This window comes from Accipiter gentilis, chromosome Z, assembly GCF_929443795.1.
Source record: "Accipiter gentilis chromosome Z, bAccGen1.1, whole genome shotgun sequence".
Taxonomy (NCBI): Eukaryota; Metazoa; Chordata; class Aves; order Accipitriformes; family Accipitridae; genus Astur; species Astur gentilis.
Window position 1 is genome coordinate 88,816,998 of NC_064919.1, and position 103,799 is coordinate 88,920,796.

The window sequence follows — 103,799 nt, forward strand, 5'->3', positions numbered from 1 at the left end:
GTACACGCATATTTAAGAGCAGACTCTGGTAACAAGGAGCTGGTCGCTGCCGGAGCACGTTGGTTTGGTGCACAAATTCTTTTGGTTTATTTACCGTAAAAGGCAGATCGGGCAGGGCGAGGCCACGCAGAGGTAAGTAGGGACCCCCATCGGAGCTGCCGCCGTGCCAAGGGGCTGTGGGGCAGCGGGCACAGCGGTGTTGGCTGCACGCCAATCACCGGCACCGGCTCACCGTTCAGCCGGGGCCGCTTCCACCAGCCGGCGGCTAGCGGAGCCCCGACAGAGGACTTGAGAGAAGAGGAGGGGTATAAAACAGAGGGACGTTTGATCTCAAATGCTGGACTTTGGGGTAAAGAGGGGTCCCGGCTGTGGGTCGGTGCACAGCACAGACCTGGGAATTACCTGGGAAACAGGGGAGAGAGGAAGGGTTCATCCTGCTCCCAGCAAACCACGGCCTCACGGCAGGGCCGGCTGGGGGGCACAGCCCCACACCCGTCAGCAAAGCCCCATGCCAGACAGCTCGGCCCTGTGCCAGCCAAATGACATGGTTCGAAACATGTTTATGGCTTCACACCGCAAGTCAGCACAGAGGAGGCCAGCACGAATTTATGGCAACAAAAAGGAGAGGCCCTAAAACACAGGGGGAAAACGCAGGTGTAACAGTGTCAGCAAAAAGAAAAAGCCCAGATCAGGAATTCACAGCGTTACACGTTCCCTGTGCCAACAGAGGGGAAAGTCTCCAAAGGTTCACACAAAGTTTCGTAATTTGTATAGTTTACTGTGGATGCTGTGGAAAGTATAAAACCACCAAAGACGGCCTCAGGATAAGTGTGTAAAGCGCTTATGAACTGCCAAGCACAAACTCCAGCGTGATCTGTACACCATGAACCAGGCTCTGCGTTTTCTGCAAAGTTAGTGATCAATTCCAGCAATTAGCTCCTTATTTTTTAGGACCGCATGACAGCAAGATCTAAGCTCAGGCTCCCACCACCCCTGCAGGGCTGCTGCAGGGCAGGCAGCGCCGTCCCCAGGCGGGGACATCCCGGCGGGGCGGCTCATGGGGTCCGGCAAACGCGGCACAACGAGAGCCGTCGCTTACGGTGCGGCCAGCGGCCGTTCCCCTACATGTGCTGTGCTGGGGAGGAGATTGCCCTGCGGCTGCACTGGGCTGCTTCAGAGGGATGATATATCAGCGAGGATGTATTTGGGACTGTTATATACGAGCGGTTGTCTAACGGGTCTCTGTAGTTACAGGCAGTAGCCGGTGCCTTGAGAAAGGCATAAAAGCAACAAATCAACCTTGAAACAAAATTAAAACCAGCGTGCTTCGCTGCCCAGTGAGTGCGGGTGCTCGGCTGTGCTCACCCGTGGCGGTGGCGATGGGACATCGGGGTTCTGCCACCACTGCCGCAGCCCCGGGGACAGCAGCACCCTCCCCTAGGTCTGTATGCCGAGCTCTGCCCCGTAAAACCTTCATCAAATAGTAAGTGAAATAAAGTTTTTCAGCCACAGAGGTGCGAGGCAGGGCTGTTGGGAAGGGGCAGGCTGGGCACGCTGCCACTGCCATGGGACAGCCAGGAACAGCAGTTCCTAATTGCAAACCTTCCTGGGATCCATATATCAGCATGGTGAAAATAGATGTATTTATTTATACCTCCTCAAGCTGCCGACGCTTCCTGCCAAAGGATTTTGTAGGCAGAATACATCTGTTTGTATCAGAAAGGCTGTCAGAAGCATCGCTAATCCCCGGGCTGGAGCACAAGCCCCACCACCCAGCCCCAGCAGCCCCCGGGCATCCCGGCCGGCTGGGCAGCCCCCCAGCACTGCAAGGCAGGCTTCACACCGACTACCTTCCGCCTCATGGGTAACAAAGAGATTTCACTGCGAGTTCAGAGGTTGTGAATTTGATAAACTGTCTCATATTTTTAAATGAAAAAATGATACTTCATCTTTCTAATGACAGAAAACTTGGAGATGGTTTACAGTAATATATGCCTTTTTTAATACATGGCTTGCAATCTCGGGCCAGCGGCTGTATGAAGAATGGAGTAGCAGGCAAAAGGTTAATAGAGCATTGGTCCTTTTTTAATTGAAAAAATGACTGAGGGACCATGTAGCAGACCGAGCAGTAATATTATTACAGGCTGTAAGTACTGTTCCAGAGACTTACTGTTCATCTGGGAGCAGAGTAATGAGCACCGGGCTGTGTCTCCTGCCTCGGCAGGAATGCGGGCTGGCTCTCAAACAGGTTCATAACCAGCTCGCCTTTGAAAATGGAGATGATTTCATAAATGTTTGTCTTCTTCTGCAAACTTTGCGTGTGGCACAGTCCTGCAGAAAGAAGTATGCTGCATCACTGGCAAAATTGATTCCCCCGAATCAATTCGCCTTGGTAGCATCACACCCAATCTGCATCGGCATGAGAAGTGGCTCGGGGCCGGGCTGGGCTTTGTGTGTTTATGGGGTAAGAGGATGCTACGTGGTGCCTTCCGATCTAGCATATTTGGCAACACTCTCCCAGGTGTAAATCAATATTGCTGTATTCCTCTCGGGTAAACTACAGCGATTTACACCGCCTGTGGATCGGGCCCCCGTGCCCTTCCCCGGCACTGCCCATCGTCGCTGTCACGGGTCCACCGCAGAGCCCCAGCACCGGCAGCATCCCCACGCCACGGGTCTGCTCCTGCCGCCCGCCCTCCCCAGCCACGCTCCGGGGCTTACGGCGCACACAGACCCTCCTGCAGCTCTGCCAGGGCTCCCCGAGCAGCTCTTGACCACTCTGAAGGGCGGCCCCACGATTATACGTGCAACTTCAGCCGGCGGGGTAAACAAATGCGTGCTGTATTGAGCGCTGCATGGGGAGAGACCCCCGCGGTCCCCCCCAGCCCTGCACCTCGTGGGGTTCGGCTCCGCTCCTCCGCAGCCCTGGCCAAGGGAAAGGGCTTGATTTGCACAGACAAAGTGGAATCGCTTTGCTTTTCTGCTATAAAACAATTACGAAGCTTTTATACACAGGTCTTATCAGGCTTGATGTGTCTTGTAGAGCAGGAAAAAAAATCACGGCAATTTGGCTGGCAAAGCAGCCAGCGCGCTGCAGGCCCCCACCTCGAGCCCGGTCCCGCAGGAGTGCCGGCACGGGGCAGGAGAGGTTGTCCGTGCGTGGATGAAGCGTGGTCCTTCCCCGCAGCTCCCGGGGCAGGCGCCCAGCTCGGAGCACGGACCCACTGCCGTGCCCCGCATGCGAAGCTGCGTATACAACTATAGGTGATGTGCGTGCGTATAGGTCACGCAGCGCAGAACGTACCGGCGCTGAAGGAGGCGACCTCGGTGCTTAAACTGGAGGTTTCTCCTCCAGCGGTTGGGTTTGAAACGCCGGGGAACAGCTGCGTGCACCAATAGAAGAACTGAAGATAATAAATGAAGCCAATAACATGGGGAAAGCTCTCCGAAAGCCTGCAAAAATGGGCCTCGAGACTAAAACTACCCTGAAATCCTCTGGGGGAAAGACGCTCAAACAATAAATAAAAGATGAAACTTGTATAAAATATGGCAGTAAATTATAATGTAAAGAAATACTGAGCTTAATGTCCTGCTTAGGCTGCGAAGGGGAGGAGCAGGGCTGATGGTCATTAGTCGCTGAGCCCCCTGAAGCCAGGAGTGTTGCTGAAGGCATTAAAAATAGAGGAGCCAGGGATGGACTGAGGAGCGGAGGAGGCGGTAGGGGACAGGGATTACTTTCAAAATAGATGGATGCGGCAGGAAGCCGGAGGGTTGGGGTCTGCGGGGGCAGCTGGGCTGGGCAGGGACTGGGGCTGGGGTGTCCCCATCCCCACAGCCCCATGGCAGGGGAGCGCAGTGGAGGAAGGGCTGGAGAAAGTAAATAGCAGTGACGGAGGGTTTTGGTGCTGCGCAGGAGGTCTCTAATTGGGGTAGATGGCCCTCAGGACCAAGCGCAGCGGGGAGGTTTCGGAGGCCGTTGCGCGGTGCTGGTGGCAAGGCATGCGGCCGGCCGCTCAACCCCGGCATCCCGGGGGGCATCCTGACCCCGCAGGACCATTTTCTCTGGAGGTCAGCAACAGGGATAAACGGCACGTCTGAGAGCCTGCGAGGGGAGAGAGGGAGAGGTGGAGGAAGGTCTCCCAGAGAACCCGACAGACAAGGGAAAACCACATTTCAGCCCACAGGGACGAAGGGAAGCCCACCCCTCCCGGTCGGTTAGCTCCGGACTGGGCAGAGGAGGAGAGGGGTAACCCTTGGCGGGGGGTTTCTTCGGGAGCTGGGGTTAGTTCCCGGCTCAAACGAGGGCAGCTCCCGAAGCAGAGGCTGCGGCGGGGAGGCCCAGCGGTGCGGACAGGGCTAATTGATGAGGAATTGCCATCAGAGCGCTGTGTCATCTGGAGGAGTTGAACTCTGGGCTGGCTGGGAAGCAAGGCTGTTAAACAGGTTGTGGCGGTACTTTGGGCTGGTGAGGATTTATGCTTCGGAGGAGCAGCTCTATCCGTCATCTGTGAAAAGCCTCATTTACAGAGAGACACCGTGAGGAAAGGCAATCAGCTTGAAACCTGCTAAGCTGGGAATTTATAACTGCTCTGCAAGGGAGAGCTCGTCCCTCCGTTCAGCAGGAGCCGAGGAAGCAGCAACGGGAGGCAGCCCTGCGAGCCGCGGGGACCCTCTGGGGGCACGATCCCACCGGGGGCTTCCCTGTTCCCCAGCAGCCCCCCCCCCAAAGAAGCTCTAAGTCTGGAGAGAAAAATGGTGATGGACTTCCTAAGCAGCCTCTGCTGGGAGACAGCTACCTGTGGAGATAGCTGGGAGCACCTCCGTTAGGAACACACCTTCCTGTCTCCAGTGGGCAAAAGGGAACTCTCACAGAAAAAAAGAGGGCAAAAGTGCGTTTGGGTGGGAGGTGCTGCGTAACCCCCGGGCCCGGTGATGCCACCCAGGCTGTTGCCTCTTGTGCTGGAGAAGGATTTACAGGCGTGGGTGTTTGTGGTCGCAGAAGTCTCGCTGCAGCCCAGCCTGGACGCCTCCTCCTTCCCGCGGGCACGTGGACCCCTGCCCCCCCCCAGCAGGGCACGGTGGCTGCAAGGACCTCCCACGCTCCTGCGAGCACCGAAGCCAGGCTTAATGCTCTCCTGGGGCGGCCACCCATGGTCTGTGCCCGCTGCCCACATCAGGGGGGACATCTGCACCCGCCGGTGGAGACCCTCTGGTTCCTGCAGTGCCGGCGCAGAGCGAGGTGTCCCACCGTGTCCCCAGCGCTCCCCAGGGAAAGCCTGTGTCCAGCAGCCACGTCTCCCACCCGGCTCTGCTGGCCCCTGGGAGAGCAAAACTGGTGGTCGGGCTTGACTGGTTATATTTACTGGAACTGCTCCTGGCAAAGCAGTCAGGCTGGCCGGACACGCTGCAGGGATGGCGAGTGCCCTTTTCTTTCCCGTCCCCAGCCCCAGGGGCTAAATGGAGGAGAGTGATTTGGCACGGGGTTGCAATGGTCCCCCGGTCTGCTCGGTGGCACTGCCCCCCTGAACAAGTCCTTACAAAACCCCGTCCCTGTCGCCTTGCTGCTGGGGTGGCAGCCTGGCCGCAGACACCGACGCTTCGGGGGAGAGCCAGGGGATTTGGAACAGTCGGCCCACCTCGCCGGACAGCCCTGTGGGGATTTCAAATTTTTTACCATTTGTGAATATTTGCTGGCAATGGATTATTAAGGTTGCACAGGCACCTGCATTAGCAGAGCCCACACTCATCCCGCGCTTGGGTCCTTCCGTGATGGACCTCCATATAAAACCCCTGACTGAAGGATGGATAGCTAACATCATCATTTGTGCTGCATTTTTCTCCCCCGTGGAGGATGAGCTCCAGTTACTCCCATCCATCTCATTCTTTCAAGTCATCTTCATTCTGCAATTTCCCCTCACCCCGAAAAGAGTAAAAAATCGATCCATTTCTTTCCAATTTCAGACCGGGAGAGGGAAGGAGCCCGGCGAGAGGCAGAGGATGCCTCTCCCCTCTCTTAGCACATGCCTCTCCGCGTTCCTCCCCACGCCCCCCGCGCGCTCCCCGTTCAGAGCGCGCCTGGTCGGGAGTATTGATCCTTCCCCGGAAAGTGCAGCAGGCTGCGCTCGCACCCTGACCTCCAGCTCACCCTGCCAGCACCAAAAATACACAGCTTCAGATCTCTGCAAGAAGAAAAAAAAAAAAAAAAAAAAAAAAGATAAATGCAGTTTCTCCACTCACGAAGGTGAAGGCTGTCCCAGCCAGGACGGCAGCTTGTGAGCTTGCGGCTCCGCGTGCCCTGGAGCTGCACGGCATCGCCCCAATGCCAGCATCCCAGGCCACGGCCAGAGCTGCTCCGCCTTTTCCATCTTTCTATTAGTTCTGCATTTCAGTGACATTCCTGCACCATGTTTACAGGCACCTACGGGAAAAAGGATTGATCCCGTGAAAACCATCTTTTCCTTTAAAAAAAAGGGAAATAAATAAATAATTTTTTTTTTTTCTTTTTTAAGCACATTTCTCAAGCAGCCACTCCTGTCTGCGCCAGGGGGACGAAACCTGGCAGGCACGAGCACTAGAAGAGCTTCATCCCATCCCAGCCCTGCCACATGGCACTGGCATGGCCTGGCAAGAGGGAAGGGGGCCAGAGCAGCAAGGCTTCCCGCTGCAGGGCCGGGGAGCAGACCCATCCCACTGGAGAATAGGGAAAGGGGATGGTGGAAGGCAGAGCCAAGCCCCTGGGCTGTCCCCAGCCCCTCCTGGCACAGCGGCGGTAGCCACCGCGGTGGCCGTCCCGGTCCTGCCCATTCTGCAACACCACAGAAAGGATTTAGCAGATGTATTAAAGCCCTTACAGGAGAAGGACAGGCCCCGGCCCCGTCTTCGATGAGTTTGTGTTTGATTTCAGGTGCTCTGCACAGTTTCACTGCAAGGTGGGACCTCTGGTAATGCTGGCAGTGTGTGCTCTGGCATACCACGTGACATACGGTTTTTAGAGGGTTAACAAAAAAAAAAAGTCAAATACGCACCAGCATAACATTCTAGAGGCAAATATCTTTGCCGTGGTGTGGTTACTCTTACACTAAATTTATGCTATAATATATCACTATTGTACCCTGTGCCATATCTGACAACGAATATGATTTTAGGTGTCATGCAGCAGGCATTTAATTATTGGAGACATGGGCTTAATGGTATTTGTGTCACAGGAGTGAACGGTACAGATGTATCTTGACTCAAGGAGACTGAAATGCTTGCTTCAAAACTACCTCTCCTGATAATAGGTAATTTTAGAAAAATGGTTAAATGAATCAGATTCAAACAAGGTCTGTTTTTTTCATCTGATCGATAGATCCAAAAGAAACAATGCCAAATATCATGAGTTATTGTGCAGCACTGATGACTGTCAGGACAATGGGAATAGCAAAGACAAATACACACCTTTTCCTAGGTTATTACTTTAAGCCTTTTATTGTCATTATTATGGGTGATTAAAAATCCCATTAATCAGATGCTAAACAGATTAAACTCTATGAATTAATTTTCTGGAAATAACTAAGACAAACATTCTGTGCAGAGCTCATTTAATGAAATAGAAGCTGTTTATCTGCAAAATTAGGGCTTGCGCATATCTGAGCTTCAGCTGGAAAAATCCACTACCGTGTGGGCATGGCAAGCGCAGACTGGAGACGCCACCTATTTTTTACCCATTCTAAGTAAAAGAAAGATCTTGCTCTAAGTAATTTATGATTCATTACACAAAGAGCTCATTAGCTAGGGCTAGAAAATAAAATTACAGTCATTTAAGAAATAATTCCTTGATTTAGTGTTTAAGAAAAGGAGGCTGCAGGACAGAGGAAGCGTGTGCCGCCCAAGGGGGACCGCAGAGCTCTGCCCGGGCAGGGGGCTGCCGGGAGGGGGCTCGGCGCAAGGCCGGGGTGCTCGGCACAGCCCAGCCTCTTCCAGTCGTGCAGCCCTGCCGAAGCTGAGCCACCTCCATCCAGCTCTGCCCTGCGGTCACCGCATCCTCGTCCGGCGCCGCGTTGCACGGCCCGTGATCGGCGGGATGGCACCGGGTCCCCTCCGCGGAGGAGCCGCGGGTCCCGCCAGCATCCCGGGGAGCATCCGCTCCGCTCGCCAGCAGCTGAGCTGGTGCCAGTCGCCGTGTGCTGGGTGAGGGATGGCACCCTCCGGGTACCCCCCACCCCGCATTTTGGACGTGACGGCTCACGTATAAAAGCCAGCACCGGGCATTGCCTCGGGAGGAGCGGCAGCTGAGAGAGCGCCAGCCTCAGCTCCAAAGTCCTCCTTACTGTGAGCCTTGCAATGACTCACCAACGCTAAAACCCTAAGTGTCTACTTTATTTTACCTTTGCACTTACCCGTGCTATAAAACTACCATAAATAATTTGTTAAGAGTTGTGGATAATAGGTAATGTTTTAATTGTACAGACACATCTGTGCCGGTTGAAGTTTGGCCTGTTGTTCATGAATGTAAACAAAAATGTGGGGAACAATCACAGCAGCCGCCCAGGGGCCCAGAGAAACGCCCGTTGCCTCATCAAAGACTAGCGCAGCGCCTTCGGTGCTGGCAAGTTCAAAATCCCCTCGCTCTACACCGCCCTGATGGACCCAGCGCATTCACCGGTTGGGGCGTCACGGCTTCCTCAAAGCCGCTGCCCAACCGGACTGTCAGCGGCAGGAGGACTTGGCAGGGGAAATCTCCAAGACAAGTTATGTTTTCTTGCGAGCAATTTCATGACCATGTTAGTTCATTACCAGGAACCATTGCTGACACTTTTTTAACATGACTGTATATTGCATAGGTCCTCCTCATGCACGTGCTGCTGGATCCAAGCAACCTTGTTCCAGGTACTGCAGCGAGGACCAAGAAGGATGGCCTTGAAGAAGCACCCTAAAATAAGATGTCTTCTGGTACGTCAGCAAACATAAAACTGGGGAACTCCAGGCTGGGGATGGCCTCAGAGGTTGAGATTTACATAAAAGGCAACATGTTTTTCTCTAGGCTGAAGTCCATAAGGCAGCGGAGGAGTACGGAGTTTCATCAGATTAAATTGCTCAATGATCTCGATCCAGTCCCTGAAGCCCACCGACTGAACAGTGGTGAGAATTTAAGTCAATCTGAGGATTTTCTTGTTGGTTTATCTACATCTGCGCTCCTGTGCTAGTTACATCCTCAACCTTTTCTCTGTAAGCAGAAAGTAAATGGGAGCCAAGATTCCTGTGCAACCATTTTTACCTACTAACAATTAAATGAGAAGATGGTTCTTATCAGTTTTGCCATTAATGACAACGATACAGGAAATGAGCATTAATTGATTTTTCACCAGTATCTTTCCCTCCCACAATTATGGAGCTGCCTTTGAGTGTAAAATATTGGAGCCAATGTGATAAAAAAGTTTCATCTATGGTTAAATAACGCCCAGGCCAAGTGATTAAGCAGCATGACAGTGACACGGTTTGCCTTTATAGCTTAGGTACGCACATGACCCATGAAGCCCCCGCACGATCCCGCATGAAAAGATCGGCAGAGCAAGCAGCGGGCTCTGCGGTTCCCGTGCCGCCCCGTGGTGCCCTACGCCCCCCGTGCTGCCCCACGGCCCCCCCGCTGCCGCAATGTCCTTCTCTGTGGGTACCAGCGTTGGTCGCTGGAGCAGGCTGGACGCAGGCACTGCACCCGTGGCCATGGGAGAGGGGACAGGAGCCCTCCCTGCCCCACTGCTGCAGCCCTGCACTTGCCTCAGCCCCCCCCCAGGGCACCCAGCCACCCCCCCGGTGCTCGTTTGCCGCTGGTCTATGGGATGCACAAGCGTGTTTACCCTCCTGGTCCTGCCTGCCATGCAGCCGTGGTAATGTCCTCCTCCTGAAATTATCCAGCTACTCACTGCTGTTATCTCCATCCCTGGTGTGACGAACAATCCCAATCTCTAAGGCATTTCTCTGGTTCCTAAGTAATGCTTTTGTGTTAAAAAGAAAGCGCTGGAGGAGCTTTTAAATGCAGTATCCAACCCTTAAAGCATCATCAGGACAAGTGGACCTTCTGTTGCATTCATTTATAGCCTTCTCTAGAAATTGCCTATTGAATCACTATTTCTTGTGCCTGTTTAAATAAATAGGCGTATTTGTTATTGCTGTTGAAAGTTCCATGTTTGGCCTTTTTAAGTCATTTGATTAGGAAGTAGAGAGAATATTTTAGCAGCAAAGGCGGCACTGGAATCAGCACCAGTAGGAATAATCTAATTTTCCTTGCAAAGAAGGGCAAGGGTCCTCCTAGGAGGTCAAAGCTCCCTTAGCACAATTAGAACTTTAATTAATGAAATTGGTTGAGCCTCCACCAGTGGAAGCAGCATATTTGTCCCTGCCCAGCAGAGATCTAGGAGGGGACACACAAGCTCCCCGTGCCGCGGGGCAGTGGGTTCTCCTGGCTGGCTCCCCTGGCACGCCCCAAAAGCAGCTGGACCCCCCCACCCCACCGTGGTGGCCATTTACTCTAGAGATGTGTCTTTTGGGCTCTTCGTTTAATGCCAAGAGCAAAATTGGCCTCCTTCAGCGGCTTTGTGACGAGCGGCACGACTCTCGGTATGTCGTGCTGTTCAGACATGCTGTCTGCAATTAATATTGCATAACGGCCTCCTGATTCCTAAATTATGTATTCCTCCTTCTCAGCATCATGTGTTTTTTACAGGGTTAATTATTTTCCATCATTCCGCCTTTAGCAATAGTCGTCTTAATTAAGGGGGCCAAGTTCCGCTCTCATTTCTGCCTGGTGGATCCTAATGAAATCAATGGAGCCGCACGGTGTAAATGGGAGCGGGACGGTGGCCATCTACGTAAAAATAAAACGTTCCCTCTCTTGTGGATTAATGTGTAAAATTAAACCAAGGCATAATCTCCAGCTTCTGCCCAAATGTCACTGAGTAAATCGCTGCAAAAACCCCACTTGGAGTGCCTTTTCCGCGTGCAGTTCAAATCTTGCTCGTTCCCCTCCAGCTGCCCGGAGCACCAAGGCGGGACCGAACCGAAGCGAGATGCTCAGAGGAAACCCTGCCTCTCTGGAAACCAGCAGCGGATCTGCCGCCGCGCCAGCAGGTGCTGGATTTCGTGGCTTTGCTTTTGGGGATTAAAAACAATTGCAGAAGTTTGCAGTGAGACTCGGAGGTCACTGTCACCTCTCCTTCCCCCTTCCTTCCTCCTCCCTGCCCCTCCAAGCTGTTGGACCCTCAACCCCTGGAGCTGGACACCCACCGGCTCCCCGCTGCCGGGGCTGGGTACTGCGGCGGGGGCCACGCTGGCACCCTCCATCCCTCCTCGCCCCAACCCAGGCTGTGCCGTGGCTCCACAGGACCCAGAACCACGCTGGTGGCCCCCAGCCCAGGGCTCTGGCAGCCCTCCCAAACCCGTCTGCGGCTTGCTTTAAGGGCAGGAATCCAACAGCTGGGGGGAAACAGGTTTTAAAACAGCCGAGAACACCCACGCCCCCGGGCTCAGCACAACGGGTAACCTGCCGGCCTCCCCTTCCTCTGCCCTGCTGCTCACTGCCTCTTAACAGCCCTCCGCTGCTGGCAGCAAAAGGGCTTATCTCGAACTATTCCTCCCTTGCTTGCATTTCCTGACAGCCGCCTATTAAACCAGACCCAGGCATCCATGCAGCGGAGGCTCCAATAAGTGGATCCACATGCAATATTCATGGATCACTTCAGAATAGTTACAGATCCATCACACTTGGCAGCAGGACGGCGCGCGCTCCTAATGCTGGGCTTAAGCACCTTTTTGAACCGGAGCCCTGAGGATGACCACACCGCTCAGCCTGGAGCGCGGCCGAGCGGGCACTGATGCCCGCCGTGGCCGGGTGGTGCCTGGGGGAGACGGGCAGCCCGGAGTCTCCTCTGATGGTGCTGACGGGGCCAGAGTCCCTTCTGGGTTTTTTCCTATAAGAAAAGGCAAAGGTCCCTGGGAGGGCACAAGGGCCACCGGGCAGTGTCATCGGCCTGGCTCACCTGTGTCCCCGTCAACACCGCATTCGGCACAAGAGCACTGGGGTGCCCCGCGCTGTCCCCGCTGGCAGCATGGCTCTTTCCCATCAAAGCCCCCTGCCCGCTCTGCAGCCCCCCACCCGCCTCCATCCCAGCCTCCGGGGAAACCCTGGAAAGCCCTTCGGAGACCTGGGGCTGTCGGGCATCTCCAACCCGCTCCGTGAAACTGCGGCTCGTGCACCTGGCTGAAGCGACCAGACAAGTCCCCACAGCACAGCGAAACCAAGGGAGCCCGACCGGAGCTTAATTCCCTCGCTCTGGGAAAGCTTTGTTTACCGCCTTCGGGTACGTCTGGCCAGCACCACGCTGCAGCTCCAAAACCGATCTCATGCCCCAGGATTAATTTTTACACAATCGTTCCGCAGCCTATGATAATCACCCCATAAAAAAAATGAAGAGATTTGGGATTTTTTTCAATGCAAAGGATTAGGTCTAAATACAAGTAATCTGCAGGAAGCTCAGCGGCATGCACACCACTAATCGCTCCCTTACTCTTCCAGGCTTTAGCCCTTTCATTAGTATTTTCCAGAGTAGGGCTGTTTGTCCTTGGTGAGATCAGGCCAACGCAGACAGTCAGACATGTCCTGAGGGCCACGGCCATGTGCCAGCCCACAGGGGTTTGCACGGGGGCAGAGGACGACACCGCAGCAGCAGCTCGGGCGAGCGGCGGTGCCGTGCATTGTTCTGTGCCGTGCACCGCTGTAGTGCAAAGCATTACTGCAGTGCTACACATTGCTGCGGTGCTACGCATTGCCGCGGTGCCGCGCATGGCCACGGTGCCATGCATCGCTGCAGTGCAAAGCATTACTGCAGTGCTACACATTGCTGCGGTGCTACGCATTGCCGCGGTGCCGCGCATGGCCGCGGTGCCGTGCATCGCTGCAGTGCAAAGCATTACTGCAGTGCTACACATTGCTGCGGTGCTACGCATTGCTGCGGTGCCGCGCATCGCCGCGGTGCCATGCGTCGCTGCAGTAAGCAGCAGAGCGGGCCTGGGGGCACAGCTGGGCTCGCTGCCTCTTGCTCCGCTCCAGAGAGGAGCCTGCGGCGTGGGACCACTCATGCTCTTCACTCTGGGATCTTTCTGGTTTGCTTTGGGAGGGAGGTGCAGTAATGAGCATGGGAAACTTCTAATGCAGTGCCACAAACCAGCTGGTGGGATCTTTTTAAGACATAGTAAACTATTAAAAGAGATGACTAGCTTAAATCCCGAAGCCTTTAGTGAATTCCTGGTGGTTTAACTAGATGAAGCGTGAATAATAATCTGGGAGCTGGCCATCTCGCCAGGCCCAGGGCAGTGGTCTCCGCATTCCCCTGAGTCGCCAGGAACCTCCTTCGGCCGCCACAGGCAGCCGCCGGCTGGGCAAAGGCAGCCTGCCTGCCTGCCCGCACCGCCGAGCAGCTCGCCGGTGGTGTGTCTTGTTTTAAAGCCAGAGGTGGGGATGAAGAGGTGGAACCCGCCACGCTGGTGCAGACACCTGCACCTTTCTGTTCCCATCCCCTGCGTGTGCATGAGCTTCCCCCCGTTGCAGAGCTGTCACTTCTGCCTAGCTTTCACCTGCCAGGCTTGCAAAGCCCCGCTTAACTCACCCTTGTCTTGCCTTTATAGCAGCAGTGAGCGGAGGAGGTAACTACGTGCACACCACTCCTTCCCCGTTGGAACTCCAGGATTATTCCCGGGTTTTGACATTGTTTCCCGCTGAGGCTTGGGGCTGAATCCCCACATGTTCCTGGTGGGACAGAAGCAATGCGGGGGCCAGACCGTGCCTGGGGCTTGTGGGGATGGGCGGCGGGCTCCTGGGGCTGCCAGAAAAGTGAGGGCTCAAAGGCTGAAAGAAAATACTGTATGTAGTAACGCCAGAACAAGAGGCATGCCCTTTATGTCCAGCAAGCGTTTTCGCAAATATAATTAAAATAAATACATATCTGGGACTGATCTGACCGCAGGTATAAGGATGCAGTGCCAGACTTTTAAAACAAAATAACTTAAGCACTTAGAAAAGGACTCGAGTAGACTTTGGGTACTTATGTTCAAAATAATTGTCCCAGGAAACCCAATTCAGCAGCCACCCAGGCTGAAAGCACTTAGGCACACTCGGGCAGGCGTTCAACAAAGCATTTAGCTACCCCGGCGCTGCATCAGCAGAAACCTCGGGGCCTTCGTTCAGGGGAGTGACTCAGGGAAACTGCAGGGGCTTGGTGCTGAGGCGGCCGGGGTCCCACCGGGGTACGGCCGGGGTCCCACCTGGGTCCCGCCTGGGCACCCACGCACCCGCGGCAGTGCTGTTCCCTGTGCCGCTCTGTTTGCAGCTGGCTCCTGCCCCTCTTGGCTGCTGCAACTGCTTTGAGAGTTGGGGAGAGGGTGGTTTGTTAGCATGGCAGCGTGACGGGAGCCGCAGGTGGCTCGCTCCTCACCGCCTTCCCCGGGGAACGCATTTTCAGTACAAGTGGAGATGCTGCAAACCAGCAGCCTTGGCTGCTAAACGCGGCTGAGGAGGGAGAACGCTCCTGGTAATAAATTCATAGATCTTCACACCCTAGCAGGCTGAGAAGCACCTGGTTTTAAAGAGACTTTAAAACTATTTTGGGTGCAGTCAGTCAGACCGAGACCCCCTTATGCTTGGAGGCCCTAAACGCCAGCTTCAAAGAAGGGAGGGAAACCACAAAGATAGCCCAGAAAAGGTTGATTTCAGTGGGGGCAAATCTTCAAAGCACAACTTTCCTGTAGAGTTAAAAAGACCATGTCCCTTTTCCATGAATAAGTCACAAAGTGGGAACCTTTCCTAAGTGCACAGCCAACCCAACGGGTGTTTCCTCTGTCGGGCTTGAAAACGAATCGATGCTCCTGGTTTCTTTTATGTGGTGCAGCTGTGCTTCTCTTCCGCTGAAACGCCGTCTCTCCTCTGCTCCGGCTGGTCGAATCCTTGTCTCTGTTTCAAACACATTTCTTCTCTTCTTCAGTCTTTTCTAGCACCAGTAAAAATCCCATCAGATGCGTCTGATTGATGTTGGGTTCTTTTATTGGCAACAGGCTGATGGCCGGCGAGGGCCTCGGGGCTGGTCCTCCTGCCCTGCCCAGCACTCCTGGACACGACGCTAACGCCGCTCGCGGTCGCAGCCAGACCCTCTCCCTCTCCCATCCCCTGCCCTCTGCACCCACCGAAGGCTCCGGGTCTCATCACAACAAGCAGCCCCGGCAGCCTTCGGGCTGTGCCAGCGGTGCCAGCCCTGCCTGCCCTGCCCCTGCCAGCCCCTGGACCGCTCTTCTCGTTTGGGCGCAGGGAGGGAAGTCGTGGCCGGGCTGTGTTTTGCTGCAGCAGATCTGATATTTTCATGACTTGAAAGAGGTCTGGAGGAATTACTCCACCCAGCGCTTTCCAGGCACGCATCGGCTGTGGGGAAATCCAGCACCTCCTCATCAGGCCCAAGCACGTGGAGGGTGTCAGAGATGCTGGAAAGAGCGCTCACCCCTTACCGCGAGTGGCTCTGGGCCGGCGGTGACATCTCCTTTCAGAAATGCCCTGCCGGGTGCCGGCCGGTGGGGCAGGGTGTCCATCAAGCGCCCGGGTTTCGGGGTCTGTCCCACCGCCTACGCTGGGGCACTGCAGCAGCTGCAGGCGGAGAGGTCTCATACCGACGGCACATTCCTCCTTTGAGAGCCTCAAATCTAATCTAAACAGTAATTCCTACAGATTTCCTACTGCGTGCTGCTGTTGCATTTTCTAGCAAACACGCTCATTTAGGGACGGGTACTCGTCACCAGCCAAGGACGCGGTGTGACCTGCACGCCAGGGCTTTCAGCACTATTGCAGGGGCGGTGGGAAGCCCCTGGCAGCGTGTAGGCATGGGACACGTCCTTCTCTGCTCCTTGTCTTCACTGCAGCTTGCGAAACACCCTGTGAATAGTGAAAATACTGGCTCACCAACCCACCGCCTCCCTCAAAGCTTCAGACAAAAAATAAGCCACCTAATTGAGGAGAACTGTTCCCAGGATCCGGGGCAGGGAGCTCTGTACCTGGGCCTCCCCACTCCTCTCGCCCGCAGCCTCCGGCGAGCCGAGCTTCTGTGTCAATTACAGGAAAATCAATGAAGATACTGTTCAGGACTCCTTTTCACCATTCAGCACGGATGATATCCTTCACTTTCTAGCACTGATTCATTTACTTTCAGCCTCTCCAGGGGCTCCTGACATATTGCTATCTCTGAAGAATCTGAAGCAAGAACTGCCTTTGTTTCCACTGCAACTTGTTGGCGTGCGCAGGCTCCGGGGACGGTGCTGCCGGGGCTGGGGCTCACAACAGGGTCAAAAGGAGAGCGGCTGTGGTGCACGGCAGGGATTTTTAAACATTTCTTGCCAAAGCACCTTTCCAATGTCCTCTCAGATCTCATTTGCACAGAGATTGGGCTGGATCAGGGGGCAAAATGGATCCAAAACCCAGGGCTGGTGTGCCATCGACCTCCTTCCTCCAGCTCCACGCTGTTCTGGCTGAGCTGTCCCCAACAGCAGTGACACAGGAGCCCTGCTGCTCCTCCCACTGTCCTGCCATTGCCAACACATCCCTCTCCGAGCATCAAAGCCCAGCCTAGGCAGTGTTTCCCGACAGGATTCATCTGCCTCTGCTGCCAGGGGCTTTGCCTGGGCCACCAGGACGGTGCGTAGCCTTCCCATGCTGCTCACCCACTCGTGATAAAAACCCTCTGATCCACTCACAGCTTGTGCCCGACCGCCGGGTGACACATTTAGCGTGCTCCAGGACATCGCAGGGCCAGCTGCAGAAGGGGGAAAGCCCCAATTGTCCAGCAGCCTGTTGGCAATAAATACTCTGCTCTCGCTCACTAACTTTCATGGAGGCAGTTGGGAGTTTTGTACAAAACCCAAGGGCTGGGAGTTCTTCCTCCGCCTGAGCAGTGCTAGAAAAGTGGAAAGGTATATGACACCAGGGCTGTACTGCCTTACTCTGGGGCTTATACCCAGCCCCAGGACGTGTGGTCAGAAACTACACAAGACGATGTTAAGTATTATAGCATTTATTTCCAAAATATCTAAAGATGAAAAGTTGTGGATAGTGCATCCTGGGATGCCTGGGTGGACATGTTGAAACTGAGAACACCATGCGCTGGGTAGACAACAACAGAAGCCACGTGAAGAGTCACGTAAAAAAACCTATCTATCTCCTGTATTAAACCACTGTTATTTCCTACATTTCCTACATTCCCATCCTTTTCTCTCTCCACCAAAGCCACAGGCATCCCACAGGACTGGGTTATAGACCTCCGGGCCATACTCAGGCTGAACTCCCACTGAAGGCTGAAGAACCACGCTGTGACGTAAAACCCAAGCCTGCAAGCTCCTCATGTTCCTTCTCTTCAAAGAGAGCTTCGTGCATGGAGAGCTTGTAGGATATAGCCCAGAGCAAGGATGGTGCTACAAAGACAGTATTTATTATTTATAAGGCACTTCTGTGAACTCAGGGCTCAGAGGCAGAGCTGTCTATGGGGGCGAGTTTTATATGGAAAAAAAACATAGCTTGAAGAAACACTGAAAGTACTGCAGTAGGCAGAAGTCATGGCTGTAAGAGACATTCCTCAGGTTACAGAAGTCAGGCTCTCTTGGAGTTCCCATGAAATTTGCTGTGTGATTTACGGGGCAGTTTAATTACCGGTAGGGCTCTTTGAGGTGGTAGCATGCCCTAAACACCAGGCTTTTAAAGAACGAGGGGTCTTCTGAGCCAGCAATGGGTTTGCATTGCCCAGGTTCGGGCTGCGGCGTAGGCTCCCGCAGCGCTGCAGGTGCCATACGGTGATCTATAGCGTCACAGGGAAACGCCGTGGCCCCGCGGCCCGGTGCTGGGGAGCAGGGGGACGTTGTGCACCCACCCGGACACCGGTCCCCCAGCCAAGGCAGAGGGTCCCAGGCTTGCAGCCGTGCTCAGCCCCCACACGAACCCAAGGGGCTCGGGGGGTCACTGCGGCCCTGGGGCTGTCGGGGGGAGGCTGTGGCTACCAGGCTGGGCGACCCCCGGTCTTTTGGGAGGTGACCGCAGGGCACGCCAAGGCGGTGGGCAGGGTGCTCTGGGCACCCCAGGGTTGTCGGGGGCACCCCGCGGATGTCGGGTGGGCACGCTTGGGGGGATGATGCACTGCTGGGGAGGACACGCCGGGGCGGTGGCGGAGGGCACCTGGGGCTGCCGGGGGGGGGGGGGGGTACACCGGGGCTGTCGGGGGGGGAATGGGGCTGCTGGGGTGGCACAGGGGCTGTCCGGGGTGCACGGGGGCTGACGGGGGGCACCGGGGCTGCCGGTGCGTGCGCCGGGGCTGCCGGGGAGTGGGACACACACACACACACACACACGCCGGGGCGGGGGGGGGGGGGCACGGCGGCGCTGCCGGGGTTGCCGGGGCCGGGACGGCGGGGCGGCCGCTCCCGGCTGCCATTTCATCGCGCCGCCGCTCCGTCCCTCCATTTTCTCTCCGGCTGCCGGCGCTGCCGGCCCCGGCCCCGCCGCCGTCCCGCGCCCGCCGCCCCCGCTCCCGCCGTCCCCCGTTCCCCCCCCCCCCCTCCATGTAGCCCCGCGGCAGCCCCCCCACCCCCCCCCCACCCCGCCGCCCCGCACACGCCCAGCCGCGGGGCCGCCTCCCGGCATGAGGAGCTGCAAGATGGTGCGGGTGGCCAGCGTGCTGGGGCTGGTGATGCTGAGCATCGCGCTGCTCATCCTCTCCCTCATCAGCTACGTCTCCCTCAAGAAGGACAACATCTTCGGCGCGCCCCGCGCCGCCGGCCCGGGGGGGCCACGCATGTACATGTTCCACGCGGGATTCAGGTGAGGGCGCGGCGCGGACCGGAATGGCCGGCTCGGGGAGAGGGGGGATTGGGGGGGAGGGGGGGGGGGGCACGGCGCGGGTCGGGGTTGGGGGGGTGGCCGCCTTTCCCATCCCTTCCCATCCCTCCCGACCCCCCCCGCTGCCTCCCGCGCTGTTCCCGGGGAGACCCCCGGCTCGGCCCCACCGCCACGGCCCGAGCGCTCGGCGCGGCCCCTCGCCGGCAGCGGGGATGCGGCTCCCCCCCCTCCGCAACGCGCAGCCTGCCGCCCCCAACCCCCCCCCAGCGCCCACCTCCCGGAGGTGCCGCGGAGCCCTGCGGGGAGCGGGAGGGGGGCCCCGGGGACGGCGGTAGCGGGGCGGGCGTGGGAACCGCAATGCCCCGGGGGTGCCGAAAGGTGGGGAGCGGCCCGACTCCGCCGGGCCCGGCACGGCCCGGTGCGGGAGGCCGGCGCGGCGGGGAGCGGCGCGGAGCGGCCGGCGCTGTCCGCGGTGCTGATGCCGGCCGAGGCGGGCGGCGGGTCGGGCAGGGCCGGTACCGGGCTGAGGGTCTGCGTGTGCCTGCGTGGGGTCCCCTGCGGGTCTGTGTGTGCCTGCGTGGGGTCCCTGCGCTCGTTTCCAGGTCCCAGTTCGCGCTGAAGTTCCTGGACCCTTCCTTCGTCCCCATCACGAACTCCCTGACCCAGGAGCTGCAGGAGAAGCCCTCCAAGTGGGCCTTCAACCGGACCGCGTTCGCTCATCAGAGGTGAGCCTGCGGCCCCGCGGCCCCTTCCCACCGGCCCTGAGGCTGTCCCCTTCCCCCCAGGATTTAAGGAAACACAATCAGGGACGGCTAAATCCTCAGAGCACCGAGTAATTTGCCGGCGGTGAGGGACAAAGGCTGTATCAGAGCGTTTCCCCGGATGGTCACAGCTATCTTGGAAGAATTGATTATTTCAGAGCAGGACACGAGGCTGCAACGCGCATTATTTCACCAAACAGAACGTGACCCAGTTTCCCGGGGTGCGAGTGAAATTGTCATTGCTTCAAGATAAATGGCTGGGGTTTTAAAACTTGAAACAAATCGGGCTGTAACAGCCATAAAATGCCGTGTTCATGGAGGCCAAAACATGCCCAGCGAAACTTCCCAGCTAACGGCAGCTCTGAGCAAGTGCAGTGCTGCTCTGCCTTCCAGCACTGCTCCGGCCAAGGGGGCGGGCAGAGCGAGGGGTTCCGATGGTGGCCTTCCAGCCCGGATCCACTGGAGACACCCTCAGAGACACCCACCCGCACACCGCCTCCTGCCCACAGGTCGCACTGACTTTCCTGCTGTATGGCAATGGAAAGGGTTTCTCGGTTCCTTCGGCTTCCCCAGAGCTGCTCTGTACTTAATGGGAAGTTAAATGCGCTTTCAGTTTCCTCACTGTGATATGAAATTGGTGGTGTCTCGCCAACCTCTTTTATTTATTGGCTTTACTGATATATATATATCAGTAAATATATACTTTATACACTTTATATATATATTTACTTATATACTTATATATAAAAAAAAAATAAAAAATTTCCATAAAAGAAAATAAAAACATTTAGCCATTTAAGATAGCTACTACCATCTTGGACTGTAATTTTGTCCTGACAAATGCCTGCTGTTTTAGAGACCACCTTGTGACTCAGCTCACGTATCGCACCTGAGAAGCAGGAACCCAGGCCCCTTGGCCCTGCGGCCGGCAGAGTCAGGATGGGGCTGCTGCACCCCTTGGGGCTAGCGGGCAGGGCTTGGGCTTCTCTCCTCCCTCGTGGTCACTCCTCAGCACAGCAGGACAAGTAATGCCCTTCTAGTGCCAACAAGTGCTGCCCACTGCCCCTAAGGAGCCGCGGACCACAGAGAGGAGACGGCACATTGCCTGCCCCATCCTTTCCCCAGGACCTCCCAGGCTGGTGTGACAGTGGCCGCCCCTTGGTTTTGCCTCATTCCTGGCACCACCAGCTCATCCTTCATAAGTCTATCTCTGTGCCACCCCTCTGATGATTTTAGCTGATGCCACAGGATCTGCCTTTGCACTTGTCCGTTAGCCATAACCCATAATTAGGGCACCCAGTGGGACTCCATTAATGCTTAGACATTCAAGGATGCAAGCTGGAAGAAAGATTGTTTTCCATAAACATGAGCAAATAAAGTGGTATTGGTTTTCTAATTTTATGCCTTGCTAGGGAAATTCCTGAGCAGGGTTGGGTTTGTTTGTTTTTTAAGTATCCCTAATAACCCTTGAAAAAATGCCAGTGTGCTTGCCCAAATAAGACATTAAGGAATTATATTTACATAAATGGAGACCACGATTGTCACTTGTTTTTGTGATTCAACGCTTCTTAATGAGAACACAAAAAAGTACATGTATTTAAAAATTAGCTCCTGTTAATTCAGTTGGATATCCTGGACCGCTTGGTTTTGCTTCACGTACCTCGTGGCAAACATGGTACCCATCGTTACCAAAGATCTGCGGCCCAGTTCCAAGAGCGAGATGCATGCGGAGAGCTCCAGCAGAAAACCCACCCACCAGGCCTGTATCGCAGCACAAGCAGAACCGTGTTGTGCAGCACCCCGCAGCGAGGTGGCGGGGGGGTGGGGGTACTGTTAGCAGCACGCCTCAGACTTAACACAGTGAATCCAGTGTTTTAGTCCTGACACCATTCCAAGAGACACGGATATGTCCTTAGCTGGTGTCAGTCAGGACCGCCCAGTAAAGCCAAGCGGAGCTCTAGGTGGGTGAGGAGCCAGCTCCATAATTCCTATCTATGTTAATTGAAAAGTCATTGCACCACATTGCTCAGAAAACTACTATAATAAAAAAAGAAAAATTTAAGTCTAGCTGGAAAGAAAATCTCTTCACTGCAGAAAGAGGGGAAATACAATTCCATCTTTTCTTTTCTTTTTCTGTTTTATTTTAGGCAAGAAATCCTTCAGCATGTCGACGTAATAAAAAATTTTTCTTTGACCAAGAATAGCGTTCGGATTGGACAGCTGATGCATTATGATTATTCCAGCCATAAGTATGTTTTCTCTATCAGCAATAACTTCAGATCGCTGCTTCCCGACGTGTCGCCAATCCTGAACAAGCATTACAACATTTGCGCCGTGGTTGGAAATAGTGGGATCCTGACCGGGAGTCAGTGCGGGCAAGAAATAGATAAATCTGATTTTGTTTTTCGTTGCAATTTTGCTCCAACTGAGGCTTTCCAAAAAGATGTCGGAAGGAAAACCAATCTTACGACCTTCAACCCCAGCATCCTGGAAAAGTATTACAACAATCTTTTGACCATTCAGGATCGCAACAACTTCTTTTTAAGTTTGAAAAAGCTTGATGGGGCCATTCTTTGGATCCCCGCTTTTTTCTTCCACACGTCAGCAACGGTCACGAGAACACTGGTTGACTTCTTTGTTGAGCATAGAGGGCAACTAAAGGTCCAGTTGGCTTGGCCAGGAAATATAATGCAGCATGTTAACAGGTGTGTATTTTTGCCTTGCATTTAACATACCAAAATACATGTCTCTCTCTGTACAAATACAACTCTATTTTCCTATTCGTGCCTGATCTGGTGGGCACTGTCTAGCAAGCCAGGAGCAAATGCAGTTTTGTTATTGCAGTAGGGAGTACTGCAGTTATTTCTGTACAGATGTATACCCGGCACAGCAGAGGTGGGTTGATTGTTTGCACCGGGGCACGGTCCATCAGTGGGCTCTGCTCCCACCACTGCTCCCGCAGAGCCAGGAGGAGCACAGGGAGCCGAGTGAGATCCTGTGTAAGCAAAGCACCGCTTATGGAAGAGCTTGCTCTTCTCAGCTGGCGAAGAGGGATGCTGACAGACAGCCGCAGGGTGGTCCAAGGAACGCTGTAGTAAATCAAAGGAGGATAACGTTGCTACCTCTTTAACAAATGCACCTGTGAGCAGGAGCCAGGGAATTGTACTTTTCTGGATAAGGCACTACCTCTCCTGGTTAAAAACCAAAAACATTCAGAAGGAGACCACAAGAGACTATCAGTCAGGGTGCTGCTGAGGTGGTTCTGCACTCCCGGTCATTACAGACTGACCTGAAGAGCGGTCTTTGCCTTCTCCAGGCTATCAGCTGGCAGCACCGACGGTCTCCAGGCGGTAACTTTTTTTTTCTGACAGCAAGCCTGTGGCATTATTTGCACCCCAGACTAACATGCCTTTATTTTTTTCACAGATACTGGAAGAACAAACACTTGTCACCCAAGCGGCTGAGCACAGGTATTCTCATGTATACCCTTGCTTCTGCCATATGTGAAGAGATCCACTTGTACGGATTCTGGCCCTTTGGGTTCGACCCCAACACGAGGGAGGACCTCCCATACCACTACTATGATAAGAAGGGAACAAAGTTCACGACCAAGTGGCAGGAGTCCCACCAGCTGCCTGCAGAGTTCCAGCTGCTCTACAGGATGCACGGTGAAGGACTGGCCAAACTCACCTTGTCGCATTGTGCCTAAGAACCTAAATCTTGAAGTGCCAAATGATTGTCTAAAAAGTGCCCAAAACCGAATTAAACATTCTTCGGATATAATTCTTAAAAAAAAAACAAACCACCCTAAAATATTTTCCATAATATAAAGATGCTTTTTAGTCACCCTCATCAAAGGGTTTAAGCATATTTAGCAGTGCAGAAGCATTTATCAAATTCTGTGGATGCTGTTCATGCAGCAGCAAATTTGAAATATTTTGCATTTATAGATATGCCGCTAAGTATGTTTTAAGATATTTTCGTATTTTAGCATTCCACTAAATGCCCTAAATCTCTTAATTTTATTGTTCCTTCCCGATTAGAACTAGAAATGCTAATTTTAAAAGGTTTTGCTTCTTTTGTATATGTTGCTATCAATAGCTCAGCATACATATATTGCCGTGGCCGATCGAGAAAGCCACTCTGAATTCCAGTTCATCGTCACTTGCAAGTTCTTCAGCGTGGATCCTGATTTCCACCGCTTGCATATTTTCATATTTACCGAATTTTACATTTTTTAAAGAATAATGTGAAGAAGAAGGTCACAATATGGCTCATACCTTAGCTAGGCGTTTATATCGCTCTCAGAATACTTCAGCATTTTAATTCAATTCGGGCCAAATCCTGGTCCAAATTAGACAGGCTGAAACATGGTCATTCCCATCCGTGTGATACTAGTTGATTTTAAAGTGAAACCACCACAATAAAGAGCATTAGGCTTCTCTGGAGACGTGTTGGGTGAGAAGAGCCCCAAACCCCGGCGCAGGCACCCTTCCCCCTGCGCCCGCTCTCCGCACCCTCCGACGACGGCGGGGTCCTTTGGGAGGACGATCCCCCCAAGTGGGGAGCACGGGGGCTCCCGCCTGTCCCTTCGCACCCGCCGGGACCGCCGGCACTCCCCGTTTTCCCCTCTCCCTGTGTGCACGGTCCCGTCGCGGGCTGCACCCCACGGCGCTGTGGGGCACGGAGCCGGCCGGGCACCGCGGCCGCCCCGGTGAGCTCTGCCGCATGGGACCCCATGTTTCCCCTCGCAGAGCTGCAAGAGCAGGCTCTCTTTGTATTTCAGTACATCCTACCCAAAATGCCATCCATCCCGTGGCGGCGATGGGGCGTATTGCCCAGCGATGCCGGGTCTGCGGGGAGCGGTCATAGCCCTCGTCATTAGCCCAATTGATGGCGACGGGGCAGACGGGCAAGCGGGGCTGGCTGCGCAGGGACCGGCTGGCCAGGCGATAAAGGCAGCCTGGGCGCCGGGATTTTTAGAAATGGTTTTTTAAAGAGAAGTGAGCACGGCAGGAGCACAGGGAAGAGGAAATACAGTTACCAGATTTCCCCATTTACATCTCTCAATCCATGGTCAGACAGGTGAATTAGTGGCCCCATTTTCCACTCACCAACAGCCACCCAAGGCAGCCAAAGGAAGACACGGCTTCCTCAGTACCGCTGAAAATCAGGCTGTTTGTGGAGAGGACAAACCTTAGGGTCACTTAGGGTTTGAAAATGTTGGCCATTATGTCTCAGGATAAAGGAGCCTGTAAAATAACTGGGTTTCTTAGTACAACAAGTATACTTACAAGTATTTTAACATTTTTCTACTGTTCTCTATGACACTGAAAACCGACTATACACTGAAAGAAGATGCAAAATCCAATTTAAAACCATACTTTAAAATGGCACATTTTAATTTTTCTCAGCCTCTTTACCTACAAGCAGACGTAGGAGGTGAGGAAGGAGATCTCGAGTACAGCACCAAACCTGAGCGGCCCGGAGCATCTCCCGGTGCCCGCCGCTGCCCCGCCGCGGCACCACAGCTCCCCTGGCCCCCGAAGCTGGGTCCCGCCTCTCCCCCACGCCCCGGGTGGAGAAGGAGCTGGCGGCTTTCTTCACCATTTTCATTATCCCACATTTTCTGGCTTTTGCTTTTTCAAAGGCTGTTCAGGGCTGGGGCGCGCTGCGGGGGGCCTTGGGTCTCCCCCGTGCCGCAGCATGCACAGACCCGCTCCCGCAGGGAACCGCGGCGCTTCCCTCCCCAGCTGCCAAACCTGGCTCAGCGTTCCCGGCGGCTCTGGCTCCCCGTGCTGTCGTGTCGGTCCTGCGCTCATCACCGTTCCTACAGCAGAGTACGACCTCTAGCAACTGTTATTATGAAGACATAGTTGTGCAGTGGTGGTGGTGTCTTATGCCGTATGGTGCCATACGAGTCGTTCTTGATATTATCGCGTATTATTTGTGTCGTAGTCGCGCGCGAGAGTCCCGGCCAGGGAGCGGGGTTTGGCTGTGCTGGGCGCAGACCCCTGCAGAAGGGGGAAGGACCGAGCGCCCCCGACCCCCGCGGGCCCTGTCGGTGAGGGTTGCCGGATCGCATCCTCTGGATGCCTGGACCGCGCGTCCGAGTGGGTAGCGGGGACCTGTGGGGCCTGGAGCGGCCGAGCAGCACCAGTCCCGACAGAGTCCTGCGGGAACCCTTCTTGAAGTACTGGAGCACACGGATTGGTTTTGCCCAAAAACAGAAAAAGAGAAGTTGCGCAGGAAAGGAAGAGTTCTGAACTAGTTGTTAATGAAGTACAGTAACGAATCATTTCCGATATCAGTTCCTACTGAGCTGTACAGCAGACTCACGTTCGCTAAGGCAGGCGGATCGCTTTGCAGGTCACCGAGGCGCATGGTGAAGGTGTGCTCAGCGGCCAGGAGCCAGCTGGGCAAAGAGCCCACTGGGGGACAAGGGCCACCCCAAACCCTGAGTGACGCCTTGTGGTTAGTGCCAGATACTTTAATTCAGAGGCATTTTATCAATTTCATGTAGGGAACGATCATTTTTAATTAGCAAATTAAAGAAACGTGAACTATTATTATTCTGTTGGCATGAAAGCGCAGGCCAATGTGCTCTATACAGTTTTCGGCTGCTGGCTCCCAACGGGAAATTGCACTGGCAGATCCTGCTTGGCTGCTGCACGGCGTTTACATGACGTAACTACTTTAAATTAGATGTAGTCGCAAGTAAACATTCATTAGCCTGAACATAACGTATTTCCGTCCGTGCGTCTCCAGGAGGCCCTTTTTGCAATGGGGATGCTCAGCCTGGGGCGAGCTGGTTCATGCACATCTCCCCCGGTGGCTCCGCGCACCTCCTCCCCTGACAGCAGCGGGACCGCTGGCAGGGCAGGGATGCAGGTGAGAGCATGGGACGTTAGCACGTCCCGTGCAGACACAGATGCACGTGCCAAGTAACTGCATAGTGAAACCGGGATGGGAAGGTCTCCAGAGTCAAACTGGCTGCGGGTGCGCTGTGAGATACTGGGAGGCCGTATGGGATGGGCTACTTGCTCGGACCCAACCCTGTCCCCAGCGTCCCCAGAGAGGGCTGGTGGCAGAAGTGGGTTTCCCTGTGCTGAAGGCGCTGCAAGGGCTTGCGTGGCTGCCGCACCTGAGCGGCAAAGCATATGTGGAGCTGGTTCGGAGAGAGCTGCAGTGTCCTCCCTCTCCCCGAGAGCCTGTGCGGGAGGAGAAGGTGTCGGTTCTGGCATGCCCGAGGGCCTCGGTTGGTTGTTCCTGAGCAGTACGCTTCATCTCTCCTGCTTTAGAGCACCCGGGAGAGAAGACAAAATGTAAAAATTAGACGTTGAAACCAAAAACCTAAATTGTGCCGAGGCAGTTTTTTTCATTTTTCATAATTTATATTTTTAAATTTAATTTCCCTTCTTAATCACGGTAAACTTGGGAAAACCGCCCACAGCTGGAATTTCTGTTCTCCCCACAACTCGCACCCCCAGCCTGTTTCCCATGGCTGTGCTCGGGAGGTCTGCGATGCCCCGCTCCCCCCCAGCCCGCAGAGCACCAGGGATGCAGCGCCGCACGTGCCCCCAGATTGTGGAGAGGATGGTGGTGGAAAGGTGTTTTAATGCACAGTACCTTAGTTTGATTTTGCTTTATTTAAGCAAACAGTCTCAGGTTCATCCCGCTTGCAGTGAGGTCCCGTTATGACTGAAGGCAGCAGATCCCACCGGGGGGGTCTCTGGAGGGACCCCCGGCACTCTGCAGCCCCCTCTCGCCCCCACAGAGGGACGGGACCCCCCCGTCGGTCCTGGGGGATGGCCCTGGCACCACAGCTGGAACTTTCCAGAGGCACAAAGAGGCACCAACTGCAGAGAAGGAAGCATGAAAACAACTGCAAATATTCGGAAATGGGAATACAGAAAAATTATTGACAGAGCGCCATATTATATCATTGATTTTTAAGCAAAACTCCCCATCGATTTTTCAGAACCACATTGAACATTTCAGAATCATTGATTTTAATGGGGAGTTCTGCCCCAAAATCAATGGCGCAATACAGCCCAAAGTAAATTGCTTCTTAGTATCAATATTTTTTGTCCAAGCTCTTGCAATATGGAAAACCGTCTCAAAATGTGCATCTTTTGGTTTTGCCTGTTTTCTTAGATGCTCTTTGAATTCTGCTTTTATAGAGAGACCAGAGGGGAAGGGCAGCTTGTGCCGACTGGTGAGACCAGCAGCGGCCCAGGGTGGGGTCTGCTCCCCCAGGCAGGCAAAGACCCTGGTGATACCTTGCAGTCGGACTGGGCTCTTTCCCAAACCCTGATTTTCAGGGGCACTGCGCATCCCAGAGCGGCAAAGTGGGGTGACCCCCCCCCAGCTTTTGCACTGACAGGTCTGGGCTTGGCGTCCTTTTCTCACTGCACCGGGCTTATGGCACACGTAATTCTGGTTTTGTAGAAAATGAGGTCTCTCTTTGAGCTGGTGGAAGTCAGTGCTGGGTGGCGGGGAGGAGCCCTCGGCGCTGGCTGGCGTCCCTCAGCTCCGAGGTGCCCTCGGAGAAGGTCCAGGCTTGGCCGCTCGTGGTGGGCTGCTGGACTGCGGGAGGAAGGCGATAGATTGTGGGGGGGGTCTGATGGAGAGGTGAGGACTGGAGGGTGCTGAGAAGACAGCAGCTGAGGAGGAGAGGCTCTCTGGATCTGCCTCTTGCCGGCAGAAAACACTTTTCCATTAAACAACCAAGCGGCTCCCGACGGCAAACGTGGCTCCCCGGAGCAGGGAGATGCCGGCTGCCACCCTCCTGCTCAGGACAGTAAATGGCACCTGCATTCCGTGTCACCTTGGCTAGACTCTTCCTTCCCTTCTGTTGGGCCCAAAATCTTCCTGCCTCTGCCTACCTAAACGAATTCCTGATGGTTCAGGGAAAATACTCACTATCGTTACTGAATGTCTAGACAAGCAAATATAGCTAACTGCAAGTATGCGTAATGCAATGTGATCAATATGTGTAAGTACAAAACATTTTCATTTACAAAATCAAGAGAAGTCCTTCTGACTAGCTCCAAGGGAAGGGTCTGGTGGGACGCAGACCCCACTCGGCCCTGGGCTGCCAGGACAGTGACCCAGGCGCTGCGGGCAGCCGGAGGCGAGCGGTGGCCGCATCCTGCTCCAGCCCCTCTGACGATGGGATGGGTGCTGAGGACCCGCACCCGCAGCAGGGACCGTCAGTGGGAGCTCGGGGCAGGCGCTGTGTGGGGCTGGGTGCTGCGGTCGGGGGGGGATCGGGCCGCCGGGCAGGGGATGTGAAGAGGGGGTGTACATAGGAGTGGAAATACGTGTGTTACCTTCTCTTCTTTTATACATCTTGGGTTTGTATTTTCATTGCTTGCATCTTTTCAGTGAATGGTAGCGAGATACATTAAAACAAAGTCATTTTGGCTACCGGTTTTAATTGTGGAGTATACCAAAAAGCAAGCGTTTGTGAAATAAAACTAACTGTGAATGGAGGTTGCAAAAAACAGATCGTTTAGAAAAAAGCAGGTTTTCTGTAAATGAATGTGTCTTTATTCTAATGGCTATACAGTTCAATGCCTGATGGAGTTGTTTTCAATAAAAAGAGATAAATACTTTAAAAAAAAAAGAAAAAAAAATGCCATAATTGTAATAAAGGATTCATTATTTAATGCCCATACTAAAAGCATTATTTATTTTTAAATGGCTAATGTTCATAAAGGGCCAGGGCACAGTCTCAGGTGAATGGCAAAGCCGCACATGGTGTGAAATACGTTGCAAGCAAAGCTGGCGTTCAGCCTGGCTGCCTCTGTGGTGTCGGCGGGGCCGGGATTGGGCCCGCAGGCTGATGTGTTTCGTGCCAGATGTGGTGCCAGCCCCCCGGCCCGAGCGTGGCTTGCGCAGCGCATCGTGCCTGTGAACACGTGGGCACGCTGGTGAGCAAGGCCCTGGCGCTTCTCGTGACGGAGTGCCGCATCCTCGTCGTGAGCATCGTTTGTGGAGAACAACGCGATGATTCATTTGGGATCTCTCAGCAATGTGATTCTTTGGTGTGAATGTGCCTGCAACATTGACTCATGTGCCAAAACACGATATTGAATGCATTGTTTTTAAATAAAATGTTTTATTGTGCATTGAAAGCCTGTAAAACTCAGCTGTGTCTGCTTCTTGTTCTTACTATTTCCTGAACTGCTTACTGCCAGTAATAACAACGGGCCTGCACCGGGAGGGTTTCCGCGCTGTAGGCACACTCAGCCGAGCGCCAGATCTTCATTTTCATCAAAAAGCTTCCCATATTTTAAAGGATACGCTGTGGGGTTGGAAACATGCTCAAACTGTATGAGAGCATGCCACACACACTCCACCCTAGCAAAACGCGAGCACGGCTTCACGCAGCCCGAGTTTTATTTCAGGTGCCGGACTAAGAGGAGCGGGTGGTGAGGGGCAGGGTTTGGGCCAGGCCCCCGCCGTTGGTTCCTCCCAGGACACCGGTGACAGATGCCCCGCGGTCGACACGGCACCTGCTTTGCTCAGCCCCGTGCCTGGCATACGGATCTCCACGGAGGGCCCCGGTGCCGCCCGAGGCGCAGCCCACCGCCCGCCCGGCCGGGCTCGCTGGCTCGCTCCCCGTGCCCGCGGCCTCAGCACCGCGTCTCCGCAGCCACGACGGGGCAGGCGGACCGGCTGCCGTTATCCCCCGCCGCGCCCGGCCAACAGGCAGGGTTCCCCCCGACTCCTTCGGCACCGTGCTGATGAGCGAAAATTACCCTTCCTGCGAACGAGCCCAAACAGCTAATGGTCTCTCCCACCGTAACTGATTTTTTTTTCCTCCTGAGTGTGTAAACACAGAGACTATTCGCAGATTCAAGCACACTTACCGACTCGACGATAATCCAGCTGAAATAACTATCCTCAATCCTGCACATGTCAAAAGGGAGCAACATCCCGTTTGCAGAAAAGTTCCCACATTCGGGGGCTCTGTGGGCGGGATTTCCCATAGGGAATGGAGATCCCCATCGCAGAGAGACTTCCCTCACCCCAGATCAGAGGGAAACCTGGCTCACACCATGCAATTAAATCTCGCTGGCTCTGAGGGGTCCCCGGGCAGCTGCCTGCAGCCGAACCCCTCCCCTGGGGTCTGCCGGTGAAGTGGGGAGGCACAGGTACCCGGGTCCCCTTCATGCGCCCCACTCCCGACACCCACTTTGGGATGAGCTGCCCCGCAGAATCCAGGCCCGTGCGCCTCCGGCCAGGTACTAGTATTAATGGAGAGTAAAGTTTGATTTACGTATTTTTCACTTCAAGCTGGTATACGGAGCCCTAGCTACCCTGTTTCCATGGCTCTTGTGCAAGCCCGAGGCGTATTTTATGCCAGTGAAAACAGATGTTAAATAACACCAAAAACGCCCCATCAAAAATCCCCATGCAGGAATAATTGGCCCACAGAAGCATTTGCATGGGTTAGCACCGGGTGAGCGACGGAGATCAGCACGCAACAAACAGCAGTGGTGTGATTGTCTGCAGAGGACCGTGGCCCCTGGTAACGTTCAGTGAGTTCCCACGCTGCAAACACATAGGCTTCATTCGCAAAGAGCAAAAAACACCATCCCAGCCAAGCAAGCAGGCAAAAACCTGCCGGGAAGGAGCCAGTCCAGGGAACAGCAGCGTTGCCTCTGGGCATCTCCGGCTCCCTGCCTGCTCCTGAGCACCTCGCCCGGCTGACCTGCGCCAGGCTTGTGGCCGGCCGCCCTCTCTTCTGCAGACCCAGGCGGTGATCCCGGTTCCTGGCTGTGATGTTAATTATCCCCAACGGCGCACCTTCATGCTCACCCATATCACATCACAGGATCGTTCCTAACTCTCATCCTGAGCTCCAGCGTGCTCGCAGCTCCTCCCAGCTGAGTGCTGCCCACTAGTTTAATAAGCACGCTCTCTACCCCGCCGTGCCAGCTGCTAATGAAAATATCAGATAGTAGCTGGCAGGGACAGGCCCCCGCAGAACCCTTCCCAACACCTCCTCCCATCGTGACGGTGCAGCACGGATAACAGCCTCCGCTCCCCACTGACAGCTTTCCCTCCCCGCAGAGCAGCAGAACAACTCTCCTTGGTCACCATTACAACTCACAGCAAGTTTTACTGGTGCTTTTTAACTCCCTTGCTAGCTGGCTTTCACTTGTGCCTCAGGCTTTGTCATAGGGTTTCCACTTTTATACTCGTCCTTAGCCATCGACTACACACCGCTTGCTTGTGCTGAGGTTTTTTGGAGAGTTTTGTGCCTAAGTGGCTCTCCCAGCACTCGTCCTGTCCTCTCCCTGCACCTGGTCAGGGTGGGCTTGTGCCCTTGACCCCCTGCCTAGAGGTGGCTGCCAGACACCTGAGCAAGCTGAGCAACTTCTCCTCTTCTGCTTTTCGTGGGCCCCCACCCTGCTGGTGTCTGCGTGTGGGCACGTGTGGGTGCTGCGAGCACCGATGAGCGTGGGCGGGGGGCACCCTGGGCAGCACCCAGGAGACAGGCAGGGATTTTGAGGGCTAAACTGTGGACTCCAGGGCCTGTGTTCTGCACATCAGCGTGTCAGCTTTTCTGCAGATCTGGCCTTAAACAAAAGGTTTTACTGGAAAACTTCATCACAAGAGTTGCCAAAGGTCTTGTTTATTGCTCCCTATATTTCATTATGCAGTGCAATAAGCTTAGTGTGATGGATCAAATTCTGCACTCCTGTGAAATATGCGGTTTTACAAAGCATGTAAATCAGTACACAGCTTGGCTTGGGGTATTTGTTCATTAAAGTGAATTACATTCCCAAGAACATCTTATAACCCACTTCCATCGCCTACAGTACACTAGTAAGAAGGACAGATTGCCCCACTTTAGCCTCTGAGTTTTACCTCCAATTCCATTGGACGCTATAGCACATCAGCCCTTGACCTTGAGGACGTCACATCTCTCCTGATGCCTTCTCACCAAACCCTGCAGCCGGCGGCAGCCCCCAGTGAGCTCTGGGGCTGGGGGATGTTGGTGGAAGGGGCCAGCCAGCCGCCTGGCTGGCGTGCACCGTGGCAAAGAGCAGCCAACTGCGCCGGCAGTGGGCCATGCCGAGGATCCCTGCCAGGGACTGCTCCTGCACCCCACCGAGGGTGCAGCCGGCTCTCTGGGTGGGCTGGAGACTGCCCCAAGCCCCGGGGGTCAGCAGGCACTCTTCTCCTGGTTTTGTCCGTGTCAGTGGGTATTATTTCCGCGGACTCTCGCCCGTTTGAGTGCAGCCTTAGCCGTGATCCTCTTGGCCTCCGTGCAGGTGGGTCTGGATCCCGGGAGCTGCCATCCTGCTGGGTCAGAGCCGATCGATCCTTCCTGCTCTATTTCTGCCTCGTGGCCAGTTCCCAGGCCAAGAGGCAACTTGCTGCTTGCTTCAACACTGCTCAGTGTCCTTACCAGCTCCTGTGAGGAACTCTGCCATGGGTTTTTGGAAGTTCAGGTGAACTCAGAGCAAGAGACTCTCTCAGGCTGGCAGGGGCCGTAGCAGACCCTTGGCCAGAGCTGTGCTGCACAGCCCCGAGCACCTTGCACGGGAGCTCGGCTGCCATGTCCGTGTGCTGCAGCTGAAAGGCAGTGCTGATTGATTTAAGGACTTTCAGGTTTTAAACTGACTGATGGAAGGACTTGCACTGATGCAGAAACTGCTGCCTTGGTTTTAAGTTCTCATAGTGGTTGTTTCCCCACCATTAAAATGTGCTTTGCATCTCTAGTCTTTTATTACAGGCAGCTTGTGGGTATTTATGCCTTTACAAAATTAAAAGGATGTCCAGTAACAGGAACATTCTCCCTGTACCTACAAATTCCTCTTTACTGCCTTTTTCAGTGCCTGTGAGAGCAGTGCAGGAGTGTCCTGGCTCCCTCCCGTCCCTCTTTAAGACTCACCAAAGCCCCAGCAGCAGAGCTTTTTGGGAAACACCAGTCAGGAGGGAGCTGTGTGGGTTCTCCTTCTAACCGCTACTGAAACCTAAACAATTGCCAGTCACTATGGGATATTTTGGGGATACCAAACCCCAAAATTATGTAAAAAGTGATAATTTAGGTTCTAACCATATTTTGGTGGTTTCTGGCAACTCTTTGTAAAATCATATATACAAAAACAAGAAATCAGCTGTCACATAATCTGGTTCCCTCCCAATAAATGCAGTGTCAGTATTCCACAATAGATGCTATACTACTTCATTCAATCCGATTTTAAATATAACAGCTGACTGCCAAGGTAGGAGTAACGTTGGCGTAAAACTCGAGTGGACGGGGCTGACTGAGACCTCCCACCCACGCTGGCCAAAGCCCTGTTTCTCAGAGCATCTCAGCTCTCTGAGTGTGGCTGGTATTCAAACCCACCTCAGGACATCTCCGTCTGGGACAACTTGTTCTTGATTTGTTCTGATGCACAAATTGCTCTGGAGAAGTTTGCCTGGCCTGCACAGCACAAATGCAAGGCAGCTCCCGAATAAGCCTTGTCACTCTTGTGCACATCAGGCACTCTTGCCACCAAAATGTCTTTAAACCCCAGACTTTCACATGAGCTGGATAGCTCACTGTCCCGGTGCCTCGGGGTGGATGCTTCTAGAGGAGGGCTAATAGCTTGGGCAACCAGTTATTAATCTTTGAAAAACGTTGTAGTAGGTAATGCTTAGTGCAATATAAATGAAACAGCATTATCTGTCTACACTACTTGCATGCTTCCCATCACTAATGTCTAATATATCCTTGAAACAACCATGGGAGGGAGGCAGGTGCCACCGTCTCCATTTGAGAGGCAGGACACTGTGCAAAGCGTGGGAGGGCAGCAGCCACGTCCTAACTGCGTGGTGCACCCGTTGATGTGAGCCCCTCCCTTGGGTTTTGTCCCCATCCCACCCACGTTGCCAGTGCCACCTCATCCCCCGCTCGCTGTGCGGGGACCCCCGGGACCCCACGCCCCTGCGAGGGCCAGCCCTGCCGGGTCTCTCCACACCAGCGTCACCGTTTCCCAACGCTTCCCACAAACTAAACAAGCTGGGGCCCTCCTGCTCCCAAGATAAATATTGCAAACTGGAACCAGTTTTAATCTTTAACCACGGCCCTCTCCAGCCAAGTGTGCCATCAGCCACCCTGGGATGGCCCCGCTGCCCCTCTCACAGTGGGGGCCAGGGTGTGCCGAGCTGGGGCTGTCCATGAGAGGTGTGGAGCAGAAACCCCAGAGCAAGCAACCAGCCACCCGCTGCTCCGGCCCCGGTTCCACCCAGCACCTCCTGATTTCCCATACTGTGCCACAGGGGCTGCACTCCCCATCCCTGAAAGCTGCTGTTTCTGCCTGGCAAGGAGTCCTGGGGACCGGGGGCACCAGGGCTGGTGGATGCTAGGGGAACCCCTAGCAAGGGCAGCCCCCCAGGTACCACTCAGGCTGGGATTTATTACCCCATAACCCAATTTCTGGTGTAGTGATGGAAGAGGAAAAATCCTTTCCTTCATCTTCTCACTTGTAAATCCAAGGAAGGCTCCCCAGAGCCTCTGCCCCTCAGTGCCAGAGCCGGAGGCTGCTGGCGGTGTCTTGCTTCCCCCACGTAGCCCCAGAGCCATTTTTCCTGTTACCAGTTTGCACTGATAAAGCTGAATTCAGCTTTCTCAGGCCTGTTTTACCCTCTAAACTGCCCCCTGAAAAACTCTGGGAAAAAAATACCATATTGTCCAACTTGTCTTTTACTTCTAAATAACTGAGATCCTGCCTGGGAGGAGAAAAATCTCATGAGCAAAACTTAGTCCCTGAGCAGCAGATACACCAGGGGCCAATAGAGGTTTAAGCCCCCCTGGACCCGTGTCCAGGCACGCTGCCATCACTGGGAAGATGTCACAGGGGGCTGGAGCTGGACCCTCTGCCCTCTGCAGAGAAAAATGGACTTGCGACAGCAATTTCAAAACACCAAAAGAAAACACTTGCAATATTTGTTTAAAGCAGGTGAAAATTATCTGTGCCAGCCCTGGCCAGGTTGTGCTAGCTATTTTAAGAGAAAGTTCACCCATGCCTGTGCCACAACCAGCACCAACATGAGTGGGGCGTGCAGGGCTGTGGGCGCAGGTGAATCCCTGCACTCAGCCTTTTATGGACGGTTTGGGTCAGACGGCCAGTTTTGCAGCGCTGAAGGGCCAGGCCCTTTTCTTCACCCATCTCTGCGAGTGTGGTGCTGGAGGTGTGGGTGCTGGAGGAAACTACAGTCGAACCCCTGGTGAACAAAAGAGGAGAGGAATTAAAATTCAAATACCCAGGGGGGGCAAGAGCCAAAAAAAGAAGGATATCAAGCAAGGAAACCTGGGGTGAATGTGGCCAGGCCAGGTCAACCTCTGGGTCCATCCCATCCCACCGGCCCCCGAGCACCGCACCGCTGCCTGTTTTGGGGGAAGCCAGGGAGCTCGGCAGTGGCACGGGGAGTCCTGGCTGCAGGCAGGGAGTAGGAGGAAAGCTAACAAAGAAACCTCCCTCCTCCCTCCCCCAAGAGCGGAGGGGAAGCCTCTGGCAAAGGCAACCATGCAGGCAGGGAACGCCGCTTCCCGCTGGGCAGCCAAAGCTCGTTAGGCTGGAAGCAGCGACTGGCCGCCCCGGCTCTCCGGCACTGCTCCTGCCAGCCGTGCCCGCGCCTGCTGCCCGCAACACGGCTGACGGCAGGGGTTTGTTTCGCGTGGGTGCCAAAGGACACCCGAGCACCCTCCATCGCGCAGGGAGAAAGGTTTAGTGGCCGCAGGGGCCGCGGGCAGCCCCATGGAGGATGCCAAAGCAGGCAGCACCCACGGGGCAGAAGGGCAGATCTCTCCCTTGCGCTGTCCCCAGCGGGGCCTTCACAGTTCCCACCGTGTCACGGCCCCCTGGCCCACCGGCTGGGCAGAGCACGGGCAACCCGTCGGACGAGCAGTGCCACGCCACGACGCACCCGCCGCGTTGGTTACAGCTGCACCGTGCGCTGATGTTTATACGTTTGTGGGTTGATTACCAGGAAGATTTTGACATCAATTTGGCAAGGTGCCAGAATGAGACCCTACCGTGTGTCATACAACAAAATCATGGAACACAATAATCAGGCACAGGTTTAAAAAAGAAGGGTCAAAGTCAGGCCTTATCTCCTAAATTTTGAAAATATCGTTTTGTCAGGAAAAAAAAAAAAACAATTTCTCATCTTTCCTCTGTCAACTTAAAGAGAGCATAATGGATCGAAATGATGGGTGCAGCCCAGCCCTCCAAAGGCGCTGGCAAATGCCCCATCCACCCGCACACCCCCTGAACCAGCCCGCAGCCCCGCTGCGGCCGGCACACGGCAGCTCTGCTCCCTGCTGCTGGGACACCGCGCTTCTGTCACTCTGCCGCAGCCAGGAACTTTGTCTCGTGCCCACCAGCACAGACCCCACTAAAGCCAAGTACCACCTCAGCTAACAAAAAGTGGGGCTAGGTGCCTGCTGAGAGAGCTGAATGCAGCTGGCTTTTCTGAAAGAAGAGGGGATCAATACACAATCAAGTAAAACAGTGCAGTTCATTTTTTGTTCAACAAAAAGTTGTATTTCATTTAAGGTATGGAACGTGTTAGAAGATCTCTGCAAACCTATGGAGCTAAGATTCAAAGTATGATTAATCTTAATTTTTAGGTAACGTTTCCCATACTATAAGAGGGTACTGGCAGCTCCTAGGAACGGCAGGAGGGGATGGAGTTGAGTATCTAAAAAAGCATGTCCTGCCACCAGCTCACACTTGTGTGACAGTTTGAGCAGGGGCTGGAGTGCCTGGTCTCCAGAGATACTTTCCAACCTCAGCTCTTCTGGGAAAGGGGAAGGGAAAAGAAAAGAAAAAGGAGGAAAGGGACGCCAGCACATCTGCAGCACCTGGCTTCCATCCAGGTCTGCCCACCTACTCCCCTCTCCGCTTGCCCACCGTGGCAAGCCTCCGGAGGGCTGCACTTGCCTCTTTTTTCCCCAAATCAACTGCAACTTTTGCCTTCCTTTAGGAAGGACAAAAAGATTTCACGCATAACTTGCCCTGAACAAAGGCACCTCACGCCAGGGCTTGCTTTTTCTTCTTCCTTCCTTTCTTCTTTTCCACCCCAGGCTGACAATGGCAGGGGTAGCTGGGGTGGGCGGACCTTCATTTTATACCCACTTAGTGCTGAAAAGCAGCTTGGAAAATACCGTGAGCTCCAGAGACGCGCGGCGACAGCAGCGTGGAGAGAAATGGACCGTTAGCCTTTGGGATCCATAGTGGAAATCTGTAGGGAAACTGGGTGCTATCATATGTGATCTGTTTGTAAGGAGACTCTGAGTGCCCTGGAGAGGGGCCTGGTAATGCATCATGTCTTACCTCAGAAAAATATAAAATACAGCCATTTTTGGACTGGACTCAGTCATTTTCACTCACCAGCTGCATTTCTTTACAAGCCCTGCAGTATTTCTCCATGTCCCAAAGCAGAGGGATGCCCAGCACCCACCCCTGCCTGTACCCGGGCTCAGGCGGGTTGGCTCGGCACGCTGCCCACACCACGCTGCCCACACCACACTGCCCACACCACCCTGCCCACCCTGCCAACGGCTGCCCACAGCCCCCTGTCACACCATTCCTGTGCACCTCTGCCCCTTGGCAGAGAATTTTTCTCCCCAGTGTCCAACGCAGGCTGAACCCTTGCTATCAATAAGGTGACATTTCTCCCCATTTTCCCCCATTTGGTTACCGGAAAGACACAGTGGGGGTGGGACCTTTACAAATGCTGAGATGGTTATCGGGGCCCGAGATAAGGATGACATAAAATGCAAGGACGCCGCTGCTTGGAGCTGCCGTCGCTGCGTTACTGATTAAATGGGGGGGGGGGGGGGGGGCAGCAGAGGGAACCGCACGGCTGGGAGCAGCCGCGTGGCCTGGCACGGCATGGCAGAGTACAGCCCAACAGTCAGGCACAGCATGGCTCAGCATGGCACGGCATGGCAGGGGCCGGCACAGCCTGGCATGGTGCGGCACAGTCCGGCACGGCCCAGCCTGGGATGGCATGGCACGGCCCAACACCTCTTGAAGAGGGTCCTCTGCAGTGGGGCGCGCGGAGGGCGCAGGGCCTGGTCGGAGCAGGGGGGTCCCCGCTTGCCAGCTCCGTGCCAGGGGCTCCTGTCCCCACGGGCCCTGCTCCCACTGGGTGACCCCCATCCACCTCCTCGCCTGCCTGCACGGTTGCCTGCGCACCTCCTTGGCTGCTCACCTGCTCTTTGTGCCTCGCCTGCCTGCCTGCCTGCTTCCATCCCTCCCTGCCTCTCCCTACAGACCCCGCAGTGCCGACGCCGCGCCACGTGCCGAGGCTCCGGCCGCGCTCGAGGCCCCTCTGGGAACCTGCGGGCTGTTCCCCACCACCGCCTCCCCTCCCAGCGCAGTGCCTGTTCCCCACCTCTTCCCGGGGCTCTGCCGGGCAGGATGGCGATGGGGTTCCCCCACGCAGCGGCATACTTCGGGGATCTTCGGAGCCGAGAGACGGGCGCAGCTCAGAGCAAAGCTGGCTGCCGGTGAGGCACAGTGGCTCTCGCGGCTCACAGCTCCGAATCGATGGCCTTGCAGTTGCACAGCAGATGGTTTTGGCAAGGGCAAACATGAAATAGTTCAAACCCTCTCGCTGCGATGACGCCGGTTTGTGCCGCTGGGCTCAGCCTCCGCGGCGCAGAGGCGTGCTGCTGCCCCTTCCAGCTGCAGAGGCTCAGGGCCGGCCTGGAGAACCAACGCTCCCTCGGAAAGAGGGAAGGCACGTACGCCTGTGTGTATGGTGGGGCGTGTGGGCATTAGTGAAAGGAATCACGCACTTGGGTGAAAGCGGACTGCCGTGGGGGCACGGACTTCTCTTGTGACCCTACCAGTTCATCTACTGCTCTACGTTCGTGATACATTCTTACCGACCCGTACTTTCTGCCATATTCAACGCAACTAATAACGCAGATCGACACGGCGCCTTGGTGTAAAACAGCACAGGGGCAGGCAGAAGAGCGCGGCTGCCGTCAGCCCGGTCCGGCCGCGCCGAGCGGGATCCCCGGCAGGCTGCGGGGGCTGGGCTGCCCGCGCCGCCCGGGCTGCTCCGCCGGGGGAGCGCCGAGCCAGCCAGAGCGCCGGGGGAGCCGGGACCCGCTGCCGAGGGGAGGGAGCCGGGACCCACAGCCGCCCGTGGGCCAAGCCCCGAGCTCCGCCGCGCTGCGGGGCAGCCCCCGCCCTCCCCCGCCCCGCTTCGGGACGGTCTCCCCGCGGGCGCGGCGGCCGGAGGGTTCGTCTGGCCGGGGCCCCCCACTCGCCCTCCGGCAGCCGAGCGGGATAAATGGGTCACGGCTCCCCGGCCCCCACCGCCGCCGCACAAAGGGGACATCTGCGCGGCCGGCCCGCCGCCCCGCACCGCGGGCAGGCGGGAGCGTGGGGCTGGCGAGGCGGCGGCACCGACACCGGCCCCGGCGGGATTGCTGCCTGCCGGGACTCGGTGCCGGCCCCCGCCGTGTCGGGGGAGACGCTTAAGGGGGCGGGCGGGCCGGGTCGGGACTGAGGGGACCGAGGAGGCTGAAGGGACCGAGAAGCCTGAGGGTCGTCGCGGGGGGCTGAGGCACTGAGAGGACGCGAGGAGCCTGAGGGGGCTCGCAGGGGGCTGAGGCGCCTGAGGGGACCGAGGAGCCTGAGGGGGCTCGCAGAGGGCTGAGGCGCCTGAGGGGACCGAGGACGCTGAGGGTGCTCGCAGGGGTCTGAAGCACTGAGAGGACGCGAGGAGCCTGTGGGGGCTGAGGCGCCCGAGAGTACCGAGGAGCCTGAGGGGCGTCGCGGGGGGCTGAGGCGCCTGCGGGCGCCTGAGAGGACCGAGGAGGCTGAGGGGGCTCGCAGGGGTCTGAAGCACTGAGAGGACGCGAGGAGCCTGCGGGGGCTGAGGCGCCTGAGAGGACGCGAGGAGCCTGAGGGGCGTCGCGGGGGGCTGAGGCGCCTGAGGGCGCCTGAGAGGACCGAGGCGGCCGAGGGGCGTCGCGGGGGGCTGAGGCACTGAGAGGACGCGAGGAGCCGGGGGCGGCTGAGGCGCCTGAGAGGACCGAGCAGCTTGACGGGCGTCGCGGGGGGCTGAGGCGCCTGAGGGGACGCGAGGAGCCTGAGGCGCGGCGGGACCAGCGCTCGGGCCGGGCCGGCTCCCGGCGGGAGCCGCGGATCCGCGTCACGGCGGTGCCCGAGGCCGGCCCCGGCCGCCCTCAGCGGCCAGACACCGCCTCCCCCCCCCCCCCCGCAACCCCCTCCGCGCGCGCGCGCGCGGTTACAAAGGGCCGCGGCATCTTTAAGGGCCCGGCCGTCCCCGGCCCGCCGCCCCGCCCCGCCCGGCGCCGCGCCGCGCCGCCATTGGCGGCCCCTCCCGGCCCCGCCCCGCGCCGGGGCCCGCGCGGCCGCGCCGCCTGTCAGTGGCGCAGGCCCGGCCCAGCGGGCGCGGCCAGGGCTGTGCGCGCAGCGCGCCCTGGACAGCTCCCGCCGCCCGCAGACGGCGGCGGCGGCGGCGAGGCGAGGACATGGCGCGGGGCCGGCGCGGGCCCGGCTGAGCGGCCGCTGCCCGCTGCCCGCGGGGCCGGCGGAGCGGGCGGCCCGGGGCCGCGGCGCGCTGCCCTGCCCCGGCGCGGCTCGCCGCCCCCATGAGTGAATGAGGAGCGGCCGCAGCGCCCGTCGATGCCTCGGCAGGGAGCCGGGTGCCTGCGCCATGAACCCCGAGATGGCGATGGAGCCGCTGGGCAGCCTGCACGGGGCGGCCGGCCATGAGCCGGAGCTGATGGGCAGCCCCAGCCCCCACCACGGCGGCCGCGGCGCCGGGCCGCTCCGGGTGCCCCCGCCGCCGCCGCCGCCCCCGCCGCCGCCCCCGCCGCCGCCGCCGCCGCCGCCGCCGCCGCACCAGGAGCTGGCCCCCGCCGCCGCCCGGCCGGCCATGGTGTCCAGCATGGCCTCGCTGCTGGACGGCGCCGCCGAGTACCGCCCCGAGCTCTCCATCCCGCTGCACCACGCCATGAGCATGCCCTGCGAGTCCTCGCCGCCCGGCATGGGCATGAGCAGCACCTACACCACCCTGACGCCACTCCAGCCCCTGCCGCCCATCTCCACCGTCTCCGACAAGTTCCACCACCCGCACGCCCACCCGCACGCCCACCACCACCACCACCACCACCAGCGCCTCTCGGGCAACGTCAGCGGCAGCTTCGCCCTCATGCGGGACGAGCGCGGGCTGCCCGCCGTCAACAACCTCTACGGGCCCTACAAGGAGATGCCCGGCATGGGGCAGAGCCTCTCGCCGCTGGGCAACGGGCTGGGCCCCCTCCACAACGCCCAGCAGGGCCTCCACGGCTACGGGCCGCCCGGCCACGAGAAGATGCTCAGCCCCAACTTCGACGCCCACGCGGCCATGCTGGCGCGGGGGGACCAGCACCTCTCCCGGGGGCTGGGGACGCCCCCCGCCATGATGCCCCACCTGAACGGCATGCACCACCCCGCGCACCCGGGCCACCCGCCGCCCCACGGGCCCGCGCTGCCCGCCGGCCGGGAGCGGCCGCCCTCCTCCTCCTCCGGCTCGCAGGTGAGCAGCTCGGGGCAGCTGGAGGAGATCAACACCAAAGAAGTGGCACAAAGGATCACGGCGGAGCTGAAGCGCTACAGCATCCCGCAGGCCATCTTCGCCCAGCGGGTGCTGTGCCGCTCTCAGGGGACCCTCTCGGACTTGCTGCGGAACCCTAAGCCTTGGAGTAAACTCAAGTCCGGCCGGGAGACCTTCCGGAGGATGTGGAAGTGGCTGCAGGAGCCCGAGTTCCAGAGGATGTCGGCCCTGCGGCTGGCAGGTAGGTGCGGGCCGGCGCCCCGCGGGAGGCCGGCGGGGAGCGGGGGAGCCCAGCGCGACCCTCCGGGAGCCGAGCGCCGCCCCGGCCGGCTCCGCAGGGCGCTTCCCGCCGGTACCGGCCCGCCTCGGCGGCCTCCCCTTGCCGCCCTCCGCCTCGCCCGCCCTCAGCGGCCGGCCGCGGGGACAAGGGGCTCGGGGGCCGGCCCGGCCCCCGCCTCCCCCAGCGCCGCCACCTGCTCAGCCCGGCCGGGAGCCGGCGGGGCGCGGCGGGGCTCGGGGCTGCCGGAGAGACGCTCCCCGCTGCCGCCGGTCGGGGCCGGCCTGGAGGCCCCGTCCCCGTCGTCCCCGTCCCCCCGCCTCTCTCCGCGGCCGCTGCCGGGCGGCGGGGCCGCTCTCCCGGGCCGGGTGCTGAAGGGCGCTCCGCGCCGCTCCGCGCTCTCGGCGAGCATCCCCTCCTGCCGCTCCGGGGCGCGGCGGGAGGGAGAGGCCGAGCGCTGGCGGGCCGGGAGGGGGGGGGGGGGGGGGACGGGGACCGCGGACCCCGGGGCAGGCGGGGCCGGGCGGAGCGGCTGCGGGGTGGGGGGCTGGGGGGGGCGGCAGACCCCGCGCAGCCCCCGCGGCCCGCCCGCATTGTCCCGCGGAGGGCGCGCGGGCGCCCCCTGGCGCGGGCGCGGGGCGCCGCAGCCCCCATTGTTCTGCGGGGGCCGGCCGCGGCGGCGCGGGGGGGGACACGGACACACGCGCGCACACACGCACACGCACGCACATACACACACGCCCCCCCCCCCCCCCCAACCCGGTAAGCAGGACTTTGGGCAGGGCCCCTGTCTTCCCCCCCCGTGGAAATTGCGCGTCTGGTGGATATGGCTATAGAGTAAACGGGCGGGCTGTGACACGGCCAGACACGCGTGGACGGACGCGCAGACCGCAGGCGCGACGGTGTGTGCCTGTGCCCGGCTCGGCTCCCCGCTGGGACAGCGCAGTGTCCACGGGCGCCGTTTAGACACCCGGGGACGTTTGCTCCGACGAGTCCGTCCTTCTTCCGTCTCCGTTGCTTCCAGCCCGGCCGGACGAATCCCCGCGCGTTACCGATTAGCGGAGGGCAGGTACGAAGCGGGCTTTCCCGAAGGCTGTCGCTCGCCCCGGAGCCCACTCGGAGGGGTGGCTGAGGGGAGAGTGGGAGGGGGGGTCTCTGCCCGAGCCGGACCCTCCCGGCGGCTCTTGCCCGCTCTCCGCGGTGGTACCGTCTCGTTCCTGCCACGCTGGTGCCGCGGTAGCTCCGCACATCCCACAGCCCGCAAAGTAACGGGGGGCGAGAGCTCTGCGTGGCTTTGCGAGGGGTTGGGGGGGGGGGGCTCTCGGCCCTCTTTTTGTCTCCCGTGGAAGACAGGGGGAACAATGCCGTTTGGAGAGAGGGGAGCAAGCCCTGCGGCACCAGGCCGGCCGGGGGGGCTGCCGGCAGACCCACACCCCAACCGCGCCGAGATCTCTCCTTCTGCCACGGGATTCCCTCCGCCACAGCGAGCGTGTGCGGGTCTCCGGGCCGCTCCTTCTCCCTTTCCTGTTTGGAGGCGGTGGGCTGCGCTCCCCCCGGGCAGGGAGGTGGGCGCAGAGGGTCCCTGCGTGCGGGGCAGCTGCCGAGCTGGGGTGGGATGCGTCAGAGCGGGGGGACGAGGAGCCACGGGTCACAAACACCCCCCGGGCATCCAGTTCTTCTGTATTTTCAGCCAAATGAAGGTCCCGAGGTTTGTCTGCAACAAGAGCATCAGAGGAACAGAAAGGGTTTGGGTTTTGGGTTTTTTTCCGGAGCACGCGGTGATGTCGCCTTCTCAAACAAACGCGTATCTAGAGGGAAATCGATGCAGATAATGTTTAGAAGATTAAAAGAGCATTAATGCTGGCAACAGGAGCATAAACGCGTGGACCCAGTTTTCATTGATCTGGAACCTGAGCCGGCTCATTTCCAGTAATGTTGCTGGTGCTTTTCCTTCCCAGCACAGGTCCCGGGTGGGGGGTTCCCCACGGAGCCGAACATATAGGGCAGGAAATCAGAAATCGCATCTACGCACCTGCTGGGCGACATCCATGCTGTCGCCCAGCAGGTGCGTAGATGCGATTTCTGATTTCCTGCCGCACCCACAGAGTTATGCGTATATAATTCTGGATCGCCACTTTCCCAGTTCCCCCTGAATGCCTTTGCATCCAGGAGTAAAGTTTGGAGAGAGCTCGGTCGCCGAGTGGGCACGGGTTCCCCATGGAGTGGGAGCCAGAGCGGGAAAGACCTTTGCAAATTACTGTTCCCTTCGGGAAATCGATTTTTTTTTTTTTTTATTACCACGTGTGAATATGCAGCTTCATTGCCTCAGTGCTTCCTTCTTCCCCTTTATTCACCTGCTTAAATCCCTCTGAGCAAGGGGAATAAGCCGAAAGTATTTCAGATTTCTGAAAAACACTAGCCGTTTGCCCTGTGCTCCTGTAAATTTTTCCCAAACGGGATGAAAATCTACTGTCCTTTGAGGGAAATCCCCCCTCTCCCCGTGGGAGCTGTAGCAGTGGGATGCGCGTATTATTTCTTTTTATTACAGAAGATATATAATAATATTCTATTCTTTCTTATTCTTTCTGTGCTTGTTGCCTCTTCTTGAGAGAATCTGAAAGGCCCCTAAGCCAGCGGATGGTGCTCAGGCGTTTCTGTGCTGGAAGCACCGCCGGTGCTGCGCTGCTCGGAGGAGTACGGGCAGGGAGGGCTGGCTGCGGGCAGAACCGGCAGCCCCGGCAGAGGTGTGGGCAGCTCACGACGTGGAGAGGCATTTTCGGTGCGTGCTTTGGAAATCCGAGGGCAAAACATGGCTTTGGCCTCACCGTGTGAGTGTCTTGCTTGCGGGGGCAGCGGCGAGCGCCCTCCCGGGGCGCACCGGGATCCTCCCGGGGGCAGCTGGAGCAGGGACGGGGCTTTTGGGGAGCTGCCCTGCGCTTCGGACAAGCGCTTCTCCCGCAAAAGCAAAACGAAACGCGTGAAACCCCGTCGACCCCCCCCCCGGGGGGCTCCGTCCGCCTCGACGGCGGCGTCACCCCCCGGACCTCGTCCCCAAAACGGGCTGCCGTGCCCTCTCCTGCCCGTCTCTGCGGGGGGAGCGGGGCTGCCCCTCGGATCCTGCCCGTCCCCCCCCCCCCCCCCCCCCCCGCCCCCCCGCCGGCGGGAACGCCTCGGTGAAACCTTGACCGGCTGCGTCCCCGTCGGGCAAGTCCCTAAATTTCTGCCGGGGTGAAAAAAACTGCTGATCTGTAGGTGAGTCAGTGTACTTCTCGGGGGGGGTGAGTTCAGGGGGCAGGGTTCGGCTGCGGATCAGGTTCATCGAACGCGAAGCCGCGTCCGCCCGCGTTGCCGTCGTGTGGCCCTGCCGAAGCCGGTGACCGCCGCCGGCGGCAGCTCGGCCCGGTGCTGGTGAGCACGGACCGGACCGGACCGGCCCGGCCGGTGCCTTCGCTGTTTTTCCGGGCCGATCCGCAAAACGCTGGCCCTGCTGGTTTGCATTTCCCGATCGTTGAATGCCGTTACTGATGATTATTTTGTACCGAAACGCCGTCAGAGATTCCTTCGCGCAGAAGAGGGGCGCGGGCCCCGCCGGATTCCCACCCCCCGTTCGATGGCGGCGCGTTTCGAGGGGGGGCGGCTCTGCCAGCCCTGCTTCCCTTTGCCTGCCCTCGCCCGACGGGCAGCGGCAGCTCCCGGGGCTCATTCTCCCCCCGCGCCCCTCCGCGGGTGTCTCTCCGCGGACCCCCGTGGGGCAGCCCCGAGGGGGCTCGGAGCACTCGGTTTCGCGGGACCGGTGCTCGGGGCTCCATCGCGGGTCCCGTCCCCCCCCCCCGTGAAAGCCCCGGTCGTGCCCGACCCTTCCTCGCCACGGCATCACCCCACACCGCCCTCCCCCCCCCCGCGGCCAGAGCGCGGTGCCCACGCAGGGACAAGCTCCGCTCCCCGCCGCGGTTCTGCCCGCTGTGGGTGCAGCGCAGCGCGGCTGGGGGAGCTTCCGTGCGCCCGGGAGCGGGGCCGGCACTGGCCTCCCCCCCCCGGGGGCGGGGGGGGGGCTCAAAGCCCCCCTTGCCGGAGACGCGGGAGCGGCGGCGGCACCGTCAGCACCACGGACAGCGGCGCGCGGGGGGGGGGGGCGAGGCGCCCGGGGCTGCGGCCTCTCCCCGGTGAACCGGGGGGGCCGAGATCCGCGCCCCCCCCCCCCCACACCGGGGCTGCGCTGGTGCGGCTGACCCCGCCGCACTCTGACACCCCCCAGCGCCGGGGTGGGGCGGGGGGGGGGGTCCTCATGCGGCAGCTGCTGGCGGGGGGGGGCTGTGTGCAGGCGGACTGTCGTTGTCCGCCCGTCCTCTGCCGCTTTGTGCCCGTACCTAGTGCTTCTCCCTCCGGATTTTGAAAGTGTTTTGTCGTCTGTAGCCACAGCTAAAAATTAAGGCATAACAACGTCTGGACCCGGTGCGTTATCTATACATAAGAGTCCTTCTTAGCGTTGGACTAAATATACAGGTACCTAAAGATTCTTTGAAAGGTGCTTAGTGGCTTGAAATATTAGTGCTCTCTGCAGATATGGATTAGTGGTTATGTGTGAACAGTCCACGCGGTAAATTGTGGTGCTGGGTGATAAATTATATTTCTCATGTACCAACTTTGTGAAATAATAACCCGCCCTATCTTTTTGTTCCACGTTATTTCTGAAGACGTTTCTGCCCTGCAAAAATTTGCATACCACTTTTGTTCGGCAGCCAGTTTTTATCAGTTTCTTGACTGGCTGATAAAGATAAATCTGACCATTTTTGCCACTGAATGCATTTCTCTCTCTTTTGCCCTCTACTTTATTTAAGAAACAATTGGTCGATCAACATGTGGTACTCATTCTGAGCTTTTTCAATCTGTTCTTCACTATTTCCTCATTAGAGTTTTTTCCCCAGCATCTCATTTTTTTCCTAGTATCTCTTGGCCATCACCATTTGAACTGAAATACCCCAAACTCAAACATTCCTCTGCATCCAAAAACTGCCAGAATTTATTTGTGGTGAGGAACACATAAAGGAGAGGACAGTTTTGCCAAAAGGATTATTTTCCAGTACCGGATGCTGTTTCTTCCCTCACTCTTTACAGGGACATTTTGACTCAAACTTTGCGCTTTTTTCTGCACTGTGGCCCCGGCTGCTCATCCTTAGCACTCCTGCCTTGCAGTATTCGCAGAGTCTTGTCCTAGATGTTCCTGCCATCCACCAGTTCCAAGTGGCTTTTTCATCCCTTCCAATTAGACATTACTCAGAGATGACAAGCTTCTTGCCAGTAACCCAACGCGTCTATTCTGCGTCTCCAAGCACTAAAAGTAGCAGACTCCTTGCATCAGAGGAGCTCCCCTGTGGCTGCCTTCAGAGTGGAAACAGGGCTCTGCAGGTGTACGGAGAATTAATCTAACAGGGAAAGCAGGGCTGAAAAGGACTAGAGACATCACTCGTCCTGACAGTCTGCCCCGTTCTTCAAGAATCTCCAGTGCTGGGGATTTCTCAGGCTACCTAGGCAATCTCTTCCAGGGCTTACAGGTACAAAAAAATCCTTAATGACTAGCCTTAATCTCCCTTTTTGTCTTTTAAATCCTTTGCTTCTCATCTTATCCCCGCCAGACACAGGGAAAAAATGACTCCCTTTCTTCTGATAGCAATCTGTTTGTATTTAAGACTCCTATCTTGTCTCCTGTCTTCTCTAGAAAAAGCCCCATCGTACTTTGGAGATGCATATGCAGAGAAAGCATTATGTCCAGTGGGACAGATAATACATCTCTTTTTCCCAGGTAAAAGATTTTGTATCCAGCCCTATCAATCTTGCAGACTTTTGCATAAAAGGCTCTCTGATTTATAGAGGACTTTTGTACGCAGAAATCATACAAAACAGACTAATCTCAAATGGGCCCAGTGATAAGATCAACAAGACAACTCACTGATGGCAGATAGAAATGCAATCAAAAAAGAAATTGGAGTGTTTTGGGGTTGTTTGGGTTTTTTGAGCTATAAAATCAAACTACTCCATTGTGAAAAAAGGGGACTCAAACCACTGGTAAATGCTGCACAAAGGAATTATTAGACAAGCGATAGAGGCTGGCAGTTTCCCAAAACACAAATTGTCTCTGGGACCAAAATATCTCTAAGTAAGCAGGGAACATATTTATGAGTAGTGGTGATTTTCCAGCAGATCTCATCTTGTCATAATGGGCATTTAAGAACGGGGGCCTGCGCTGAGGCATTAAGCTTTGGCAAAGCGGCACGTAGCTGAAGAAGGTAAAGGAAGAGCATGAGGAAGTCTTCCTCGGAGAGCTTCCCACACACCTTCCTCTCCGTTTTCCTTCTCCTCTGGGCTTATCATGCCCCCTCTTTCCCGTCTCAGGTGAGGACACCGCTGCTTTCCTCGGCAGCCAGTGTCACAGCACGAACGTCTTTCCACCAGCTATTGCTGGTAAGGACCAGTGGCACCACAGCACCATGTCAGCCCTGACCGCAGCCTCCTGATGTGCAGAGGCTCACGTGGATTAGGTATAAGCTCCCAAAGCTTTTTCCCCATCCTTCTGGCATCTTCAGTGCCAACTTTCTCCTCCGTCATGCCCGGATCCTGCCAGGGTGCAGCGTCTTCGTGTCCTCTCGCATCCAGCCCTGACGGGGCATGGCAGAAGAGGTGTCCTGTGGGGCACGGCCGCACAGACCCGACGCTGGAGCCGTGCTGGCTGTCAGCCGGCTCGTACCACGGGGGTGACAGGAGCACTACTTGACGCAATTGCTATCAGCCACGTAGCCTGCTGAAGTGCCATCCCCTCTCCCACCCACCAGCTGCGTGGTAGCACGTTCGCTGCGGAGGTAGGAGACCCATGGCCCCTCTGCCTGGAAGGAGCTCACTCCCTTCCTCACCTCCGCACGCTACCTCGTTCGCACTGGGCAGGGGAAGGACACTTGCCTCTCCTGCTGAAGCCGCGCTTTCGTAAGCCCCTGGGAAGAAGGACATGGGAACCTGGCTGCATGGCAAAGAACACCGCTCCTGCCAGGCCTGCTCTTGCTTTGTGTATTCAGCAGTCGTCATCTGAAGTGCAAGCAGAGCTCGGGGAGCCAGGAGGACAGCGCAGGTCTGTCTTTCCCAGATAAGTCGGCAGAGCTTTGCTCTGTCCTCTCCTGTTCTTCGTAATTGAACCCTATCAGTAACAGCCATTAAAAGGAAACAATCATTTCCTGCTTTCTCCCATGAGTCAGAATTTCTGAAAACAAGCTGGTTCTGGAGGCACACGGCAAGAACTCAGTAGGTCCCTACTTTCCCTTGCAGTAGGGCCCACGGGACTCAGCTTGCGACTCTGACTTGCGAGTGTAAGGTGCCAGGAGGGAGCCACAGCGTGGGAGGGTGTCAAAGCAGCATAGCTATGGGAAAGCTGCGAGGTGTAGTCAGCAGAAAATAAGAAGGCAAGGTATTTCAACTTCTAACCCACGCTAAGATTTCAGACTCCTATTCAGTGCTTGCTTACCTGCCTCACCTTTAAATTCCCGGTCCTTTCCTGGAAAAGATGCCTGAAGCACTTCCCTTTCTCCACGAGGAGAAGGTCGCAGCTGTATCCTGGTACTTGAAGGGATGTGCTGGTGCATCACTTGTAGATGCTGCTACAAAAGGCAGCGCACTCGGTGTGGGGAAGGTCTGGTTTCAGCTCTGTGCTCTGACGAGGGGAATATAAATCCTTGTTACAGAAGAGTGTTGTAATTCAGCTGGAAACTATTTTGGGATTCAAAAGGGAGAATCTCCAGAACAAGAGGAGACATAAATCTCCCAGGCGTTAGAAGTGAAGGACTCGCAGAGCGTGGTTTGAAGGAGCCAACGTCGTGCCGTGACTGGGCAGAGTACCCGAGCGGCTGCGCTGCTGCGAGAACTGGTGGTGCCAGGAGTGGGACGTCAGCGCTGCAAGCGGGGTGACACTGCTCATTGCAGTCGGGCGATGGCTTTTAGATGCTGCCACTTCTACAGTTTCTGTCAGCTCGTGCTTCTGAAAGCAGCTGGGACTCTGAACCAGCACCAGTGTATTTTGGCACCCCAGCGAGGCTGATGCAGTTATGCAGTGTGTCCGTCTGTCTGTCCCTGCAGCCCCACCGCTCCCCTCCTCGCAATGCCACTGGTTCCCTGCGGGGTACCCCGGGGGTGTCATTGCACCCAGGACCAGAGGTCTCACGGGTAACCGTGGGCAGTTGCACCCCTTCTTGTGAAAACAGGAGTCCTGTGGGGAGAAGGAAGGTGCCCCAAGTGCCTGCCCTGCAACAAGGCTACGGCATGAGCTTGCACCAGCTGGACGGTGATCCCAGCAGGAGGGAGAGCTTACGCATACCCCAGCTGTCGGAAAGGAGACCTCCCGATCAACTCCGAAACAGAAATCTGTCAGAAATCAGGTCTCTTCCTTTTGCAGCTCTCAGAAAAGCTTGTTTGTAGAGAGAGAGAGATGGATATTGAGTGTCAGGGGACACTCCCTGCCTCGGCCCCAGAAGAGAAACTGGGGGGGCTGCCTTGCAGAAACGGCTTCAGTGCACGGTTAGAGCTTGCAGCCGCTCGGTGACAAGGAGTACATTGAAACGGTACTGCATGCTCACCGAGCCTCCACTCATTCTCGCCCTAGAGTGCAATAAATCGGCCCTATCCCATCTATTATTTATTATTCTGTATTAATGATGGAAGTATATTACAATAGTACTTAGAGGCCCTTGTCACGGATCCCGCACTGAGATGGGTGTTGCAGCACTGCACGGGAGGAAGCAGCCCCTGCCCTGCAGAATTTACAGCCCAATTTCAGCCACCCAGCAGATTTACAAGAGATTTGACACAAATAGCCTGAGACCTGCTACGTGCCAGAAAGAAATATAAAAGAACCAAGTCCCCAAACCCATTCATCTTTTCTTCTGGAATAGCTGAAGGATGCAAGACCTAGAGAGAGGAAGGCGTTCCTTCCGTGACAGAATTAAGAGAGAGAAAAATCAGGTTGAGTATCGAGAAAACCCATTCCTGGCAGGAAGCAGCGAGGTTGTGCACTTCTTTCTCAGAGCGTTGTAGCAGTCCCTGTATCTCCAAACAGGAATCGTGGTGTAGGGAACATCTTGCAGTTACAGGAGGGTCGGTTTGGGCAAGCAAAAAGATCTTCTCCCATAACGGCGGACCTTCTCTGGAAAAATGGAATTAACGCTTTGTGCTATGCTTCTCATTTGTGGGCATACTCTGTTTTTCTAGATAAATGCCATCAGAGGGCATTCGTAGGGATTGCAGAGATCAGGAGGGTTTCATGCATGTGTGCAGCAGATGGAAATGAGCAGGTGAAGGCACACTGGCTGCACACCCTGACAATGTGATTATTTGCATCTTCATTCAAATTGTTTCTTGTTACATAATGATTTTGTACACAGTGGAGTACTTAACCTAATTTGTATTGATCTCAATTGCTTTCATTTGTGCATACTTAATTCAGAGAGGTAATCAAATTGATTTTTGAGGCCTAGTTTTTAACAGATTGTAGTAACACAGATATACAAGAGGTTGCTTTAAGTGAATCATAGCGAAAGAAAAACATTTTAAACCGTTGGAAAACGTTTTGATGGTCATTTCATTGTGTTCAGTATTACTAGCATAATTAAATTTCCTTCACATTGAGTTCTCTCCGAAATCAAATTGAGGAACATTTTTTAGTTCCATCAGACAGATAACTGGGTTTAGTTGACTTCGTACTACACCCGTATGAAACCACATATGGGAGATCAATATTCATGGCTTATCCTTACGAATGATAGAGAGAAATTACTTACTGCTGGATTAAGGAAATACTGTTCTCTACTTGGCTCCTTCTTAGCATCTGCTGTTTGTTTCATGGGTCCAAAGTCACTTTTGCCATTAGAGTAAAAACATTAGAGAACTAGTGATTATCTGAGGGTGTTAGTTAACTTGAGAAACTGCAGGGAACCAGACTGAGAGGAGACAAACACAAAGGGAGGCTTTTTTTCAGGAAAAGTAGACCATGAAGTACGGGCCTGAGAAATTTCAGACTGCTAACTAGTCTTCCAGGGTTTCTGGTTAAAAGCCCCTTGCCTAATTAGTTTAAAAGTAGAGATACCTGAGGGGGGAAGTGAATTGACGTCAGATTCACGTTGGGGTTTTGTTTGTACGAGAAGCCGGGCTTGCACTGTGCTTGTGCTTCACAGGACAGAACATCACGGCAGCTGTTTTCATTAATGTTTCCAGTATCCAAAGGCAACTGGTGTCAGGCTCTGGGAAGAGAAATGGGATAGGTCTGTGGTGTCCACGGGTCCCTCTGTGCCTGTCGCTACAGTCTGTGGTCTCAAAGCTTGGTTGGCAAAGCCCCTCTGCCCGTAAGCATCACTGCCCGCTGCCCCCTTACAGACCAGCCCCCCGCACCTCGGGGACGTCGCTTCCCGCACTCCCCGCAGCTCCGGCCATGGTGGCATTAGCCAGCGAAAGATCTCACATCAACGTTTTTTCCTTTGCTTGACCAATCGTTATTTCTATGTTGGCAAGCTTGCCGTGAGCATAGCAACAAGCGGACGAGCAGAGTTTGCCCCATCCGCTGCCAGCGGCACGGTCCCGATCCCTCTTTCTCAGCCGTGGGACACGGGCTCTCTCTGGGCGTACCGGCCACCAGCAGCCGTGGCGTGAACACGCACCCACCCAAGCTCTGCAGAGCCCGCTTTCTGAAATACGTGCCGAGATGATTCACAGGCACGAAGCAGCCCGACCACCCGGCTCTGCAAGCGGCTCCTCTTCACCAGGGACTGCGCAGGCACCGCTCCAGCCCCCGGGACCCCCCCCGGGTCCTGCCCGTCCTCCTCCTCCTGATGCTGGTGACCCTCCGGAGCACCAGTGCAGGGAGAAGCAGAGGAGCCAAGGGAGGCCCCGGCTCACCCCGGGGAGCATCCCTGCCCGTGCCTTTGGAGGGTGGGATTTGGCAGAATACTAGCGCAGCGCTGTCAGTCGCTGCGGTGAGCTCCGTATCAATCAATTTTGGCCCACATGTGGCAAAAGCAGTTTCTATAAAAAGGACTGGTCTTTCTGTGCGTGCATAAACAGCTGACAGGAGCTATTGCTGCCTATAGGGGTACGCAACGCTGCTTCTGGGTTTCGTAAGGCCAGCGTCACACGCTGCAGATTGATTGCTCCGAGCTGCACACTGTTTCAGCCATTAACAATGGAGCCCGGTGGATATCTTTCAGTGAAAAAAAAACCCATCCCGAGAAAATGCCAGATCATCTGATCTGGACCGTTGCATTTCATCGAGCTTTTCGCCAGCTCCGTGGAGGACTTGCCCCGGACGGTGGGTCCCACTCCGCAGGGATCCTCCGGCTGCGGCAGCTCTCCCGCCTGAGCTCGGGAGCTCCAGGGCCGGAGCACGGTGGGATCCACAGCCTGGCAGCGAGGTGCTTGGCCCCCGGGCTGGGCAGGGCTGCTCCAGGTGCTGGGGACCACCGCAGCTCCTGGGGGATGAGCCCTCTCCCTGCAGAAGGGCGGAGGGGAGACCCCCACGGTGATGTTGGGGAATCCACTGCCTTTTGCTGGTAGTTGGCACGCATTCATCTGTAATGACAGAGTAGATTTTCCAGTGCTTCAGTCTTTATAAACAGAAGTTCTAAAGGCAATGCTTATCAACTGAAATGCTTCTAGGTATTTTTCGGGATTTATAGCTACTTGTAATGCATGGGCTGGCTAGGTTCCTCTCTTCTGAGGAAGAAAATGGAAAATAAGAGTTATTGTTGCAGAAAATAAGACAAATGAACTACTAGTAGAAATATTCAATTTAATGATACTCAGTGACAAAAATAATTGAGCTTAAATTAGAAGCACATGAAGTTCACAAGGAAACCAAAACGCAGACGAGCTTGCAGAAATAAAATCCAAAAAGTCACCACTTTCCTGCAGATCCCTTTCAAGCCGATGGGGTTGCAGGTGCTGGAACTGATGCAGTACACATCAGTCACTACAGCTCCTGGTGACACTGGGGTCGTGATTCTTCCAGAGTGGTGTGATATGATTCTTTTTTTACATGAATTGTATTGAAAGCTATTCAATGTGGGCAGTTTAGAGCAAATTTTCTTCTAGAAAGAGAGGTGTGTCCCAAGACGCGATGGAGCCCGTGGCAGACGTGAGCGGAGGCCGTGTCCTTCCGTGCTGTCACCCGCTCTCAGCGAGGCGTCTGCCTGCAGGAGGGGTCGCATCCCGGCTGCATCCGACACTTGTGCCCTGGCTGCAGGGGAAGCCGGGACATGGGATGCCCTGGCTAACATTAGGTGAAATGAGCTCCAGCCTTACTGACCGGGGCAGCTGGCTTACGGGTGGAGGGGATTTGGGGAGACAGCCCCTTAGCAAGGCTCTGCGGAGGCAGAGGCGGACGAGCCAGGAGCGGCGGGGTATTACCCAGTTCCCAGGGCTGCAGCCGCGCAGGGCAGCCTGGACCGACGGCTGGATTTTGGTGATGAACAGGGCATGGTACTTGGCTGGCACGTTTCCCAGCTGCCAAACCCTCGCACAGAAAGGTGGGGTTGGGTGAAACTTTCTGAGAGCTGCTGTATCTCTAGCCAGGAGGGACGACTGCCTGCCTGCCTTTGCTCTCACTGTCTGCAGGATCTAGCAAAATATTTCAGCACATGCTTAACCTCAGGCTTGCAAACATGCTAATAAAAAATCAATGGAGTGTCTTGCATATTTAAAGTTGAACATCTGAATAGTTGTTGTCTTCATAGAGAGGAACCTCATTAGCGCCGAGAACTGCAGAGATTCTGGGGCTCATTCCTGTCACCTCCTGGTGCCTCATCTGACTCGCCTGCTGCCTCTCCACACTTACTTTGGGTGCTTTTTTTAATTTTAGGTTTTTATTTCTGAGCAATACCTAATTCTGTTTTAAAGCAACATTTTTTAAACATTCTCTTAGTTTTAGCTGCAGGATAAACCTACGCTCACTGGAGACAGACTGTCCCTCCTTGAAGGACACAGCCCTGCAGTGCAGGGTCAGGTCTCTGCACCGCTCTTAATGCCCTTTAAATTCAGGGGGCTCCACTTCAGTCAACATTAAGTGAGGCAGTACTGAATCTGAGCTCTTTGTATATTGTTTCTATGTAAAGCGTCTTTAGTCCGGCGTAGAAGAAAGGGAAGATTTATTTTTTTCCCACAGTTGTGGCTTTCACTTCTTGCTAGTTGTCCATTTTCCTCCATAGAGTATGTTCAGTATTAACTGCGGTTAATAAATCAAATTGTTCTTAGAATCAAGATGGCCGCTTCCCTTCCCTCTACTATTAAAACGTTTCTCTTTCTATAGGCCGGTTTCCTGGAAAATAACCTTATTTTATTAGAGTGCTCACTCCATTTTTCTCTTCTGATAAATGCATGTCAAGGAACAACATTTGCCTTTATGGTGCCTTTTCAAGAGCAAACTTAACAGTTCAAGGAAAGTATTTACTGAATGCATTGAAAAGCACATACCTTTGCATTATTTATTATAAGATACCAATAACTGTAAAACGCAGAGTATCTCTGGACATAAATTAGTGATGTTAGGAAACACTAGACCCTTCCTGGTGTCCCGGAACCTATTAGAAACTGCAGCAAAGATGCAGGCGCTCGTCACATCCCCAGTGTCGGGAGTACCACCGCACGGATCGCAGACAGAAGGCAAAGCGTTGAATGCAGGAATCCAGCCTGATATCTGCTTTTTCATCTCAGACAGGCAGTAAAACATTATCTGTGGAGTGTGTTAGAGGTGCAGTTCAGAGAACCCGAATTCTTCCCGCATGATGCCTTTGGGCCCACCTGGGGGTATTTCGAATGGTCCGACCCCCGCCTTCCTCCCCGAGGCAGCTCTGCGGCAGCCGCTGGCATTTGGCAGCTGAGAACAGATACAAAAGAGGGGTCAGAGTCAACAAAATATTCCAGTTCCCTGCAGAAATACTGTCCCGTGCACAAAACTAAGCTAAGCTGATCAGCGTAGTCTGTTATGCACCCGGCTGAGCCAGGCTCCCTGTGGTGCCATGCTCAGGCACAGGTAAGACAGTACGGTCCTGACCTCGGGTTAATTACAGGCATTTCCACAGCCTGAGTTTTACTTTTTGGGCCAGGTTCTCATTTCACATTCTAGACCTGCAGAATTATTTAATAGGGCTGCTTAAAAACCCATCCACTTATCAATTCACTCTACTTATTTTGTCCCAGCACATTACCTAACCATGTCAACATATGGATTTTTTTTTATCTTACTGCCCTGTGTAGACAGCCTTATCAGGCTATTTTTAAATCTGGGTATGCTACGGCAGTGGTATTGGTTTCAGCACTTGATGTTCTCTCTGTGCTAATAAATACAGACCAGCTATTAATACGGATTTTTTTTTAGGATCCATTAGCATCGCTCGGCGCAGTGATGGTCCGGTGCTGCTGCCCTGCCTGACCTGAGCTCTGGCGGGCATTTCTGGCTGGCTTCGCCCTTGGCTTTGGGGGATGCCCTGGGGAGCGGGGAGGCTGCCCGTGCCGAGCCTCCAGCCCAGGGAAGGAGAGGGTCAGGCTTTAAGGCAACAAAGGCGATCCGAGGAGGAAGGGGAGATTTATTCTCAGATGAAAGACTTTTGCTTGCAATCCCAAGTGGTTTAGACTACTTTGTTGCCCTGGAAGGAGCTTCAGAATGCATGCTGTAAACCGAAATGCAGATAAACTCAAACATATAGGGCCCGGGATTCTAGGCAGCTCAGCTGGCAAATGTTGGGGAAAAAAATCAGCCCCTGTCTTTCAGCAAAGCTGCACGTTCATAGATGATTCCCGCTGGGAAGCGTTACCTCATTTCTGGACCAACTTGTGAAGAGCGTCGTGCGGGGGGAGCGTATCGTGCTGTGTCATGCCATCCCTGGTTTCAGCGATGCTTCCGAGCTTGCTTGTGGAAAATGCAGTCGTTGCAGTTTAAGACTCAGCTGTGAAGCAGCGATGAAGAGGATGGAGCTGCCAGCAAGTGGGGCTGCGCTGCAGCCTCTGGCCGTGCGGGGAGGGTGGGAGGTACTGGGGGGGGTGGGGGTTGCCCACCTGGAGCCCTCCAGCAGGCAGCTGCAGGCAGAGAGGAGAAGCCTTGGCTGCCCTTAAACCACGTGCATCGGGTGGCAGCTGCCGGGTGGCTTTGGAGCAAAGGGGCTGCCTGGATGTCCACGCGATCTGGGGATGCGGGGAGAGGTAATTGCTGATGAGGGACACTGCCTAAACAGCAGGCGCTGCTACCGTTTCATCTCGGGAAGTTGCAATTTCATGTCTGTCTGGTTTTTCCATAGCTTTTCTACATGGTAGTCTGTGAGACACCACATGGAAGTGCAACCTTATAGAGAGTTGTAGAATTTGAGACGCACTCGGTGGTCTGGTTATTTCTACACAAGGCCGTAAACAAATGGCCTCACGGCAGAAGTTAAGAGTTTATCTCACAACAGATGTCTGAAGTTTTGGCCGCTTTTTTCAGACAGCAGCTGTTGCAGCAGTGGATAGAAACCACAAATAAATGGGTAAATGGTTAAAAAGTGTCCACAGAGGTCTCTTTCTGGAGAAAACAAGCACAGAGAAGGTTCAGCTGGAGGATGGCAGTTTGTGCTCTCAAACATGACTTTTCCCCGGTGGTGGTCACAGGGAGCTGCTGCCACAGGAGCTTTGAGTGGGGTTTGCTTTGGGGTGTTTAAAGTAATAAAAGTCCTGTGCCAATGTTAGACCTGGCTGTTGGGGAGGTGGCACCAGGCCTCCTTTTGGGGATGGAGAAGATGAATGTGGGGAGCGGAGCAGCCTGTCCTGGGTCGGAGAGAGCAAAGCTGGGAGCAGAGTTTGACCACGCGTCCTCCCCTACCACAGGGTTTTACCTGTCCCTCGGTGTCCCTCGGTGTCTGTGGGCATATCTCCAGCACCTCTCCATCCTGCGGACATCTTCTGGGAGAGGACCCGTTGGCGCGGGTGCTGCCAGCATCCCTCCTGCACGCCCGGCCACTGGGCAGGAGTGACTGGGGGAAATGGGTGCAGAAGGACGTGGGGGCACCAGTTCCCGGAGAATGCCTGGCAGGAGTTGGGTGCTTTCGCTGGCAGACAGGAGGGCAGCCCAGCGTGCTGTGGATTTCAGCTGGTGCCCAGAAAAGACACCACAGCCCCACGTGGAAGGTGGTTTTGTGTTGCAAATCGTGTAGGGAGCACGGGGAGGGGGCAGCGGGGCAGTTTCTGCTGTTCTGTCCCCTGTACTAACCAAGCGGGTTTGGGGGGTTCCTGCCTTCACCATTGTGCCCACGGTAGTTGTTTTCAGTATGTGTTTGGAATGGCAGATCAAAGAAAAGGCTATCTGTCCCAAAATATGAATGGTTTTCTTCTAAATGCATGAAGAGCAATTTCCAGTTGTGTTTCCTCTGTCCTGTACGTTACCCAAGGGGTGGGGTTTACATAACGGAATAGTGGCCTGCACAGTTTTGTTGAAAAATAATAATCTGCCGTTGTTATATGCTACGGCACAAGATGAGTTTCTACAAAGAATTAATCTTTGTCTTAGCTATTGAAGGGAAAAAAAGGATCTGCTTTGCATTTTCTTTCCTAGACTGACATCAGATAAGCTAAATTGTTAATTCGAATGCTGCTGTAACAGAAGAGCAACGCATTTCTCAGACGGTGGCTTTATAAAAAGCGCGGAGAATCTCGAAAGTTGGCCACTGTCCAGAAATGGCAAGTGAACTCGAGGGCCGTGTCTGGGCATGGTTGGGGGGAGCGCTGCGATTGCCTAGGAGTTCAGTGCCCGAGCGCCCACCGGACAGGTGCCCGTCCAACATCATTTCTGAAAAGGCAAAGGTCTGTGGGGTGCGAGAGTGAACACCAGCGTAGCCCCCCAGGGATTCCTCCGTGAGCCCTCGGGTCCCGCGTGCCGGCACCGGTGCCACCGGTGCCGGCACCGCCGGCAGCCCCGCGCCCCCGGTCCGGCGGGTCCTGCAGGGGGGTGACAGCTCATGCCCGCCGCTGCGCGTGGCCGGCGGGGTCTGCGGGCAGCCGCGCGCGTCCTGACGCTTGGTTTCTCTCTGTCGCTGCCCACCCCTTCCCCAGCCTGCAAACGCAAAGAGCAAGAGCCGAACAAAGAGCGGAACAACTCCCAGAAGAAATCTCGCCTGGTTTTCACGGACCTCCAGCGCAGAACGCTTTTCGCCATCTTCAAGGAGAACAAGCGCCCTTCCAAAGAAATGCAGATCACCATCTCCCAGCAGCTGGGCCTGGAGCTCACCACCGTCAGCAACTTCTTCATGAACGCCCGGCGGCGCAGCCTGGAGAAGTGGCAGGACGACCTGAGCTCCGGGGGCTCCTCCTCGGCCCCCAGCACCTGTACCAAAGCGTGACGGGGAGCGGCCGGCACAGCGCGGCATGGCACGGCGCGGCGCGGCGGAGAGAGCGGCTTCGCGGCGGGGCCCTTCACTGGTGACTTAAAGCACAATCCTCCTGGAAACGAACCCCAGCCCAGCTGTAACAGAAGACAATTCTTACGGCTTTTAGTCAGTCTTAGCAGGCGCAAGTTGAAAAATTAACCTCTTTCTCTACAATACTATGCTCAGGACAGGCGAAGCAGGTCTGAAACGTAGGGGAGTCGTTCGTGAGGCAAGTTTCTCCTGAGCCCCAAAGAGCCCCGGCCGGCGGGGGTGCCGCTGCGAGCCCGGGCAACCTGCGCGTGCCCGGCGTTTGCCGGCAGGGCGCCGGTGCTGGCCACACCGCCCTGCACCAAAGCTCGCCGCAGTGGCGCGGCCACACGAGAACGGAGCACAAAGTCTGACACGTAGACGCTAAAGAATCCAAGAACCTGTTTTTAAAACTCAGGCATGGTTTTGTTAAGTGTTTTGGGAAAAAAGAAGAGAGATCAAACTTTAAGTTTTTGTTTGGTTTTTTTTTTATTTTATTTCTAGTTTGTTTAATTTAATCAGTGAGTATAGCTTGATCTTGGATCAGAAAAATTCAGTTCACTTGAGCTCAAAGTATCAAGCACAAAGCCGGTAGCTATAGAGATAGGTACGATCCTGGACTCACTACAGCGATTCTTTCAAGATGCAGCCTAACTTCCAAGGTTGGTAGGGAACACCTCTGTGACCACACGAGCCTCAAGCACAGTTTGCAGTTTGTCACAAGTTCTGTGTTTGTACCTAATGCAGATGCACACTCAGGAGGTCAATTTAACTGCTACAGTACATGGAGCAAACACAACGTTTTGAAAGATCTAGATTTTTTTAGGTCATTAATACGTCCTTTTTAGTTACCAGGATTCTAGTTTCTCCTCGACAACGTTCTTGTTACTGAAACGTGTTTAGCGTTCAGTGTACTTTTGTTCATTTTTTCGGTATTTTATGGTACTTTCAAGCAGGAAAAAAAAAGCAGAAACAAGCCCTCAGATGCCACTGACCGTTTTAGATGTGCCGCATATGACTTCAATATGCCATCTAGACCTATTGCATCCCCTAAGTTCCTTTTCTCCGCCGGTTACCCAAGCTGGCGGGAACACAGCACACCAAAGAGACAGGATTACTGCAAGCCAAAGATGTTTATAACTTGCCATTTTCTCTTTGTCACCGCTGGTGCGGGTGGTTGTTTGGCGACGGGGAAGCCTCACAAACTCCAAGCCCTCTCTCCACCTCCGGCGGCTGCCCTGCGGCGGAGCGGGCAGGCAGCGCTGGCAGCCGACGCGAGCGGAGCCCCGGCCGCAGCCGCCGCACCCACGCCACGGCCCCGTCCGCGCCTCGCAGCCCCGACCCGCGCCGCCGAAACGGCCGCGGCCGCTCGATGTGCGCGCTTACCAGTGAACGGCCCCTCCCGGAGCACCGGCCGAGTCCGCGGCAGCAAGCCAAGTGCGGTCGTGGTTCTTTAGAGACACTTGAGACTTTTTTTATGTACTACTTAATCGAAACCAAAGAAACGTTTTCTGCACCTACTTCTTCTGCAACAAACTGTTCCATTTAAAAATAAAATAAAAATAAAAAAAAACAAGGAAGCACGTCAGGAAACAAAATGAGTAACACACTGTGTTTTGACAGACATCTTGGACGTTTTAGGAAGCAGATCTCAAAGAAAGGGTTGACAAGAACGAGAACAAAGCAAAGCCAGTACGATTGCTGCTTCATTTGACAACTCAGTCATCTTAAAGTTGAAGATTGTCTTTAATTTGTGCCTATGCAGTTTTTTCAAAAGAACAAGGAACAGAGCAACCAAAACCTCAACAGCTACAATACCAAAGATGAGGATTCTCACTACTTGTGTTTCAGTTCATTATCTCCTCTTGCACGACTAAATGCATATAGCACCATTGATCTCTGTACAGGTAATCACTTCTGTTTCTTTGCGCAACCAAAAGAGCGGGTTTATTTATGTTTTTCCTGTTTCTGCCCCACATGGGATCTCTCCAAGAGCTGCATGGACTCCAAGTGCAAGACGTTGGGATACTACGCTGGTATGTCTCCTCTCTCCAGAGCCACGTAGGAAAAACTTGTCGGTTGGGTATGACTTGTTTTGTCGGGTAGAGTTGGTCTCCTGTATGTCTAGAGCTTTGAACAGCCATCCTTCTGTATGTGAAATTGGTTGAGTAACCTACACCATTCTTTCCCTTCCCTGGGGATAAAACTTGCAATATATATGTACCGATTTATGTCATTGTAAGTGCTGAGCACCGCCACAGCCTGGCTCACTGAGATCAGATCCCGATCTGAACCAAAATAGAGGTTTCAGCGGTTCATGTGGCAGTTCAGTAGTTCGTTTTGACATATTAGACATGTTATGTTGGTTGATCAAAGTCATGATGATCCAAATCATGACACGCAGACCTAGGTCCAGATTTATCTTCACAGCTGGAGAGCAGTGCTACCATTTTTCTCCATCTCTACCTTTAAACAAGGGCTTCTTTTTAACTACTTTGCAAAAGTGCTGCAGTTATTTTCCAATGCTTACACTTAAAAAAAGAAAGAAAATAAAAAAGCCTTGTCCGCTCAGGACAAGCTCTGGGAATCAAAACATCCCTCAACTTAGATTTCCAGGCAGATCATGCATGATTTGAAAATGATCCAAAGAAGCCTTGTAAGTCAGACATGGAATAAAGCTGCCAAAAAGTGGTTCAGGTCTGGGCTGATGTGTACGGATGCCTCCGGGTATTTGAGCGAGAAGTTCTGAGTCAGCACGCTGTAGAGCAGGGCCAGCTGAGGTGGTCTGGTCATGTTGAAGTTTCACCTTCATTCCCATCCAAGGGGGTCCACTCAAACCCGCCTCTCCACCTGCGCTTTGAACGTGGCATTGCCCTCCGGGGCAGTGTCTCATTCTGAAAGCGTCCTCTCGCAGTCCGCAGCAGGCAGAGGCTGGCTTTCGATCACTTTTCTCACGCTCCATTCCATAGTGCCCCTGTGAGCACGGCAGGAGATGACACGCCACCCGTGAAAACCCAACTGTCGTTCCTTACCTCCCCTCCCCTTCCCGCAGTCCCAAGGCAGAGCAGCGTGTCATCTTGGACAACGACCGAGCCCCAGGCATCCCCTAAGGCGTGCGCCTGGCAGCCGGTGCCCACCGCAGAGATGGGGACCTTGGGACACTTCACGTTAGGGACGTCCACCGACCGAAGGGTTTGCATCCCGCGTACCACCGTCCTTAGAGGCAGAGGGGAGCCTGCCCTGGGCTTCTCGTGAAGCCTGTGAGCAAAGACCTGGGCTTTTTATTTCTCTTCGGAGTTCGTCCCAATAGCCATAACCAAATAAGTCTAGATCAATTCCTGAATTATAAGAAAAAGTATCTTCAATGAAGTCATTCATTTTCTCCAAATTCTGGAAGGTTTTGTTACGCAATATTACGGCTTAATTTTTTTTCTTGATCTTTCAAATGTTGATCCGCCATCTCACGCCAGGAACGACATAATCACACTGAGTAGTGCCAAGGCTGGCCTTGCTGCCCGCACTGCAGCATTTGTTTAGCAAAACGCATGAGGCTTCTCTGTGCTGGGGATTGCAAATATATCAATGCCCATGTTTCCTCCATATTTGTCAAAAGTCATTTTCATCTGAACATCTGGAAATACTGCTGCATTTTTTATCCCTGCATCTTTCATGGCCCTATGTTATGTCTTCCATTTCATTGTCAACTCTTGTAGGCTTTTATGTAGCAGCTATCTCAGAAGAGGAGTGTCAATAGCATATACTGTGGGTAGATATATTTGTATGTACAAGTACGAGCATAATATATGCTATATTCTGCCCGTACTAAAAAAAACTCAGATATGTTACGTTTATATACCATATATTTATGAATCTATAGAGCCGTGTAATGTAACTTGTTCCTTTTATTTATTCTGATACGAAAGACTAGTATGTACAGATAGTATCCCAGCATCTTCTGTACCGTGTACTTGGAGTTACTACCACAGGCACATCCAAGATGAATTCAACTTTCAAGAAACCTTGGATATTGCTTAATCATCCGTGAAGGAACAAAGAATGTGCTTGATGACTTCGGTTGAATAGCTTTATTCTGGCTCTCTCTTACCTAAAGCTGAATCCAAAGACCTGCGAAGGACTAAACCAGCAAACTACGCTCAAACCTGCATAAGGGAATAGGGATCTCCTCTTCCAAAGCAAGACACGGTAACGACATGGTATTGCAAAGAGTGTGCTAGCTTCGGACAAAACCCAATGTTTTTCTTGCTTGTCACAATACCTAAGTATTTTTAAGACATGGGGAAACTTTATACTTGGCCTCCTTTATATTTATTAAGGGGAATTTTTATTGTTTAAATTTTTTTAAAAGGCAGAGCTTAAAATGGTTTTATTTTTTTTCCAGACACTTGTGGGTTTTAAGCCAATATATTATCTATCAATATTGTAATTTATTTAATTTAGTCTTAGAGTAGGTCCTGAAATCTCTGTTCAGTCTAAATCCCATTGAGTTTCATTTTAGCTTTAAAATTCAATGGGAGTTTTGCCTGAATACAGGCTGCGGGATCAGGCTCCAATGTTAGTTATTTGTAGCTATTTATTCATAAATTCAATCATTTATGAATTAATTTGGGATTAATCTTGCTTATTTATCCATTTTACTGTTGTAGCGCATCAGAGATGCGAAGCCTATGTTAGTAAATACACTTAAAAGTTAGTATTGCTTCATAGAGCAGCCAGGTTCTGTTACAGACAGCAGAAAAATTACGAGTTACATGTAACAGGAGTCTAGTTTTGATTTCTTCTTTTAATTAATTTTAATTGTTTAAATATCAAAGTTTAAATTATTTAAGTTAATCCCTTCCCATCTGATTAGAAAGTGCGACGTACCTTTATTATGGCACATAAAGCCTTCATAATATAACTTATTTATTTAACTTATTCATCATCATCTGAGGATGCCCTTGTATAGTTTTTATTTTTTATTTAGAATTACCTTTAAAGCACTACAGCCGATTTTCTCTAAGAACAACAGAGCGAATTTTGAGGACAAGCAATGAATATTCAACCTAAAACTGTGCATTCAGAAACGGTAGGAAAAAAAAGACACTGGGATACTTTGCCTGAACTTTGTGGCTTCTTAAAACTTAAGCTGGGGGAAAAATAATACATGCCAAGCAAAAAGAGAGAAACCCTTAAACTAGCTGCTTCCAAGAATGAACTTCTGTGTGTGTAAAAAAAAAAAAAAAAGAAAAAAGAAAAAAAAAAGAAAAAAGAAAAAAAGAAAAAACCTTTCTATTTCTAGTGAGAACCAAAGAGGCTACCTCACTGACTTTTTCCATTTGTAATTTTAATCGTGTTGATGATACCAAAGATACCAAAGATTTCTTTCTCTGTGCGGTCTGCATTTTGCTTGTGCTCTTTTATAGTTTCAACTGTTCTCTCCTACACACTGTAATGTACAGCTGCAACCCAGATACCCAAAGAAATACTTCTTCTGGAAGCTGCCAATTCTGGTGACGACATTTTCTGTGTTTCCCTTATGCCTTCCTGCCAGCCGCAAACGTTTGGAGACGTGAAACCATTTCACGTCCATCCCCACGCCGAATTCCAGTGGATGGAGCGGTTGTGTTGACCTGGAGATGAATCCAGGCTTTGTCCATCAGCCGATTCCCTGGGGAAAGGGATCTGCATGCGGCCACCTGCAGAAGTCCTGCTTAAGTATGTATGGGCGGGCGTTTGCAGCAGCAGCAGCAGCAATTAGCACTAGAAATTAGTATTTACGAGCAGTGCCATGCTTGAACAGAATCTAACGGGCTGGTCCGTGGGCCCCCACGCTGGCGGAGCCCACTGCTGACAGCTAGGCTGAGGGGAGGGGGATTCTTCTTAATTTTGGACACCCAGCAGCAAGCCCTCTGCTTGGACGAGCCCCGTTCTGCCTGGCCCACGCACACGCACGGTGTCTGCTGAACCCGGCGAGCACGGCAGATACGGAGGCGGCTCCCTCCTGCTCACATTTTTCTGTTGTTGTTCGCAGTTACAGTTCTCATACGAAATTCAATTAATTATTTTTCTCAAGTTAGCAATGAAGCAAAGCTACGTTGAGCTCCATTAGTATCATGTTCCTAAGCGATTACTTAAAAGTTGTTTGTTTGTCTTTGGGGAATTAGTGGTGCCCTTTAGCATTTGTTTCTTTGAGCCTGTTTTATCCTGTTTATGCGACTGAACCAAACGCTCTGATGAGCCGAATCCACTCCTGGGCACTGCTCGCTGCTCCCACCACGCTGTACCTCCGCAGCTTCCCACAGGCACGTTCAGACACGAGTTCAGCTTTTCTTTCGGAGCCCCCCCTAATCCTGCCATTAGCAGAGCCTGTTCCACAGTAAAACCAAGACGATGGTGAGCAGGGGCTGGTAGGTAAATTTAAAAGAGAAAAACAAAAATTCAGATTGCAGGTATGCACTTTTTGGCTGAGCTTGAAAGCTGGCTTATAAATCTCCGGACCTGACCCGCACGAGTACAAACGCCTCGATTTAATGACAATTAAGGGAGGCGACACTCGCCCCAGCGCAGCATCTCCTGCGTCGGTGAGGCACCGTGTCGGTGCAGAGCCCCGAGGAGCCGCATCCCAGGGTGGGGGGTGGGACGGGGCCGTCTGCTGCAGGGGCTTGAGCCTTTCCCTAGGAAATCTGCCCGAGCAATGCCTCGGGCTTCACATAGACAAATTACCGACAGCTCAACGCAAAAGCTCCGCTTTGGTTAAGTGTTGCCTTTTAATTTGTGTTTCTTTTTTGTTCTAAGTCTGTATTGGAAAAGATAGGGACTTGACAAGTGTGCTTTTTATCTCTCTCTGTATATGTATTCCTTCAACAAAAAGCTATAATAATTCTCAGGATGCCTTCTGGGCGTGGAGGAGACGATCTGTCCTTGTGCTCGGCGAAACCTTCCCGCCGTGCCCCTCGCCACCCCCTGCCCGCACGGGCGGGTGGCAGGCGGGACACAGAAAATCCCCAGAGCTGGCAGGGTCCTCTGCAGCAATCGCGTTCCTTACCGGACTCATGCTTCACTTGCAAAGTGTGACATTACCACGGGACGAGTGCCTTGCTTGAACCAAAGCAACGATTTTGCCAGTCTAGACCTCTCTGTGCTTTTTTTATTCTTCCTGTGAATACCTCAGCTTCAACTGGGCCGCCGAATCGTACCTGGTGGGCTTTTTGTACTGTGGTGCTTTGCAATGCAGCCCTGCAAAGAACAAAACTCCTAATAATACCAAAGGCTCTCCCCCTCCTCCCCCTCCTCCTCCTCCTCCTCCTCCTGTTCCTCCTTTTCTTCCTCCTCCTCCTCCTCCTCCTGTTCCTCCTCCTCCTTCTCCTCCTCCTTCTCTCCCTCTCCTCCTCCTCCTCCTCTATTTCTTCATGGTTCCAAAGCTTTAATATAAAACTGGGCATGTTGGCAACGCAGACCGTGCAATCCCTTACCGAATTTTCTCAGATATACCTCATAGAGAATAGTTGTTTAGAGTAATGTTATTATAGCGTATGTAATAAATTATTCACTGTTTCTTTTTGGTAACTGTGATTTAAAAAAGAAAAAAGCTTTATACGTTTTAGGTTGTGCTTTTGTAATAGACGGAAAAGGTGCGCTTAAAAATGTACGTCAGTCTTTCTTCCCGTTGGGTTTTTTTTCTTTATTACAGATTGGGGAAAAGTTGCAGAATGAGCCCAAAGTTTACAGTTTCATATTTTGCTGAAGAAACAATCTGTGTTAATTTGCTCTGTTGAAAAAAAAAAGAAAAAAAAAGATTATTTTCTACATTTGTGCTACTTGGTCTGAACAGCTAAGTGTTCCGTGTGACAGTGTAGTATTATAATTAGCAACTGCCAATCAGCGCTACCATTTTTATGCATGAGGCAAAACCTTAGCAGTGTGATGCATCGTGGTTCTTAATGGCAACTTCTTTTTTTGAATTTGAAAATAGGTCTTTTGGTTTGATGGTATTTATTTATGCATGGAGCCTGTTATCTGTTAGCAGCTGTGGCGCAGTTGTGTATACCTTTAAGCTGTGAAAACATGCACAGTTTTGCCTCATACGGTGAAGTACTTATCAGAACTGATAACTCGCATCGGTTCTGATCTGTCCGTGTTCTAAACACAGGCTCAAATTGAATTCCAGTTAAATTGGTTTTTGAGGAAGAGTTTGGCCAGCTGGCGGCTTTTTCCCAGCCAATTCGACCCGTAAGCCAGTCGCGTGAAAATACACGTCTTGCTCAAAAGGGAGCCAACTGTGCGTTTTTTCCCAGGAACGGGAGTTACTTTGGCTTTATGGCAGGCCCGGGGGACCCGACCGGCCGCGGTGGCCGTGCTCGGGGAGCGCCGGCCGCCTCCCTCGCCTCGCCTGCGGCTCCTGCCCGGGCCGACCGTCGCGTCGCGTGTCGCGACGGGGCGGGCGCTCGGCAGGACGCAGGCGAGTCGGGGGTCGGCGGCGCTCCCCCAGCCGCCTCGCCCGTCGCGACGGAGGAGCCCGTCGCGGGGCACCGGTCCGGGCGGCGCGGCCGGTGACCCCGCTGCCGCGCTCCCACCGGGAGGGAGCAGGAGCACCGGTCCCGGCCCCGGCCCCGGCCGCCCCGCCACGCACCACCCTCCGCTCGGGGTTCAGGTGTCTTAAAAAGTTTTATACCCGCTTTGATTTCGCCCTCGTGTCACAAACCGGTTTCACGCCCAAGACCCCCCAGTTTTGCAGTGCCGCTCGCGGACCGGCAAATTGATTGTCTTTTCTATCCGGGTCCGGCTTCAGACTCCTAACGTGACCCTGACTCGCTGATCGTGCTGGACATAAAGCCAAATCAACTACTAAATACACTTTACTCTGCGTAGAAGAGTGCCACTTGGGGAATAGGAGTACGAAAGTCGCAGTCTTCTAACGAGGCATCTGAAGTAACGTCGGTAGAGTGTTTATATTGTCTGTCATTAAGGATATATTAGAGATGTGCTTTCATTAGTGCAAAGAAACATATTTTTATTTGGCCTTATACAGTAGATTGTGATAATGAAAGCTTTGTAATATAGTCTGTTTATTTTTTTTTTCTTATTTATCTGCCAAAGACAGTAATGGATACGAGAATTTTAAATAGGTTTTTTTGTAAGACAGTTAATGATTGTAATAGTGTTTAATCTTCCAGGAAGCTTTATGTGTTCTTCCGCAATAAGCAGACTCGATATTCGTTTCGGCAGACTCAACTCATGCTAGCAGATCCCAATGCTACTCAGACGACACGCAGTTGTTGTAATACCTACACGCTGAGTTCACCTGCATTTTTCAGTCCAAAGGCAAGGAGGGGTATGTGAGACAATGGCAATGTTCACTACTGTGGCCAGCAGTAGATGGTCCAGCTTGCTAAAATTTGCCAAGGTACTTGTATTATGAAATTTAAGGTATATTTTATTATGTCATTTTATGTCATTTTTTAACTTTGTGGAAGGTGATATGTTGAACTGAGTGTAAGCTGAGTTTTTCAGACAAATAAAGTAGCTAAAGAGTGAATGTTATTTTATCATTAAAGGGTTTTTACTCAATGATTTGTGCCAATAGATGTCCTTTATCTTAATGACAAGTATTACATTGCTTTCAAATTTTTATTTATAGCTATTGATGTAAAACCCACACACACATATTATTTGCCAAAGTTCAATAAAGGAGGAAAACAACGCTTTTGCTTCCTTGTGCGATGAAAAGTTCCTGTTTTTTTTCCAGGTGCCTTCCTAGTGTCTGGCTGCTCCCCACAGCCCGGTCCCAGACCACGGGGCGGCGCGGAGCTTCGCTACCCGGGGCCCCAGCACCGGCTCGGGCTGTTACCGCTGCCGGGGGGTACAGCAGGGGAAAGCAGAGCCCAGCACAGTCAGACTGATGTAGGACCACATCCCGACAACGCTACGTTGCATCTAGGGTCTGGCCAAGTATGAGCGAAAAGTACTTGAAAAAAGACCTGGCACGTTCTTCTATGAACGCAGCTCGTGTAACTAGCGCCAGATGCGGATTATAATGGAATAGGGACAAATCAGGGCAGGGAGAGAGGCAGCTTCATTATCCCGCAGATGATCTCTCGAGTGGAGCGTTTTGCAAACCTCCTCTCCCGGGTTTCCTCTGGCACAGACTTTCCAGTGCATTAACCTTTACTCCTCCTGCTTATCATGCGCTGTGCGATGCATACGCATTGACTTCACTGACACTGCTCAGCGGTCTGTGCAAGACCGGGACCTGGGCCTCTGGCGTGTGAGTATTTAAGGTCTTTTGTAAAGAAAAATCCTTTAATTGTGTAGCCTGACTGAAAATGAAACAGAGCACTGCATTCGCATCTAGTAACGCCGTAGCTTCTGGGCAGAGGGCGATGATATGGCTTTGCTCTAGAGGCTGAAAGCAGGAGAAGAAAACGGGATGAGCGCTGCTGCCTGCTGAGCATCCTTCTTCCCCCCGAAAGGGTCGTGGCCCCCCCCGGGCAGGGGGTGACAGCACCAGCAGCGCTTCGGAGGTGAGGCGACGGGAACGTGGCCCATCGTTCCTCTTGCTCTGCCGGTACCTAGGTGCGGGACCCACAGGTTCCCACCGTTCTCCCCAGGCGTTTTAGTCTCAGCACTGGTTTGGGGGAGCGGGGGGGGGCACCGGGTTTGGGTCTCACAGGTGGGACAAGCAGGTACAACTGCGTTTATAAGCAGAGTTTCGTTATTTGTGTGCAAAATCCGGCCTCAGCCTGGCCAGGACACATCAGCTCCTGTTTGAAGAGGGTGACTCCTCCGAGGAACCACCCATCCTTCAGCAGCCGTCACTGACATTGCTCCCGAAGGGCTCGGGCCCCTTCCCAGGGCAAACCAGCCCAGGGAGGGACTGGCAAAGACACGGGTCATCAGCCTCAGCTTCTTTGTCCTTTTCCTTTTCCAGTGGCCTCTGGTTTTCCCAAGAAAATGCCAAAAATTGGTTCAGTTTGGTGGTAACTCGCTGCCTATGTTACAGTAGTGAAGATATTTGTTAAAGGAGAAATCACTTTATATTTATGTAAATCACTGAATTACACGATGCAACGTAATTACCATAAAATCAAGTAAATTACCACACTTTCATTCCCTGAAGCAGCACTACTGGAGGAGGCAGGAGGTTCCTCGAGTCGAAATTTGATGGCAAGGAGGACGTAGCAGGTTTGCACTCATTCATTCGTTTTACTCCAGCTATAGGCAAGGTTTTCTGTTTTTTCTCCTTGAGTAATCTCATCACAAGTAGATAAAACATGAAACTAAATGAACAAGGAAAAGCACTTTCCTACCTCTTAAAAAAAAAAAAAAATCCCATAAAAATGGCCCTTTCCTTCCTTAACCTTTTGGCAGCGGTGGAAGAATGACTCCAGGTGCCATTCCTCTCTCTGCCCACCCCGATGCCTGCGGCAGGGTCGGCCGCCTCAGCGCAGCCTTGGGGAGGGCACGGGCGGCTGCGGGAGGGACGCTGCGGCCCCCCCCGGGAACCACCGTGTCCCGTCCCCAGGTGAGCACCGAGGACTGTGCACAGGGGGGGCTGCAGCACCGTCACCAGTAGAAAGGGCACTGTGGGGTTTATTATCTTGAATCTAACCTTAGCACCGATTTTTAACCTTGGGGTTAATAAAATCACAGAAGAATTTGTTTTCATGCTCATTCTCTTCATACCCCTCTCTCGACACTGAGCCAGATTCTGCCATTAATTAAATTTACGCTGCTTCATTTAACTTTGCTGAGTAGCTACCAGTGCAAATAAAAGCAGACCTGCCTCTTCAGCATTTTGTGTCAAAGAGCCCAGAACGCTGCTGTTCAAGTCTCCTTTCCACCTTCACCTTCTGGCTGGGGTGTGCTGGGGACCCCTGAGGAGGGGGAGGGAACCGAGCCCCCCCCCCCCCCGAGCCCCATGTTCCCAGCAGCTCACACTCTCCCTCCGGCCAGGCACGGAGCTGAGCATCTCTCCGAGCGCCCTGCTCCTGCCCCACGCTCCCCTCGCACAGCTACGACTGACGAGCTGCTCCGCGTTCGGGGGCAATGGAAGCGACAAGGCAGCCTCACCCCAAAACCCGCTGCCCCCGCGCACCGGGGAAAGGAGCCCACCCGCGCAGGCTGGGCTTTGACCCAAACCAGATCCCGGTGCTCGGGCTCTGCGGGGAGAGCAAGAAGGCACAAGCTGGGTCAGGTGTGTTTTCCCGAGCCCTCTCTCCATGCAGAGCTCCGGGCTCCTGCCGTGGGCAGCAAACCGCCCCGGCAGAGGGGTCTGCTCCGGGAGAAGGCAGCGGTGAAGACCACGGGAGCGAGTGCCCCCGGGATGGCTGCCGCTCCCAGGGAAGGGCCGGGAGGGTAGCTGACCGCTGGAAGGGTAAAAACACTTTTAACAGAAAAAAATAGAAGCGATGACACTGAGACTAATGCAGCCCAGGGTAGGTCATTTCCATTTCACTTGCGGGATCATTCCCCTGGGAATGCATTTTCTAAGCACTTAGCAATGGGCACATCTGGAAGAAGGAAACGGGACCATTTCATTAAGCTGACGAAAAGCTGAAGGATGACCTGAGCACGTGGCAGGATTTTAGCCGGGCTGTATCTGTTTGGCTCCAGCCACAAATGCTTTAACTGCTGAAAATTCCTCAGGCAAAGGGACACCTTCGGCTCTGCCAGTGCCCAGCTGCACTGATGCTGAAGCCGCTGGCCTCGGTGGGCGCCGGGCTGTGCCGCAGCAGCGAGCGGTGCTGCGAACGCTGGGCATTACCCACCGACCCGTCAAACGGGGGCAGCTGATCCAACCCGGTGCCCGGCGGACTTGCCGGAGCATCCTCGGCACAGCCCACGCGCGGCCGTGGCCAGGCCCCCCGCGCACACAGCCACGCGTGCTTCCAGGGGACGGAGAAGCGGCCGCGCTCAGCCGAGGAACCCCACGAGGATTCGGTGCTCCAGGTCCTCCCGTTATCCCGGTGGAAGCTCCTGGCTGCGCACAGCAGCCGCAGCAGGGCACCCGTGGCACCGGCTGCGTCCTGCGTGGCACCGGGCGACCCACACCATCTACATAAGGCTCTTCTTCGCCCACCTCGGTGTATTGGCTTATGTTTGAGTCAAACGCGGGCCTGCAAAACACAGCGGTATGAGCCCAAAAGGGCCTTCAACAGCCACGGCGTTTCTTCGCACACCCTCTGCTGACTCTTCCCTACAACCCCAGGGCAGGCGGCCGGAGCCGGTGTCCCCAGAGCAGAGCTGCTTCCATCTCCCGACTGCAGCCTCCCATTCCCCTCTGCTGGCTGGCAGCAGCTGGAAGCCTCCGAGACAAGAATTGCTGCTCTCTCCTTTTGTGGCTTTTCCCAGCGCCAGGTCGTGACAGGTCCAGGGCAGACTTGGCACCCCGTGGCGAGGGGATCGGCTTCCCTCTCCCTGTTGGAGCAGCTCACCCTTGTGAATTCCCCCCGACTCGCTGTTTCTTAACCCTGCCGGGGCTCGCACAATTATTCCAGGTTAAAATGCTTTAAAAAAAAAAACCCCTCAGTTTTGTTACCAATGTTAAAAATACACCCCACCAAAACCCAGCACTTACATCGTGGGGATGCAAGGGCACTCCGGGGCGGCCAGGCCGGCTGGTGTCCCCGCTCCCCGGCATGTGGTGGGGAGTCCGGGCTGCTCCCCTGAACGCTCATTCCCCTTGCAGGTAGAGCAGAGCAGCCCAGCCTGAAGGAGCGGGCATCACGCTCCCCTCCTCCTCCTCCTCCTCCTCCTCCTCCTCCTCTTTGGGCAAGCCGGCACGCAGCAGCACCGGGGACGGCAGTGCATCCGTCAGGCTGAACTTGACAGTAACGATCTGCCGTGTCGGACCCCGCCGTGGTCATGGCACGGGTCCCTCTTGACTGCAGATGAAGTGCTGGCAACGGGGTTTTTAACTTACCGTATTGCCATCGGGTTTGATCCAAACGCTCAGCCCCGGTTTGAAGCCTTCTAGGGAACCCCGGGGGAAAAGCCTGGAAGCCAGCACGCAGGGAAAGGCACACTATGTTACAGAGTGTCGTTGTAAGGCAACTGCCTTTCTTTTGGGGGAAAACAGCAGAAGCCTTTGCAATGCCGCCGGTATGTATTTTTAGCACATGTGGCACAGAAGTGCTTAAGCAAAACAGCCAGGAGGAAAAAACACTTGTGATACATAGTATGGCAGGGCACCGCAGCGGGATTGTCGATGTTCAGGTGGAAACAACCAGCATCAATGTGCACACAGAGGAGAAAAACCTCAGATTAGTTCTGCCTACCATAAGATGTACCCATTGGAAAAATGCCTTTCAGCGTCTGCACATATAAAACGTCTGCGAGTGACTCCAGGGTCCATCTCAGAAAGGCATAATGGCAGGAAGCCATAATATATTAAAACAGTAGATTAAAACAAACAAGAACACTTTGGATCGTATTACACATCACTTTCCTCACGCCTGACAACAGAAGAAATCAAAGGCAGTAAAAGACAATCGTAGACCATAATGGCCTAATAACTCTGTGATAAAAGCGCTTGTGGGAGTTGGCTGCGAGGAGCCCAGCGCAGCCGCAGGATGCAGAGCCAGCCCTGGAACCCGCAGCGCTGCACTCAGGAGCATTACAGCTTAAGTGCTCGTTTAAGACTTCCTTGAAAATGCAACGTGCTCACTTGAGAAACGTAATTAGGCCTCGATTGCGGGTGATGTTCACACATTATGGATCATCCTTAAAAATGACAGGAAAAGAATGACCGAGGGCTCTGGGTTCTGCATGACAGCTCCCTCTCCATCACCCCAGGAGAAAACCTTGGGCCGCACGGAGGGTCCATCCCGTCCAGGGCTCCTGGGCGGCCGCGCTGGAGGGGCCGGGGCCGGTTCACGCAGCACGGGTCGCTCCGAAGGGCTTTGCTCCCTGGCGCTTTCAGGAGCGCGGACGGTGGGCGCACGCTTTCTGACTTGCCGTGCACACGGGCAGCCAGGCGAAGCTGAAGTTTGTCCCCGGGCACCTTCGCACGTTCGCGGACCTTTGAAAAAGATTTAAAGTGCCAGTGGCTGCTAAGGTACTTCTTGCACCCTCCAGCACCTCATGCACACACAGCGACTTACACCAAAGCCAGAGGCCAAACCCCTAAGTCATCCCGTGGCAGCTGGCTGTTTTCTCGGTCCAGAATTCAAGGAGAAAGCCCTTTCTCTGGGGTCCTTCCTGCTGTTTCTCACTCTCGAGCGCTGGGACGTTTGGGGTCTGTGCCTGGGTGTTGGGCAGAAGCCGCAGCTCTCCCACAGCGCTGCCAGGTGCCGTTTGAAGGAGCACAGATGTTTTGCACTGACTTGGCTGAGGAGCTGCAATCCCCCTTTGAAGCCATTTTGGGCTACTGGGTCCCCGAAGAGCAGTAAATTATCCCCAGACTGTTCCGCTAACCAAAGGACCAACCGTCCTCGCCGTGAGAGCAGACGGTCATAGCAACTTAACTATGAAATCGCAAATCCTGCAATGCTGACTTGGCTGTTTGGTTGGATTTGGGGTGGTTTGCAATGGCTGCTAACACCATTCCGGTGCCCACCGCTACTGTACAAGCTCCCAAAGCCCCCCCAGGGACCCTCTCATTCAGCTGTGCATACAGCAGTCTTCAACCCTCAGACCCAAATCTGCTTTGTCTTCTCAGCTCCACAGCACACGGTACATCCTGGAGCTGACCTGGGCTGACTGCAGCATTGCTCCCGTGTCAGGTGGCATCATGGATTTCTGTTAAGCACCGAAGGTCTTTCCAGAGGGTACAATTCACATCACCTTCCTGCCATCTGCTCCTGGTTCCCACCGTTGGTGCCCATTTGTCTCTGGGCAGGGGCGATGCTCGCACCACGCCGTCAGCAAAGCATCTCCCAGGTGAGACGCGGTGGATTAATGCTGACTTCATCCATCAGAGAAGATCTCCGTACCGCTAAGGAGGCTCACATCAAGATCCCCCTCAGTTTCCAATAATCTGCTACAGACCTTGATGTTCCGCAGACAAGCTTTTCAGCTTCCGCCAGTTACCAGGCAGGGAGGCACCTGTGCTGGGTGCACTGGGAGGGAACTAGCCTGGAGCAGGGCATTTGCACGACACACTGCCTCTGTGCCAAATGTGGGGCATTTTCCGGAAGAAACATAGAATATGGAAAGCGTTCCTGTGCACAGCTGCCTTGGACGTCTTTTGAAGGGACCTGAACAGAACATGGAACCTGATGAAGTCAACAGAGCTGGCCAGAGAAGATAGATAGAAGCCTGGGGACGTGCTATCAGGCAGCAGCATCCTCCTTTTTTTCCTTTTTGTGAAAGCAGCATTTGTCTTCCATGTGAGCACCCATGTCAGAGAGAGGATATGCAAATACACTGACTCTAAACAATGACCGCTTGAAACTACAGAGATTGTGGTTTATTAACTGCAATCCTGACTCCACTCTGACCATAAAGCCAAGGGAAGGAAAGAGCTCAACACCTGCAGCACCCCTTTGCCATCATCCGAAACCGTGTTCCTCGTCACCCCAGGGTCTGGCCGTAGCCCACCGGCTTGGGAAGACCCCACTGGTTCAGCACACATCAACCCCGGTCTTAATTAAATTCCTGGTAGCTGCAATTAGCAAACACATTTGCAGGGGACATCAGGACATTATTTACTGCCCATTTAAGTCCCATCTGTCCCCACTGCATATGCTGAGCCCACCTTATGTAGCATGTGAGCATTTCCAGTGATTTTACAGAAACGCGCTTTTTGCCATATTTTCCTGAATTTGAGCGCTTTATGCCCATTGTAGCAGTTGCAGTTCAGACCAATGCAACGAGGCAGTGCTGCACTGCTGGGAAACAGTATGCTGTTCGGCAGGATAATGCGAGATACCATTAGTCTAAATCATACGCATAGGCTCAATAATCCCAAATCTCACTTAATATCTTCAGTTTAGCTTTGTTATGGAAGCAGAGTGCTGCAGTTTAATTTAACAGGCTGTCTTCTGATCGAAGTTATGCTGGCATAATTATTCAAGTAGGTATATTGACTTCAAGTTATTTACTCCAGCCAAAATTAACAGCAGCAAACTATCTCAAACCCCAATGTAAATTCTGAACACCTTGAGCAGAATCCTGCGCTCACGTGAAGCTCTGACATGACACTGACTCAAGGCAGGCTCCCTTTTGCCAGAGGTGTGTTTGCACGCTTGTGGTGCAAGTCCGGCGACGCCTGCGGTCCCCAGCCGGCTGCGGCAGCCCCGGCTGCAGCAGCCCCAGCCCCTGCTGCTCGGAGAACGACGTTTCAACCACCCCTCTGCCTCTCAGCTGCATCCATCAGCTCTGCGGTTTAAGATCTTTCAAAGCCTTTCAGGCACCGCATTAGGTGCCCCAGCACCTCGGCCTGGGAGCACTGTTTGGGGAGAGGTTGCTATTTATAATGGCTTTCTCCAGGCGCTGCAGCGTAGGTGCAGCAGTTATGCTTTCAGCTCTGCCAGAGTATTTCTGCTCTCCGCCGCTGTGTCAGGTTTTCCTCGCCACTAGGGAGTGTAAATGTGTCTTCACATGCATTTCTGAGAGACCCTGGAAACCTCGCCATAAATCAGCAGGAGGTAATGTCGCTCTTTAGTACTTTGTGGATAACGTATTTTGACATCAAGGTAATGAGACAGAGGTTTGACTTCAAACTCCGCATCCTTCGCGCTGGGTCTGCTCCTGGGAGGGATGAGCCCTCGCAGCCGTTGCCGCCAGGCATCAGCTCCGCCGTGCGTTACAGAATGCAGCGGGGCGTCCCCGTCCCCATCCCCGTGACATTTGGCCCTTTCTCCTGCCCCGTGAGTGATGTGATCGCGGGCACGGTCCCCTCCTCCGAGGACAACGGCAGCGACACCTTTAGTGCTTTCTCCCCACGCTATGGCCTCATGATCTCTTGGCCTTTGGAGTTCAGATGTCAGCGGGCAGCCGCTCCCAACGCAACCTCTGAGCCCAGGGGGATAAAAGGCCACACATCTCAGAGGTGATCCATCTCCGGGCGGTCACGTAAAGGATGCCATTCAGCCAGGCCAACGGATGCAAATTAAATAACCTTTTCCTGGCACTTACTGACGAACACAAATTTGGCAGGAAAACAAAAGGCAGATTTTAGACCCTCTGTGCTCTGTTGCAAGAGCAGAACTTGCCTGTGAGGGCTTCAGAGTTATGAATTATAAATAAATCACTTGCCCAGCGCACCACGGATGGTATCAAAAGAAGAGTGCGTTTCACAGAGGATGAAAGACACAGCGCAGCCTATACGTGCTCTGATGGCAGCCTGACCCAGCCGGGAGGTACGAATCAGTTTGAGCCTTTGACCAGCCTGTGCTGAGCAGAAAGGTGCGAGGAGCTGCTTGGCGGTCACAGTTTCAGGGTCTGCCCTCCACAAGGAAAGCGGCGAAGCAGGAAAGCTGTTGGACACGTTACCTCTGCAGTTACCGACAAATATATGGGCCGTTTCCTCGGTCTCTGAAAATGCACTTGCAGCGGGCATGCTGGTTTTGTTTCTAAGGGGTTGCTGTAGGGCAGCAGGGAGTTCAGCTTACCTGCCATTAACAGGACACAAATATTCATCCTCCTGCAACCTAAAGCCCCATCTATCCAATACAAAGTCCCCTTGTTGCCAAGACAATTCCGTAATTTCCCAGGATTAGTTTAGGGAAAACGTGTCATGCAGCCACTGCAGGCCTGAGCTGCCTCCGCCTGCAGCATCACCCGTCGCTCGGTGACGTCCCACGGACGCCCTCGCCGCCGGTCCCAGCGGGGCGCCAAGGGTGTGCACGGCTGCAGAGGGACGAGCGGCTTCCCCCCGAGGTCACGATTCCCCCCACAAACCTCAGCAGAAACCAGCAACAAGCTGATTTACCACAGGGCGAAGAAGTTGCCGTAATCAGCCCCTCTGCTATGGCAGCAGCAGAGGGACTGTTGCTCCTGCTGAATTCGGAGGAGCTTCTCTTCGCTACCACATTTGGGAAATGAGAAGATAAAAGCCAGCAGGGAGGCGATCACCACTAATTGACGCTTGGCACTTTTTTACCCTACTACAACTTTCTAAAGGGAGAGTGAGCCAATGCTTCCACAAACTTAAAGAGATTCTTTCGGATTCAAATAAATGTGACATTGCTTAAGTTCTGCCATGCTTACTCAGCCAAACCAAATCTCCATTCAAATGCAAAATGGCAAAGCTACTGACTGAAATACCAGAGGAAAAAAAAAGGAAGTAAAATCACCACTCTCCTTCACTCTTCCCATCTTTCATCCATTCAGCTCTCTCTCGTCACAATCTAGTAATGAGAGCTCACTAATGGATCAGCTTAAGTATACAACAACTCTCATCACTGTTCTAGAAAATAATCAATCAAGCACTTAATTTTTAACATAAGAAATAAGCTGCCTAGAGACTGTTAATAGATAACTGAATAAATTAACAATCACAGGTGGAATTCAAAACTACTGCAAATCTTTCATTCACCATCTTCTTGAGCCTGTTCTCACAGAAAGCAGACTGACACTCAATTCCACACCTCCTCCAAGCATGTAGCTGGACCTCGGCATGAGGAAACCACAGTGAGCACATCCGTGTGTTTTATATCCCCTTCCACATCCTGAAGCATCACTCGGCAGCGTCCCAGTTAGCAAGACCGTGGCAAACAGAGCCGAAGAGGCCGGGCGAGGTGTAACTCACCCCAGCCTGAACATGCTCATCTACGCTGGAACAGACTACGCCTTCAAAACAAAGGCTCAGGCTGAATTTGGCCCCTTTTACAGGAAACTACAAACAATGGCACTGCTCTCTGAGCCAGAGGTAGCCAGGTTCCTGTGTGAAAGCCTCGCTGTGCAATTGTCACCTCCACCAAGGGACCAGTTTAACCGATACTGGGGTTTGTTAGCCCAGCTGGGAAGTCACGGAGGTGAGGGCTGCATGAAATTATCACATCCAACATTGTACTAACTGCTGAAAGGTTATCTATACAGACACTTCTGCGTGAGCAGAATAAGCAGCTTTGACTACTGGGGACATCCATTTTCAAAACCACACATAAATACCCAGATAAAGGCTGCTGTTCACAGAACTTCATTAGCGAGCTCTGCCCTCGCGTGCACCCGACTTGACCCTAAAGGACTGCGAGCCCGGAGGGCTCAAGTGCCATTGTTTCCCCTGAAAACCTAAGGGATGCACCCACCATGGCTTGGCTACTTCAGCAAGTAATTTGGCACATCGGGACCAGACCCGTGTATCTCAGTGGGTGCTGAGGCCCTACGCCAGGTAACATTAGTCTGGTTCCTTGCACCGAGTATTCAGACAGGATTTGGCCGAGACCCCCGTGCAGTGGGAGTGTTGGGTGCACATCTGGAGTGCTTCCTTCCAGAGGCACCCTGAGTTTGAACCCCTTGTGCACAAAGTGAATCAACTCTCTGTCGGGGGGGGGAATCATGGCTTCGCCGTTCACTACGGATCCGAATCCAAATGCTGCCCAGGACACGCCCAAATGCTTTTGCTTTCTGGTGCAGAGAAAAGGGAACGAACAGAGCGGACATCAAATACCATTATAAAGGGCTCTTACTAAAGACACACAGCTCAGTTATTTCTTCCAAAAAATTTAATTGAAATTCCATCTTTATGGCAAACGATACACAGTAAGATTATACAATTTTTTTTGTGTTACATTAAATGGAAGTCCTTGTTCAATCTGAAATACGTATGTTGGACTAAAAGCAAGTATTTGTACACATCTGGCATTAAAAAAAAAAAAAGAAATTAACTTCTCTCTCTCTCTCTTGCATCTTACACTTCATACTGATTTCCAACTCTCTCGGTGTGGTAGAAAGGGAAAATAAAGTGAGCTTTTAGATATTACTAGGAAAATTCCAGCCCCACTGAACTCAACTGTAACATCCTCTTCTCCAGGGGGGGCAGGAGTTTAGCTCACAGACACTATCCACACACTTTTCAATATTACAGCACCACTTTTGGAAGCTATCACATTTTCTAAAATGCAGCCAGTAATGAGGGAGATTTTATAAACTCCAAAAGAGAAAAACTTCAACTAAACAAAAAAAAGAAAAAAGCAAAGTTGCAGGGAGTTAATTCAGGAGCACAGCCTAATCATGAGCAAATTCTTCAAAACATTCCATTTACAAACACCCTTACTTCCCACTTCTTTCCTTAGGACACCAAGGGCTCTGTTTCTGAACTCCTCTATTTTTCCATCAATATCCCCGAGCCAGAGCTCCCCAGTGCTGTGGGAGCACTGCTGTGAAGATTCCACTCCCCAGCTCTCATTCCTACTTTCAGGTGCAGTCTCAGTTGTGCAGCTGTTTGTCGTCCTGCGCTGCAAACAGCACCACCAGCATTAGCAGGAGTACGACCGAGCAGCTTGGGCACGGGGACAGCAACACCGTACTGTCCCTGAAGCCTTGCCACTGCTTAAGTCCAGCCTGAGGACTCGGCTCTTACTGACAAAATCTTGGGATACAACGTTGCCTCAACCCATCACTTAAGCTCACTTCCAACTGGTTGCTTTTTGTCAGGGCATACATAAATGATAAACACTTGCAAATGAAATAAAGTACTGAAAAAGAAGTGTAACATAACGAAAAAAATCAAACTGGATTATTGTCTGAGGACTAGAGTCTCCCAGATGCTGACACTTCCATATGCTCCAACCAATCCAACCAGAGCAGAAAGTGCTCAGGATCTGACGAGGCTGCGTCCTGAGTTAGTAGCACCAAATGTTTAAAATCTGCCAGAGGGGCAAACTGAATGCATAATTGTAGGATTAAAACTGCAATCTCCCAAGTGCAGCAGTTACACACCACTGGCAGAGTGCTGAAGAAGAAGGCACATAAATGGATGGGATTTATCTCTCCTCACATTAGACATGTGCAACGTAGCTAACTACCTCTGAGTTAGTGCACCACGCTCCCTTCATGGTCAGAGGCAGCAATGGAGTGAAAGTCACCCAACCTGCTGTGGACATCTGCTTTGAGAGATGAATAATTTCTCAGAAATGCATATTAAAACAATCTTTTGACCATAAATAGTACCTAGGACACCAGCTCAGATGTCAACATGTAGATCAGAAGCATCTAAAGTAAGGTCAAATTAATTCCATTGTTAGAGTTAGCACAGTTAGAAATGCTCCCATACAGAAAGCCCGGGATTAGATTTCAATGGCAGCAGAATTCCCACTGTTAGTAGTCTCACTGTTATCTAGATTTCTATTAAAAATATTAAGAAGAGCTGCTAGCTAACTTAGGTAGTTTTTCAACAGGCTTTTGACACTGCTCTAAGACAAAATAATGTGTGTTAAATAGCAGAACGGAGTAATATTACATGATCTGTTCAGAAAAATGAAGAACCCCACCAACACTATGAGACGAGATCCATCTGCTAAAAGCTAGAAAAATTAAGTGATTTCTACATTATGGTCTAATAGCAGCAATGGGCTTAGTAATTATCTCACTTGTGGTTAGCATACTAAAAAGTGAATTTTAAATACCTTTTATTACTGGGGACAAACATAATGCCTCATAATTAGTGCCAGCTAATACTTTCAGTACTCTCTCCAGTATGGAAATAAAAAGCCAATCTATATTTATAGTATCACAATGTTCATAACAAGTTAACCTTCACTTTCCAGCTTCAGTCACACTTCTAAATGCGGTGGTCACAACCTGGATTTGAAGGTCAATATACCCTTCAGCTGGTAGGAAAGAGGTGTAAGGAGGAAGATTTTACAAAACAGATTGTTTTCCACTGACCCGTAAGTGTCAAGCAGGGAAATGGGAACAGAGAAAGTTCTTTGTCCAACAAGAGACGTAAGGCTAGTGTTCCCTTCCCAGACATATTGCAGACGTTTTTATTCTTTTGACGTTGATTCAAAGCTTTTCCATGAAAATTTCGTCCTTCCACACACATGTGATAGTCCTACCTACTCCACCTGAGCAAGGGCAGGAATCAGCTTTGCACTCCTTTTTCCTGCCAAGGCAGCGAGCAGAGACCAAGAATGGAGCAAGAAAGGGAGAACAGAAGCCCTGGCTTCTAGTTCCCTGCCACTGAAACAGGCACAGGTATGAAGGGTCAAGGAAGACTTCTTTCTGCTAAAGCAACGAGGGACAGCAGTAACGTAGGAGGTTCTGGCACTGAAGGAATTCAAGTCTGTCTCACCATAATCACACACAGAAGCTGCAGTATGGCAGTGGAGACATCAATCAACTCTCAAGACATATTAGGCCACAGGCCCTAGTGAGGCTGTACAGTAGGATTTACATTGCTCCGTGGCAGTACTTGGCCCACTGGCTGATCGACACAGCATCCAATCGCTTCTTTAGTATCTCATGTTTAATTCTTTCAACACAAAATAGATCAAGAGAAACCTCTGTTATACCAACAGAGGCCTATTTTCTTTCTAAACTGCCCTATCCTTGAAAGATCAGAGGTTCAAACTGTTCATGCCTCAATTACATACGCAAATAAAACTGTCTGAGCAGCACGGCATCTGCTTCTCAAACATCATGATTAGCCGAATCATCCATTTACAGAAAACAACCTGTGTTGCCAAAGTACTGGCATTTCAGTGCTAATTACATAAAGTAAACATTTATACCCATGAAGCTGACAGCTAGACTAATACACATACGGCTCAGTCCCACCAAACACTGTCACAGCTTTGCTCCTCCTTTGTCCCTCCCAGGAGGAGAGGTCCCTGTGCGAGAGGACCACTGACTGAGGTGCTGCGGTACTTCTGCCCTGAACTACTTCAAGTGCTGAGCTCAGGCATGCTTTGGGGTGACCAGCCTTTCAGAAAAGCCCCCTCTCAAGACTAACCTGGACACCGGTCCCAGTGCTGACAGCGAGGGAATACTGCCCTAAAAAGGTTTTTCACTCTACAAAACCACTGCTGCTTAGGAGCGGATTCAGCAGTCCTGATGCACCCCAACGCCTGCCAAGACAAGCAAGAAGTTTAGCTGGGTTATGAGCGCATACTTCTGGCCCACCATCAGTGCCAGAAATCTAACAGACAAAATTTGGCTTTTCTCAAAAAGTATGCATAAGCACCCAGCTGTTAACCTGCAGGGCTGCCTGCTCTCGGGCATCTGCAATGTAAATTATTCCTGACTTATCATCTCAGTTTTAAATAACAACATCAATTAAGCTAGATCAATTGTACCCGTGGAACTCCATAGGTATCCCACAAAAACCACAGCACTGTGGCACAGTAGATAGCACAGAGCAGATCTATAAACCTTCTGGAGAGCAAGCCTGACTTCTTAAATTTATGTAGCCAAACAGGGAAAGCCCTTTTTAATAGTAATTTTAAAAAGCCATTTTGCTTAAAAGATAAACCAACATGTTTCCATACATGCTGCTGATAGCTGCTGGATTTGAAACATTTGTTTCAACTGAGCATGTTCTTCAGCATCACCCAAACAGGCTTATTCCTTTCATTTTATGCTCTTCAAATGCTGAGGCTTTCCTGCAGATAATGAGAGTGTTTTTTCTAGAAAATGTAAACAAATCTTGTGCGTCCTACTATCCCAGCTAAGCTTTCACCAGAAGTTTCTGGCAGGAGAAAAAAAAACAAACCAAAACAAAGCCTTATCTTTATGCTCTAAAAAAAAAAAATAATATATATACACGTTATTTAAAAAGCATTAGAAGTCACTTGATCTTCAAACCCATCTGAAAAAAATCACTCTCAGACTAGACAATTGCTGACTATGCTGGTTATACTGTACCTTAAGCATAATCAAAACAAATAATTGTATGCTTGACTTGGAAAGCTGAAATTAATGCACTCATGACAAAACTGCATACAAATAAATCCCTGCATAGGAAATAGAAACTAATTTGTAGAAAAGTTTTTTATGTTTTTCAGTGCATACTTATGGGCTCATGCTAAGTCCAATCAGAATCAGATGAAACGAGATCTTTTCACATCTCACAGGATAAACGCCCTTATTTCCCAGCTTTCTACAAACTCTTCTCAAACAAAGAAAACATATGAAAAAATAAAACAACAACAAAAAAAAGTCAAGTTCTCCTCACTGTTACATGAGGTTAACACCACTGAGACTACCCAGCCTGCAAGTATGTAACGGAGGAGAGTTTGGTCAAGCGGTTTCTTTCCTTTGCTCTGCTTCACCAGGGCAATTTTCCTGCATAATCCAGTGGTGCTCTCCTAGACACCCATCACAGCTGTTGATTAGTGAAGAAGGCTTTTGTCTCCCTGCAGATGGGATTTACACAGAGAGGACAGCAGAGAGTTAACTGCCTAGAGCAGACTTCATTCGACTGGATGTGTGAACAGACCAAGTCTGCCAGAGCCTGGAAGACAGTTAATTAAAAATCAGAAGTGAGCAAACCTAGCTGCATAAAATAAAAAAATGCTTTAACATGTCACACTGAGTAGTGAGATTGCCAAATTGTGTATCCATCAGACTACACTTTTTAAGCACCAGCCCCCTTTACTTCAGCAGAAAATCCTGCTTTAAAACTGCATTGGCATAATATCTTAAGGAAAATATTTCATTAAAATACTACAAATGAATACAAAACTGTTTTTCTTTTTTGTCAAACCAAACTTCTGAACTTCCTTTAAAAAAAAAAAACACAAACAAAAAAAACAGAGAACCCACAAACTGTGGTAAAAGAAAACACTTTGTGGTATACAGATTAAGTACGGGGCTTTCCATTTTCACTCTTAAACTCAGAATACTTTAAAACTACAAGAAGACATCCATAATCTAGTGGGAAATACACAATTGCAAACTTTTACAACTATTGCAACAAAGAAGATACCTTGGAGAACAGTGGATTTCCATTAAGAGACTCTGCTCTTCTGATATTTTCAACTCCACACTGAAACAAAAATAAGGAGAGAAGTTAAGTCTGCTAGATCCTTCGCTAGTTAAGCCTTCAAAATCTTTTCTACTTCTTTCAGAAGTTGCCCCAAAATGACAGAATTAAATGCAGTACCATATTTTTCAATACAACAAAAATAACTATGATGAAAAATTTCACTTTGCTGCCATAAATCAATGATCCTTTTTTAGTATGGATAGTAGTGGCTTAAAAAGTTAAATCTAGGAAGACCTGTTTTGTGTTGCTAAAAATTCATTTGAGTTATGCCAGTTCAGATTAATTTTCAATTTACAGAAAAATTAAATTTGCCCCAGATCATATTGCAAAAAGCAACTACAAAGCAAATTTCAAAACAGGAAAAGTAATTTTGGGGCACCACTATCCAAACAGTTATAAGAACTATAAAACATTTACCTCATTCGCTAAAACTTGGGCATACTCAATATCCAGTTCATAAAGTGTTTCAATGTGGTCACTTGTAAATGCTATTGGGACCAACAACATGTTCTTCTTTCCTCTTTGGCACAGTCCTTTAATGGTCTCATCTGTCTGTGGACCAAGCCAAGGCATTGGTCCAACCTGTAAGAAAAGGGGGAGGGAAATAAAAAAAAAAAAAGAAAAAGAAAAAAAATCCCTCATTAAATCATGCTTACGAAGAACACCCACGTTTTCTTAAGCAGGACAACACAGACCAGATTATGTTTAAGCTGGAGCCAGTTATTTTTATTTCCCTGCTTTTGATAGTACCTCTCAGTTTCTCCATTAAATTTTTTTATGAAGACATACTGTCCAGCCATTTAAATCATAAAGAAACAGAACCTGGGCTGGCCTAAATGAGGCTCTCATTAAAATAAATGAAAATTTAAATAAAGATCTACTGTTTTCAGTTCACTAAAACCCTAACCACTACTGCACAGGGTTTATCTGCCTCTTAAAGTTAGCGCTCTGTGGCAAACTGTCCTTACCTCTCTACTATCCATGAAGTATTTGGTGCTGATGTACCATAATATGCAACTTTAAGAACAAGACAACAATGGCAATATGTATAATGCCCCTGAGACATAAGGTTACTTGTACTACGTAATTCTGATAAAACTGATGTTTCTTGCTATTTGCAGTAGTAATAATAAGTACAAAGTAATGCAAGCAGTCTTCGTCAAGAATAATGAAGCCTGTTCGGATTAGGCTCATATCGTTATTAAGAATGTCTGTATCACAGTGATGACTTCAGAAGAATTGCTCAGAGATCCTCAAAAGGCAACACCTTAAAAATCCATAGAGTGCTCAATTCTTCCTTCTGACAGAGAATGATAAATGCCAAACTAGATGTTCTGAGATCATAGGTTTTCTAACAGACACATCAAAAATCTACGTTAAAAAGATGCAATATATCAAAAAAGGCAAGAAACTGTGGATAAAGAGTATCTGGAAAGACTGAATTTGAGTAATAGATGGGAATTCTGTTCAAGCAGAAATACTTGCTGAAAACAGGAAAAAGGCACTGAGGTTATGATCTTCTTAAGCTGGAAGATCATAAACTCCATCACCTGAAAAGCTTTACAGTGGCAGGTGGCTTTACAGCTTCCCTGAGCACATACCTTGGACTGCCACACAAGCCTGTAAGGGTTGGAGTAGTTCAGTTTCTCCATGACTCTCTGGACAGTAGCTCCCACTTCTTGAGGATATGGATCACCACGGTTCACCACCTTCAACACAGAAACACCAGACCTTTTTCTTCCAGTGAACATGTTTGGGCAAAGACCACCTAAATACTGGGGAAGGTGAGCATGCTGCCCGTGATGTGGCTGTGCCCAGGACAGTCTGTATCAAGTGCCTGCCTCATCCAAAACAGGGAAGAAAAACTGTATTCTTGCCCAGCAAAACCCATGATGAAGCTGCTTTACTAGAACATCTACTCCTCCTCCTTCCCATGATAAAAGATAAATTCTTCTATCATCACATGTAGATAAAGTTACATTTCAGTAACAGCACTGCATTTTTGAAAAATTATTTGAGAGTCATTTCACTGCAGTTGCTGGTTGCTGACAGAGGATCAAGTAATTTATTGCAACATTGCAAAGATTTTACTTTCACTCCTTCAAAGGAAGTACTATTACTGCTTTCTAGAGGTGAGAAAATAACCAAATTTTCCCCCTCATTACCATCCAGGTTTGAGCTGGCACATTTGTGAGGCCATGAAAGCAGCCGTACTGAGTCTGACCTAACCCAGCGCCCCATCTTCAAGGGTGGCCAACTGCACAGATCTGAGTAAGCATGCAGGAGAGTAACCACAGCTCATGTGCCTCACCTTCAGCCTCGCTTCAGGCTTCCACCTGCAACTCACTAACTCACCTTCCTATTTCTCTTTTATATTTGCCTGGCACTTCCACAACTACGGCCCTACTGCACGGGTGTGAGAGCCACATACCCTTCCATTCAGCCCAACCAGTGTGACTCTGGTCTAACAATGACAGAAACTATCTGACATAACTCACAGACATGGGCAGTGAGTGAGCTGAGAAGAGGATGACAACATCTTTCCTTTTGTCGGGTGGAAACAGGTTCAATTCCTTCTGTATGTGATCGGTGAAGCACTGTTCAGGGGGAAAAAAAAAAAAAAAAAAAAAAAAAAAAGGCAAAAGCAAAGACCTGAATCAGAAACACTAAGAGGCATTATGTGATCTCACATGACCCAAGACAGGCATCTTCAGTGTTCCAGGTTGCCTTAAGAATTTCAAAATTCCCCTTTCAGTATGCGTCGGGCAATAATGAGAGGCAGCACATATTACATACTGTCAAATATACAGCATCACACAGTGCCTGGTCCCAACACACCAATGGCCCCCGCGAACTTTTGATCATCCCAATAGTTTTAAGATACTGGTAACAATCCTCCTCTACCACCTCTGAAGAGGGGTTCCTGGGCGGCGGAGGGCACACATGTGCAGCTGCTTGTGCAGGGGGAGAGAGAAATGGTGAATGGTCAGAGCACAACCATCCTCTCTTTAGCAGCCCCATTACACTTAGACTGACTCAGAGTAGATACGCATGGCATCAGAGAAGAGCCTGCTCTGAGAAAGGTGTCCCCTAATGAGCTGTTGAAGAAAGTTTGAGATAACTGTATTCAACTGTATTCAGAGACCTCCACCTTGAGTGCAGCTGACAGGAGAGAACATGGGAGAGAGGGACACCTCTGTCCATCAACACCCAAAATGTTCTTAGTACTACACAAAAAATCAGGGAAACACCTCTGACCCTTCATTCCCACCATCGGCGTTTGAACTGAGAGCCGTAACACTGCATACACACAGCTAGGCTGAGGGAGTGTACAGAGACAAAAGCAGCTGCCATCACTGCCGGCATATGGAGCATAAAACAATTCTGCCTGCCTGGTCTTCTCTCTTTGCTGTTTTTCACTGTAAAATATCTCAGAAATGTTAAAAAAATTCAGTCTCCATTTCAACTTTATAATCAGGGGCTGAGCCAGACCTTTCATTACAGCCTCCCTGGACTTAAAGAAATGCACATTGGTGAGCTTATTTAAAAACAAACAAAAAACCAAAGCCCACGTTGTATGTACACTGTCTAATGGAAACCATTTTGCAGCTTCCCTGAAGATATGAAAGGTTCCTAAATTCTGCTGAGGTGTTTCATTGAAGGCAAGGAGAATACATACTGAAGGCATGGAGAGTGCATAACATCACATCCCAGAACAGCACCACACTCAGGCAGCTTGTCAGGGGAACATCACACAGTGCAGACAGTTCCACCTTGCCTTCCTTCAGTCATTTTTATCATCTGTTCAGCACACCACAAAAATTGCAAAACCCAAACTAGAAAAGAAGCTCCCCAACAAAGATAAAAATGCCATTTTCTCGGAAAAGGAAGGAGCAAGAAGGTTTCCCTTTATTGCTCCTGCCACAGCCAGTGCTGTACCAAGAATTACCTCTTTGCTGCCAGGTAAGAATCTGATGAACTGACATGATATGTACATGTGTCAACCATAGACCTGCTCTGAGCAGGAATTTGGACTAATGACCTCTAGAGGTTCCTTCTAGCCAACACTATTACAATAATATGACTATGCTTTTAAAACAAGACATGCATGATGGTCACTTTCACACATTATCATGCCAAAACAACTGGCATGAAATAACCATCCTTCTCCTGTAATTTCAAACATAGTAGACCTGACACATTTCATTACAGTAACTAAAATGTACCCTCAAATTGAAGCATTTCTGCTACTCTTCTCAAATATATTTTTTTTTAACGAAAATACATAAACACAGCCTAGATCAGCAAATAGGTTCATCTTCTTTCAGTACATTCTATGGCTAAAAATCTTCTAAGTTTTGTTAGAAGCTAAGACTTGATCAAAGTGAAGTGTTTCCTCAGAATGTTTCTGTTGCTTAATATTATACTTTGTTTTTACTGGTAGTAAGTATTTCTAAAAAGGAAACTCAATAAACATCTGTATTTACTTAGTTCCTTGTTGTTTTAAGGTCAGCAGGCAATGCAAAGATACCAAGTTTCTCCTACACTGACCAATCTAAGAAAACCCCAGGGAATGCCAATTTGATAACATATCAGACCTGCTCAGTTCACGTCTGATTCTGACTGCTAACTTCAAAGGCTCTCATACAAATCCATACCTGAATAAGAAGGGGATGTGTGGGCCATCGGTCAATTATACTCCACTTCATCTTTGGCTTCTCCCCTTTTTTATTGTAGTAGCGATAAATGGCATTTAAACTGCTTCCTGAAATACACAGAATTAAGAATATATGTTCAGCCAAGGCATTAGCAACCTGTCAGATTAAAACAGTTTTGTAGCAAGGTATTATAATATTAAAAAAGCTACATATTTAAAATGCAGTCAGTCAGAACTGAGAGCCTCAAATTGGAACAACCGTATCAAAGTTCATACAATGTACAAGCCAGTAACAATTTGCTAAACCATTCTTTAACTAAAGAACAATTATTGTTCTATTTTCCATGAAGAAAGCTTACTCAGTCGTGCTCCTGAGCCTTCAGTTTATGCTATCTCACAGTAACAATGGTAACGTAAAGCTGCCCCGAGTTAAGAAGTTTCTACCCAAAACTCGGAATTTTAGTAAATACAGACCTTGAGCTGGCAATGGAGCTAACAGGAAGGGGAACTTTGAGGAAGACAGGACAGCTTGCACTGACACTCTGCAGGCTCCCTCAGGCTCGCAGACACGCGCCTCCGTTCGTCTCTGTCCATGCTCTGCTCCTGCACAGACACTTACCTGTGGTAGAACAACTGTACTGTGGGTACTGGGTGAAAGCGATAGCCCTTTCAATGCCATCTTTCTCCATCTCTTCAATTGCTTCTTCTGTCAGAGGATGGACATACCGGAAGCCAATGTAGTATTTGTGAGGTGCTGCCAGCCAGAGCACAGGAAAAGGAATTGCAGGGAAAAAAAAAACCCAAGAACTCTGAATAACACATCATTAATAAGCGAAGTACAGAACCAGACAGACTGGAACTGTTGAAATAAACTTGTTGATAATTTTTTGGCTACTTTTCTAAAACCACTGTCATATAAACACATCTTTCTTTGGCCAAGTATTTTTTCTGGTAACTGAGTTTGCTGTTATTAGAATTTAAAAGTGATTTATACTATTGTTTGCTTCTGCAGGAAGCATCACTCTTCTGCTTTTACTTAGTTAAGCAGAGGTGTGGTTTCCAGACCGTACAGAGCTCTGACATTTTACTGGGCAAGTTCCGATTTAAAGGATGCATTGGTAAAGAAGTGTCACTCTGAGATGCTAAATGAACACTACTCTGCCCTAACCCAGATCACAATTACAGAGGTGCTACAGGCTTCCTAACAGCACAGCTCAACTTGCGTACTGAAATCAGAAGTTGGGTGTTTTAAATACACCAATGTAATTAAAATGCCAAAACCTTAGGAAAGACAAGGCTTTCTTCATTCTGTCATACAAAAGGAAACACATTGCTTAAGCAGTTTGCACATTTCAGGAAATTTGATTTACCTAAACTTTCGAACATAATTGGGCTGCAATTTTGTGTTGCCAGCACTGCGATATTCTACTCTACCGGGACCAGTTTCAAACAGGAAAAGACCCTGCACCTTATAGACATTAGCTGCTTATAATGTGTTTCAAGAAAACCAGGTAATTTTATCCCTTTCATGCTCCAGGTGCCAATAGAGAAGTCCTCAAAACAGGATGCCTTCAGTGCACGAAGGATTCATTTGCCTTTGCCAGATCAGGCCCTCAGTCCCAGCACTGAAGGGGCATTCAGGCAGAATTCCCAGGTACCAATCGTTTGCTCCACATGCCCTCCCTTCCTTGCCCTCTAACTCCTTTTTCAGCTTCAGCAAACACCTGGCTCCCCTGCCTTTCTCTCACCTACTCTCTTTTCCTTCATCATATAATGCAGATGTAATTCTATTACACTTCTTTCCACCTCCTTGCCTCCAGTTAACCCCATTAAAAAACAAAGCTAAAAACAAGACCAGGTGGAATCATTGTTTGATGCAACTTCTCTGGTCACCATCCTCGCGAGAGAAGATGCCTTCCTTCACCCTAGTAAGTCTGCTCCATTTGCACATAAACCCCCAAGGACCGGGACTGTTGTCTGGGGCAAGAGATCAGTGATACTGAATAAGGGATGCATGTTCTTTCATCCTGGTTTCTGGGTGTTTTTCACAGAAATCTTCATGACTTTAAACACTTTATTTTGGAGGCAATATCATTCTCTCCAAGGACAACATTTTAAGTTTTTCCATTTTCCGCTTGTCATCTTTTGGTGTCTGCTTCAAGGTTAGGGGAGTATGGTTTGGTTAGGGGGAGGGAGGAAAGGGAGGTTTGCTGTTTTGTTTTGGTTTTTTTAAGTAGAGGACAGAGGTTCTTAGAACAAAAGCAAAGTTTCTTCTTCAGGGTTTCCGGGTCACTAGCTCTGAAATAACATTTAAAAGGTTTCTGAAGGAAGCAGATGTCCCATGCTTGGTCTCCACTCCATACATTTATGCAGGATTCAGAAAACAGGTTTAGTCAGCCCCAGTTCTCTGCAGGAAGCAAGACAGCTCCCAGCTGGGAGCAGAAGCAAATAATGACCCAATGTCAGGAGCCCCGAGAGCCAGTAACCTCATTAACATTTTTAAATGGCATTAAAAACAAAAGTCTGACTAACCAGAGCAAAGACAGTAGGAGTTTAACCTGGGAAAGGACATACTGGGAAAAAACACGGCCAACCTGGAAACTTCTTGCAATACTCTCACAGTATTACATTTTGTCCTGGGTCACAGGCAAAGGAGAGATTTTCATGTTCATTTTGTTGTTACAGTTATTCACAACTACTGGGAACAGAGTGACATCTCCTTCCATGAAGAGCTGCCAATTTCAAGAAACAACATGGCCCCCTCACACTGTGAGCTTGCATTCTGCTGACTAGGGAATCTCAGCTAAAATACAACTTGTAAGAAATAATAAGAACCGTTTTAATTAAAAACAGTAAAAAAAAAAAAAGTGCCTTCTTAAAATATAATTACCACTGCAAGACATTAGCCTATTTGATGCCAGCACTAAAAAAAAAACAAACCCCAACAATAGAAATGGATTTTCCTATCACCACATTTGTGTGATTTATTCTTACAGACTACCGAGCCTACCCAACCCCACTCAGTCAGAAAGGAAGAGCTCTTGTTCATTTTCAGACAGCTGCCTGTAACAATAAAGCTTCATTTTAAAATTATATTGTTCCCAGTTGACATGGGTGAGGCTGTTCATGTACTACTTTACATTAGTCCCATTGCCAAAGTGTAACATGCCAAATGCATAGTCCAAGTCAGTAAATCGTAGATTGATTGATTTACACAGGACGGAATTTTACAGTTGGTTATTGATACTGCCTAACATGAGCTCTTCACCAACTACAAATACACACAACTATAAACTCCATGCCCCAAAAGTCCAGGTCAAGGTAAAACAAGTATGCAAAGTATTTCTTCTTTGCCATGTGTTTCAAGTCTTATCACCACAACTTGTGAGTTACTCATTAACAGGGCTCAGCACTCCCAAAGAGCTACCTGTGAGCACACAATATTCTGAAATGCGAGCTCAGTCTGAAGCACATCCAACTGTTTCAAGCTATTCTGAAGCAACACCGTACTTGGTAACACTGCAAGTTACTTGAAATGCTTAAGGAAATGGTTTAGCACTTAATTCAATCGTTTGCAATAGTTAGCATGCTCAATTTTTAAAACTGCAGCTACTGTTAGGTAAAAAAGGAGGTCTCTAAATGACTTATCAGCTGTAAGAACAGGTAAAAAAGGAGGTCTCTAAATGACTTATCAGCTGTAAGAACTGCACAGAGGTGGGTGTGACTTCACAGAAAGCGGTCACCAAACAAAAGCAAGCAGGAGTGGTACACTGAGAAAAGCAGATAAACTTTTCTAAGCTTTATCTGCAGAACCTGTTGCAAGCCTGACCCTTCAGGGGCTACTGCTGCTAAAAACACTACTGCCTTGGATGCCACAGCAGGGTGCAGTTTTCACTTCAGGCTTTGACTATACTTGCAGGGACCACAGCTGGAATTAAGCTAGAGTTAGCACCTGTGGAAAAAAGGATCAAACATCACCCAAATGAAGGTATCAGTGATGCATTACATGCTGAACAAATGAAATAAATTTGGTCCTAGCCTTCCAAGAGCATTACTTTTCACCTTCCAGACCCTTTTACCACTCTTCTACCTCTAGCCTTTTTCTACCAAAGCCTGAAGCAGGCGCCACAAAGAACTACAAAATACCTAGGAATCAAATAATATGTATTGTCAAAAATGAAGTGGGATTCCCTGACACACCAGCACCACATCAGCAAAGGTCACACAAACTGAAGGGAGAAGAAGGCTTGCAGCACCACGCATTGTAAAGCTGCTGAGCTGAAGAGAACTTTGAGTGCTCCTCTTTGGCACCTTCTACTCCAGCAGTTTTTCTGTTTAAAATGTTTAGCGTTCCTATTGGAGTGGCAGTATGAGAAGTATTGTCTGTAGCCAACACATTAGTGAAGAATTCAGAGGGGAGCTTAGTGATGTTGTTAATTCCTTCTACTCACAAAGGCAGTCTGCTGCTTCAAGAACAAAAAGCATAATGCAGAGAAATATCTTATTGGAACAAAGGTGACCCCAGACAGGTCATTTCAGACAGACCAACCATAACGTTACTGTTTCTCCTGGCTTTTATCAAAACAGTGGTGATTGACTGTCTTTTTCTGCCTGTCCCATGAGAGGCAAGACACAGAAAACGGCCATCACCCTTGAGCTGCTGCTGTGGAAGTTTAATTTCTATGCTGCCACTCACATTTATTAATGCCATGGTTTTAATGTCACATAGCAAGAAACTGTAGCATAAAAGGTACCCTAAGCAAATGACCTATCACCTTCAGCGACCAGCAAAAGAGGCACAGGCTTCTAGTTCATCATAGCTGCTAACTGAGCAACAATACAAGCTGAAGTCAAATTCAGCTAACAACCAATTTGAAAGCAGTAGCTAAACTGGCGCAAATTCCACCATGAATGCACTCAACCTGGGTGAAAAATGACTCATGTATCAATTTGGTTGGAGGTTTTAGGAGAGAGATCGAACATGGCTGAATCACAGCAAATTAACGTTATGCACACAACTGCAGTTGTCTTATGTTTGCTTACCTAGCCCACTGCAACTGCACCGTAAAACTTGTTAGCTGAAGCCCTTAGTAAAAGGACATTCACAGAAGCATCTGCATCCATTTCCCATTATACTAGTGCTAGAAGGTAGCTTGGCACAAGGTAATCCATACAAGTCACAGCTCCTTGCTGTGAAGAAGCAAGATTCAGAGAGATTCTGTGATATGAGAGAGGGGAGGGAGGCTGTATTCACCTTTCAAGTTCTCTTGCCACCAAGGAAGAAATAGCAAGGACAGCGTCTACTTGCACTCAAGCCAAACCGTTAGGCCTTATCTCCTGCTCATGTCCTCAGGTGGGGCTCACTGCTGTCACTCAACCAAGCCCTGCCATGTTCATCTACAAAACCTTGTCTTTTCTTCCAACCAACCTCCTCTTCAGTCCTGAAATCAGGCCTAATTAGTGTGTGTTTTCATCCATTATTAATAGTTAGATTCAGACAAAGCCTCAAAAGCTCTGGATACATCCAAGCAATAATTGCAGAGGGGCATTTCAGAGGAACGAAACACACCTGCGACTTTGGAGAACAGTCAGACTCCTGACACCCTCCCATGCAGTCACCTATTCTTTAGGCTCAGGCTGGCGAAACAAAGGCAAATACAAAACACTTTATAGCGTTAAGTTCTGGCCTCAAAGCTGTTGTGCATCAGACAGTCCCTGAACAGCATCGTGGCCGAGCTGGCGCTGAAAAGGGAATGGCACTTGCAGGAAGCAGCAGGAACAGGGAACGCTGCACTGTCCTCTCTCTGAGCCCTAACTGCTGGCTGCTGTGAGTGTGCAGCAGCCATGAGAAGCTGGCCGTGCATTTTACAGCAGGAGATCTCATCCCCCTGTGAAACTCAATAGCACCAGTGTGCAGAACATGAACAACCAGGAAACCCTAAGTCGACAGGTGTCTCTTACTCTGTGCGTGCATGCACATGCGCAGCCTAAGAGGATTGTCATTCTCCCACTCTACCTCTTCATAAGAGAATTACATGAGATTATACTGCCACTGCCAATGGTCACAAATCTCCACCTCATTTACGCTAGCAAGAATGCCACTCTGAACACCCTTCTCCCATGCCCGCCTTATTTTTTCACATGAAATACATTCCTCTTTCTTATCATCTAAAGCTCAACCGCTTGTCTTCAGTGTAGACTCCTTCAAGCTCAAGCAGAGCTTACAGGGCAAGGTATGACACCTTGCAGTCATACACACCAGCAGAGACTCCCATCAGCCATCTGATAATAAGATAGCTTCAGCCATCTGAAAATAAGATATTTGTCTCATAGTCATCTAGATTTCTTCCCATAATCAAAGGAGAGAGGTAAGTGTATCTTTAGAGGGTAAGCCCGCCCTTTGATAATGACTTTAGGATGAACTGAATCACTTCCTCTCCAAGCCCTACTCTCTTGATGAAAGATGGAGCAGAAACCACCACCTTAGGCCAGATGCCCAACTTCCTGATGGCCGAAGTTATGTAAGATGAAACACGCCAAAAGCATCCAAGGGTAGATTTACCCTGGGCAGCTTTTCAGCTAGTTACCTTGGGCACAGAGGCGGCAGCTGGACCACAGCACATGCTGGATCCAGCCTGAGAAGGTGGGTAAATGTTTGGTTGTTGGCTTTTCGTGCTACGCTGTGTTACTGCAGGTTGAAGGAGTACTGACAGTACTCTCCAAAATCAAAGCCATTTTGCAATGCAGACCATGGCACAAAAATGTATTTGCATGTGTGGGAACCCCATGCTTTTGCATATGCTGAGGTTTTAATGAATAAGAACTTCTGCAATATCTTTGTCATAATTTCCTAGCAGGACTGAAAACACTGTTTACACTCACAATAGAAATCAAGAACCAAAAGCTGCTTTACAAGCATCTACTTTCAACACATGAAGCAAAAAAAACTTCTAACAAGCACAGTAAAGAAGTACCGGTGCGAGGAGACATGCTGTCCAGCAGTTTCACCATGCCTTCTCCCTGCACTGCCGTCCACTTCTTGATTGGCGATCCGCCTCCAATCCTGCTGTACTGCTCCTGGATTTTTGGTGTGCGGCGTTTCGCAATTAATGGTGCTAATTTACTAAAGCATTCAAAAGGTACACATATTAATACCATAACCCAAATCACCACCCTTTTCCCCAAATCTCTCCACTGCAGTGGATTTTCTGTGGCAATCTCCCCAAATTATAGCAAGCCAGCACTGCACGGTTTAATGTTGTATTCCATCACCCTTCCCAAACTTACTAGGTGACTGGAAACCACAATTTGCAATAAGAAGAGAATGATTTTAGCACGCTTATTTCCAGAGAATTATAACATCATTTCTTGCACTGAGTGGTCCCAAGATGAGACAGTCTTAAGAAATGCTGATATACACAGAAGTTACACGTTCAAGCCTACAGCTAAGACAGCAACACCCAACACAGGGGTTCAGTGTTTCTCACTTTTGAGCTGGAAGCGTCATTAGATCTCTGTCCAGGAAAAGACGAAGTAAGAAATCATGCACATCATCCAGACGTTCTGGACCTCCCATGTTTAACATCAAGATTCCTGTTTTAGGTTTCCTATGGAAGCAAGAGATATTTCAAATCCTAGCGACCTACTGCTTTTTTTTATTATTGTTACAAAACAATCAGCTTACCCTTCTGCATTTGTCTTTTGCAAAAGCAGCATCCTATTTAGAAGCATGAGCTGCTTATGTAAAAATATGAACTACAAGTATGAATAAGCCAGAGAACAAGTATTTACATGATCTTTACTTTTTTTAAAAAAGTAATCACTTTACAACACAGAGTTTAACTGGAAATATACTGAGAAAATTATCTTGCAGCTGAAGGCTGTAAAGAAGGTTATAAAACAGGGACCAAGGACTATCTCAGCTGAATGCCAGCTGTAGATTCCAACCAAACGAAGGAGCAGCTTCCACAGAAAACAGAAGAGCTACCCACACAGGTCTTTGTCTTCATTGCTTTGGAGACACATCTCGTCTCCCAAAGCAGTGAAAGCAACAAAGAGCCATTCTACACATAAAATAAGTGCAGGGTAGGTTTTGTGTGGGTGGTTTGGTTCTCCCCTCCACCCCCCACCCCACCCCCCCCCCAATGGGTTTTCTATCCAGGTGCAGGCCCGGCACACTGTTCTACGGATAAGGTCCCTCCCAGCACAGCAGAGCAGAGCAGATGGTGGTATCAGCTTTTACAGAAATGGCTGCTGATCACAGCTCCCACCCAAGGGGTGGATCTCCCCATCAAATCATTTCCCCTGCCTGAGGGAGCCCAGTGGCCAGGACCTCTTTCCTCCCGAGTGGACAGAGCTGAGGCTGCACAGGGAGCTTTGCCCTCCTCTTGTTCAAGCCAAAGTCTTACAAAGGGGCACTGAGAGGAGCCTAGGCCTGCCCTGATACGTCAGGACCTCAGTTTCCATTCCCTTCCTCCTGGAGTGTCTATCAGGAGGTTGCTAAATAAAACCCAGGAAACAGGAACCAGAACCTCAAATAATAATATCCTACTGTTTGTTCTTCTATTGCTTCTGCACTGCCTCAGGCCTTACTGTGGGCCACTGCCTCACTGCACTCTGCAGAGAACAAGGCAGGCCATCCTTGCCCCACAGAACTGTGAAAACAAGAGGCTCGGTGAATGCAGCCTGCCAGATAAAAGCAATCACACACACACACAAAAAACTAGATCAAGCCCCGTGACTGCCAAGTTTTACCACACAACCAGCTTTGCTATGCAAGTAAAGCAGTATACCATATCTGAGAGGGACAGAGGGCAACAAGAGCGCAACACACCCACCCAGACCTCACTGCAAACTTACCGCGCTTCTGGCTGAATTTGAGGTTTTGTGCTTTCTGTCACTGCGGCTGCGGTTGCCTGACCTCTCCATCGTACTGGGACCCTCAGCTGACTGCTGCTTTTTACAACTGGAGGAAAGATAACAGCACATTGATAACCTTGCACCAGGCTGAGGGGCCTCTTCACCGGATAGGCACTAATCCCTCAACAGCTACATAAACACACTTGGCAGTATTGTGCTGCTTGGCATTTTCTCCCTTAAGCTCCAGGTCCTGGAATCAAAGAAAGTCAGGAAATTGCAAGCTTCTGCCTTTCTTTAAACGCTTTGTATACCAACACCTTTTCAGATACCAGGCAGTAAGCTAAAACCAAACAAAAGCCTCACTGATCTTTAAGCTCCAGTCGTAAATCCAAAATAACCGGTGACAACACAAGGGAAACCATGCAGGGCTGACACACTAAGGAAGTAAGTATGTCAAGCTAGGTAACTCCTCATGGTACGGTCACACCTGGGCTAACCCTAGACAAGCAAAGTATTTCTATACCACCTCTACCATGTAGGTTAGACATTTGCCAATTTAGGGTCCCCAGCAAACTTCAGCAATGTAGGTCAGTACCTGTTAGCCATGAGCACACAGCTGCTTAGTTTGACCATGTGTCATGTACACTGAGCAGCAATTTCAGAATCCATTTACCTGAGGACACAGGCAGCCTTCTTTCTCACTACCCAGCCAGGCGACTTCTATTATTCCTGGATTTCAGCATCAGCCAAAACCCAGTATATTTTACTTCCCACATGCTGGTTACAGTCTGCTTTTTCAAAAGCACGCTTTGTTTTCCCTAGGAGTTCATAGTCATTACATGATATTTTTTAGTGCAACAATAGTGTGAATTGCCCAAGATGAAAAAAATTGTAAAATTCTGCATCCCCGGCTCTCCAGCAATCGTTTGGTGTGACACTTCCCTTGTCAGACTGCAGGAGTTCAGCAGCAATTGAGCCCCAACAGCACAGACCTCCTCAACAGCCGATCCACCCGCTGAGAAGAGCATCTTATACTTCACAGGTCCCTAATAACATCCTGAACAGATGCTGAACGCCCTCAAAACCTGCTGAAATCAATGACAGTGAAAAGCACCTTGCAAATCCAGCTTCTTACTTGGGATTAAGAGTGTGTAGCTATGGATGCCTGTGTCTGCAGTGATATAAAAGGCTGCAAACTAAAGAACTTCAATTCAAGCATTGATGATGCCTGACAGACTCTTGTCAAATATTTATATTCTTCTTCCAGTTCTTCGGTTATTACTTTTTGAAGCACTGACACTATATGTTAATTACACAGGACAATAAAAAGAGAAGTTTCAATGGCTGTATCGATCCTTCTGCGCTGTAAATAAATACTGGAAAGCATTTGTTTTACTTAAGGCAAGGTCTGGGCATATTAATATCTGCACCATAAAGCACATGACACAGAACGTGCGACGATGATGGTTCCAGCCTGATGGAACGTTGATAAAAGTGTTCTTTTATAAGTTTTAGAAATGGCATTATCGTATTAGCCTCTGGAGCCAAGGCCCACCCGCACCTCCACTCATCTCAGGGTCAGCACACCAGTGCCTCTCGGTGGGTACGTGAGGTTACCCTGCCATTACAGTGATAACTGGGTAATGCGTTGTATCTACAAAGAGCTCCTGCTGAAGGAGCACGCAAACCCGACTGCATGTTGTAAAATCTGCAATACACACGTGTACGTAGACGGTATCTGTAACGCACATTTGTAGCATTAGCATAGCTGTGAAAGTGACTTGCCACTGTATTTCTTATTCACACCTCCTCACCGCACCTGGCCTTATTTTGAAAAAGCAACCTGTGAATGGTTAAACAAGGACGATTTTTTACACAAACGCTTTCTAAAAAGGAAAGGGCCTCGTCTAAACTTAAACTCTTGTGAGGGAAAAAAACCCTAACCAAAACAAAACAGCCAAACAACAAAAAACCCAGCCCGACAGCAGCAAACGACAGATCTTTCCGAGACGAAAAAATCCCGAGCCTCACAGCCCTCCGCTCATTCACAGGAAAAAAAATCATCACTAGCCTGTCCAGCACTTCCCACACTTGAGCCAGACTCACGGCAAGGTCTCCGCATCCCACTTACCACAGCGCGGCGACGCGACGACCCCCCCCCCCCCCGGCCCCGGCCCCGGCCCCGGCCCCGGCCCCGGCCAGGGGCAGCCCCCCGGCGCCGCCGGAGCCCCCCCGCCCCGCTGCCCGGCCCCGCTGCCCGGCCCCCGCTGCCCGCAGATTCCAGCCCCGGGTCGCGGCGCGGGGATGGGAGGCCGCTGCTCCGCCGGCAGCGTTACGCAAAGGCACCTCACGGGCGTTGTGTAACGCGGTCCCGCTGCCCTCACACCCCCGCGGCGCGGCCGGCATCCCTCGGCAGAGCCCCCTCGCCGCCCTCAGACACCCCCTCACACACACCCCCACACACCCTCCCCGTTCCCGCCGGTTGCGCACGGCGCCCACAGACTCACGATAACGCGCCGCCCGTCCGGTGGCGGCGGCGGCCATTTTGGCAGCGGCCGCCTGCATTCCCTCAGACGGCCCCGTCGCCTCCGCCGCCGTCCCCCCGGCACCGCCCCCGCTGGAGCGGGGGCGGTGCCGGGGGGACGGCGGCGGAGGCGACGGGGCCGAGGCGGGAGTCCGTCGGGTCGCTCTGCCCCGGCCGTCCGCCACAGCTCCTGCGTGACCGTTACCACAGGACGGAGGGCTCAGAAATGGGAGCGAGATCGAGCACCCCACGGTGGAAACAAACAAAAGACCCCGATATCCCGTTTCTTGAAGCTAAACTCGAAACGGCATTGCTTGCGTTGTGCCTGGGGTTACGTTTTGAAGGTTTTCTTTGCAAGCGTGCACGTGACATAAAATACATACTTGGGCATCTCTTAGGTTTGCACAGTTAGGCTCTAAAGAAGCCGCAGATCCTTTAAAGAAAAAAATTTAAATTGTTTTTAAATCCAGGGGGCTGTATCATCAGAGAAACTCATCCACTGCCTCACATCTTGGTCAGCTCTTGCAGACAACCTAGGATCCTCACCTACAGCCATCCTTGTCTCTCCTTCCCTGCTTCATGAAGACCCGGTTGCGATCCCAGCCTGCCTCTTCCAGGGGACGTTAACCCATGGCCTCTTCCACCATCCAACTGTGGTGGTGCATTTCTTTGCCCCTCTCCAGGCTGATTTACATACTCGGGAAGGCTCGCTATCCCTTCGCATAAGCGTGAGGAGCCGGGCAGCAAAGCTACCCTTGGCTGTGCCAGGAACTCTTCCCCAGCGGAGACAGGGAGATATGCTGTGCGTCTCAAGGACTCCTGCTGCCCGGCGGAGGGAGGAGAGAGAGCCACTTCTCAGAACAACCTGCAGCCAGTTCTCTCTCCTAACGACCTGCAGACCTTGTTAGTACAGTCCTCCCCCGGCAGGCTGGGAGCAGCCCCTCTCTGTGTTTGGAGCTCTTCTCCAACAGCCTGGGGATTTTCCAGCGCAGCTGGCATCCCAGCAGTTTGTGGATGGCAAAAGTCAATCACCTCCCAGACCCACAAGCAGCGGTACTACGGGAGGCCCTTGGAGCTCTCCCGGACCGCAGCGGGCTGGGACCAGCATCTCCCTCCGAGCGGGACGCCTCTCGGAGCTGCCAAACAATCCTGTTTGTTTGCGAAAATCGGAGGTCTGTTGCCGAAAGCCGACACGGCCGGGGCTGGTTCTCTCTGCTCCTTGGGGCTCGACCCTTTGCCCGTTGAGAGAAACGATGAAGATTTTGATGTAGATATTTTCACTGACCTCGAGGGGAATTTTTAACAGGCATACCTCTTTTTCTCTCTCTTTTACTCTCTTATATGTCTTCTCTTAGTGTCTTTATGCACATGCATGTACTAACCTGAATAGTCTATAGTAAGTTATAGCAAGTATATTATAAGATACATGTTAATACTTTCAAATTTATACTTAAATTACTGTCGTGATTTTTATTCAACCAGAAATGGATTTTAGGCTGCTATTGCACTCATAATCCCTTTAGATATAAACCGTTGCCCAAGTCTGGGACTAGGAGTCAATCCAGCCACACCTAGACTCCGACAGGAGTTTAGAAAGCAAGGGGATCTTCTCTGAACCTCATGACTCAACGGGAGGGTCTCCCTTACCCTTTCCCACGTTCCCTTTTACCCTATTATGTTTTCAGTCCCTATATACATAAGTTTAGTTTGATTCTGATTTAATTTTCTTGTGTGCATTTCATCCATGTACTAAGTAATAGAGTGAACCTTGCCATCAAATTCTGTGAAGTTGCACTTCTATACAAATTTCTATTAAATAATTTTTCTATTGCTAATACAATTGGAGGTGATTCTTTAAGTGATCCGTACCTTCCTCCCTCTCATTCCCCGCTCCTCCCCCGCCGTGACACCAACCCCTT

General features: G+C 51.9%; 3 protein-coding genes across 6 annotated transcripts; 2 read left to right on the forward strand and 1 right to left on the reverse strand.

The window, feature by feature from the left end:
• The first annotated feature begins 18,658 nt into the window (after positions 1-18,658).
• On the forward strand, positions 18,659-29,972 carry ST8SIA3 (ST8 alpha-N-acetyl-neuraminide alpha-2,8-sialyltransferase 3). Of its 2 annotated transcripts, XM_049795829.1 has the most exons (5): positions 18,659-18,871; positions 19,492-19,614; positions 21,798-22,355; positions 23,077-23,120; positions 27,808-29,972. In XM_049795829.1, exons 1-5 carry the CDS (start codon positions 18,693-18,695, stop codon positions 27,816-27,818), a joined length of 915 nt encoding a protein of 304 aa, XP_049651786.1. In that variant the 5' UTR covers positions 18,659-18,692; the 3' UTR covers positions 27,819-29,972. The 2 variants fall into 2 exon arrangements, with proteins under 2 accessions (XP_049651786.1, XP_049651785.1); XM_049795828.1 differs by lacking the exon at positions 27,808-29,972 and having other exon boundaries at positions 23,077-24,552.
• An 11,344-nt stretch (positions 29,973-41,316) lies between these two features.
• On the forward strand, positions 41,317-69,666 carry ONECUT2 (one cut homeobox 2). The gene is made up of 2 exons (XM_049795823.1): positions 41,317-42,496; positions 59,627-69,666. Exons 1-2 carry the CDS (start codon positions 41,317-41,319, stop codon positions 59,911-59,913), a joined length of 1,467 nt encoding a protein of 488 aa, XP_049651780.1. The 3' UTR covers positions 59,914-69,666.
• A 10,878-nt stretch (positions 69,667-80,544) lies between these two features.
• On the reverse strand, positions 80,545-101,957 carry FECH (ferrochelatase). 3 transcript variants are annotated; one of them, XM_049795824.1, is made up of 11 exons: positions 101,864-101,957; positions 99,357-99,462; positions 97,985-98,104; positions 97,472-97,620; positions 91,117-91,251; positions 90,499-90,605; positions 88,339-88,437; positions 87,442-87,549; positions 86,258-86,422; positions 85,781-85,840; positions 80,546-85,306 (listed from the first exon to the last, which is right to left on the reverse strand). In XM_049795824.1, exons 1-11 carry the CDS (start codon positions 101,919-101,921, stop codon positions 85,172-85,174), a joined length of 1,242 nt encoding a protein of 413 aa, XP_049651781.1. In that variant the 5' UTR covers positions 101,922-101,957; the 3' UTR covers positions 80,546-85,171. The 3 variants fall into 3 exon arrangements, with proteins under 3 accessions (XP_049651782.1, XP_049651781.1, XP_049651784.1); XM_049795827.1 differs by having other exon boundaries at positions 101,821-101,929; XM_049795825.1 differs by lacking the exon at positions 91,117-91,251 and having other exon boundaries at positions 80,545-85,306.
• Between the last annotated feature and the right edge of the window lie 1,842 nt (positions 101,958-103,799).

Coding starts and splice junctions, on each gene's coding strand:
- ST8SIA3 (XM_049795828.1), top strand. CDS start 18,693: ATGAGGAGCTGCAAGATGGTGCGGGTGGCCAGCGTGCTGGGGCTGGTG. Junction 18,872..19,491: donor ATGTTCCACGCGGGATTCAG/GTGAGGGCGCGG, acceptor GCTCGTTTCCAG/GTCCCAGTTCGCGCTGAAGT. Junction 19,615..21,797: donor ACCGCGTTCGCTCATCAGAG/GTGAGCCTGCGG, acceptor GTTTTATTTTAG/GCAAGAAATCCTTCAGCATG.
- ONECUT2 (XM_049795823.1), top strand. CDS start 41,317: ATGAGGAGCGGCCGCAGCGCCCGTCGATGCCTCGGCAGGGAGCCGGGT. Junction 42,497..59,626: donor GTCGGCCCTGCGGCTGGCAG/GTAGGTGCGGGC, acceptor CCCCTTCCCCAG/CCTGCAAACGCAAAGAGCAA.
- FECH (XM_049795824.1), bottom strand. CDS start 101,921: ATGCAGGCGGCCGCTGCCAAAATGGCCGCCGCCGCCACCGGACGGGCG. Junction 97,621..97,984: donor ATGACGCTTCCAGCTCAAAA/GTGAGAAACACT, acceptor TGAATGCTTTAG/TAAATTAGCACCATTAATTG. Junction 87,550..88,338: donor CTCACTCACTGCCCATGTCT/GTGAGTTATGTC, acceptor TCTGTGTTGAAG/GTGGTGAACCGTGGTGATCC.